General features: G+C 42.1%; 2 protein-coding genes and 1 long non-coding RNA gene across 6 annotated transcripts in view; 1 reads left to right on the forward strand and 2 right to left on the reverse strand.

Annotated features, from left to right (window-relative positions):
• Positions 1-15475: 15475 nt before the first annotated feature.
• Positions 15476-96924, reverse strand: CDH17 (cadherin 17). The gene is made up of 18 exons (XM_012438613.2): positions 96840-96924; positions 82494-82564; positions 77165-77263; positions 58881-59015; positions 57839-57977; positions 55383-55541; positions 55075-55274; positions 52174-52305; positions 51712-51862; positions 46219-46434; positions 42590-42666; positions 40174-40365; positions 32415-32659; positions 29009-29139; positions 26199-26438; positions 19857-19973; positions 19608-19721; positions 15476-16969 (listed from the first exon to the last, which is right to left on the reverse strand). The coding sequence occupies exons 2-18, from the start codon at positions 82542-82544 to the stop codon at positions 16869-16871; spliced, it is 2499 nt and encodes an 832-aa protein (XP_012294036.1). The 5' UTR covers positions 82545-82564; positions 96840-96924; the 3' UTR covers positions 15476-16868.
• Positions 49052-60390, forward strand: LOC105707600 (uncharacterized). 2 transcript variants are annotated; one of them, XR_001105115.2, is made up of 2 exons: positions 49052-49202; positions 60194-60390. It is a non-coding gene; the product is annotated as an uncharacterized LOC105707600 (long non-coding RNA). The 2 variants fall into 2 exon arrangements; XR_002479020.2 differs by lacking the exon at positions 49052-49202 and adding an exon at positions 56845-57107.
• A 41469-nt stretch (positions 96925-138393) lies between the features above and the next one.
• GEM (GTP binding protein overexpressed in skeletal muscle) overlaps positions 138394-144179 on the reverse strand; it is a 12897-nt gene continuing 7111 nt past the window's right edge. For all 3 annotated transcript variants that reach the window (XM_012438611.2, XM_012438610.2, XM_012438609.2), the window contains exons 3-5: positions 142186-142262; positions 141177-141381; positions 138394-139735 (exon numbers count right to left, since the gene is read on the reverse strand). In XM_012438611.2, coding sequence (XP_012294034.1) covers positions 139458-139735; positions 141177-141381; positions 142186-142262 — 560 coding nt within the window. In that variant the 3' untranslated portion in view covers positions 138394-139457. The remainder of the gene's footprint in view (positions 139736-141176; positions 141382-142185; positions 142263-144179) is intronic.

Raw genomic sequence — 144179 nt, forward strand, 5'->3', positions numbered from 1 at the left:
GGAGAAACTTTCCAAATTAAGTCACAGATCGGTTAAAGCAAAAATCATATTCCTGTTCATTAATAGTTTCTGACAAGTAGGACACAGAGTTTGATCTGTATCGTTAAGAGGCAACAACTTTGGGCTCAGATGAATTGAGACAACTTGCTCTATTAAAATGAGCAGAGAACTGAACTTCTAGAAGGTCTTGGAACACTCCAATTTCATTCAATATTTACCAAGCAGCTGTTTTATTGAAGATTCCTTGCAGACACTGGAGTTCAGTAATAAGGCATGATCTCCTGCCTCAATGAGCTCAGAGTGTGTTTTTGCAGGAGGTGGGGTAGGGGGAGGAAAACTCATGAATACATAACAAAAATAAGACTTGATACTCTGTAAATAGATGTGTTTCTAGGCAAGATGTTTTTAAAAACGCCTATTGAACATCAATCAAGACATGAATAAAATGGTAACAAGTCTTGACCTTTGTTTACTTTCAAAATATATGGAAATCCGTAAGTTGAGAGGTATACAAGTACATAAGTCAGTGAATTAAATGCTGTGTTCTATTAGCTCCTTATGTGAGAAACAAAACAGGAACAGCTGATAGAACACACTGTAATTGGTGAGGTCTAGCTGTATTCTAAAATTTGCCTAAATTTATGAGGTACAAGTATAATCTTGTTACATGGCTATACTGCATCGTGGTGAAGTTGGGGCTTTTAGGTTACCCATCACCTAAATAACACACATTGTACCCATCTAGCTCCACTTCTAAAAACCTCGAAGGGATCCTAAAATACAGCCATCTGAGAGCCTTTCTGGTTATGGAGGGTCACTCTGTCCATGATCTAGAGTAAAAATAAAGACAGCATTCTTCATGGTTTTTCCCCAAACAGCCTCATTTCTAGACTGAGGAGCCATATGAGATTTCAGTCTCAATGTCGTGTTGGGTCCCCAGAAACACACTGAGGAGAAGCTAGACAAATGTTCCTGGTGGTCTCAGCCCCATGTTTCAATAAGTAGGAGGAGGGACCCAGGAGGGAAGAAAGCTGAGGTCATTCCAGACACCGAACATGAAGGTGCTGCAAACCTGCAGCCAATAGAAAACTTTTTGTTCCCACACAGACTACTTTTTCTCCCTCAGCTGGGTTTTTTATTCCCTAGCCACCCCTAACTCCGATTTCCACCTGCCCTACTCAACTCTTACATCTCCTTGAGAGTTTCAGCACACATCAACCTCTCTGTTCTTTGAGCAGTCCAGTAGTTGATTATTTTCTGTGTCAGATGTGCATCTGACTCATTAATTCTAAGCAAAGCTGTTTGTTCATTCAAATATGAAGCACCTACGACATGGCAGGCAGCATGCTCACTGCTGGGATGCAACGGTCCCACTGTTGGGGTGCATCTTCAACAGCCCTGCCCTGAAGATGCAAACCAATACAACATACTATGAAAATTTCTAGGGAGGAAATGAACATGGTGCTATGATGGAAAATAACAGGCAGAGCTTCTCAGAGGAGGCAACATTTACACAGAGACCCAAAGCCAGAGAAGAAGCCACCCATGCAAAAGGAGCTGAGGGTAGGAGAACATTCCAAGCAGAGGCACAGGTAGAAGAACAGAAGTGGAGGGAGCTTGACCTCCTCAAGGAAGTGGCAGATGGCCAGGCCAAGAGCTTGTCAGAGGAAGGAGGCAGGAGATGAGGTCCAGTGGGAAGAGATGGGGGCAGATCCATCAGGCCTACAAAGAACCCAGTGTTATACTTCATTCAGCACTTGGTGCTGAGCCTGCAACTTCCATCAGTAGCCCCCTTGGTGCCCAGCACAGATCTTCGCTCAGAGTGAAGTTCCAGCAAACACTCAGCAGGTGGAATGACTCAGAGGCCCCAGTCTTGCACTAGTGCTTCCAGAACCTCCTGCCCATCAGCATGAGTTGGGACTCCCAAAGGTCTCTCTCAATCCTTGTGTTTGGCCATATTTACCCTCTCTCAGCCTTCTCTCAGAAAACAAAGTGCTCAGTGGACAAGAATGACTGGTGAGCACGACTTGTCCCCACCCTCCCTTCCGAGACGTGGCCCAGCCATATGGTTGACATCTGAGAGTGGAGAGCAGTGCCACTGGAGATTCACATCCTGGCTCCATTATCTACCAGCTGTGTGCTGGGGTAAATCAGCTAATCTCCTGAGCCTCAGGCTTCTCTCCTATAAAATGAATCTCATGAGGGGGGCTTCTTGGGGCTTCTATGAGGATTAAATGGGGTGATACACAAAAAGCCCCTTCACACAGTGCCTAGAACTTGGTTAACACTCAATAAGTTGTTAGCTACTGTTATATTTTTAACATTAGCATATCAATCAAGGCCCCTAAAATACTCAAAATATCCCAGTTCTACCCCTCTTCTCTCTTTGGAGAAACTCTAAGGCTCAGCCGGGTGCCACTTCCTCCGTAAGCCTTTCCAGGTAACCTCAGCTGGCAGTGATTTGCTCCTCTATCTGCCCCTGCAGCAATTTGTACATTTCTCTTGGGAGACACATGATGTTCACCACATAGCATGGCGATGGCATCAGCCTGTCTGTCCTACTCAACAGCCAAGTCTTTGAGAACAGGCATAGTACCTTTTTATAATAACTATCAGTTTACATATTTTTTTTACATTTAATCTCTCTGAAATTGAGGATGATTTTACCGATAATGGCATGTTGAACTTAATTGACAGTGCTCTTTTTTTTTTCTCGAAGTCACATGAAATAACAATACATCTTACAATAGATGGCACATTAGGTTAGATGAAATGCCATTAACTTTGGTTGGTCGTGGGCTCTGGAGTCAGATTTCGGGGTCGCTTATTTGGCATGTAGCCTTGAACAAGTTACATAACCTTTCTGTGTGGCAGCTTCTCATGTGAGCAATAGACACAACAATTGTCTCATAGTTGCAAGGATTCAGTGACACAATACAATGAAAAGCATTTAGAACAGTGCCTGGCACATTGTTAATGCTGTATATTTATTGTCTATTGTTATTCTTGGAGACCAGCTCAGTTTCTGGCCATAGTGGGGCTCAGGAAATATCTGAATAAATAAAACAACAAAAGAGCAACTGTGACAGCCATGGGAGCATGTGCTCAGCTCTTCCTGAAGAGGACTCGACTGCAGGGAGCTCGCAGACCTTTGGGATCACAGGGTCACACTCCCAGTCAGTGACTAAGCACAGTGGGGTCCTAGAACTGGGTGGCTTCTTCCCAACGCTAGGTCCTCAAACAGATAGATGATCTTGGTTCTGGGAGTTCACATCAGCCTGGCTCAGATTACTCAGAGTAGCATTGTGGCCTAAGACTCTTGCTATCCATCCTCCTTCCTTCCCTCCCTTCTTAAACAGCTATCAAACGCCTCTCGAGGTCGAGGGCTTTCCATACCTACTCCTGTTCCCTCCGTTTATTCTTCTCAAGTCTTTCCCCACTAAATCTCATTCCTGTCTAATTCTGTCATGGCCTCTGCTTCTGGGCAGGCCACACTGACCTATTAGTAAGCCTCTGAGAGAATGTGCTGGTGCCCACCAGGACCCAAGCAATTTCGCAGTTTCCTGCTTGGACACGTGGTGCTGCCAGAGGAGAATCTGAGCAGAGAGATACAGGAATAGCTCAGGAGGAACTGACACCCCACGGAAGCCCCACTTCAGTGATGGCATTTGGCCCAAACTGTGCCAGGACTTTAGCGAGTACCCACCAGGCCACATTTGCTTACACGGAAATCCTTGCCCTCCTCTTCATAGGCCCCAGGAAGGCTGCCTGAGATCCTGCTGCAAGAGGCAGAACTCAGTGGGAAACCCTCAGCTGGGGCCTTCCCCCTCCTGCTCCAAAGCTGACCTGGACGCATCAAGACCCTTTCCCTAGTTTTGTGTCCACCATGACCCAAGGCCATGCCTGACTTTGGTTGTGACTGAGCAGAGCCCTGGGAAATTCTGCCTTTGGGATCTTTCCTTGGCCAGGAGCCAGAGAGAGGTCCAATTTGTCTTCTGCTACCAAAAATATATTCTATTTCCTTTCAGTCCTGTGCTTAATTCAAAAGAGGAACTAAAATTGCTGGATAAACACATGCTATTTTTATTCCCACCTCCCATGTGCACACCCTCCTCCTCTTCCTAATGTAGCCTTCAAATCCCAGACGTACACATCTGCCCAAATGTTGCAATGGAAAAACTGGACACGCTTTCTCTCAGTAAGATGAACTTTTGCTTCTGTAGCCCACTCCTCCTTCCTTCAATCTTCCTGCCTCTGCCCAGGATGAGGAACATGTAAAAGAAGATGCTTTGATTTCTGTTCAAAGAAACCAAGAATGATCTGGAGACAACACATGGAGGCCTCAAGCATGACTTTGCTTTGCCGTCAACATAATTATCCCTGGATTCCATGGCAGCCCCTTGCCCTTTAGAATTGCCTACCATCTCAGTAACCTAGCCTACTTGTTTTACGGGCCCAGAGGACTTGTAAGTGACTTGCACATAGCAGATACATGAAGTCGTTTTGAGATGTTGAATGGAGCTTCCATCATGCTGGTAAGTAAAAATACAAACACGGAAAGTCAGTAAAATGGTTGGCATTCAAGGCAGACCCAAAAAAAGTAAAAAAGTCAATAAAATGAGAGTTAATTGTATTATAAAAATCGTTTTTTCATTGTCAATAATGTTATCTAAGTCATCTTTCCAAGCACATGCACAAAAGAGTCACTTGACACTAATGTGTATTTTTGAGAGCTGCATCTATGGTGAAAAGTGAAGCACTGCTGTTCCTTGCTCAGCTCTGGTTTGCAAAGGAGGGCTGCTCTTCTGCAGGCAAGAACCAGCTTCTTCATGGCTTCAGGGTTGGGGTTTCCAAGGCTCTGATGTGGTGACAGAGTGACCCAGGCCGCTCTTAGTTGAAGGATCTCTGTGGGCTGAGGAAGCTTCCCTGAGTTCCAGGTCATACTCCAGGTGGGCATCAGAGAAAGGCCTGGGCAGGACTCGTCAGTGTGAGAAGTGCCCAAGAGGTTGAGGGCATTGGGAAGCCGATGTTGTTCTGAAGGAGGATCCTGGTTCAGATTCTGTGTTAGTCAGCTCAGGCCGCCACAACAAAATACCATGGACTGGGCGGCTTAAACAAGATGTTTAATTCTCATAATTCTAAGGCTAGAAGTCCTAGATCAAGGTCTGTCAGGCCTTGATCTGAAAAGGCCTTTCTGGAAGGCCTCTCTTCCTGGCTTGCAGATGGCTGCTTCTTCGCTGGGTACCTGTGTGCCTGCTCCTCTGTATATGTGTGGGAAAAGAGTGAGTAAGCTCTCATGTTGATCTACTTATTTTTTGAGACAGGATCTCACTCTGTTGCCCAGGCTGGAGTGCAGTGGTGAGATCACAGTTCACTGCAGCCTCAACTTCTCAGGCTCGGATGATCCTCACACCTCAGCCTCCCAAGTAGCTGGGACCACAGGGATGCACCACCATCCCAGCTAATTTTTGTATTTCTTTGTAGAGACGGGATTTTGCCATGTTGCCCATCCTGGTGAATTAAGCAATCTGCCCACCTCAGCCTCCCAAAATGCTAGGATTATAGGCGTGAACCACTGCACGTGGCCCGTCTTTACTTCTAAGGACACAAGTCCTATCAGATTAGGGCCCCACCCTGAAGACCTCATTTAACCTTACCTCCTAAAGCCCTATTTCCAAATGCAGTCAGCGTGGGGATTACGGCTTCAACATATGAACTTTGCAGGGGACACAATTCAGTCCTTAAACACTAAAAAGAATCATATTCCACACCAGCCTGGTACTAACTTGGTCTTCTAAGAATTGTCTGGAACAAGGGTTCTCAGCTGTGGTTGCATAGTACAACCTACCAGGGGAGTTTTAAAAAATACCAAGGCTAGGGCCCCATGCCTGGAGATGTTAATTGAATTGAGGGTAGAGCCCTGAAATGCATATTTTAACAAAAGCTCCTCCAGGTGATTCTGACATGCATTCATCAAGAACCCCTGTACTAGACAACTGGTCATCCAACAGCTGACTACTCCTTGGGGCTCAGCCAGAATGACACAGATTTCTGAGGAGAAACCTGGGAGCACTGAGTGTTTGTGTGTGTGGTGTTTGGGGAAGGCAAGTGCATTGTGTCCATATTGTGTGGACATATCTTCACAGGCATTTACGTGTATACAGTATGTCACATATGAATACATATAAGATCAAAAATAGCATTAGTCTTGAGACAGTCTCATGAGGCAATTTTTTCTAAGTTTGAATGCTACTTTCTCTTTTGGTTACTATTTTAAAACCTGTTTTCAAATGTTGCCATTGTGGACAAATGTTATGATTCCATTTATAGGAGATACTTAGAATAGTCAAATGTATAGACACACAAAGTTAGAATAGTGTTACTGGGTGGAGTTATTGTTTAGTGGGTACAGGGTTTCATTTGGAAGGATAAAGAAGTTTGGGAGTGAATAGTGGTGATGGTTGCATAACACTGTGAATGTACTTAATGCCACTGAGCTGTACACTTGAAATGGTTACGGTGGTTTTTAAAGTTGATACTGTGAACTATTGTATTTTTCCAAGTTTACCAAGCTCTCATGATGAATATAGCATTGTATAAAATCCTAGAAGCAGATCATTCCCTGTGTGCATTAGATACTTGAGGTAATCTCTGATTTCTGCTTGTGAATTATCTACACCAAGGATCAATACCTTGATCTCTCCACTCTTAAGTTTACTGCTCCATAGAAGCCCCAAGACTTTCTACATAACTGCTAACGAGACCCTCCAACTCTATCCCCACCTACCCCTGAGACCCTCTCGGTCTCACAATTGTTGCTTAGTCATCTAGAAATTATCAAGAGCTTTGTCATTCACAGGCCTCATTCACTGCTACAGCCTGCTCTGAGGATATTTGGAGCATCGGGCTTTGCAGGTTGAGAAAAGGAGTGTGGTGAGGTGGAGGATGAAGGGGTGTCTGAGTATACTGTAAGTGAACAGAAAGGATGGCAGTTGTTTTCTTTAGTTCAGACTCTGTCAAATGGGTGGCACTTAAGCTGTTGTCATTTAAGTAGCCAAAGTGAATCAGCTATTTCATTTATTCTTCAAAAAATTGTGGAGGAACCACTATGAGCCAGGAGTTGGGCTCACACAGTGGCATTGAGAGAGATTCTAAGAAGTCCCAGCCTATGTGGGGAGATCAAACAGGCACTAATGGTAGATCATGAGAAGGGCCATATGCAAAGTATAAATATCCACCCTGTTGGTTGCAAGGGGCAACAAAATCATGTTTTAAATAAAAAAGGGAATGTATTGGCTCATGGGATGGAAAAGTCTAGGGCAAGGATGTGCTTCAGACACAGCTGGATCCAGGTATTCAACAGCTTCAAGATTTTCTCCTTTCTTGATTTTCTGTGGTCTTCATTCTCAGGGGAAGACTCGCCTCTTAGGGTAACTATAATACTTTACTCTTCTACCAGCTTAGCAAATTCCGTATAAAGCAAGCTCTTTTCTAAGAGTTCCAACTAAAATTTTCGAAGTGAATCTTGCTGAGATAAAGTGCCCAACTCTAGAGCTGAGGGGATGGAGAAAAATGAGGAGCTGGCTCTACTCAAACTATATTGATTGGATGGGAGCTGGGGGAGCCATTTCCCAGTGTGAGATCCAACTATTCTTACTAGAAGAGGGAATAGAGCCTGGCCAGGGAAACCACTGTCCCTCACTACACTGTGGAAGTTTAGGTGAGGCAGTGGCCTGGTCTCCTGTAAGAAGTCAGAAAGCTTCCCAGAGGGACCAGTATTTAAACTGGTCTTTAAGAATGGGTTTAAAGGATGAGAGGGTTGAGGGAGAGGACCCCTCTGCCCAGGGAAGAAATAGCACAAGCAACATGAATGCTAATTAATGATTTGATGAAAAAGTTCTGTGTGATCAGTCTATTACTGCGTGACACCAGTTGCTCCAGAGAATAACATGGTGTTGAAGCAGAAGAGTAGTGATATCTTATAGTAATTATATGATTTCTTGAAAATAAGCAGGGCAAGCAGTAATGCAATTTTAAGTGACCTAAACATCACATCACTCATCTAGTAAAAACAAGTGGAATACCCACAGAGATGCTTAAAAGCTGTACTATTCCTCAGCTCTTAGAGTATAATTCGTGAAGTGCGTTTGCTTTTTGTGCTCTTGGAATTTTTTTTTCGGTTTGTCTTTTGAGGTCAGACAGGAGTTAACTTTACCCATTTCTGGGTGAAAAGAGGTAAAATCGTTTGAGGCACAGTGTAATATTGATGGTAGTGGTGGCCTGTCTGGAGCGGCTGCTGCAGAGAGGCCAGCTTCAGTGAGCGAGGCACAGCCAGGGCTGCAAGCTCTGTGGATCCAGAGGGGATTGGGAACAGGCAGGAGTCCTGCCCGCTCCTGAGTTGGCGGGGTGGGAGCCCTGAGCTCCTGGGCACAGCTACTGTGGTCCCTACATGCTCTTGGGGCCCACTTCTGCTCCCTGGCCTCTCCCTACTCCCAATGCCTGCTCCAGGGTGGAGCAACATTGTGGCCAAACTCAGGCACCGTTGCAACCCAGCTAGCTATATGTGTGCTCAGGGAAGTGCTGACACACCAGCCCCCTGCTGCCTTGGCCCTCTCTGGACTTTGGGCACCAACGAACGCAGGAGAGAGGCTGAAGCGGGAGGGCAATAAGGGTGGCTTGGCACAGGTATGCAGGCCCCTCTCGGTGCAGACAGCTTAGGCATGTGGACAACATGTTAACAGCAGAGGGGTAGGGCAGGTGCTTAGTGAAACCCCATCTTCAGGTGAGGGACAGCCTGAAGCCTAGGGATCGGACTGCCAGTTCCAGATAAAGGCCACTGCTTGGAGTGAGGGATTCATTGATGACTGGCCAATGAGATGGTGCTTTTTCCAGGCCCGCCCATGGCCACTCATGGACCAATCAGCATGCACTTCCTCCATTCTGAGTACATGAAAACCCCCAGACTCAGACTAACACCCTCACGGGAAAGACCTGCCTGCAGAAAGAAGCTACGCACCTCATTCCTCCTGGACGCAGGACAAGAACTCGGGACCCACCAAATGGCAGGACTGAAAGAGCTGTAACACAAACGGGACAGAAATACGCCCCCTGTTTGCCACTTTGTGGGTAACGAGGAGGAGAGCTGTGGCCCTTCTGGGAGCCCAGACTTCCGGGCTCCCTGAGCCAGGGCTGTGGCAAAGTGTAACCCTCTTTGTGGCTCTGCAGTTCCTGGCATCTCCAAGCTTTCAGGCACCATTGCGTTAGCCTTGTCCAGTCACTGGTGCCCACAGCAGAAGCCACCTGTGGTACATTTGGTCCAGCTGCAGCATTGCACAAAGCCAGTGTCTGTGCCAGTGTGCCTGGCTGTGCAGTGGCCAGACCCCACGCTCGCTCACTCACACACCCCTCGCCTCTCTCTGCCTGGCTCGCTCTTGGCAAGTGTAGGATCTGGGCCCGTAGCACAAGCCAAGCACAGCCTGCTGAGCCGAGAGGGTGGAACAAACCCAAAGGTGCAAGAGAAACCCAAGCAGAGGCGCTGCCAGCCACAGAGATTTCCGGCTGGTGAAGCGATTCCCTAAGGATCCAATGACGTTATTATACAAGAAAGCAATACTGAGGTCTTAAAAACAGTTTGAGTATTTTGTCTTACATTTTGCTTTTAAAAAATAGAATAGATGGTCACAAAAATGATTATTTATGAAAAACCCAACCCCATGGCCTGCTTCAACAGCCATTGTATGAGCAACCTTCCACAGTTGAGTTCTTCCTGGTTAAAATTTCTGAGAGGTCATGTAATGTTGAATGCTCCCAACGCTCAGATCAGGAGCCAAACAACAGTTCCACACCTAGAAATCTTTCAAATCTCCAAGCTTCTCTTATTTAAAATTTAAAAATTTCTGATATACTTACCTGAAACAGTTCTACCCATGATCATGTGAGTGGTGAATTTGTTTTGTCAAAGACTCCTCTTGGGCTAATTCTCCATGGGAGGCAATTTTTTAAAATTACTTTTTAATTTTACTTTAAGATCTGCGATACATGTACACAACGTGCAGGCTTGTTACATAGGTATACATGTGCCATGGTGATTTGCTGCTCCCATCAACCCACCATCTAGGTTTTAAGCCCCGCATCCATTGGGTGTTTGTCCTAATGCTCTCTCTCCTCTTGCACTTCACCACCTCCTCCCTCGCCCGACAGGCCCCAGAGTGTGATTTCCCCTCCCTGTGTTCATGTGCTCTCATTGTCCAACTCCCACTTATGAATAAGAACGTGCAGTTTTTGGTTTTCTGTTCCTGTGTTAGTTTGCTGAGAATGATGGCTTCCAGCTTCATTCATGTCCCTACAAAGAACATGAACTCATTCTTTTTATGGCTGCATAGTATTCCATGGAGTATACATGCCACATTTTCTTTATCCAGTCTATCACTGATGGGCATTTGGGTTGGTTCCAAGTTTTTGCAATTGCAAATAGTGCTGCAGTAAACATACATGTGCATATGTCCTTATAGTAGAATGATTTATAATCCTTTGGGTATATACCTAGTAATAGGATTGCTGGGCCAACTGGTATTTCTGATTCTACATCCTTGAGGAATTGCCACACTGTCTTCCACAATGGTTGAACTTTTTAATGATTGCCATTCTCACTGATATGAGATGGTATCTCATTGCGGTTTTGATTTGCATTCTCTAATGACCAGTAACAATGAGCTTTTTTTCATATGTTTATTGGCCACATAAATGTCTTCTTTTGATAAGTGTCTGTTCATATCCTTTGCCCACTTTTTGATGAGGTTTTTTCCCTATAAATTTAAGTTCCTTGTAGATTCTGGATATTACCCCTTTGTCAGATGGGTAGCTTGCAAAAATTTTCTTCCATTTTCTAGGTTGCCTGTTCACTCTGATAGTTTCTTTTGCTGTGTGGAAGCTTTTTAGTTTGATTAGATCCCATTTGTCAATTTTGGCTTTTGTTGCAATTGTTTTTAGTGTTTTAGGCATGAAGTCTTTGCCCATGCCTATGTTCTGAATGGCAATGCCTAGGTTTTCTTCTAGGGTTTTTATGGTTGTAGGTTTTACATTTAAGTTTTTAGTCCATCTTGAGTTAATTTTTGTATAAGGTGTAAGGAAGGGATCCAGTTTGTTTTCTGCATATGGCTAGCCGGTTTTTTCAGCACCATTTATTAAATAGGGAATTATTTCCCCATTGCTTGTTTTTGTCAGGTTTGTCAAAGATCAGATGGTTGTAGATGTGTGGTGTTATTTCTGAGGCCTCTGTTCTGTTCCATGGGTCTATATATTTTGGTACCAGTACCATGCTGTTTTGGTTACTGTAGCCTTGTAGTGTAGTTTGAAGTCAGGTAGCATGATGTCTCCATATTTGCTTAAGATTGTCTTGGTTATATGGGCTCTTTTTTGTTTCCATATGAAATTTAAAGTAGTTTTTTCTAATTCTGTGAAGAAAGTCAATGGTAGCTTGATGGGAATAGCATTGAATCTGTAATTTACTTTGGGCAGTATGGCCATTTTCATGATATTGATTCTTCCTATCCATGAGCACAGAATTTTTTTCCATTTGTTTGTGTCCTCTCTTATTTCCTTGAGCAGTGGTTTGTAGTTCTCCTTGAAGAAGTCCTTCACATCCCTTGTAAGTTGTATTCCTAGGTATTTTATTCTTTTTGTAGTAATTGTGAATGGGAGTTCACTCATGATTTGGCTCTCTGCTTGTCTATTGTTGATGTATAGGAATGTTTGTGATTTTTGCACACTGATTTTGTATCCTGAGACTTTGCTGAAGTTGCTTATCGGCTTAAGGAGTTTTTGGGTTGAGATGATGGGATTTTCTAAATATACAATCATGTCATCTGCAAACAAAGATCATTTGACTTCCTCTCTTCCTATTTGAATACTTTTTTTTTTTTTTTTTTTTTTTTTTTTGCCTGATTGCCCTGGCCAGAACTTCCAATACTATGTTGAACAGGAGTGGTGAGAGAAGGCATCCTTGTCTTGTGCCAGTTTTCAAAGGGAATGCTCCAGCTTTTGCCCATTCAGTATGCTATGGGCTATGAGTTTGTCATAAGTAGCTCCTGTTGAGATGTTCCATCAATACCTAGTTTGAGAGTTTTTAGCATGAAGCAGTGTTGAATTTTATCAAAGGCCTTTTCTGCATCTATTGAGATAATCAAGTGGTTTTTGTCATTGGTTCTGTTTATGTGATGGATTATGTTTATTGATTTGTGTATGTTGAACCAGCCTTGTATCCCAGGAATGAAGCTGACTTGATTGTTGTGGATAAGCTTTTTGATTTGCTTCTGGATTTGGTTTGCCAGTATTTTATTGAGGATTTTCGCATTGATGTTCATCAGGGATATTGGCCTGAAATTTTCTTTTTTTGTTGTGTCTCTGCCAGGTTTTGGTATCAGGATGATGCTGGTCTCATAAAATGAGTTAGGGAGGAGTCCCTCTTTTTCTATTGTTTAGAATAGTTTCAGAAGGAATGGTACCAGCTTCTCTTTGTACCATCTCTTAGAATTCAGCTGTGAACATGTCTGGTCCTGGGGTTTTTTTAGTTGGTAGCCCTCAATTTCAGAGCTTAAATTAGTCTATTCAGGGATTTGACTTCTTCCTAGTTTAGTCTTGGGAGGGTGTATGTGTCCAGGAATTTATCCATTTCTTCTAGATTTTCTAGTTCATTTGCATAGTGGTGTTTATAGTATTCTCTGATAGTAGTTTGTATTTCTGTGGGATAGTGGTGATAGCCCCTTTATCATTTTTTATTGTGTCTATTTGATTCTTTCTTATTAGTATGACTAGTGGTCTATCTATTTTGTTAATCTTTTCAAAAAATCAGCTCCTGGATTCATTTTTTGAAGGGCTTTTTATGTCCATATCTCCTTCAGTTCTGCTCTGATCTTAGTTATTTCTTGTCTTCTACTAGTTTTGAATTTGTTTGCTCTTGCTTCTCTAGTTCTTTTAATTGTGATGTTCGGGTGTTGATTTTAGATCTTTCCAGCTTTCTGATGTGGGCATTTAGTGCGATAAGTTTTCCTCCAAACACTGCTTTAGCTGTGTCCCAGAGATTCTGGTACATTGTCTCTTGTTCTCATTGGTTTCAAAGAACTTCTTTTTTTCTGCCTTAATTTTGTTATTTACCCAGTAGTCATTCAGGAGCAGGTTGTTCAGTTTCCATGTAGTTGTGTAGTTTTGAGTGAGTTTCTTAATCCTGACTTCTAATTTGATTGCACTGTGGTCTGGGAGACTGTTATGATTTCTGTTCTTTTGCATTTGCTGAGGAGTGTTTTACTTCCAATTATGTGGTCAGTTTTAGAATAAGGGCTGTGTGGTGCTGAGAAGAATGTATATTCTGTTGATTTGGGGTGGAGAGTTCTGTAGATGTCTATTAGGTCTGCTTGGTCCAAAGCTGAGTTCAAGTCTTGAATATTCTTGTCAATTGTCTCATTGATCTAATATTGACAGTGGGGTGTTAAAGTCTCTCACTATTATTGTGTGTGAGTCTAAGTTTCTTTGTAGGTCTCTAAGAACTTGCTTTATGAATCTAGGTGCTCCTGTATTGGGTGTGTATATATTTAGGATAGTTAGCTCTTCCTTTTTTATCTTTGTTTAAAGTCTGTTTTATCAGAGACTAAGATTGCAATCCTTGCTTTTTTGCTTTCCATTTGTTTAGTAAATATTCCTCCATTCTTTCATTTTGAGCCCATGTGTGTCTTTGCATGAGAGATGGGTCTTGATTCTATCCAATGTTCCAGGCTGTGTCTTTTAATTGAAACATTTAGCCATTTACATTTAAGGTTAATATTATATGTGAATTTGATCCTGTCACCATAATGCTAGCTGGTTGTTTTGCACATCAGTTGATGAAGTTTCTTCACAGTGTTGTTGGTCTTTATATTTTGGCATGTTTTTGCAGTGGCAGGTACCAGTTTTTCCTTTCCATATTTAGTGCTTCCTTCAGGAGCTCTTATAAGGCAATCCTGGTGGTAACAAAATCCCTCAGCATTTCCTTGTCTGAAAAGAATTTTATTTCTCCTTTGCTTATGAAGCTTAGTTTGGTTGGAAATGAATTTCTGGGTTAAATTCTTTATGAATGTTGAATATTGGCCCCCACTGTCTTCTAGCTTGCAGGGTTTCTGCAGAGAGATCCACTGTTAGTCTAATAGGCTTCCTTTTGTAGGTAACTTGGCCTTTCTCTCTGGCTGCGCTTAACATTTTTTCCTTCATTTCAGCCTTGGAGAATCTGACAATTATGTGTCTTGGGGTTGATCTTCTTGAGTATCTTAGTAGTGGTCTCTGTATTTCCTGAATTTGAATGTTGGCCTGTCTTGCTAGGTTGGAGAAGTTCTGGGTAATATCCTGAAGTGTGTTTTCTAACTTGGTTCCATTCTCCCCGTCACTTTTAGGTACACCAGTCAATCATAGGTTTGGTCTTTTCACATCATCCCATATTTCTTGGAGGCTTTGTTCAGTCCTTTCATTCTCTTTAATCTTGTCTTCTCACCTTATTTCAGTAAGTTGATCTTTAGTCTCTGATATCCTTTCTTCCACTTGATTGATTCGGCTATTAATACTTATATATGCTTCATGAAGTTTTTGTGCTGTTTTTCAGCTGCATCAAGTCATTTATGTTCTTTTCTAAACTGGTTATTACAGTTAGCAGTTCCTGTAACCTTTTATCAAGGTTCTTAACTTCCTTGCATTGGGTTAGAACATGTTTCTTTAGCTTGGAGAGGTTTGTTATTACCTGCTTCTGTCAATTCGTCACTCATTCTCTGTCCAGTTTTGTTTCCTCACTTGAGAGGAGTTGTGATCATTTGGAGGAGAAGAGGCATTCTGGTTTTTGGGATTTTTAGCATTTTTGCACTGGTTTTTCCTCATCTTCATGGATTTATCTACCTTTGATCTTTGAGGCTGATGACCTTTGGATGGGGTTTTTATGTCGGGGTCCTTTTTGTTGATGTTATTGTCTTCTGTTTTCAAACAGTCAGGCCGGTCTGCTACAATCTGCTGGAGGTCCACTCCAGACCCTGTTTGCCTGGGTATCACCAGCAGAGGCTGCAGAACAGTAGAGACTGCTGCCACTTTTTCTCTGGAAGCTTTGTCCCAGAGGGGCACTGGCCTGATGCCAGCCAGAACTCTCCCAGTCAGGAGGCACAGGGGTCAGGGACCCACTCAAGGAGGCAGTCTGTCCCTTAGCAGAGCTTGAGTGCTGGGAGACTCCTCCTTGTCAGGATCATCTGCTCTCTTCAGAGCTGCAGGCAGGAACATTTAAGTCTGCTAAAGCTATGCCCACAGCCGCCCTTCCCCCAGATGCTCTGTTCCAGGGAGATGGAAGTTTTAGCTATAAGCCCTGACTGGAGCTGCTGGGGAGGCCATGAAAAATAATCATTGTTATCCAGTCCTTCCCCTGCACAAATAAGAAGAAACAGGAAGCAGAGCTGAAGAGATCAGCAAACAAAAATGCCCACAACCAGTGTTTATTCTTGATTTGTTACCACTCTTTTCATGTCTCATTTTCTTCCACATGTTAAATATATAATAACCAAAACTTTATTAACATACAAATAAAGAAAACATGCGCAGCATGTAAGCCTGGCAGGTAGTGAGGAAACCTGGCCAGCTGACTGGTTCTTGCACCAAGGTTCACAGAGTAGGTTGTGTTTGAACATCTTCTGTGGGTCTGTGTCATGTCCAAGTTGAAGAATTTCAAAGAGCAACATATGTCACATGGGTTAAAGACAGTTAATGACACAGAAGCATTTCTGTTCATACTAAGGGAAAAGACTGTTTTTTTTATTTTTTTTCCCCCGAGTCCTGACTTTGTTCTTTTCTGACAAATGTTTTAAATACAGTGAAATACCAAAGGAGATAAGGATTAAGCAGACAAAGGATGGAATCAGAAAAAACAGAAATGGAATCAAGGAAGTTGTGTGGGACACAACTGATGTATCTCCTTGATAAAGAAAAGTACAGAATATTTAATGAGTCTGTCTTGGGAAAAGGAAAGGGAAAAACACATTTTTTTTGGTTTTAGATAAGCAGCTAAGCCGTTTGCAGAAGGGAAAAACGTCATGGGAAAAAGAAAAATATATCTAATATCTATAGCACATGAAATATCTAAGTAGGCAGGTGCAGTGGCTTATGCCTGCATTGGGAGACCCAGGCAAGTGGATCACTTGAGGTCAGGAGTTCAAGTCCAGCCTGGTCAAGATTGCGAAACTCCATCTCTACTAAAAATACAAAAATTAGCCAGGTATGGTGCCTGTAATCCCAGTTACTTGGGAGGCTGAGACAGGAGAATCACTTGAACCCGGGAGGTGGAAGTTGCAGTGAGCCGAGATCACACCACTGCACTCCAGCCGGGGTGACAGAGCAAGACTTCATCTCAAAAAAAAAAAAAAAAAAAAAAAAAGGGGGGCTGGGCGCGGTGGCTCACACCTGTAATCCTAGCACTTTGGGAGGCCGAGGTGGGTGGATCACGAAGTCAAGAGATTGAGACCATCCTGGTCAACACGGTGAAACCCCGTCTCTACTAAAAATACAAAAAATTAGCTGGGCATGGTCGCGCGTGCCTGTAATTCCAGCTACTCAGGAGGCTGAGGCAGGAGAATTGCCTGAACCCAGGAGGCGGAGGTTGCGGTGAGCCGAGATCGCGCCATTGCACTCCAGCCTGGGTAACGAGCGAAACTCAGTCTCAAAAAAAAAAAAGGAATATTTAGTAAATATTAAAGGACAAGAGGGAACATCTTTAAAAAATTATAATGCACATGTTGGATGAAAGGTACTATTATAGGATTAGATCGTTGTTATTGAAATAGCAGTTGACATATATATTCAAACATTCATTTTCAAATTCAGCTTCTGAGAGGTTTGACTTCAGATGCCTGAGTACTTTCAACATTATCTTTGCCTTTATCCTTCTTCATGCGGATAAACACAACTGTTAAAATTATACCTAAAAGAAAAAACCCAGGGTCAAATAAATGGGATCTTTTAAAATGTACTGTCACATTCATTTATGAAGTAGTACCATGATGATGGAAAAAATGACTCAAACTCATTTTTGTATGTGATTCAACAAAGTTTCATTGTCCTAGTGAATAAGGGACTGTAGTTATTGACCTTATCATTTATCCTGTTATATATATGTATCAAGTCCCAAACCATAGCTGACTTGGTGGCTCACACTGGATCTCTCCCTAAGAATATAGGACCTAATGTTCCACACTATGGAGTGTATAAGCACGTGACAAAGTTCCTGAACTTTATATGTACTTAATATTGATTCTATTCTTCCCCTTTCCTAGAGAAAATAATCCAATTAGCACAACCAGAAAGCTGTTATCTGACCTCACCTCCCTGAAGCTGACTTTCATTGTGTCCACACCAAATACCGCATTTCCTTGGGCACCTTCCTCTTGCATCCTGCCTACATTGTTGTGGGATCCTGGGTAGACTACCTAACTTCTTGGTTTCTCCCATCTGATGGATTAAAATTACAGTGTGCATCTTAGCACTGATTGTGTACTGTCAAACAGTCTACTACAAAGACGGGAGCTGTTTTAAGGAAATTAACCTGCTAGTAAGTCTATAAGAGTAATCATGGCAGAAAAGACTGGATGCTCAGAAACTTCCTATTTTCAAGATAGGGTTGGAATTATAAGGGCATGAAACTGTAAAATCCTGTTACTTCTATTTCTAGATGTCCCCAAACTCAACCAGTCTTAACTTGCGGTAAGATTATAGAATGAAATTGATGTGTTAAGAAAACTGCTATTTGATATGTAAATTCAAAAATCCTTTCAAGGTGGGAGGGCAAATAAAGCAGAGGCAGAAGGGACCTTAGTAAGTGAGTGGGACCTCAAAAAGCCAGCTCAATTACCATAAAAATTACCAAGAAAAGTGTGCAGCAGATAGTGGTTCTCAGGGAGAAATGGTGATCACCATGCACACATTAGAATGGGCAGTGGCCATGACATGAATGCCCTCCCATGCCATAGGGAGTGTGGACTGGAGGGTATAAAGAAGTGGGGACCCCTTTCTTTATACTCTGATGCTTGAATCAGAGTCCAGTGACACACTGGATCATGAGATAAAAGACCAGATGCTGAGAGAACAATCAAGAATACTTAGAATAATCCTAGCCTTTCTTTTCAAAGAAAATGCATATGAAACCATGAACCACTTCACTTAGGTATGCATGAAATGATGAAGTACCTACTTCTAATATGTTTAACTTGTGGTGGGGACAACACTTGAAAGAAGGTAATTACTGTATATAGGTTGAGTATCCCTAATCTGAAACTTTTGGGGTACCAACTTGATGCCATAAGCAGAAAATTCTACACCTGACCTCAGGTTGCAGGCAAAACTTTGTTTCATGTACAAAATTACCTAAATTTGGTATGAAGCCGGGCGCAGTGGCTCATGCCTGTAATCCCAGTACTTTGGGAGGCAGAGGGGTGGATCACCTGAGGTTAGGAGTTTGAGACCAGCCTGGCCAACATGGTGAAACTCTGTGTCTACTAAAAATACAAAAACTAGCCAGGCATACATGGCGGGTGCCTGTAATTTCAGCTACTCAGAAGGCTGCGGCAGGAGAAGTGCTTGAATCTGGGAGGCAAAGTTTGCAGTGAGCTGAGATGGCGCCACTACCCTCCAGCCTGGGCAACAGAGTGAGACTCCATCTCAAAAAAAAAAAAATTGTATGAAATGCTTTCAGACTATATGTATAAAGTGAATTTTATGTTGAGATATCTTGGGGATGGGATTCAAGTCTCATCATGTATTTGCAAATGTTCAAAAATCTGGAAACACTTCTGCTCTCAAGCATTTTGGGTAAGGAAACAATTTGAGTGGGCACTGAGTTGTTTGCAAAAAAGAAAAAGAAAAGACAGCTAGATCAGGGGCCTCTACCATCTAGTCAGGCCAGAGGCTATGGCAGAGGCTGTGGTCATGATGCAATGGGTTATTCTGAGTAATAAAGAATCAGGGTCCTATGCATAGGGAAGTTCCGCACTATACATTTCAGGTATCTCAGTGTCTCCACAGAAATAAGGGTATGCATGATATTGTACCTGATTTTCAGGGTATTTACCACCTTTTTTAAAATAGAAAATTAAGAATGCAAAAACACTAAACTTCACATTTCTAAAAAATTTGATTTTGTCAACTTCTACCTGTAACAACAGTGGCAGGTGAGACCATAAACTCTGGTGTAGGATTGATATATGTCTTGCCTGTCACTGTATCCCCCACATCAAGCACAGTGCATGATGCATGGCACAGCTACTCCATTTCTTCCCTCTTTATCACAAAGCATTGTAACTAGGCATAAAATATAGCAATTGATGGCTATAAAGCCTCTTATATTTCTAAACTAAACAATAAGGCAATAGAGGCAGAGGGTGATACTAAAGCTAAAACTCCAACCAAGAAAGTCTGATATAATTTGCCAGTGATCTACCTTCTGGGCTATTGCCTGGGTTGCCATTTGAGCAGCCATTAGACCAGTCCAGGAAGACAGGCCCTGAGATAAGCTCACATTTCTGAGGCCCAGGATAAGACTCTTTGAATTAAGAAATTACACTCACCAATGACCAGAAGGGTGGTCAACAGTATACCAACTGCCATGCCCACGGTGGGTATCCCAGCCTGGTGACCTGCTGGCCGGAAACATCTTCCTTCCACACAAGTGCAGAATGTAACTGAAAAGCAAGACAGTTTCTGTAGGATAAATATTCAAGTGAATAGTTGCAGAATCCCACATCAAAGATGAGAACCTCCTCAAATGGCCCATGGTGAGAGATACTAGCCTAAGTTGCCTATAGCAAAATACCTACCTGGTAAAGAAACAACGCCTTCTAACGGGGGCCGACCCCCATCGTTGATGCGGATTAGGACTATATATTCCCTCTCCTCAAAGCTTGTGTGCCTGGTAGAGAGTCGGGCATGAGTGCCTGCCAGGACAGGAAAGAAAACATGAAAACACAACTTCAGACCCTGGATCAGCAGGAATAAAGCTCATCTTGCATCACATACTAAGGTTGACTGGAACATGGCTGGATGAGTTAAGCTGCCCAAAGTATCACACACATCATTCCACATGTATCTTCTCATAAGGTAAGAAAGGGCTAAAGCATCCTTTAAGTTCTTAATTCATGATTTCTCTGTAGAAATTAATACTAAATACGGTCAATTATCATTTCTAGTACTTCTGCTCTATAAACTTGCCCCAAACACTGAATTAATGAATACTGAACCATTGTTCCTAGCGGAAATACAGGATTAGATTCCTGTGAGCTTCTAGTCACATTTTCCCTAACTGATCAATATACAACCTTGGTTTTTTGTGTACTTATGTTTCAAGATATCTTATTTAACATATATTGTGGACTCTAACAAACATTTCACTCACATCTAACAGCACTAGAACTCCTTCCTGAAGTAAGCTTATCAAACACACACATATTTAGGTTGGTGGAAAAATAATTGCAGTTTTGGCCATTACTTTTAATTTGTGGCCCAAACCACAATTTTTCTCTGTAAGGCACACATCACAGCCTTCCTCTGCTTAGGAACTCTAAACAGGACTTCAGCACTATAGTTCAGAGCCATTTTAAACAATGAAATCATCAATGAAACGCACAAAAATGCGAAAAACCGGGCACTACAAAAACTGTAAAAACAAAAGACCCACTTAACAGCATAAGCGCTGGGAACATATGTGTCCAGTAATTCAAATTTTTCACCACTCTGCCAGTGTCCATGAAAGCAAAAGCTTTAAGTACTGACTTTTGGGTTACAAATTTTATCACTTAGATGATTTTATAAACAGCATCTGCAAATAATGGGATTGACTGTATATGTCAGAAGATTGGAGAGTACCTGGGACTGAGCATCTGTAGACCTGATCTGGGTTTCAAATCCGCTGCTTGTTAGCTATGTGATTGGGTAAGTCATAACATTTATAGGCCTCAAAATCCCTCTGAGTCCAGAAATAAGGGTATGCATAATATTATACCTGGTTTTCAGGGTATTTACCACCTTTTCTTAAAATAGAAAATTAAGAGTGCAAAAAACTAAACTTCAAATTTCTAAAAAATTTGGTCTTGTTACAATTCATGCTTATGCCCTCCCCACTCATATCTGCCAGTGAATTGTCTCAGATTTGGAAAGATTTAAATATTCATATTTAAAAATCATTATGGCCCACTAGATAAGATATAGTAACAGGGACCAGATTTACCATCCCACTAAAAACAACTAAAAGAACAGAAAATATATGAAACCGTGATTTTAAAGATTTATATATTAGGCAATGGACAGTGATTTCTGAAAGAAGAAAAGCAAATGAGGTAAATATTATAATTGCCTCAGCTTATCATCCAAAGCAAATATCCAGGTCTCAGTTGCAGAGAGTGGAATGTTCCTGTGATGTCCTTGAGTTGAGGTGATGGAGCACAGGAGTAAGGGGAGGTCAAGGCAACTAGAGTTTACAGAGCAGAGTCCCAGAGAGAGCTGCAAAGAGAATGTTCACTAAAGAGATCTATAGCGGGGTCTCTAAAGGCTTTAGCTGAGTACTGATCAGCGTCTGTGTATGAAGGAACTACTCAAGGCTGGGGAAAGAACCATCTAAAAGAGAGCACAGAGCTTACAAAGGGCCAGGAATCATTCCTGATTCCATGAGCTGAAAGTCTCATAATTCGTGTGCTACCAGGTAGGGTATGTAGAAGGCTTCGCCTCACAAGTTTGAAAACATTAACCCTAGAATAGTCCTACCTAAGAAAACTTAAAAGCAACACACACATGAAAGTGTCAGATTTTTTCCAAGTAATCTAACTGTATTTTACAATAAAGTTCAAGAATATTTATGGGAATACAAAATATTCAGCATCCAAATGTCTGGAATTTAATAAAAAATTGCCAGACATTCAAGAAAAGAGAAAAATATGACTCATGAGAGAAAAGATCAATTGAAGCCTACCTGGAAATGGACACATATTACATAAATAGTGGGAAAATACATGAAAACAGTTATTATATTCTATATGTTCAAGAAGCTACAAGACTGAGAAGTATAGATAGACATGGAACATATTTTAAAACCCCACAGTTAAGAAAACTACAAATAGACTAGGTTATATTAATGGCTATAATATAGCCATTGAATATAGCAGAAAAAAAGCAGTAAACTTGAAGATACAGAAATAAAGCTATCCAAAAAGAAATAGAAAAAAAATAAGTTTGAGACAATTTAAGTGGCCTAATATATGTGTAATTAAATCCCTGAAAGCCAAGAAAGATAGTGGAGAGAAAAAAATTTGCTGAGACAATGGCTAATATTTTTTCCATGTTTAATGAAAACTCCAAATTTTCAGATCCAAGAAGATCAGCAAACTTCAGGAACAAGAAAAATAAATAAAACACCACCAAAGCAAAATAAGCATCAAATTACTTAAAACTAGTAAGAGAATATCTTAAAAGCACCCAGAGAAAAAATAATACAAACATTCAATGGAACAAAGAAGAAACCAGGTGAGCACCCCAGGTGGTTCACACCTGTAATCCCAGCACTTTGGGAGGCCGAGGCAGGTGGATTACTTGAGGCCAGGAGTTGGAGACCAGTCTGGCCAACATGGAAAAACCTTGTCTCTACTAAAAATACAAAAATAAGCTGGGCATCATGGTGTGCGCCTGTAATCCCAGCTACTAGGGAGGCTGAGGCATAATAATTGCTTGAACCTAGAAGGCTGAGATAGCATCAGTGTACTCCAGCCTGGGCAACAGAGTAAGACGGTCTCAAAAACAACAAAAGTGGTGAAATATCTTTGAAATACTGAAAGAAAAAAATGTCTCAAATTTAAAGTATTCTAGTCATATGTTTTCTGGTTATGATGTAATTAAATTAGAAGTCAGGAAGTTATAGGAAATATTCCCAGAATATTTGTAAACTAACACATGATCACAAAATCTAAAGGGTTGGGTTCTATTGGAGTCATATCAGAGAAAAAAAAAGAAATCTAAAGGGAAAACACAATGTATCAAACTTTGTGGGTCAGGCATGGTGGTTCACACCTGTAATCCCAGCATTTTGGGAGGTGGAGGTGGGAGGCTCACTTGAACCCAGGAGTTTGAGACAAGCCTGGATAACACAAGGTGATCCCCATCTTTACAAAAAATTTGACCAAGTGTGGAGGCTCCCACATGTAGTCCCAGCTACTTGGGAGGCTGAAGCAGGAGGATTGTCTGAGCCCAGGAGTTCAAGGCTGCAGCGAGCCATGATCACACCACTGCACTGCAGCCTGGGTGACTGAAGGAAACCCTGTGTCTCAGAAAAAAATGCAGCTAATGTAACACTAAGATAAATTTGTAGTACTAAATGCCTGTTTAACAAAAAGATCTCAAATTAATGGCATCAGCTTTAATGAAAACAGAACAAGAACAAAAACACAATGTAAGAAGAATAAAGGAAACAATAAAGATCTGGCCAGTGGAATACAAAACAGAAAAACAGAAAAAAAAAAAAATCAATGAAACCAAAAGCTGGTTCTTTGAGAATATCAGTAAAATAAACTTCTAACCAGATTATCAGGAAAAAAGACAATTTGCCAAATCAGAATGAGGTGATAGCACTACATATTCTACAGATATTAGGAAATAACAAAATATGAATGATGTCAATAAATTAGATAAATGAATAGACAAATTATTTGAAAGGTACAAGCTAACAAGCTCAACCAAAAGGAAATATATAAATTGAATTTTCCTATATCTACAAAAGAAAATTGAATTTGTAGTTAAAACTTCTTTTGAAAAAATATACCAGGCCCAGATAGCTTTACTGGCAAAAACTTTAAGAAAGAAATAATACCAATTTTATGCACACTTGTGCAGATAATTAAAGAGGTCGAATGCTTCCTAACTCATTCTACAAGGCCAGCCTTGCTCTGTGGCCAAAGCCAGACAAAGACATTATAAGGAGAAATACAGAGAGAGACCAACATCCCTCATGAATATAGATGCAAAAATTATTTAAGCAGTTTTAGCAAATCAAACCCAACAATATATAAACATGGTAATATTTGTTCACCAAGTAGGCTTTATCCCAGGAATATGTTAGTTTTAGATTCAAAAGTTGATATAATTCATCAATTAATAGACCTAAAAAATCAAATAAGCTACATAATCAATACATGGACAAAAAGCACTTGAAAAATTTAACATCAATTTCTAATTTAAAAAAACCTTCATAAATAGGAATAAAAGGTAAAGTCCTCAATCTAATAAAGATCACCTACAAAATAACCTGCAGCTAACATCATAATGGTGAAAGGCTAAATGCTTTCTCCCTAAGATCATGAACAAGTCAAGTATTTCCGCTCTTACTACCTCTATTTGACATTGCACTGAAGGTTTCAGCCGGTAATTAAAGAAACAGAAGGCAAACAGATTGAAAAGGAAGAACTGTCACTATTCACAGACAACATGATCGTATATGTAGAAAATCTATGAAATCTAAAAAAATAAGGTCAGCAAGGCGGCAGAATACAGATTAGTATACAAAAATTATATTGCTATATCTACAAATATTTAAAATATCAAAAATATGAAAAGATTGATTAGGGAAAATTTTGCAAGAACCATATACTGAAAACTAAATCACATAGCTGAAAGAAAGAGCTAAGTAAGTGGAGACATATTTGGAAGACTTAATTTTGTTAATATATCAATTCTACTCCAGATTCCCCTGTAGATTCAACACAATCTCAACAGGCTTTTTTGGTAGAAAGGAACAAGCTACATTCTAAAATTTATATAGAAATGAAAAAGACATAGAAGGAAGGAATTTTGAAAAAGAACCAAGTTGGAAAAATTAATCTACCTGATTTCAAGCCTTATAGAGCTACAGTAATCAAGACAATGTGTTGTTATAAAAATAGACACAGATGGATGAAACAGAAAAATCCAGAAATAGATTTATGTATATGTGGTCAGTTGTTTTTTGCCAAATTTGTTAAGACAATTCAATATGAAAAGGATGTTTTAAACAAAAATGGTGTTAGAACAGTTAGATAGTGATATTAAAAACAATAAACTTTGGTCTTTACCACGCTGCCTATGCAAGCACATCTCAGAAATATTGTGGGTTTGTTTCAGGATCACCACTGGTCATTAGAGAAATACAAATAAAACCATTATGAGATACTACTCCATGCCCACTGGAATGGCTAAAATTAAAGAGGCCGAGCACAGCAAGGGCTGGGAGACTGCTGAGCAACTGGACCTCTCACACACTGGTGAGAATGCAAAATGTTAAGAACAATTTGGAAAGCAGTTCAAACTTTTCTTAATCATACACCTCCCATATGACCCAGCCATTCCACTCCTCAGTATTTAACCAAGAAAACTGCAAACGTATGTCCCTACAAAATATTTGTTCAATCCTCACAGCAGCTTTTTTTGTAATAGCAAAAGTTGGAAACACCCTTAGTTACAGTCAACAGGTGAAAAGATAGCCATTCAATGGAATACTACTCCTCAATAAAAAGGAATGAAGCATTGATGCCCGTAACAACACCAGTGTATCTCAAAATAATTATGAGGTAAAGTAAGCCAGACCAAAAAAAGTATACATACTATACTATTCTACTTAGATAAAATTATTGAAAATGAAAACTAATCTATAGTGATAGAAGGCACATCAGTGGTTGCCTGGGGAGAGGGGATGGGTGGGAAGCAGAGATTATAATAAGGCATGAAATATCTTCTGGGGGTGGTGGAAATGTTCATTATCTTGATTGCGCTGACGGCTTCAGTGGTATTTACATAAAATCAATACTCATGGAATTGTATACTTTGAATATATATTATATCTCAAAGTTTTTAAAAATTTCTATAAAATCTGCTTTCCAGCTGTCATTGGAAATTTTGCAAGTGATTCCTAGGTCATCCAACTGCTCATCTACACCAACGGGATGCTGTGTGGTCACAATCTTTCCTTCCCTTGAAGGCCTGGGGCTTTGTCCCCTCTGGAGTCCTTCCCTACGCAAGTTTCCAAAGCATGAACTTCCTTCCTGGAGCACGAGAGAAAGCTCTGTGCCAAGTACTACAAACCCACCAAGTTAATTAAAACCTACATTCACCATTCATCTGTTTTTTTCCATGTATTTTTGACTACTCACCGTTGATTTTGGAAACTTCCCAGTCGTTTTCTAAGTTTCCACTGGCGAGGGAAAATGTAAAGTGGGGACCCCGAAATGACTGCTGATCGTCATCAGTAGCCTCGAAAATGAGACTTCCAGGTGCACTGGGGGGATGGCAGAAGAACAAGCCTGTGTACTCCTTGGCCAGCCTGGGTGGGTTGTCATTCACATCTGAAAGGGTCAGGTGGAACTCTGACACAGAGCTCAAGGAAGAACCCCCTAAAGAATTGAATGATTGAAACGTGGGATCAGTTCACTTATTTTCCTCTGAACAAGAAAGGAGATCTCCCTTTCTTTAACATTTAAGCAGTTAGGTACACTAAGATGCTACAAAAAAGATAAGCTTTTAGAATCAAAAACCTAGTTTCATTGTTGGAGAAAAAGACTTACTGACCATTATAATAATAACTAAGGTCTATGTGCTCATATTTTACATATATTACTTCAAAATAATTCTGAAAACTGAGCTCAGAAGTTGTGTAACTGGCCCAAGGCAGAGAGGTTTTCAATCCAAGAGGTCTAACTCTAGCACTCACACCTTCACTTGCTCCTTACCAGGCCTTAAGCATGTTAGTCGAGTTTTCTAAGCCTACTTTCTTCAGCTGTGTGGCTTTGTTAGCATCCTGCATATAAGTGAATGTTCTGGAAAAGTAAAAGGCTCCACAGACATTTACCGTATGATAGGAATGAAAAACTTGGACTCTGCAGCATAACCGGTTGGTAGCTGCATAATCGTGGGCAATTACTTAATTTCTCAGTGCTTTGGTTTCCTCATTCTTAATATGTGGTCAATAATAGCACCTACCTTATAGTGATGTATGAGGAGTAAGTTATTACACTAAGTGCTCTGTATGGGGCTGTCGATGGAGCGTAAACACTGACCCGTCATCATGTTCTCCCCGACACCAATCACAGACATTGTTTCTACGACTTCTGACTCTGACCTTATTTGATTCCAGGAAACATTTTCTTGCTCCTGCTTCGTTTCCAGTAAACCCTGTTTGCTTGCTTTTCTTCTCCACATCTTTTATGTCCATGGCTACACTTAACCAAAGAAGAAAAGGCTGCTGTGTGCTTGAAGTCATTGTATCTATTTATATCATGTCAGTGTCAAAAACTAAAAAGAGAACAGGGTTTTGGACCCTGGTTTTGATTTTTGAAACTTCTAGAATGTGAGAAACTCTTGGGACACATCCAGAGTGAACTGCTGATCCCCATGGTATGAGAAAGGGGTGTGCCTGGCATAAAGGCTCAGCCAGAACCTGCCTGCTGCTTCACTGGGAGCTTTTAAATCAAGAGTTAAATGTACACAATCTGATAGCAGAATGTGCTTAACTCAAGCAAGAGACAGAAACAGAGGGCCTGTCCACTCACACACACCCTTCCCAAGCTGGCACACGGTTTTGCATTCTACCCTTTTTGGTTTGACTTGACTGAAGTAATTTTGTTTTTCTTAGTCTTTCCATATGCAGGGACCATTTTTATGATTCCTGTCTCTGTTCTCCATTTCATTTCTCAACCCTGGGCCTCACATTCTGAAAGGTTTTTTTGCAGGGGTCGGTGGGGTGTCTAAAACTATATTTATTGAGTAATAATTACTTTAATTATCTTTTCTGGTAAACCTGGCAGATACATTTACTAGCTAATTAGAGCCTGATCAGCACTGGATCAACAGATTTCCTACGTGTATGTTTGAAAATTCTATTAAAATGCAAAGAAACTCAATGTGTTAGTTGCCAGGCTTATTACTGAGTAAACATACTATTCTTACGAGTTTATTTTTATTTTAAAAATTATCTAGAACTCCACCTTTGGAGCCAGCAGGCAATATATATCACCACAACTGAAAAAGGATGCAAAGATTATACAAAAATGGCTCTAACATCCTGGGCTTTACTGTATAATAGTCTTTCCTTTCAAAAGTTCACCTGATTTCTTCAAAACACAGATTACCCTGGTTCACCCAAACCTAAGGAATCAGAATCTCCAGGGATAGACTCCTAGTGTCCATATTCAACAAGCTCCCCGGGGGATTCTGACACATATCAAAGTGGAGAACATTTCATAAAACATTTTCTGCTTCCAAAAGGATGAGAGTTACAATTTAAGGCTGAAGGAACAAGTGGCGGTCTAGGTGAACAGGTAAGTGGTTTGACTCCACTCAAAGCTCCTGGGAGAAACCCACAACCACATTGGAAGATGGAAGGTAGTTCAGTCAGGGACATGGAGCCTTCTACAAGAGGCCGTAGCTGCTACAGGAAACCACAGAGTGAGCAGCAGCCCTGCTAGGGCACAGGTGTTTATCACCTTTAGCAAAACCATGAAGGGGCCGGGCATGGTGGCTCCCCCTGTAATCCCAGCACTTTGGGAGGTTGAGGAGGGTGGATCACCTGAGGTCAGGAGTTTGAGACCAGCCTGGCCAACAAGATGAAACTCTGTCTCTACTAAAAATACAAAAATTAGCTGGGCATGGTGGCATGTGCCTGTAATCCTAGCTACTCAGAAAGCTGAGGCAGAAGTATTGCTTGAACCCAGGAGACGGAGGCTGCAATGAGTGGAGATCGTGCCACTGCCCTCCAGCCTGGATGACACAGCAAGACACCATCTTAAAATAGAACAAAAACAAAAACCAGGAAGGTGTGAGCACTCCCTTACACTTTTGTGCTCTTCTCATCTTTCCACTTTAAGCTTGTGATATTCTGGTGCTTTGGCACTGTCAGTTTTCTTAACCTACCTCCCATTTCAACTCATGTATCTTCTGATAATACATATTCCTTTTATTTGCTTACCTACTTCGGTGGCCACCACTTGTACCCGATACGGATTTCCAGCTTCTCTGTCCAGTGGAGCCACACTAAAGATCTCACCAGTCACGTGGTCAATTTTAAGCCAACCTCTTGTGTCTCCTCTCAGTGAAAATCTTCATCAAATGAAAGAGCAAAAGCAAGCCCACATTACTTTGCATGAAAATGTGAAGATAGTTCATGCATCAACTAAATATGTTTGTGCATCCTTTAAATATGTTGTAAGTGCAAATGATAATGCTCATGATAATCTCAGCATTATCAATTGCATATTTTTTACAACATATTTAAAAGATCTGTTATATTATTAATGCTTTATATTTCATCTTCAAAAGGAGGATCTGTTCGTCCTTACAACGTGGTCTTTGTGCTTGTGTTAGGAAGGGTATAGTTCACAACCCCTGGGGAAAGTAGTTAAACTTTTATGGCAATCAAAGAATTCAAATTAAAGTAACCCAGAACTATCTTTTAAAACCTCTTAGCAAACCACGCATCTAGAAAATTTGAACACCCAGTGGTGGAAACATTGGGCGAGATGGGTGGATACTCATAGACCCTGGTAATGCAGTGAATTCCTCATCCAACAAACATCTATTGAGTGCCGAGATCAGGCAGTGGACCAAGGGCAGAGGTTACAAAAAGGGGCACTTAGGCAAGTAGAAGAGATAGATGAACAGATAATTCCAATAACTTGTGGCACATACAACAGAGGGGCCCTATGGAATCCAGGAGAAGTTTACAGGAATCAGCAAAGTCTTTCTGAAGGAGCAGAGGTTAAAGGCAAGAAAAGGACACTTCAAACAGAAGGAAGAGTGTGAGCTAAAGTAGCAAGGGCCGAGGAGCAGCATGTTGAGTGTGGGATCAGGCGTTTCAGCAGTGTTGGGGTATACATGGGAAGCAGAAGGTGGTAATAGGTGAGCCAGATCATAAGAAGCAGTGGGCAGCCAGCCATTGATTTAAGCAGGAAGGTGACCTGGCCATATTTGTGTTTTCACCAGAGCTCACTGGTAGGCGTGTGGAAGATGAAGTTGAGGGAGACAAGACCAGAACCACAGAAAAACCAATGGTATGGTCCTTTAAAAAGCAACACATCATAGTTATAAGCTTGTCCATATCTTTAGACCAAATAATTCCACTCCTGGAAACGCTACCTAAAAAAACCCAATTTAATCAAAGTTTAAAAAGAATTACATGCATACATCTATTCAAAACATTTTCTATAATATACTGGAAGCAATTACATGTCCAAGAATAAGAGAGTGATTAAAAAATTATGTGTTAATTTTCCACAATGTATTTTTTTTAGTATATTCCATATGCCAAGCACTGTGTTAAGTTATATATATATATGGGTAATGAATATGAAACTCTTTATACTTGGAGTTTCATCCTGAAAGAGATGGGAATGCTTTGGAGGGTTTTGAAAGAGGAGTCAGATGATCTGATTTACTTTTTTAGAGGGTCACTGACTGCAATTCAGTGAATAGATTCGAGGGGGGTGGGGGATGGCAGGGGCAAGGGTGAATCCAGAACAGACATGGTGGTACCTTGGAGTAGGCTGGAAGCAGGGAGAAGCATGTGGACTCTGAATATATTTCAATAAAATAATCTATAATATTTGCTGAAGGACTGTATTCAGATCTGTTGGGTACTAATAGATTTCAAGTTTGTGGAGCTGGAGAAATAAATTACTCAGGCCAACACTGGAGTAATCTTTAATTCTTAACAGACTTACTACTCATGTCTGAGCTATTGATTATTCCTTACCCCTGAAATGCTTTCTTCATTTGTCTTCTGGAATTGTACCTTCCAGAACACCTCTTCTCGGTCTCCCATGCTAACCTCCTCTTCCTGACCTCAATGGTATATGTATCCTTTCCTTTTTCCATCACAAGAATTTTCTCACATGACTTTATTTTTCTCACTTATAAACTAAACTTTTTATTCATGTCTTTGGCCGACGATTTTTTTTTTCTTGAGACAGAGTCTCGCTCTGTCGCGAGGCTGGAGTACAGTGGTGCAATCTCGGCTCACTGCAACCTCCAACTCCCTGGTTCAAGTGATTCTCCTGCCTGAGCCGCCCAAGTAGCTGGGACCACAGGTATGTGCCACCACACCCAGCTAATTTTTGTATTTTTAGTAGAGATGGGGTTTCACCATGTTGGCCAAGATTGTCTTGATCACTTGATCTCATGATCCACCCACCTCAGCCTCCCAAAGTGCTGGGATTATGAGCATGAGCCACCATGCCCAGCTGATCGATGATTTTTATAGGATTTTCATGAACAAGGTAGGAGCTTTTGTTAAATAAATGGTTGTAAACATTATAACGTTTTGTGTCTTCTCATAATTTTTGACTCAGTAGTATCTACACCAAACCACAGAGTATACCCTCTACTGTTCTTTCTTCTCTATAAAACTGCAGAAGTAGTTAGAGAGTAAAACTGTAGGTGGTAACCTTACTTCTCAATGATCAGATAAAGGTCTCAGACATGAATCTGAGTGCCTGAAGGACAGCTCAATGGGAGGCAAGACTCCCTCCAGATGTTTAGAGAAACTTAAGGAACTGTCTGTCATTCATAGCCATAGAGAGGCGGTGTAATGTGTGATTTAAGTCATGCTGAAATATTTTTTATCCCATAGACAGGAGGTGTAATGTTGCACAATAACAGCAAAAGATCTGAGCTCAAGTCTTATCTATGTACTTATTAACTATATGAACTTAAAGACTTTATAGATATTACACAGATATATACAAATGTATATATCTTAAATTAATTATCATTGTACTTTTTAAGGCAAATCTGTGTGGGTCCTATTGAACTGAACAAAAAGCGGGGGAATTGCTAAGATGGAAATATTTACACATTTTGTTTAGCCACCTCAGCCAGAACACCAGCTTCTCCAGGGGTGCCCCAGACCAGCTCTTTGGAGCCAAGGAACCTATGTATCCTACATCCAGAAGATTCCCTCAGCCCTGTAAGGTGGCCTGGTCTGTGAGCTTTGTGTCTCTGTCTAGAACTCCAATACGCCTTGGAGGCTGGAACCCTTTCCTAAGCCCCAGCCCAGATAACTGGCTCAGACACAGGTTCTGGTTCATCTGGTCTCACAGAGGTGAACCTCACCTCCTGAAGCGTCCAGCTCTCAGCTGGGACCTGAAGCACATGGGCTGGAACGGAATCACACTGCTTCCCACTTGCCTGAGCCTGGATGCTTATTGATCAACTACCATCCCTTGGAATGCCCCCCAGGGGTTGACACCTTCCTAAACCAAGGCCAAGTTCATCATTGTTGGGTATGCTGTGCTGGTCAACCCTGGAGTCAGTACAGGCCAGCTCCTCCTCCTTCCCACTGGCTTCAATGAATACGCAGCCAGGCCTGCCACCCTTACCTTATGTCCAGACCTTCTGGATCCTTGGCAGTCACATTGCCCACTTTAGTGCCTATAGCTACATCCTCACTGACATTTGCTTGAAATACATGTTGAGAAAACTGAGGTGCTTCATTCACATCTGTCACAATAAGCGTGAACTTGGCAAAAGAACTTTCATTGTACGTCACACCAAACACTAGAGGCTCAGGATTTTCTGCTTTGAACACAATGTTGGAAACAGCTGCTGTTTCAAAATCAAGAGGCTGTGTAGGAAAAAAAGAGAAAATTATTTTTGGGGTGATTAGCTCCCTTAAAAGATTCATTCCCTATGCTTCTTAAACTCTCATATATTCAACATATGATACTGTGAAAACTGGATATCCACATGCAAGAGAATGAAATTAGACTATCTCATACCATATATGAAAATCAACTCAAAATAGATTATAGACTAAAACTATAACACCACTAGAAGAAAACTTTCTGACATTGGCCTTGGCAATGATCTTTTATTATTTTTTATTTTTGAGATGGAGCCTCACACTCTGTCACCCAGCCTTGAATGCAGTGGTGCAATCTTGGCTCACTGCAAGTTCTGCCTTCCAGGTTTGTTCAAGTGATTCTCCTGCCTCAGCCTCCCAACTAGTCACCATGCCCAGTTAATTTTTGTATGTTTAGTAGAGGCGGGGTTTCACCAGGTTGGCCAGGCTGGTCTCAAACTCCTGACCCCAAGCAATCTGCCAACCTCAGCCTCCCAAAGTGCTGAGACTACAGGCATGAACCACCATGCACAGCTGGAATAGAAGTTTATTTGGCTCCCAGTTCTAGAGGCTGGAAAGCCCAAGAACATGGCACCAGCACCTGTTGAGGACTTTGTGCTATCCTGTGACAGAAGGGCAAACCATTTCTTGAGATGGAGAGAGGAAACTCATCCTTTTATTTTTAGTAGAGATGGGGGTTTTGCCATGTTGGCCAGACTGTTCTCAAATTCCTGATATCAAGTGATCTGCCCGCTGTGGCCTCCCAAAATGCTGGGATTATAGGCATGAGTCACTATGCCTAGCCTAGCAATGATCTTTCAGGTGTGACCCCAAAAGCACAGACTACTAAAGCAAAAATAAACAAATTATATTGCGTCAAACTAAGAAGCTTCCACATAGCAAAGGAAACAGTGCAGGGGCAACTTACATATTGGGAGGAAGTATTTGCAAATACACTTTTGAAAAAGGGTTAATAAAGAAAAATTTAAGGAACTCAAACAACTCAGTAGCAAGAAAACAACCTGTTTAAAATGTAGACAAAGGACCTGAATAGTCATTTCTCAAAAGAAGACATACAAGTAGCCAACAGGTATATGAAAAAATGCTCATTACTCATCATCAAAGAAATGCAAATTAATTAAAACCCCAATGAGCTATCACCTCACACCTGTTAGAATGACTATTATCAAAAAGACAAAAAATAAACATTGGCGAGGATGTGGAGAAAAGGGAACCCTGTACACTGTTGGTGACAATGTAAATTACAAGAGCCACTGTGGAAAACAGTATGGAAGAACCTCAAACAATTAAAAATAAAACAACCATATGATCCAGCAATCCCACTACTGGGTATATAAGGTCAGTATGTCAAAGAGAAATCCTCACTCCTATATTCACTGCAGCATTATTCATAATAGCCAAGACATGGTATCGGCCTAATTGCCCAACAACAAATGGATAAACAAAATGTGATATATATATATATATACACACACACACACACACACACACATACGCACAATGAAATACTATTCAGCTTTAAAAACGAAAGAAGTTCTGTCATTTGTGATAACATGGATGAACCTGGAGGATATTATGGCAAGCAAAATAAGCCAGGCATGAAAAGACAAATACCACATGTTCTCACTTGTATGTGGAATCTAAAGTGTTAAACTTAGAGAGTAGAATGGTGATTACCAGGAGCTGGGGTGTGAGGAGATTGGGGAGTGCTGGTAAAAGCTTGCAAAATTTCAGTTAGGAGGAATAAATTTAAAAGATCTATTGTACAATGTGGTAACTATAGTTAACAATATAGTGTATACTTTAAAGTCACCAAGAGAGCAGATCGTGTTTTCATCACAAAAAGTGATAAGTATGTGAGGTAATGCAGATGCTAGTTAGCTCTAATTAGCCATTCCACAATATATGCATATTTCAAAACATGTTGTACTCCTATACAATTTTTATTTGTCGATTATAAACAAGACAAACTTTCATAGAAGTGGTTCTCAATCCAGTGTCAGCAAAAGCCTTCTCAGAATGATTACAGAGCCATGAAAGAGTCTTTTCTGCAGGACTTATCCGAGCTTGCACTATGCTAATGTGTCTTAGAAGAGGAATTGGAACATGGAATGCTTCAAATGTATTTAGCTGTGGGATGCTTCATTTATTCAACAGGAATTTATTGATGCTCCCAAGACAGTTCTCAGGTGACAGCTTGGGAAATGCTTACATACAGATTTCCAGTTTTTATGGGAAATAATTTTCCAGGGGCCTCAAAACTCAAGCCCCCAAATCAAAGATTTTAAACCCATGGAGGATGGGAGAGGGAAACGGAGATGACAGATGATCTGCTGAAGGAATACCAGATGGAACCAGAAATGAACATCGAGGAACCAATTTTGGGTTCATATGAGGCAGAACTGAACAGTTAGGGCTACCCAAGAGTACTCCCCCAGCTCTTCAGTAGTGGGCTCACTGCTGTCCTCTCCATGTCGGCTTCCTGATCCCCACATTCAATCCTCAAGCCGACAAGCTGCGCATCCTCTGCAGTCTCATAGCACCTAACAGATCTAACTGTTGATCTATTTTAGATCTTCACTGACCCTAAGCTCTGTGAGAGGGCATCTTTGCTTCTCATCTCTTCCCCAGCACACAGTGCCCATAGCGGACCGGTCAGGAAATACAAAGACCAGAAAGGCCTGGTCCTTGAGGGTCTCCATGGAGAGGAGATTCTGGAGAACATCCCCACCTTCCAGAACCCCCTTTCCCCATGCATGCAACAACACACACCATCGTGACTCACACTCTAGTTCATAAGTGCTGTGAGACGATTTTTCACATGGAAGGGTGGGAACTGTGTGTAAAGACTCAGGGTCATTTGAGATAAAGAAGCAATTGAAATTTGTTCAAATATGTGAGATACAAAATCATGTAAGCCAGCTAAGTGTGAAAAAAGAGATTGTTCGTGGTGATAAGCACCCACTCTGTCTGCAGGGCTTGGCCTTTGACGACCTCATGATCGCTACACATGGTCCATGGTTCGATTAGGGCTTCTCCCCTGGAGCGGGGGTCAGGGGAGCAAGCTGAAGTTTCTAACTCACAGGGACCCACTCCCTGTCCCAGGGGATGACAGCAGAACTGTCCAGTTGAGATAAAAGCCTAGTAGACCAAGCAGGAAGGCAGCAGCCCCCAGAATGAGCTTGTGATGGGGACAAAGGACACAGCTCTCCGTTCCTAGCTAGTCCCGCTAAGTACAGGCCCTGGCAGGCAGCACAGCTGTCCATATGCTCGAGCAGAGCATGCACATCCATCCTTACCACCAAGCAGGTCCTAAGCACTTTCCCTGGCTTTTCCCCATCCCATCACTGTGGCCCCAGAGACAAGGGTTTAAAGAAATGAGACAGTGTGTGTGTGCAAATGAGAAGCAGCCTGTGTTACCAGAAGAGAATGTGTGAGGCTGAGCATGGAAAGAGAAGACTGTATGGCGAGCTGAGGAGTTGGAACTTCATCCTTGACTAACAACGTCAGATCTGTGTTTTAGAAAGAACTCCAGGAGCAGCTGCGTGGGGGATGGATTTGAGGTGATCCACAGTGGGCAGGGAGACCAGCCAGGAGGCAATGTCAGCGCTCCCTAAACACAGGTTGGAAGAATGAATGAAAAGCAGCAGCCTGCCATTGAGAATTCTGTCCATGTAACTTCCACACCTGGAAAAACACCAAACCAAATCTGAAGAAATCATTAGAAACGGAAGATGCTAAACTAGCAAATGGTGATCAGCAGAGCTGAACCAAGAACAAGCCTTGTCTGGCCACATGCATTATGTTTCATGACATGGGAATATGACTGCAAAGCCAAGGCAAGTCAGTCCCATCTAGCAAGATGTATTCAAGTTAGCTGAAAAAAACTGCTCATACCTGATTCCTTTTGTGCACACAACTGCCTGAAAGGCCAAACCTAGTGATTCAGATTCAACCTGGAGACAAAGAAAGTGCTGAAGGAGAGGGCTTGAGACTGGGATATTTACCATTTTCACCAGTGATCACTGATAAGATCAAAGTGCACACATAGGTTTTCCAGATGACACTTGGGCCGGTTAAAAATAGCTAGTGACTGAGAATTCAAAAGGATCAGCCATAGTACAAAATTTGCAAGTTAAAAAAAAAAAAAAGGCAGAACCCTGAATTTCAAGAAGCAGGATCCCAGGAGAGTTGTTGTTGAGCCAGGCAGGGCTCAAAGAAATAGCTTTCCTGCTCATGACACACGTTTGGTCCCGAGAGCAAGATAACCACCACATGAGAGGCTGGAGTTTGGGCAGCAGTGAATACAGAGCAGGGAGCATTTCTGACACTTGTTTAATCTGAAGCATCACTTTGGGCACTTGCCAAAATTAGTCATTTCCAGGCTTTCCCCTTGAAAGGAGGCTAAGGCCGCAGTCCTCAGTATGCACCATTTGACTCTTGAATTAGGCAAGTTTGGCCCCTGTAGGCAACAGGGAAAAGCATACCTGTCCACAGGTAGAATCCTGGCTCTGATTAATTAGAATCAAGTGATGCCACATGTTTATTAAGTTTGCAACCTACTGGATGCTGTGTCAGGAACTATCTATGTATTTTTGCATTTAATTCTTCAACACCTTTACTAGAAAGGTGCTACCATTTTACCCATTTTTACAAACTGGAAAACTGGGACCTGAGAGGGTACATCATTTGGTCAAGGCCACAAGCTAGTAAGTGGCAACACCAGGGCTCCCAGAAATTATTTCCTGAGAGGAGCTGGAGGCCTGGAGTCAAGTTGCCAGCTCTGACTGAACCTTGCTGTGAGTCTGAATCTCTGCCTCACTTAGAGTCAGTGAGAGAAGCAAAAGAGAGTTTAATGGAAATGGACTACAGTTGCCATATATGAGTCCCTCAGTGAATTTTACCTTGATTAGCACATTTGTAATTCAGATGAACTGTAAGTGATATAATTGTGTTTAACAAACTTAGTTTAAACTTTTAAAAATTATTAACACAGTGGTTCTGAACAGTGGCAGTCCTTTTATGGCTTAATAGGCAAGGATTTAGAAGACAAAGCCATACATAAAAACTGTATTATACAGTCTATAATTAATTTAAAACACTTCAATAACAAATAGTTATGAATACATACATTTGTTATGCTTTTATTCTATATCCTAGAGGGGAATTGGCTAACGTTTGGTGTATCCTAATCAAGAATCCACAACTGAGGGCTGACTGTTGCTTAGCATCTGAAAGAACCTAATCAGAGAGCTATATCCCAGAGGTAGCTATGATAGTCCTTCAGCCAACACTATCTCAATCAGAACTAGATTTGTTAATTAGCAAAGTGATCTTACAAATAACTTATCTTGGTGATATGAGTGGTGTCTGAGATATGCACTTTGGGTCATGCGCAGTGGCTCATACTTGTAATCCCAGCACCATGGGAGGCTGAGGGGCAGGTGGATCATTTGAGCCCAGGAGGTCAAGACCAGTCTGAGCAATATAAGGAGACCCCATCTCTACAAAAATAAAAAATTAGCTGGGTGTGGTGGCACACACCTGTGGCCCCAGCTACTCAGGAGGCTGAGGTGGGACGATTGCTCAAGCCCAGGAGGTTGAGGCTGCAATGAGTTATGATTGTGGCACTGTACCTGTTTTTAAAAAAAAAATGCTGTTTGGTTAAAAGTATAGTGTATCCCTTAGTCATTGTGAACAGGAGTATAAACATCTGGCCTGACCAGCAGATTATACCCTGCAGAGTTCCAGGGCTCAGTTCTGTTCTGCCAGTTATCACTCGCCTCTGAATGGTTGAACAAATCCATTGGCTTAAGGAATTGCTATCACAGTGCCCAAGGGGCAGAGAACTGAGATGTCACAGGCCTAAAGCACAGGTTGGATGATCACTTATGTGTCTGCTTGTTAATAATTGTATATGGGACAGAATTCATTTATTCATTAAGTCAAGCAATATTTATTTAACCTGTATGCCAAGAGACATTCTAGACACTTGAAATAGAACCACATACAAAATAAGGATGTGACAAAGTTTGGTCAGAGGCCTACTCTACTGTAGCATACCTCTCGTGTCAGGTTACGAGGGAGGATACTTACAGCTCTCACCCACCGCTAATCATTGAGGTAGGTGCCAACATCTCCCTAAAAGGGCCCATTAACCACAAATGGCCAAGTTAAACCATTGTTTAAAAAAAGATGACATGTGGTCCTTGGTCATACTGGAATAGATAGGCCTCTATCTTCCCTTAGAGTCCTAGTTTAAACTTTTAAAAATTATTCACACAGTGGTTCTGAACACTCTGGTCCTGCAAAAGGGGAGAAGCAAGCTGCCCCCCATCACCTGCAAAAGAACACATCAACCTACTGCAAGCTCTGAAAACTGCCCTTTCTTTTATCCTTTCTTCTCTCCATGTAGACCACTATGAGCACAATGGGAGGTTGTCACGGTGCCTTTTCCAAATGTCAGACTCACACACAAGGCCAAGGCTTTGAGCTGGTTCACAGACACCTCTCTGCTGAAATGCGGCAGGGCCCTTGGTTCGAGCTGGAATGTCTGATAACAATGGGATCAGAATTTCAAGACTCTGTCCGAGGGCTTGCTTCAGCACTCATGCTTTTTTCTCTGTGCTTCTGTCCATTTTCTGTGAAATTTTTCTATTTTGTCTTCATTGTTAGGCTCTACTTCCAGTTTTCTTCTATTCTGGCTCAAAGCTGTACTCCAGAGCTTGCTTTTGCAGCTTCTAGCACACTGCGCTGCAAACCTTAAACAATTAGCTGCCCTTGCAGATTCTCTCTGACCCTTTTTAACAGCGAGGTTTTACTCTTTCCCCTAGGAAAGTATCTTAACTGTAAGTACATTGGATGGCATTGAGTGCTGCTTCCAATTGAGTCATCTGGTAAACCCATGACATGCTCTTACACAGATGAGGCAGCCATAGACAAAAGAGTCAAGATTCAGGCATACATGGCAGGGGACAGGAGTAGACTGAGGGAGGGTTAGGAGGATCCTGTACAGAGAGACAGGAACTAAGGTAATTAAGGCTTTGACTCCAGATTACCCAGTCCTTACAGAAGGAGAGACAGAACAAGAGTCTAGCAATACAGTAAAAGATGAAAGAGTTCAGCAATACAGTAAAAGATGTAAGTAAAGCAGCAGGGAGGGAGACTGAAAAGAAACTTGTCTATTAGACCTTGAAAGGAGATCCAGCAGTTTCATTATTCAAGAGGTATCTCTGCCTGGCACATTACAATAAAGCATTTACAGCGGGGTCATCCAACCCAACACCTCACATTTGCAAAGGGGGAAGTGAAAGCCAGGCTCTCAGTGCCATTCCTAACCCCTTGCAGGGCTGGCGGATTTAGCAAATAAAAACATAGAACACCTAGTTAGATTTGAAGTTCAGATAAATAACAAACAACTTTTTAGTATAAGTGTGTCCCAAATATTGCATGGAACACACTTATACTAAATTCTATTAAATAAATGGGCTATTTACCTTTTTAATTATGACATGTCCGGTGTTGGTGTGGGGATCCGTGTCAACCCCCAGGCGTCCCTCACTGTCTCCCTCTATGATATGATACAGAATTTTAGAACTCCCAGTAAATGGCTCATCAGCATCCGTGGCCTGGATGGCTAAGATGGTGGACCCAACGTTTGTATCTTCAGCGAGAGTCAGGTTTCCATACTATGGAGAAAATGCGAGAAGGAAACAATGAGAAGGTTTGTTGTCATCAAAGCCAAAGGACAAACTTATCTCTCTGGTTTCAGAATAAGCACAAGCCATAGTCTGCATCAGTCTTCATGGGGCATGTTTCTTCCTATTGATGAATATGTTGCAGTTGATTTTAACAGCTCATACTCATGAGCTGATATCCATTGTACCAAAGAACACAAGATCTCAGAGAGCTACTGGTTGGATTCTAAAACAAATTCCCCCTCCCACATCCAATTTGTTTAATAACTTAATTAATGTAGTAGTAATGATATAAATAGCCACCATGTATGGAGTATCTATCATGTGGTAGGTACTTTATATACATTATTTAATTCTGGAATCAACAAAGGGATAGAGGTTGATTAAAAGCTTGAACTTTAAACAGCCTGAATATGAATCATAGGCTTGCTTCTTATTAGTTGGGTGGCTTGAAGCAAGTTACTTCACTTTTTTTTTTTTTTTTTGAGACAGAGTCTCACTTTGTCGCCAGGCACCAGGCTGGAGTGCAGTGGCGTGATCTTGGCTCACTGCAACCTCCACCTCCCGAGTTCAAGCAATTCTCCTGCCTCAGCCTCCCGAGTAGCTGGGACTACAGATGCGCATCACCACACCCAGCTAATTTTTATATTTTAGTAGAGACGGGTTTCACTATGTTGGCCAGGATGGTCTCGATCTCTTGACCTCATGATCTGCCCGCCTCTGCCTCCCAAAGTGCTGGAATTATAGGCGTGAGCCACCGTGCCTGGCATTACTTCACTTCTATAAGTGTCAGTTTTGTCATCTGTCCAATGTAGACAATGATAATAGAACCTACTTCATGTTTGCTGTGGGCATTAAGGGAGACAATACATGTAAAGCTTCTAAATGCCTGGCACATAGCAAGTGCTCAATAAGGAAAAGCAACAAAACACCCTATGGAGTAGTTGTGTTACCATCTCCACTGATGAGGAGCAAAGGCTTGGAGAAGTTAAACCCACTGAGGGTCACACAGCTAGTGGGTCACAAGATTGGGATTCAAAGCCATGTTTGTGCAACTCCAAAGCCTGTGCTCTTGAACACTGGCCTAGACCATCTCCCACTCTTCTAAAAGTCCTCTAGATCATTTCTCGTGGCATCATGCTCCTAAAGAGGGTTATAAGTAGGGTTCAGGAGAGAGGATCACAGCATTGAAAGAAGTAGGTTCACTCTCTCTGTAACTAGATAAGTATTTCAGCTCTGAGACACCAAGTACAGGATTCTTACCCTCAATCTAAAAAACACTGTCTCAATGAAAGGCAGGAGGTCATAAAGTTAGGAAAGGATCAAATGCCCAAGAGAATAGAGGCTAAGAAGACATGAATTCTTTATTTGATGCCTACTGAACCTCAGTGCCTGTTACACAAGACATGTCCACTCACACCTCTTCCCACCCCCATCCCCCTCATAAATCAGTTCCCTTCTTTGTCACAGCCTTGTCCCTGTTTTGATTTATGAACATCATCACAAGGCTCTGGGCTGCCTCATAACTGACTTTAAACATGACATAACAGTCTAGTCAAATGGGCTTCTTGCTCCTTCAAAATAAATAAGTGGGGACTTCCCTCCTAAGGGAAACAATGATAACGTCTTCGCCAAGTCTGAAGTCCATATCAATGACAAGAAAATAGTAATTTGTATTTTTCTTGAGGTTCTCAACTGATTTTTTACTTTCCAATTCGAATTCTCTCAAATGTCTTGGGCACATTTTTCTTTGGCTTACGTCAGAGATTCATTTTTTCTTCTCCCTTTCTCTTACCCAATTATTACAAATTAAATTGCCAATATTCCAAATATTAAATTTTTGACTAAAAATACTTGAGACCTAGAAGTAATCTATTTATTGTCCTAATACACAAAAATATATAATGACAACCTGCAAGCCGCCATTCAACTTTTTTCAATTTGACAAAGATTGTGGTGGTTGTTTTTAAGCAGCCCTTGGAATAAATGAGCTGTTGGCAGGAGTCTATAAACAGATGTTCCCAGACACCTATAACAGTAAATGTTAGTGTTCCCCGAAGAATTCCACTGAAGATGGCATCTGGGTTATTGGTGAGCTGACCAAGGTTACCCGTTAAGCCTGGCATTTTTCCTAACTACTTTCTGTGTCTTCATCCCAGAAGAAGGGGTCAAGTAATATGAACAAAGTAAAGAAAAAACAATGACAGCTACTCACATCTGATTTTTCGAAGATGGGGATCTGATCGTTGATGTCAATAACATTGATTTGCACAGAACAAAGAGTCTTGAAATCTGAAAATCAAAGTCATAGGTCATAGAAATTTTCACTGAAAATCATGTATTAAAATCAGAAATCCCCAAGAAAATACTTGGGAAGTGAAATAGCCACAATTTTGCAATTGACATGCAATTTACGCAGAGAGTGGGTTATCTGCTTCCCACCTGTACCCAAGTGGGCTCACCAAGTGTGGGGCAGGGTGGCTAAAGATAGATCTAAGAGAGATTTTTCTGGGTTTTTCATTGCTGTCCACCTGCCATCTTCCTAAGTAAGGTTAGGTAAGGTTTGTTCCTTAGCAGGATGGCTTCTTTTTGTGAAGCAGTCTTTTTCTGACTAATAAAACTTATGTAATCTTCAAAGTCCAGAGCAAAACTCTCCTTCCAGAAAGCCTTCTCTGAGCATCCCAGCGGCTGTCTCTCCTTCTCTGAACACATCCATCCTACAACTGCTCTGCCTTCTATGGTGGGGAGATTCAAGGGCCTGCTCTCTCCTCTCCAAGTAAGAGAGGAACCGGTACAATTGGCCTCTTCACAAGTCTGGCTGCCCAACCTGCAGGAAGCAAGGTGGGGACAGAGGTAGCTCCTGGAACCCTGGAGAAATCACCCAGGCTTTCAAGGATGGGTTTCACAATTCCAAGACCTAGGGAGATAGCAGCTTCGGCTAGATTCCAAATGTGTGTGGAGTGCAGGTGGGGCAGGATGACTGGGGGAGAGAGAACGAGAAATAAAATGACAGATTCTTTGTTGGCTTGCTATTGTTCTAACCGAGGTGCACTGTACTGCATAATGGTTAAGAGTCTGGGCTGGAATTCACTGTTTGGACTCTGGCTCTGTCACTTAGCATATATGTGACAGATAAACAGTTTATCTATAAAATGTGAATAATAACAGAACTGAGGTTTTCATCATAATACAATTGTTAGCGGCCTCTATATACCAGCAACTGTATTGCTTTACCCGAGTTATTCATTCATCTTCATGGTAACTTCACGATGTAGGTGCTATTGTCATTTCCATTTATTTAACAGATGAGGAAGCCAGGCAATAGAGAAGTTCAGGTAACCTTACTAGGGTCACACAACTAACTAGTGGTGGAGCCAGGATTCAAACCCAGAGGCGCCCTTTGCCCTTGCAGCCACTGTCCATTCCTCTGTCTGCTCCATAGCCCAAGGGACTGACCTTATGAACTGCATCAAAGCACCTCCTCGCCCTGAGGGTAACAGTTGGGTTCTGCCAATGGGAGACCTGGCAAGAGACTGGAGGGAGGACAGGAGGAACGTGGCTGGGGGTGTCATGTCCCCGTGCCAACAGCCCTCTTATAGTGACAGGCACAGGCCTTGGTCCTTTGGGGGATGTTCCTTTCACTGGCTCCTTCAGGTTTTAGGGCAGAAAGTGCTGCTCACTGTGCTTCACACCTCCTGTTGGTTTCCCTCAACCCCGCCCACAATAACCTTTGCAAATAATCCCTTCTTTAAACTCTTTGAGGGGAGCCTCCATTTCCTGCTGGGATCCTAATATTCCCAGGTAATTTAATTCTAGAGCTGGTGCTCAGTGTACTGGACATGATCCCAGGAGCAGAATCTATTTACAACCCAATTACAAGCAAGTGGATATTGATTAAAGTTAAATCTGGTTCTCAGAACGTTTGTAGACAAGAATGGCTGAAGACGGGAGTGGTGCCAGAGCCAGAACCACCTGGCTCACCGCTCTGCACACACCTTGTTTGGCCAGCAGTGGGCCTTCTGGGTAAGAGGTCCTTGCTGGTTTTATGTAAAACTGTGTTCTCTAGCCTAGTCTCTAATTTTCTGTAGTGCACAGAATGTTTAGTTATATCAACATACACACAGATTTGAATATATTTTATAATCTAGTCCATAATTTCTACAGATGTACTCATGCAAATAAACAATTTGTAATCTGATGTCCACTTTAAACTCTATCTTCAAACTTCTGCAGGTCCCCATGCATTTCCACGTGGATCCCCACTCTCCCATAAGCCCTACATGATTTTGTAACTTGTCATATTCATCCTTCAAAGCCCAGCTCAGAGACACCTCTTCCAGAAAGCTGTACCTGTTCTCTCCCTCCACTGAGTCACTTATTTCCTTCATGGGCTAACTTGTACAGTTCCTTGCAATTTTAATGACTCATGTGTCTATCCCCTCTACCAGAATGAGTGCTCCCTAAGGACAGAGTCATCTATGTCTCCCCAGTACCTTGCATGGTGCCTCAAATAGGTAAATACTGAACAGCTGCTGAAGGAATGGACTGCTAATAATGTGAAAGTGTTAGCTCATCGTGGATAGGGAAGATGTATTATACTTACATCTGTTTCATCTCTTAACATAATGCTAGACAAATATTAGGGCCTTAATATTTGTCAAATTACTGGGTTTCAAACATTCCGCATTGGGGACCTACTAAACCTGGGTTCTACTTAATATCTCAATATTCCTGTAAAGGAGAGAAATGTGAAGCACAGTGTGAAACATTTGTTTGTTCTCCATACCTGTGTCAGTCTGTGCCTGCCAGCCGAACAATTACTGAATTATGTGGTAATTGAAGATTCAGTGAGAATCAACTCAAAGAACCATCTAGGGATCTGAGTGCCCTTGAAATGAGTCTGTCTTTGAATCCAGGTATTTTGTGTGTCTGTGCACATTTGTTTAACAATGTGTGCAACTGAGAATGCACAGTTTTTATCAGATTCTCAAAGGCTCTTGTGACCCAATGGAGATTCAGAACCACTTGCTCTGCAATTGTGTAAGGAGTATAGGGAAGAATGTCTCCTGATGGTGTCAAATGGCCAAATAGAAGCTGAAAGGATAAGACAGAACTTCCTGAAAGATGCACTTCTCCTCCACTTTCATACAGTAGAGCCCTTTCAGTCTGGAAGCAAGAATTGGGAAATACAATTAGTTTTCCTGTTTGTGATCAGGGTCTGCAGAATGTGCCGGGTAGATGTTAACTGACGACAGCCTGCTGCTGTGCTCTGAAATCCATTACCACATTCGCACTGAGACCTCCCTTCTCTGGGCTGTCCACAGCCAGTCACTGAAGAAAGAAGAATGGTAAGGCTCCTTAGGCTCATTCTCAAAGACACTGAACTCCTTTGACAGCCAACTTTAGTTTCCCCAACAGCTGTGCAGAGCTTTCCTCAGACTGTTCTAGTCTAGGACATTCCCACCAGCCTTCCTTCCCCGTCCCCCTTCACTCAGGGTCAAGCATCAGGCTTGTATTTTGGTCTGATGGCTCTCCCAGCCTTTTCTGTGCCCTTCACCACTTTTTCTCACAGGCTCCCCTCACCCCCAATAAAATCCTCATACATTTAATCTCCTTTTGGCATCTGCTTCTCATAGGACCCAGATCGACACAACAGCGGTGCCTGAGCTGCGGCTCTGGCCTTTACGATGTTCAACAGCTCTGTGTTATGTGTGTTTCACAAAGGAAGCAAAGAATGTATAAATGGCATCATTCTATAACATCCCAGACTTTAGGGCAGGCAAATAAGTCATAGCTAGAAGGAAAACAATGATTTGTACTCAAGACAGCGGATGTGATACTAACCTTTGTCAGACACTGCTACCGTTAAGTTATACTGAGGAGTATCTTGCTTCTTCAAGGACCGTTTAGCTAACTGTAACATTCCAGAAAAGTTTTCGATTAGGAAGAGTCCGTCCATGGGAAGTTTGGGAGTTTGCTCCACAATACTATAGGTTAAAAAACTATTGGCAGTATTTTCTTCATCCCTGTCATGTGCGGTAAGGGTCCCGATACTGCTACCTATGAGGAAGAAAAGAAGGAAATCCAACCATTACGGGCTCCATTAATCTATTAAAATAGTTTCACTGGATAAGCACATTCCTAGAAAACCCCATGAATAACTTTGGATAGCAGACGAACATTCTTAGATTTATTTTGGTTCTACCCTATCATGATGTAGGAAATAAGAATAAATAAAAGGTTCCTCTTCAAAGCTTTCCTTCTAATTCACTATGAATAAATAACAGTTTCTTCAAAGATTAATTTACTTTAAAGCTTTTGCTAGTAATCTTAAAGTAGCTGTTAATCTTAATAAATAAGTGTATCCTGTGTTCTTAGTTCTTATACTTTAAGCTAGATATTTGCCCTGACATGCCTGGACAAGCCCAGGCAAGTCTTAGGTCATAGCTTATTCCCCTTCCTAATTTGGAAATATTATCCCTTCTGTAAGCATTTCTCAAGTTACCTCCTCTTTTTCTTTGTTCTCCTCTGCCTTTACCTCTTTAGAAAATTTCCAAGTTTTTAGCCAATCAGGTCAAGTATAGAATGTAAGGTTCCATTCCGACCAATGGAAACTGGACACAGCAGTAGGGCAATTACGTCAGGTTATGAAAGTTAAAAATGTCCCTGTCTCCTCTATTCAGGTGTGCTCTCATGGCAAGACTGCCAGTGAGTTGCACCCTTCCTGCAGGAAGTAAAACTAGCCTTGCTGAGTGATCCATTGTCTTGGTGTGGATTTTTCCCAATGTTATAAACCTGTTTCCAACAATGTAATGGGTTGAATAGTGTATTAGTTAGCCAGGGCTGTCATTAAGTATCAAGGATTAAACAACAGAAACTTATTTTCTCATAATTCTGGAGCCCAGAAGTCTGTCATCAAGGTGTCACCTCGTACTAGGTGTCACCTAGTACTCCCTCCCAAAACTTCATGTCTACCAGAACCTGAGCATGGGACTTATTTGCAAATAGGGTCTTTCCAGATGTCACTAATTAAGGATTGGGAGATGAAATAATCCTGGATTTAGAGACAGGCCTAAATCCAGTGACAGGTGCACCTGTAAGAAGGGAAACACAGAGATGCACACAGAGTGGGAAGTAATAGGAGGAGGAAGCCAGAAGATGGAGTTATGCTACCCTAAGTAGTCAGGGAACACCAGATGCCAACAGAAGCCAGAAGAGGCAAGGAAAGATTCTCCCCTTGAGACTCTGGAGAGAAAGTGGCCCTGCTAGCACCTTGATTTCAGACTTCCAGCCTCCAGGACTAGGAGGGAGCAGATTTCTGTGGTTTTAAGCCACCAAGTTGGTGGTGGTTTGTTGCTGCAGCCCTAGGACACTAGTACACATGGCAAAATCACTAAACAAAGAGAAGCCAACCCTAGGTTTCTTCTAAGCAACTTCATGGATCAATCGCAGAGACTGACTCTACCCCAAAGACAGCACAGGGCAGAGACCAGGTAGGATCCTCTCTGCTATGCTGTAGTTTGTGGTTCTAAGTATTTTATTCCTGTGAGGGTTTCAGTCCAGGGAGTTCTACAAGCCAATGGCTATGACTTGATACCCAGCTCTGGATGAGTTCTGACAGGTTCCAGACCATTCTACCCTGGGAGGTAGGAATTGTGGGTCTCTTTATATGCAGCAAGAATCCCACGTAGGAACTCAAACTTGAATTCATCCCATTCTAGGAGTTACACCCCACCCCCCATCCACTGACCCAGTTTGCATCCACTGACACATATGGAAATTTTGAGGTTTTTTGGTTTTGGATTGGGGGAGGAAAAAGAAAGTACCCAAGTTATGTCTACAGTGGAGCTGGACACATGCAGTTATGTCTCATGGGCTGCGTGCAGGGAACATGAAAAGGAATAGGACAGAAGAGAATATGTATCTAGTGCATATGGCATGCATATGCCCTTGCAAGAAAAGTATCTGTGTGCTGGGATGAAAGAGCATCTTACTCAATTCTGTGGTCTTTTGGTATCTCAGCAGCCCTGCTGTGGCCCTATCCCCTCAGCAGGTGAGCAAGAAGCTGTTAGATATAGTGAACCCCAAGTTTTTCTTCAAAGAATTAGTATGTCAGCATGTTCAGCTCTCTTATTCTTTCATTCTCCATTTTAAAGTTTAACTTCCTTGTAATTTCAGTAAACAACGTTTTCCACCAGTTCTAATCAGTAGTTCACATCTGTTCCCCCGGTCCCCTGATCCATCCTGACTCATTCCAGTCACCTGCTCTGGTCACCTGCTTTGACCCCTGGTTACCTGCTCTGACCTGCCCGTAGCCATCCTGTCAGCCAAACTACCCACCCCACCACTCATATCCCTGCTCCCTTTAAAATAGCCAATTGGAATTAGACTAGACTGTGTTCTAACCCAACACAGCAGTAGGGGTGACCTTGGTCAGGAATAAGTACCCCTTCCTTTCCCGTGTCCAGGTGTGTGCTCACCATTGTTCCATCTGTGAGCCGCACCCTTCTATAGAAGTAAATTGCCTTGCTAAGGAAATTTATATTCGAGTGCTACTTCTTTTGTGGCACCGAAAATTTTACATACAACAAAACTGAGGACACTGTCTTCCTCTCACTCCACAGGAAACTTCCATGCTGCCAGAGGCACCAGGAGGACTGCGGGCATCAGAGGACACCCCTCACTGGGAGCAGAGGACCTTTTGGATCAGTTGGAAGTGAAAGGAGAATCATGTCTCTGAGTGACTGAGGCCAGGAACAGATGGCAACTCAAACTGATACAGGAGTATACACAGCATCTCTTGGAAATATGCAGACATATTTAGGGAGGTGAGGCTTTTATGAGAGTCTAAATTTTCTGTATGAACATATAAGACTTGGGGACAAGTGGGATTCAAGTATAAATGTTAGTGTTGCTATCACTTGGGGACATGAGTCCCACAAGATACCAAACAGGAGAATGTAAATACACTGGGGAATGAAAAATATATGTGTGTGTGTGTGTGTGTGTGTGTGTGTGTATACACACACACACAGACATATATATACATATAAATGGGGTCGTGCTTTGTCACCCAGGCTGGAGGGCAGTGGCATGATCTCAGCTCACTGCAACCTCCACCTCCCAGGTCCAAGCGATTCTCATGCCTAAGCCTCCCAAGTAGCTGGGATTACAGGCATGCAGCACCATACCTGGCTAATTTTTCTATGGTTTTTTTCTTTTTTTTTTGGCGGGGCGGGGGGTTGGTTTTTAGAAGAGACAGGGTTTCACTATGTTGGCCAGGCTGGACTTGAACTCCTGGCCTCAAATGATCCACCCATCTTGGCTTCCCAAAGTGCTGGGTATGATTATAGGCGTGCACCTGGCCTAACTCAGTATTTTATCAAGGTTTTATTTGTTAATATTTTCACCTACGCATGTCCTGTCAGCTCAGCTAGACAGTAAGTCCCCACGGGGAAGGAGCAGTCTTGTACCTCTCTCAGGTTACATATATAGAATATGCTCCATTCATTTATAAGAATTCCTGGTCCACTAAAGACTCTGAAGTATTTTTACAAAATAAATTCTCACCTTTAGAGAGGCAAATAGCATGCTGAGCCCCCTTCAAAATTTATTCTACCAACGATGACTTCTTCAGTCTCAGAAAACCGGCATTATCCTCTTCCCAAATGAGGTAGGTGCCTCTAAAAGAGCTCCCAGCAATCCCCGTATCTCCTGATATTTGTGCTTTTTCATAACCCCATCCTTTTGAGTGCGTGCTGGGCTTAGCGACTTGTTTCTAATGGCAAAAGTGATGGGATCGCTTCCAAGATTAGGTCGTAGAAAGACTGACTTCCATCTTGCCTGTCCTTTCCTGCTCTGCTGTGCTTCTCTCTCCTCATCTCCCCTTCTCTCTCAGAACTCTCACTCCGAAGTAGAGGTACCCAGCTGAACTGCACCCAGATTCCTGACTCACAGAAACTGTGACATAATACATGTTCGTTGTTTTAAGCTGCCAAGCTTTAGGGCAATTTGTTTTGCAGAAATAGGTAACAAATGCACTAAATGTTTGATCCAATGTAAAACAGGCTTGAGGTGTCATGTCAAGGTCAAGAAAGGTTGTCAAAGATTTTCCACCTTTATTCAGTCTCACAGACCATCCCAGATTTCCCAAAAGTGTGATGGCACACGTGTTTGTTGGCTATTGTGACACATTCCATTGTTACACAGTTGACACTGTGAGAAGATTCTTCCTTATAATGAACTGAAATCCTTCAAGCTGGCATTAACTCTTCCTGTTGTGGCAAGAGTTGGAATAAATGAAAGAGAGGAAATACAATGACACAGAACACACTGATGATAGGCAGCCCACACGACACCTGACAGCAAGAAGAAAAATAACGAGCAGTGTGAGGAAGCCACTTCAGCAGCACCACCAAGCCTCTAGGGAGGCACCCACTCTGTCAGAGGTGTGTCTAGTGAGAGGTGGAGGGACCAAAAGAAAATGTGAGCCCATCCACAAGGCATATGAGGATCTGTCCACAAGACAGCAAAGCTCTAGAAATGATAGTCGTAAGAGGCTGCTACACTTGGAAGCCTCTGAAATGTACACAGCAAAACAAAACAAAACATTTCAAGAAATGCCAGTCGCTCAGTTAAGGGGCTCAATGCCAAGGAGTAAATAGCAAGCACTGTCTCAAACCCAGAGAAGCCATAAAACTCCCCGAAATTATAATGTTCTTATAGGAGCTGTTGTATACAAACTAACAAGCCATCACAGGACACAGTAAAAGAAAACATAGTTAGACAAAGCAAAACTGACAAAAACAGAGAGACTTGGACTTCATGCGGCAGCCTCTTGAATTATGTTATCAGCTTCTTAGAGAGGGAGGCCCGAGGGTCAAAAGTCAGCTTCCATTGGTATTGCTTGCGTATTGCAGGGTGTCTGACTTTGGGTGTAAATGTTTAGATTCTTTGACAAATGTGATGAGATTAGATCTCTTTTAAATGAGATTAGAGGTCAAATAATATGTGGGGAAATCCTGCAAATGAGATATCCCTATACACATATACAAGATATTAGTGTAGGTAGTTGTGATACTAATGAGAGTGGTAAGGATAGTCATAGCAGTGATCATTGTAGTAGTGGTAGTGGTTGTTATAAAAGCCCCAGTTTAAGAATACTACTCAGATACTGTTTGATCCCAAATATGGTACCTATGTGACTCCCAAGGTGCAGTCAACCTCTGTGCTGTGCAAGACATGGATTATTGACCCAATAAAATCTCCTGCCTTTTACCCAACAGAGGAGAGAAATGGAAGGCAGTTACACAGCATTAGGCAGCTCTCGTTTCTTACCCAGTCGTTCATTCTCCTGGACCTCAAATACGCTTACTGGTGATGGACATGTAGGTGGATTATCATTAATGTCTTTAACTTTTACACGAATTGTCAGCGGGTATGAAAGTGCTTCTCCATACTCATCCTTTGCAACTGCATAAAAAACATACTACAACAGGAAAGTCAGAGTTAAGACAAGACTCACCCACCGCCCTCTGCAAAAGGCAGGGAAAATAGCTGTTTCATTTCTATGTCATTTACTCCCTTATTTTTAATTTACTTAAAACTGGGAAATAAGAAAAACTGAGAGGGATCAGAATTATCTGAAAATTATCATGTCTTTCAAAACCAATAATGTGCTGAAGTCTGGAGGGGGTGTGTGTGTGTGTGTGTGTTTTAAGTAAAATCCATTTTGCTCTCAACTGTGGATGAGCATGGGACTTTGTCTTATTGCCTGTGAAACTCTTCTCTTTTACTCACTGCATCCTTTTCTTCTCGGTCCAGGGGCTGAGTCACGTAAATATCTCCTTCCTGGTCAATTGAAAATGGGAATCTTAGCCACTTCTCTTTGTCAACTAAGGAATATTGTGCACCAGGATCATTCCACCGCACCTACAGGACCCAAAGTCAATTGTGAGGAAAGCTACATTTGGACAGAGAGAACTGGAAAGGAAATAATTTTCTGGTTCTCAGCTAGAAATCTCTGACAACCTTGTTTGTGTGTCTGTGGTTTCTTATAACAACTGAATTACATTTTTCACTTTCAACCTAAAATAAGTCTGTTCCCCGCCCCACCCCCACCACCAAATTATATTGCTCAAAAAAAGCACACCAGCAAATTTTTCTTCTCTAAAGCAATTCTTCACGAACCCTCTAAAGGGTTTCTGGGTTGCTTTCTTTTAAAAGTCTGACTGTGAAAACTTCCTATCCATGAAACATCAATTTAAGAAACAAAATGTACTTCGTAGCTGGCAGTGTCTGAGGACTAAGCCGTGATGTGTGGTAAGCATCTAACACTCACCAATGAAGATGAACAGGGGCAGTAGGGGCCACTCTAAAGTCCTCTCCATGCCATTAGGTAAGACAAATGATACAAAAATAAGGACTTCCTTCCCTAAATATTTAGTCTTAGAGACTTCAGAGATGAGAATAACTGCCAACTTCTAGGGTTGTTTGTAAACAACCTGGCAAAAATAAAAAATAACACAAGTAAGACCAATCTACTGGCTATATAGACAGAGCCTGGTCTCTCTGATATATTAATAATGTTTACTGAGTTTGCCACATGGCAGACACAATTCTAAACATATTTATGTGTTATTTCATTTAATCTTCAAACAGTCCTATGAAGTACAGACTACTGTTATGAAAAACTAGGGCGCAAAAAAATTAAGTGACTCACCCAAGGTCCTACTGCTTCTTGAAATTTCCACAGTAAACTATCCTCAGAGCAGCCCGAGAAGGTATCACGGAAGCAACTCTGTCCCTTCCTAATTATTTAAGCATCACCCATTGTCCATGCAAAGACTAACGTCTTGGTTCTAAAGGGAGCTCCTCTTGTGTCCTAAAAATTCACCCTGAGTTCCTTTCATTCTCTTGAGCTATGCTCTTTCTCTCTCTTCTCCTGGATTTTATAATACCCAGAGCATTTTCTCCAGGCCTGAAAATTGGGTAGGCACTCTAGAATGTTTCCTTGGCAGCCCCAAGAGCCACTAAGCATACGTTCTTTGCAGCACTTACAAATCCCGATGAGGGTAACCTGAATAATAGCTAGAAAGACTTTAGTCTAGGCCCCCAATTGGAAATTTTCATGGTAATGAGTGCTGACATGCTTTTTTTCTAACTGGGAAAGCAGAATTCTTCCTGCTGTTGTTCCTTTCCCCCACCCCCTGAAGTTGAAGTTCTTTAATTCAACATTCAATAAAGAAATAAATAAATGCCCCTGGGCCCTTCCCAATAAATATGATGGGATAAGCCATTCCAGGGCCCCTCAACAATAGTAGCATTAAAAAAAATTTAGGGGAACTACAGACTAGTACTACTTTATAGTATTAATATCTTTTAATATCTAGTATTTTATTTACTTTTACAGATACTATCTCAGTTAATCTTCACAAAACACTGAAGTATTATACCTACTTTATTGATGAGTCACTGGGGCTCAAAATAGTTAAGTGACTTGTTTATGATCAGTCATTCAAGTAATGGGACGGGAATATGATTTTGTTCATCTGCTTCCAAATCCAGGGATCCCCCACCAACCCACAACTTTCATGTCGAGGAATCTCCTGGGCTTCCAGAAAATATCAAATCTGGGTGGGGTCCAGAGTGGATTTCCAGGAGCTAAGTAGGAGGGGGCCCAGGGTGAGAGCACATGCCATGGAGGTGGGGAAGTAGGAGCGTCTGAAGGGAGGGGAAAGGCACACACAGGAGATAGAAGGCCAGGGTGAGGGAGTTTCCAAGTGGAAAGGTTCCCTACTATGATCCCTTTTACCCCTAGCCAGTCCTATCTCTGTCTCTCAGCCTATGATGGGGCAAGTCTATTGGGTCAAGATTTTCTTCCACAATAAGAAGAAGCAGCCTTTCAAAACTATTTGTAACCCCCAGATCAAACCATGTCCAAACATACAATGTTTCCACCATATATGACCCACTGCAGGGCAGCCATATCCCACACTCACAGGGAACAACAAACATCACTTCTGTCTACTTTTAAAGTGAGGGTGAGGGAAGTTCTCTCTGAAAGCAAAAATGTATATCTGATGTAGTTTGGATGTCTGTCCCCTCCAAATCTCATGTTGTAAATAATCCCGTGTTGGAGGTAAGGCCCTGTAGGAGGTGATTAGATCATGAGGGCAGATCCCTCGTGAATGACTTAGCATCATGCCTTTGGTGATAAGTGAGTTCTCACTCTGAGTTCACATGAGACCTGGTGTTTAAACATGTGTGTCTCCTCCCAACTAACTCTCTTGCTCCCACCCTTGTCATGTGATCTTGCTCCCCCTTTCCCTTCTGCCATGATTGTAATTTTCCCAAGACCCTCACCAAAAGCAGATGCTGGAGCCATGCTTGAACAGCCTGCAGAACCATGAGCCAATTAAACTTCTTTATGAATTACCCATCCTCGGGTATTTCTTTATAGCAATGCAAAAATGGCCTAACACAATATCTGCATCCAAGTTTTCTGCCAATGATGCATGGTCAAGTCCAGTGACTCGGGGCCAGGGCTATATAATGTGCTTTATAATCATGCTATGCAAAAATGTATCTAATAAATGTATCAGTGAAGACCGTGAGGGTGGGTCTCTACAAAGTGAGGCCATTAATCTAGCTGGCTCTCAGTACTACCTCGGTACTCCTCTACTTGGGCTTGGGTACTACCTGAGTGATTTTGATGGGGTGAGGATCAGTCGAGTTTTCCACCATCTCCACGGGTTCTGGTGCTTTCCAAATATTCTCTGTCACTATGATATCCACAGATGTGGTATCACTGAAGGAATTCTCACTCTGGCCGCCCATGTCCTTCACTGAGACCACCAGATTATAGGAAGGATTCTTATCAGGATCCAATTCCTTAGCTCCTATGAGAAGTAAGGGAGAAGGGAATAGGAAGTGTCTCTGGAAGAAACAGACCCAACTACTTCCTTTTTCTGACCGAGACAGTCCTACCAGGGCACCCCTGAACGTACCTTCTCGGGTAAGAGAGATGCCCCCAGTTTTGTTGTTGATCTGAAAGTACATGATATTGTTGATCATGGGAAGCTGGATAACAATCTGGTAGTAAAGCTGGGCATTGGGAGTGGCTGGATCATCCAGGTCTGTGGCGTTGACGTACAAGAAGGGCTTTCCTGTTTAACAAAGCATACCCAGGAAAAAGATATTAATTGAAACCCAAACCAACCATAGCTACCTTTTTCCTTCTAAAAAGTGGAGATAGAATGGGAAAACATATGATAATTCACACCAGTGGTGAAATAAAAATTTGTCCCACTCCCCTTCCCTAAAATAAGATTTCTCAAGGTCTGGTCTAAGACCCTCTAGGGGTCCCTGAAACTGTTTCAAGCGTTCTATGAAGCTAAAGGTCATGTATGTGTAAATGATCCATTTAAAGTACAAGATAATTTAATGAATTTTAGTGTAAAAGAATGGAAAATATGGCATTGATATTGATTTCACTTTGCAACTAATATTTAAGAAACCACCATTTATTGAGTTTGGGTATAGTACTAAAGAATGTCCAGTTACCTGAAAATACTATTAAAATATTCCTCTCTTGTCCAACTGCATATCTGTGTGAGGCTAATTTTCCTTCATATATTTCAACCAAAACAGCACATGGCAACAGAATGCATGTAGAAACAGACATGAAAATCCAAGTATTTTCTATTAATCCAGACATTAAAGAGATTTTCAAAGATTAAAGCAATGCCATTTTTCACTTTTTGTCTTGAATATACAAGTATTTTCATAAACATGTTGATTAGTGTTATTTTAAATGAATTAATAATTTTTTAAACTTCGAATACAGTAAATGTTGATAGATATAACCAGTGATGTATTAGAGACAGCTAATGAGACTCAGTTGTTGAATTTTCAGAAATTTTCTGCGTCAGTTAACACCAATGGTCACTCTCAATGGGCCATGGTAGGAGTACTTGCAACATGGAAATTGGAAAATTCTACAAATCAGAGGTTTGTCCCCCCAAGAGAAATAGTTGTTAAGCCTTTACCAGGACTCCACTGAATATAACCCACGTATCTAAAAGTTCTTTGGAGTCCTCAGTAAATTTTAAGAGAATATACAAGTCTTGAAACCAAAAAGTTTGAGAACGATTCCCTAGAAGATTCTATTCGTGAAGAGAGAAAAGGTACAGACTGGAGGTCTGGAGGCTTCACATTTAGCAGAGTCTGTGTGAGTCTTTGGTATGCAGCCTGAGAGACAGGGACATTGCTCCACATAATAAAGTGAAGTGAATTTTTTTCCTGAATTATTGGAAGCAGGCATTGAAGAAAGAGAAGGAAAAGATGAAGTAACTTAAAGAGAAGCTTGATGGTGGGATGATGCAAATGGTCCCAAGTCTTGATTAGTATTGATTTTAAATGAGTATCTTTTTAGATTTCTAATACAGTAAATATTGATAGATAAAACTAGTAATGTACTAGAGACAGCTTATATTTCTGAGAACTCAGAAATCTAATATTCATTTATGTTGTGTGCATTGTTAGGAGGTGATGCTCCTTCCCAGGAGCCTGCTGGACATATTGATGCCTTATGAAGGGCCCTTGTGGAAGTGCAAGGTAGAAGGTCAATGTGGCATAGAGAAGGGCTGAACCATAACTGGGACACAAGAGAAGAAAAGAGCTGGAAACCACCAGTGACAATGGCAATGGGGCTTCCTGAGAAGATAAGGGGAGTAAGTTCACCTTTCTAGAGTGTTCTAGAGCTCTGAGGTATCTTAAAGCTCACCCTAGAAAACTGTTTTTTAACTAGAGGTAATTTTTTTTTTTTTTTTTTTTTTTTTGAGACAGAATCTCACTCTGTTGCCCAGACCGAGTGCAATGGTGTGATCATGACTTACTACAGTCTGAATCTCCTGGGCTCAAGTGATTGTGCTGCCTCAGCCTCCCAAGGAGCTGGGACTACAGGCGTGTACACCACACCTAGCACACTTTATTATTTTTTTGTACAGACAGGGTCTCACTTTGTTGCCCAGGCTGATCTCAAACTCCTGGATCAAGTGATCCTCCCACCTTGGCCTCCCAAAGTGCTGGGATTTTGTGCCCCCCAACCCCCAGCAGAGGACATTTGGCAATGCCTGGAGATATTTTTATTGTCACAACTTGGCAGGGGAAACATAATGGATAGAGGTCAGAGGGATGTTGCCAATCATCCCACAAGGCACAGAACAGCCTCCGATCAAAAAAAGAATTACCAGGCCCAAGATGTCAACACATAATGCTGCGGTTGAAAGACCATGCTCTAGAGCAATAGAGATAGTGAAACAACTCACAGATCAGTGTGAAATGTAGGTAAGATAGTAAGTGCCTATTCAGTGACAGTTGCAGCTATAAGCCACCAAAGTCTGCCCCTTCCACCTGACACCCTTCCATCTTTCCATAAATATCTCTAGCCCCTGCCTGTTACCTGGGCGAGAGTTCTGCCTTACTGAGCCTTCATACTTTGACTGGAGAAACGTGGGTCGATTGTCATTGATGTCCTTCACTTCTATGGTAATGGGGACTGGACCCTCCACTATAGCTCCACTAGCATCCAGGGCTGCAACCTGATGTTGAGGAAAAGGAAAGCATGTTGATGAGACTGGACTTCATGTCACATGCCCAAAAATCATTGGAAGGAAATTAGAGCTCAAAGAACCAATGGCCTGGTGACTGTAGGAGAGAAAGAACTCATAAAAGCCTAAATTGGGAGTGCTAAAATGAAGATTGTATCAGTTAAGCCTGGCTAATCATTACGGTGACTTTCTAGCAGTGGGGTGTGCTGGACACTGAACATGGGTCTGTTCTGGATGGCTGGAGTCCATGAAACAAGGACACTTTGACCCCTGAGAATATGAAAGTGTGTACTCTTCCAGAGCCATTTTGGTGGTCAGCCTGCAGGGCCCACAGCAGAAGTACCAGATGGAAAGCTTTTATCTCACTCTTTTTTCCATAGTTAGCTTTCTGCCTTTACTAGTTATTTAGATACCAACCGTGAAAACTATAGGAGAATGAATGGGAGAAGGATCTTTTTAGTCAGCTTCTGGCTATCGGTTCCTTCTGCTTCTTCCAATGCTCAAAGGAGCTCCATCCCAGCACTGATGCAGCCTTCTTTATGGGTCTAAGCCAATGCAAGGGCCCCAGGCAGATACCACTGAAGTATCAGAAACATGTTGACTTTTGATCCAAGTACCTAAGCATGGCCTTATTTGGATAAGTAATGCTGTCAGAGGGTCCTGGCAATGTAAATGGGGTTACTCTGGTTAAAAAGCCTAAAGAAAAGGATATGTTTGTCACACCCCTCTGTAGTTGGTAAGAAATGGACATATGAGGATTGCAAAAGCATGCCATTAATGTAAGGAAAGCTTTAACTGGAGTCTATGCAAGGGAGGAAGGTGCCAGCAATACTTCCAGAACAAAGGGTGCTCAGAGAGGCTGGAATTAGATTCCTTTGCCTGGTGTCAGTTTACCTGGAGATTATGAGTGGATCTTGCTTCCCTGTCCAAGGCTCTGGTGTAATACAGAAGTCCATCCTGTTCTATCATAAATATGTTGTCTGTCTCCCCAGTTAGTTCAAAAGTCACAGCAGGAGGATTGGCCTTAAACTAGTTGGGGGGAAAAGCAAAAAATAGATTAGGCTGTAAGGGAAAAAACAATGTTGTGGAATTTGTAAAAGGTCACCAATTTCAGGTAAAATTTTCATTGCTTCAATTACTGAATAAGAAATCCTCAATTTTTAAAGCAGTGCCTTCTAAAAGTTTGCTTGCACAATAACTGTGTAACATTCAACATATATTTTCCTCAAGAAACAGTATATAATATGATTCAATACATTGACAAAACTCACTGATGCTTTAAATCGTAGCTGGGATTAAAAGAGACTTTTTGGTAACATCTGAAATCTATGACATTACTAGCTTCTAAGAAACATTAGAAGGGGTAGCTTTCTTGCTAGGATAAAATGTCATTTAGCACTACTAAAAATTGTGTCAAAGAGTAATAGACACATTAATGTTAAGGAAAGTTTATAAGTGGCTTCAACTTAATGCAAACGCTATGTAATAATCTATTACTTTTTCAGAAGTGAAGAAAATACCAACCACCATATTCATAGATATGGCTATATCACTTTTAAGACCACGAGAACAGAAAATTCACATAAAATGAAGAAAACATAAAAGTCATTCAACCTTATTAAGTTTTACTATACTTTTATATATTTTATTAACAAATTTAAAACAATATCAGTGTTAGTATGGATGAAAAGAAACATTGATGGAAATATAAATTCCTATAAACCTTATAGAAATAACTTGAGGCACAAAATTTTATACCCTTTGATAGCAAACATTACTATATAGAATTTACCATAATGAAATATTTTTTTCAAACAAGTACATGCTTGTAGTGTAAATAACTTTATTTATAATACCAGTAAGGTTGAAAACTCCTAAATGGTCAAAAAAGGGACAGCAAAATTATTACGGCACATAAACTTGACAGAATATTAATCATTAAAATATTCATTCTACTAATTATGAGGAAACATAAGAAACAATGATGTGAAGTAACAGAAGTAAATTTGAGAGTAAATTTAGACTGATTGTTATAGTACCAAAAGAATTCATGTCAGTAGGCAAGAAATGGAATTAAAAAAAAAATACAAAATAGTTGATGCGTTAAATGGGTAAGATTATAAGTAAAAAAGATTTTGTGCATCCTTGCTTGTTGATATTATATTGTTTATACAATAAATGAAAGTGTTGCTATTTTATGTTTTCAGAAAAAGACCTGGACATCAGTGGGAAAGGTGGAGTAAGGACCTGCAGAAAACTGCTCCTCCATAAAATCAATGAGAACACTGACAAAAATTATAAATATCATCTTTTTCAGAATATGGGAAATTAACCAGATGCTTGCAAAATCCAAGGAATGTTTGTTTAAAAAAAGAAAAAACAACTAAATATCAGTGAAAGCCAAGCTTTGTGGTGTTTTAATGCATCCTAATCCCATGGTCCTTTCCTAAGATCTGAAGCAACTTTGAAAACAACAGCCTCATGCCAAAGTACCATGGAGAGGGCAAGAAGTGTTTGTATCTTCCCAAAAGCTCCATCACCAGAGAACTATCATTATCTATGCTGTTAGCATTTCCCTGGGAACACCTACTCACAGGCTTACCTTCATTTGACCTGACTCAGAATTCACACACTACACACAATTTTTCCCCTGGGGCATTTGTTGAAAACAACCATCAGCAATTGTTCAACACTGCAGTTACCTGAGACTGTGATAACAGTTGAAGCAAAGAAGCAGCTGACCAAAACACTTAAAAGAGAAAGACTGGAGTGGTGGTGGGGGTGGGGGGAATTTAAATTAAAAAAGAGAGAAAGCCAGGAAATGAGATGTCCATAAGGGGCTTTGAAAATCTCTAATATATTCCTGGCAATCTATAAAGCCACCATCATGAGCAGGGCTGTGCACATGCCTGGGAAGGGCCTGAGGCCCTAATCCCTCACCTCTGGCTGACCTGGAGGCTCTGCATAAGCAGAAAGGGAAGGCTAAGGCATAGTTGTAAACAGCCTGCCACACAGTTGAAGGTGTGTCTCAACATGCACACAGTGCCCCTTGGTAAATGCCAGGAGACTTACTGGCTTAAGGCATTTAGGGAAATCTCTATCTAGTCATTAGCTGAACACCAAGCTAACTAAGCAGAGACTTCAGTGGCCAGACATGACAAAGAATACAGACTTTACAGAATTCATTCAGGAAAGTCACGAAGCAAACAAACAGCATCAACAACCAACTCTAGGAAAAAGAAGATATATGATTTCTAGAGTTGCCACATCACATTATTTAAAATGTTCAGTTTTCAACAAATTATGAAACATATAAAAATATTAAAAAGTTAAGTCAATAGAAACTGTCCCTAAGAAGCCCAGATGTTGGATTTACTAAAGATTTTAAATAATCTATTTTAGATAGATTCAAAAACTAAAAACAAATCTCAAAAGAAAGTTTGAAAACAATGTCTCATCAGATATAGAATATTGATTAAAAATAGAAATTTTTAAAAATAGAAATTCTACAGTTGATAAGAATAACTGAAAGGAAAAATTCATAAGAGGGTGTTCAAAAGCAGATTGAACTAGGAGAAGGAAGAATTTGTGAACTTGAAAACAGATTAATAGAGATTATCTACCCTAAGTACGGAAAGAAAAAAAAAATGAACAGATTCCCCAGGGACCAGTGAAACACTATCAAGCAGACAAGCACATACATAATAATAGTTCCAGAGGAAAGGAAAGGGTAAAGGGAGAAGGAAGATTATTTGAAGACAGAATGACCCAAAACCTCACAAATTAAAGAAGAACATGAATCTATATATCCAACAATCAATGAACTCCAAATAGAATAAACTCAAAGAAATCCAAACATAGTCACATCATAAATATTTGAAAGATAGAGAATCTTGAAAATGCATAGACTGATCACATACAAAGGATCCTCAATAAAATTAACAGCTGATTTTCCATGGAGATCAGAAAGCAGTAGAATGATACATTCAAAGTGCTGAAAGAAAAACAGTGGCCAAGTAAGAATTGTAAATCAACAGAACTATCCTTCAAAATGAGAATAAAATTAAACTATATTACTATCAGACAAAACAGACTTTAAGACAAAATTTCAGAGACAAAAAAAGGATATTCTATAATGATACAAGCGTCAATCCATCAAAAAACCATAACGATTATAAACATATATGCACCTAATGAACCTCAAAACACATGAAAGAAAAGCTGACCGAATGGAAAGGAAATTAAATAATTCAACAATAATAATTGAAGATTTCAAGACTTCACTTTAAATAATAGAAATGAAAATTAATAAGGAAACAGAAGACTTGAACAATACTATAAACCATTCAGAAGCTAACAGACACCCAACACTCCATCCAACAAAAGCCAATCACATGGAACATTCTCCAGGATAGGTTATTTTTTAGATCATAAACAAGTCTCAATAAATTTAAAAGGACTGAAGCAATACAAAGTATTTGACAACTGAATAAAATTAAATAGAAGGAAATTTGGACAAATCACAAATATGTGAAATAACATACTCTTTGGTCAAAGAAGAAATCAAAAGGGAAATTAGAAAATACTTTGGCCGGGCGCGGTGGCTCACAACTGTAATCCCAGCACTTTGGGAGGCCGAGGCGGGTGGATCACGAGGTCAAGATATTGAGACCATCCTGGTCAACATGGTGAAACCCCGTCTCTACTAAAAATACAAAAAATTAGCTGGGCATGGTGGCACGTGCCTGTAATCCCAGCTACTCAGGAGGCTGAGGCAGGAGAATTGCCTGAACCCAGGAGGTGGAGGTTGCGGTGAGCCGAGATCGCGCCGTTGCACTCCAGCCTGGGTAACAAGAGCGAAACTCTGTCTCAAAAAAAAAAAAAAAAAAAGAAAAAAGAAAAAAAAAAAAGAAAATACTTTGATATAAATGAAAATGAAAAGAAACACAGCATGCCAAATCTTATGGGATGCAGATAAAGCAGTACTTAGAGGAAAATCTATTGCTATAAATGTTTAAAGTTAAAAAAGACGAAATGTCCAAAATAACCTAATCTACTAAACACACACGCGTGCACACACACACACACAAGAAAAAGAAGAATAGCAAAGGAAGCAGAAGAAAATAATAAAGATCAGAATGTAAATTAATAAAATGGAGAATATAAAAGCACAGGAGAAAAGCCAACAAAACCAGAGTTGATTATTGAAAAGATCCACAAAAGTGACAAGTTTTTGACTAGGCTGACCAAGAAAAATGAGGTAAGATTCAAACAACTAGAATCAAGTATATAAGAGGACATAATACTGTCAACCTTACAGAAACAAAAAGTATTAAAGAGTATATTATGAGCAATTGTTTTCATCTAGACAAGCTAGATGAAATGGGCAAATTTCTAGACAGACAAAAACTAATAAAACTGACTCAAGAACACACAGAAAATCTGAATAGAGCTATAACAAGGGATTGTGTTAGTAATCAATTTCCACACACAGAAAAGCCAGAACCAGATGGCCTCACTAGTGAATTGTACCTAACATGTAAAGAATAATTAACACCAAACCTTCAGAAATCCTTCCAAAAACTAGAAGAGTAAGGAACACTTACTCAGCTCATTCTACAAGGCCAATATCCTGATACCCAAACCGGAAAAAGTTAATGTAAGAAAGCTTCAGACAAATATCTCTTTTGAATATAGACACAAAATTTGTCAATGAAATACTAGCAAACTGAATCCAGCAACATATGAAAAGGATTATATACCATTACCAAGTCAAAATTATCCCAGAATACAAAGCTGGTTCAACATATGAAGGTCAATTAATGTAATACCCTATATTGATAGAATCAAGGACAAAAACCACGTATTTCAATAGAGGCAGAAAATCATTTGACAAAATCCATCATCCTTTCATGATAAAAACACTCAACACACCAGGAATAGAAGGTGACTTCTCAGCCTAATAAAGGACACCTAAGTAAACTCCACAGCTAACATTGTACTTAATGGTGAAAGACTGAAAGCTTTCCCCATATGATCAGAAACAAGACAAGGATACTTAATCTTCCCACTTCTATTTAACATTGTACTAGAGATTCTAGCAAGGGGAATGAGACAAGAACAAGAAATAAAAGGTACCAAGATTAGAAATAAAAAGTAAAACTATCACTCTTCACAGATGACATGATTTTACATAGGGAAAGTTCTATGGAACCTAAAAAAAAAAATTACAACTAATAAATGAGTATTATAAGGTTTCAGGATAAAAGATCAATAAATAAAAATCAATCTATTTCTCTCCATTAGCAAAGAGCAATGCAAAAATGATATTTTTTAACTCCATTTACAATCAGATCAAAAAGAATAACATAGCTCAGAATAAACTTAACCAAAGCAACACGAGGCTTATAAAAGAGAAACTACAAAACACTGTTGAAAGAAATTTAAAAAGATCTAAATAAATGGAAAGACATCTCATGTTTACAGATTTAAAACCCTAATGCTGTTAAGATGGCAATACTTCCCAAGTTCATCTGCTGATTCAGTAAAATCCCTATCAAAATTATAGCTGCCTTGTTTGTAGAGTTTACAGGCTGATCCTAAAATTCATATGGAAATATAAAGGACTCAGAATAGCCAATAACAAAGTAGAAAGACTTAACATTCTCTAATTTCAAATTTTTACTACAAGGTATAGTTCCAGATAATGTAATACTGGCATAAACATATATGGATCGATGGACAAATTCGGAGTCCAGAAATAATTCAATTGATTTCTGATGAGGATGCTAAAATAATTCAGTGGGGGAAAGAATTGTGTTTTCAATAAATGGGGCTAGAACAACTGGATATCCACATGCAAAAATAATGAAGTTGGACCCCTACCCCGTACCATACAAAAAAACTAACTCAAAATAGATCAAAGACCAAAATAGAAAAACTTAAACTATGAAACTCTGAGAAAAAAAGCATAGATATAAATCTTTATGATTCTGAACAAAGCAATGATTTCTTAGATATGACATCAAAAGTACAAATAACAACAACAAAATAAATTGGACTTCATCAAAATTAAAAGCATTTGTGCTTCAAAGGATACTACCAAGAAAGTGAAAAGATAACTTATAGAACATGAGAAAATACTTGTAGCAAATCATATCTAATAAGGGAGAACTTGAATGCAGAATATGCAAAGAATTCTTACAACAATAAAAAGACAAACTCAATTAAAAATAGGCAAAGGATTTGAATAGACATTTCTCCAAAGAAGATATATGAATAGCCAATTGCCACATGAAAAGATATTTGACATTGGTCATTAGGGAAATATAAACCAAAATCACAAAAAAATACCACTTCACAACCACCAGGATAACTGTAATTTTAAAAGACAGATAACAAGCTCTAAGGATATGGATAAATTGGAACTCATACCTTGCTAGTGAGATGTAAAACGGTTCAGTTGCTTTGGAGAACAGTTTGCCGTTTCTCAAAGTTTAAACAGAATTAACTTTGACCCAGCAGTCCCACTATTGAGTGTGCATATTTGTTTGTGTGTGTGTGTGTGTGTCCAAGAGAATCGAAAACATGTCCTCATAAAAAGTTGTATATGAGAGGAGACAATCCAAGATGGCCGAATAGGAACAGCTCTAAAGTGCAGTTCCCAGCGAGAATGCAGAGGGTGAGTGACCACCAAATTTCCAAACGAATTTTTACTGCCCGCAGATGAGGAGATTCCTGGGAGTAAAACTGCCATGAGTCTCCAGCATGGCTGTTTCAGCTGGCACAGCGGGTCTCTGCACAAAAACTCACACAAATCTGGGCGGCCGTTTCAACTGGTGCCTGGAATGCCTGGGAGACAGAGTCGCCAATTCAACTGAAAAAAAGGGGACTGAAACAGGGAGCGAGGTGATCTGGCTCAGCAGGTCCCACCCCCACAAAGACCAGCAATCTGAAACGCTCTGGATTGAGAGTTTCACAGCATGCACAGCTGGACCTGGGACAGTCCAGTACTGTTGGGGGGAAGCTATCTGCCATTACCAAGGCAGGCCACCACTACTGAGGCAGTTCACCATTACCAAGGCAGTCTGCCAGTACCGAGGCAGACAGCTATTACCAAGGCAGTTCTAACTATACCTCTATAAACAAAATCACAAGGAAGTTCACACAGCAGCTGGACAGAGCCCACAGCAGCTCAGCAACACCTCTACTGGCAGACTGTGACTAGGCTGCCTCCTCGCTAGGCAGGGCATCTCTGAAAAAAGGCAGCAGCATGTCAGGAACTTATAAAGCAAGCCCCACCTTCCCAGGACAGAGCACCTGGGAAAAAAGGCGGTTATGAGTTCCACTGCAGCAGACCTAAATGTACCTGCCCAGTAGCTCTGAACAGAACAACGGAGCTCACAGCTCAGCACTTGAGCTCCTATAAGGGACAGATTGTCTCCTTAAGCAGCTCCCCGACCCCTGTATATCCAAAGAGATATCTCATAAAGGAGAGCTCAGGCTGACATCAGGCAGGTATCCTTCTGGGACAAAGATAACAAAAGAAGAAACTGGCAGCAACTTACTGTTCTGCAGCCACTGCAGGTGATCCCCAAGCAGGGTCTGGAGTGGACCTCTAGCAGTCCTACAGCAGAGGGGCCTGTTAGAAGGAAAACTAAGACACAGAAATAAATAACTTCATCATCAACAAACTGGACGTCCACTCAGAGACCCAATCTGAAAGCCAACAACTACAAAGATGACAGGTGGATAAATCCACAAAGATGGGAAGAAACCAGTGCGAAAAGGATGAAAACACTCGAAACCAGAATGCCTCTCCTCCTACAAGGGATCACAACTCCTCACCAGCAAGGGAACAAGGCTGGATGGAGAATCAGTCTGATGAATTGACAGAAACAGGCTTCAGAAACAGGATAATAAAAAACTTCTCCAAGTTAAAAGAACATGTTCTAACACAATGCAAAGAAACTAGGAACCTTGAAAAAAGGTTTGACAAAATGCTAACAAGAATAAACAGCTTAGAAAAGAATATAAATGAATTGATGGAGCTGAAAAACACAACATGAGAACTTCGTGAAGCATACACAAGTTTCAATAGCCGAATTGACCAAGCAGAAGAAGGGATATCAGAGACTGAATATCTACTCAATGAAATGAAATGAGAAGGGAAGAATATAGAAGAAACAGTGAAAAGAAATGAACAAAGCCTCCAAGAAATATGGGATTATGTGAAAAGACCGACTCTACATTTGATAGGTGTACCTGAATGTGACAGAGAGAATGAATCCAAGCTGGTAAACACTCTTCAGGATATTATCCAGGAGAACTTCCCCAACCTAGCAAGGCAGGCCAATATTCAAATCCAGGAAATACAGAGAACACCACAAAGATATTCCTCACAAAGAACAAGTCCAAGGCACATAATCATCAGATTCACTACAGTTGAAATGAAGGTAAAAATGCTAAGGGCAGCCAGAGAGAAAGGTAGGGTTATCCACAAAAGGAAGCCCATCAGACTCACAATGGATCTCTTGGCAGAAACCCTACAGGCCAGAAGAGAGTGGGGGCCGATATTCAACATCCTTAAAGAAAAGAACTTTCAACCTAGAATTTCATATCTGGCCAAACTAAGCTTCATACGTGAAGGAGAAATAAAATCCTTTATGAACAAGCAATTGCTCAGAGATTTCATCACCACTAGGCTGCCTTACAAGAGCTCCTGAAAGAAGCACTAAACATACAAAGGAACAATCAGTACCAGCCACTCCAAAAACGTACCAAATGGTAAACAGCAGTGACACAATGAAGAAACTGCATCAACCAATGGGCAAAACAACCAGTTAGCATCAAAATGGCAGGATCAAATTCACACATGACAATATTAACCTTAAATGTAAATGGGCTAAATGCCCCAATCAAAAGACACAGACTGGCAAATTGGGTAAAAAGTCAAAACTCATCGGTGTGCTGTATCCAGGAAACCCATCTCACATGCAAGGATACAAATAGGCTCAAAATAAAGGGATGGAGGAAGACTTACCAAGCAAATGGAGAGCAAAGAAAAGCAGGAGTTGCAATCCTAGTCTCTGATAAAATACACTTTAAACCAACAAAGATCAAAAGAGACAAAGAAGGGCATTACATAATGGTAAAAGGATCAATGCAACAAGAAGAGCTAATGATCCTAAATATATACACACCCAATACAGGAGCACCCAGATACATAAAGCAAGTTCTTAACGACCTACAAAGAGACTTAGACTCCCACACAATAATAGTCGGAGACTTTAACACTCCACTGTCAATATTAGACAGATCAACAAGACAGAAAATTAACAAGGATATCCAGGACTTGAACTCAGATCTGGACCAAGCAAACCTAATAGACATTTAGAGAATTCTCCACCCAAAATCCACAGAATATACATTCTTCTCAGCACCACATCACACCTACTCTAAAATTGACCACATAATTGGAAGTAAATCACTCCTCAGCAAATGCAAAAGGACAGAAATCATAACAGTCTCTCAGACCACAGTGCAATCAAATTAGAACTCAGGATTAAGAAACTGACTCAGAACTGCACAATTTCATGGAAACTGAACAATTGGCTCCTGAACGTTGACTGGGTAAACAATGAAATGAAGGCAGAAATAAAGATGTTCTTCAAAACCAATGAGAATGAAGACACAACGTACCAGAATCTCTGGGACAACATTTAAAGCAGTGTCTAGAGGAAAATTTATAGCAGTAAATGTCCACGTGAGAAGCAAGGAAAGATCTAAAATTGACACCCTATCATCAAAATTGAAAGAACTAGAGGAGCAAGATCAAAAAAAACTCAAAAGCTAGCGGAAGACAAGAAATAACTAAGATCAGAGTAGAACTGAAGGATATAGAGACAGAAAAACACCTTCAAAAATCATAAATCCAGGAGCTGGTTTTTTGAAAAGATCAGCAAAATAGACCACTAGCCAGATTAATAAAAAAGAAAAGAGAGAAGAATCAAATAGGTGCAATAAAAAACGATAAAGGGAATATCACCACTGATTCCACAGAAATACAAACTACCATCAGAGATTACTACCAACAACTCTGTGCACATAAACCAGTAAACCTAGAAGAAATGGATAAATTCCTGAAAACTTACACCCTCCCAAGCCTAAACCAGGAAAAAGCCAAAACCCTGAATAGACCAATAACAAGGGCTGAAGTTGAGGCAGCAATTAATAGCCCACCAACCAAAGAAGCCCAGGTCCAGATGGATTCACAGCCGAATTCTACCAGACATACAAAGAGAAGCTGGTACCATTCCTTCTGAAACTATTCCAAACAATCCAAAAAGAGGGAATCCTTCCCAAATCATTTTATGAGACCAACAACATCCTGATACCAAAACCTGGCAGAGACTCAACAAGAAAAGAAAACTTCAGGCCAATATCCTTGATGAACATAGATGCAAAAATCCTCAATAAAATACTGGCAAACCGATTGCAACAACACATCAAAAAGCTTATCCATCATGATCAAGTAGGCTTCATCCTGGGAATGCAAGGCTGATTTAACATACACAAGTCTATGAACATAATTCACCACATAAACAGAACCAAAGACAAAAACCACGTGATTATCTCAATAGATGAAGAGAAGGCCTTTGACAAAATTCAGCAGCCCTTTATGCTAAAAACTCTCAATAAACTAGGTATCAACTAAACATATCCCCAAATAATAAAAACTATTTCTGACAAACCCACAGCCAGTATCATACTGAATGGGCAAAAACTGGAAGCATTCCCTTTGAAATGTGGCACTAGACAAGGATGCCCTCTGTCACCACTCCTATTCAATATAGTATTGGAAGTTCTAGCCAGAGCAATCAGGCAAGAAATAAAGGGTATTCAATTAGGAAAGGAGGAAGTCAAATTGTCTCCATTTGCAGATGACATGATTGTATATTTAGAAAACCCTATCGTCTCAGCCCAAAATCTCCTGAAACTGATAAGCGACTTCAGCAAAGTCTCAGGATACAAAATCAATGTGCAGAAATCACAAGCATCCCTATACAACAGTAACAGGCTTAAAGATAGCCAAATAAAGAACGAACTGCCATTCACAATTGCTACAAAGAGAATAAAATACCTAGGAATACAACTAACAAAGGATGTAAAGGACCTCTTCAAGGAGAACTACAAACCACTGCTCAAGGAAATAAGAGAGGACACAAACAAGTGGAAAAACATTCCCTGCTCATGGTTAGGAGGAATCAATACTGTGAAAATGGCCATACTGCCCAATGTAATTTATAGATTCAATACTATCCCCATCAAGCTACCAATGACCCTCTTCACAGAACTGGAAAAAACCACCTTAAATGTCATATGGAACCAAAAGAGAGCCTGCATAACCAAGTCAATTTTAAGCAAAAAGAACAAAGCTTCAAACTATACTACAAGGCAACAGTAATCAAAACAGCATAGTACTGGTACCAAAACAGAGATATAGACCAATGGAACAGAACAGAGGCCTTGGAGGCAACGCCACACATCTACAACCATCTGATCTTTGACAAACCTGACAAAAACAAGCAATGGGGAAAGGATTCCCTGTTTAATAAATTGTGTTGGGAAAACTGGCTAAATATGTGCAGAAAGCAGAAACTGGACCCCTTCTTGACAACTTACACCAAAATTAACTCCAGATAGATTAAAGACTTAAACGTAAGACCTAACACCATAAAAATCCTAGAAGAAAACCTAGGAAAAACCATTCAGGACATAGACATAGGCAAGGACTTCATGACTAAAACACCAAAAGCATTGGCAACAAAAGCCAAAATAGACAAATGGGATCTAATTAAACTCCAGAGCTTCTGCACAGCAAAAGAAACAATGCTTAGAGTGAACCGGCAACCAACAAAATAGGAAAAAATTTTTGCAATCTACCCATCTGACAAAGGGCTAATATCCAGAATTTACAAAGAATGAAAACAGATTTACAAGAAAAAAAGAAAACAAACCCATTCAAAAGTGGGCGAAGGACATGAAGAGACACTTTTCAAAAGACGACATATATGAGGCCAGCAAACATGAAAAAATGCTCATCATCACTGGTCATTAGAGAAATGTAAATCAAATCGACATTGAGATACCATCTCATGCCAGTTAGAATGGTGATCATTACAAAATCTGGAGACAACAGACGCTGGAGAGAATGTGGAGAAATAGGAACCATTTTACGCTGTTGGTGGGAGTGTAACGTTGGTGGAAGACAGTGTTGCAATTCCTCAAGGACCTAGAAATAGAAATTCCACTGGACCCAGCAATCTCATTACTGAGTATATATCCAAAGGATTATAAATCTTCTAATAAAAAGACACATGAACATATATGTTCATTGCAGCACTGTTTACAATGGCAAAGACCTGGAGCCAACCTAAATGCCCATCGATGATAGACTGGATAGAGAAAATGTGGCACATACATACCATGGAATACTATGCAGCCATAAAAAACGTGAGTTCGTGTTCTTCATAGGGACATGGATGAACCTGGAAACCATCATTCTCAGCTAACTGACATGAACAGAAAATCAAACACCACATGTTCTCACTCACAGGTGGGTGTTGAACAATGAGAACACATGGACACAGGGAGGGGAGCATCACACACTGGGGTCTGTTGAGGGGGACTGGGGAGGGACTGTGGGGGGGAGTTGGGGAGGGATAACACAGGGAGAAATGCCAGATATAGGTGACAGGGGATGAAGGCAGCAAACCACATTGCCATGTATGTATCTATGCAACAATCCTGCATGTTCTTCACCATGTACCCCAGAACCTAAGTACAATAGAATAACATAAAGTTGTATATGAATGAATAGCCATAGAAGCATTATTCATTATAGCCATAGTGAAAAAGAATCCAAATGTCCATCAATTGACACTGTATATCCAAAATGTGATGTATCCATATAATGGAGTATCAGTCATAAAAAGGAATGGCGTTCTGGTACATGTTACCAACATGGATGATTATTTAAAACATGATGGTGCATAAAAGTCACACATATAAGGCCCATGTTGTACGATTCCATTTACATGAAATGTCTAGAACAAGCAAATCTATAGAGACCAAAAGTAGATTAGTGGTTGCCTGTGGCTGAGGTGAGTGAAGGCTGGAGAGTCACTGCTAATAGACATAGGATTTCTTTGGAGGCTGATGGAAATGTTCTGGAATTAGATAGCAGTGATGGTTGCACATCTTTTAAGATACTAAAAACTACTGAATTTTAGAGGCATCAATTTTTGTGATATGTGGGCTATCTCTCATTATAAATGAGAAAAGACCTCTCTCAGATTTCTATCACACTGTCTGATGATCTGGAAGCCTCTGGTGAGCACAGAGCTGGCACTAGTTGAAAATCCTCAATAAAAGAAGTCCATGGTTGTTCCGTTCATTTTATTTTTGAGGATATATTAATAACCCAACAACCAACCTCATGGGTCAATGAATATTCTTCATGCCTCCGTAGGTCCAGGTGCTGGATGAGAGGATTTGTACATCTACCTTTTCCCAACCACTAAAACGAAGAGCTCCAACTACATCTTACCAAGGTTGGGTTTGCTCATTATTTCCACATACAAAGACAGAGAGAGCCAGAGAGTGCTTGACTAGAAGTCAGGAGACCTGTGTTCTATTCTTGGCTCTTCCATTAACCAACTTCAACCTCAGTTTCCCCATTTGTAAACAAGTGGTTGGTACCAAAACTCTCTAGTGTCTTTTCTAGTATGAAGCTTCTGTGATTCTAAAAAGAAAATCCTCTTCATCTTCTATTCACTACTCTTTCATCCCAACCCCGTGTCCTACCCCAACATACACACACACACCTATAAAGAAGAAATATTCAACTGTGATAACCAGGCTATCATTTTCTGCCAGAAAAGATAACTTAGTAGCATGGCTAACAGGGAAAAAAACAGAAACAAAAAAAAACGTGGAACAGCCCAAGGAGTGATTTTTACTGACTGGTATCCCCAGAGACTCTGGAATGATCCTATTGAACAGTTTCTACATATGGATGTTTGTCAGTTGTAAAGCTTGTAAGTTGAAGCTTGCATCTAAGTACAATCCTGGTTCCCTTCAATGGAGTGTGGACCTGTACTCACAGAACACCTACTCTATTTTGACCTGAGTCTTTTCACACAGAACTCTCAGAAGTAGCCACAAACTTTATTTCACAAATATGTTTTGTTTAGCTTGTAATAATAAGAAATGCCAATTTTTTAGATCAGTGAATTTTATCAAAATATAAAATCTTATGCCTTTTAAAAATAAAATCTAGTACAGTGATACCCAAATTCTGACTTGTGAAAATTGTCTGGAGCTAAATTGAGCCCATCCCCTTTTGACTTACTCTCAGTTTGCCACAGTCCCCACTACTCCCTCTTGTCCCAAATACTAAAGAAAAGTATCAGAAAACTTTTGATATCATATTTGTGCAGTTAGGTTTTTATCTCATATCTGTTTGTTGTTGTTGCTGTTGTTTGGCTGTTTTTCTTTTCTCCAGATGGCTTCATTCATCACTCAGCTAGCCCCTAAGGGCAGTTGAGATAACTCACCACAGACAAGTGTCTATGTCACACCCAAGAACACTATTGGCACCTATATGAGGAAGGCTCCCCGATATGTATCTCTAGACCAATATGAACACTGTCTCCTGGACATCTCCACATGGCTGCCCCACAGATAACTTAAAGTCAATAAGCCTAAAACTTACTCACTTTTCTCTAAATCTTTTGCTGTACTCTCTCTCTCTCTCTCTCTCTCTCTTTCACTCAGTGACACCATTAACTACCCAGTCAAGGAGGCCAGAGACCTGAGAGTTATCCTACTTTCTGTTCCCTCACCCCTGTGCTCATTCAGTAATTTACGAACAACAGAAGTTTATCACTCGTAGTTCTGAAGCCTGGGAAATCCAAGATCAAGGCACCAGCAGATTCAGTGAGGACCCACTCCTCACAGATTGCACCTTTCATGTATCCTTACATACCAGAAGGGGCAAACAGGCTCCCCCAAGCCTTTTTTACAAGGTCACTAATCCTGTTCATAAAGGCAGAGCCCTCATGATCTAATCATCTACCAAGGACCCTAACTCTTCATATTTATACATTGGAGATTAGCCTTCAACATAGGAACTTTGTGGGGACACCAACGTTCAGACCTCTATAGTTACTCTAACCAGGCCTCTATCACTTCTCATTGAACTATTGAATCTGGTATGTGCTGCATCCCACGCTGCACAAGGGTTCAGAGACCTAAGAGGGAACAGCAGGGGATAAAGAAAGACATACAGACAGACATATATAAAGCTGGGCCAGGCGGTCCGAAAAGCTGATGGTGTCAGTCTCTTTGGCCCTGACCTGCCTTAGAGTACTTTATTTTACATGTTTACAAAGCACATAGCAGAGGGAGGGTGCAGTTACTTAGAACAGCCTGTGGTATAATTCTCACACTTTAACATACTTCAGCTACCAACTGTCTTGCAGCAAGGTCAGTGAGAGCTGGTTATCTTTTTCTAGGCCTCTCTGATTTTCTCCAACACATACACATTTCCCTATTACGGTTTCGCTTCTCGAGTTCACCCAAAGTTCACAGCAGCCTTGCTGTGGAGTCCCCCAGAAGGGGTGGGCTACTCTGGCTCTCTACAGTTGAAAATAGTTTTCTAAGATCCTTTTAACCTCTACACTCACCTCCTTTCAGCTCGTGCACAGAGTGATCACACAGTAAGCTTCTACAGCACGTATCTAGTTACGGTTTTCCCTGTTGAAACCCTCCAGTAGCACCCTGCAGCCTGCTATAGGATGAAGGACCAATCCAGCCCAGGCTGACCTCAGCAGGCATGCAGACCTCTGACTGCATACTGTCTCCCTCCCTAGACTCTGGGCCACACGCCATCTGTCATTTTCTTGACAAGTGCACACCCCCAGGCTTTTTCCCATCCTTTACTCAGTACATGCTTCCTGACTGTGAGCACCTGCTCATCTTTGAATACTCAGTTTAGGAGTCAGTGTAACCTCTTCTATTTACTCACTACCATTTTTGTTTGAAACTGATTATTTTTAGATTTTAAGTGTTCTCATCACAAAAGAGATAAGATAATGCATATGTTAATTAGCTTGATTTAGTCGTTTCTCTCTACATATACTTCAAAATACATTGTACACAATATATGCAATGTTATCAATTAAAAAGTAAACACAAACAAATAAAAATCAGTCACTCTTTCTTCAATTACCCTCTGCCCGCTCCACATCCCACCAGACTCCCATGAGAACCTTCAGTGCATGTGTCTGTTTCCTTGTTAGTTTTCTCTTACTAGCTGGTAAGCTCACTGGGGCAGGGATAGAGTCAGGGTCATCCCATATCCCCAGTACCCAGCAGAGCACCTGGGAGATGCAGTAGTCACTCTGTACATGGTTAATAAAAGTGTGTGTGAGAAGGTAAGCAACCCAACTCTGTGTGACCCCCTGCCAGAGTCTCCTAACAGGTTCCTTGAATCCTCTCTTTCCTCCTCTAGTTTGTAGACAGAGTGACCTTTTCTCATGTTGTCTTGATTCAGATCTGTTGCTTTTGAGAAAAACCCAAGATCCTTAGGAGTCAGGGTCCTCCCTGTCTCTGTGGCCTCCTCCTCTGTGTCTCCCACCTGCTCCTCCTGGCTCCATCCTCCCCAGCTGCATGGCCATCTGCCAGTCCTTAGTATGTCCCCTGCCCTCTCCTGGCAGAGGGTAGCCATCCCTGCTGAGCCTTTGCTAAGCTCTCCTCCCTCCCTTCCTCACCAAGTTAATTCCTGACAACTTCCAACTCTCAACACATTCACTGCTTCCTCAGGCCCTGACTTGTCTGCCCGGAGAGGTCGAGGCCCCTTATAACACCCTACCCCACCAGGCTGCATAGACATGCATGCATGCCCCTGTCAGCTCTTACTCTGGGGCCCTTTGCACTAAGCTGGTACCAATGAAAGAAAGGGGAGGAGAGACAGCTTTCAGCCTCTCCTCTGTGGAGGGGAACTATCCACCACAATACATTTGTCCCTTGGCATCTGTGGGGGATCATTCCTGGACCCACACAGATACCAAAATCTATAGATGCCGAAGGCCCTTATGTAAAGCAGTGTATTATGGTCATGGAACCTATACGCATTCTCCCATGTACATTAAACCATCTCTAGATTATTTATAATACAATGTAAATGCTATGTAAATGATGATTTTAAAATTTGTAGTATTTTTATTTTTCCCAAATATTTTTGATTCTGTCAGTTGAATTTGCTGATGCATGAACCCAGAGATACAGAGGGCTATCTGTAAATGTTTGGCAGTTAATGGAAGGCACCTGCCTTAGAAGGTAGCTCAGCAACCTCTGCCACTTCCCTGGTTCATGGGATGGGGAGGGGTCACGGGCACCCCAGAGAGGCTCATCAGCAACCTCCAATCACTTCAGGGCCAAGGGGCCTTCCAGGGGGAAGTCTGGTAAACACAGTAGTATTCTTCTCCTTCTCCACTACATTTCCAAAGTTATTTATGTGTCCTTAATAGCACTTCTGAGGGGACTTAGGACCCTCCCCTTACTCTCACCTGCAGACCGCCCCTCCATCTGATACTGTTCATGGTTTTCTAACTAAACAAGACACCCACCTCCCAGCACACCTTGGCAGTGGCCCAGGTGGGGGCTCAGAGAAGGCACTGAGGAAAAAGAAGTTCCTCTGGTCAGAAAGCTCATTCCAGCGCTGACTCCAGAGAAGCCACATCTTCCAACACTTCAAGCAGTAAGCTCATTGATCAGACAACCCAGAGGGTGGATGGCCATTCCCCTCTCCAGAGACAGGTTTCCTTTCTACTCTAGGGGAGAGGCAGAGCTTACAGGCACCAAGCTTTCTGCGGAGGGATGGAAGCCCTCGCCCCAGAGATGATTGAGGAAGTCCAAATGAGAATACCAGGTACAATTCTTATGATACTGAGGCCACTCATCTCTCTGTTTAACTTAGCTTCTGAAATCATTCTTGATAATGAGAATGCCATGCCTTTATTTTACTTCCTGCTGTACAATAGATAAGGGAGTAAAAGTCCATCAAGAGAGCACACAAAATCAAGAGGACAGTGATCAAGGGTAGGTTTTACCTGGAATATAATTTGACTCGGTTCTTGACCTTCAAAAATAGGAAATGTCATGGGCTTCAGGGGTCCACTAAACTTCCCTTCTTGGCTGTATCCAGTTGTCTGTTAAAAAAGAAAGAAAATTAGCATCTTGTATGAATGTGTCTGTGCCATTGTTGATTTTATTAGGGCTTCCAGCACCAATATATGAAACACAGAATTCTTTCATAACCGAAATCTGATCAAAACAGAAACGAGTGTAATAGCTGCTGAAGCTCTACCATGTCAAAGTAGCTTGTTACAAACCCTTGCATTGCTTTTCTTAAACATCTGAGAAGAATAGGAGATAAGAAGAATCACCCTATGAGAAGAATATTAACATCTCCATATTCAAAATGAAATTTAAAAAGGTTAACACAGCACACACACTCAGGTCTGAGCTAAAAGCTCGTGGTCTTGCACAGCGCCACACTGTCTTCTAAATTCTCTATGTTTTTACTCTAGCTTCATGAAACACCTCCTTCCACTCTCTTTATTTTATAAGGACATTTACAGCAGATTGCCAGCACTCTAAAGTTTTGAATTTATAAGGAGGAGAAAGAATATATAGATGTATTTAGTACAAAGTTTGCTTGGCACAGTTACACAGTAAGTTTTAGCCAAATTTGAATCTGTATTTGAACTATAAGCAAAGCTCACTATTTTAACATTTGATTAGCTCTTTACATTCATTTAGAACAAAAATAATAAAAGAACAAAATGTTTACTTTAAGCAGCAGCCCCACAATGGTTTTAAAATCCAAAGACCCTAAACCTGAGAGCCAAGCAGGCTCTGCAGACACCCAAGTCAAGACTGGAGTAGTAGTGAGTATGGCTGGGATGGTAAGAAGCATGGCTCATACTTGCTACGTTAGTACATGTGGAGCTCTGTCCTAAGCACATTTAATCCTGACAACAACCCTCAGGGAGGAAATTACTATTGTTACCCTTGTTTTACAGGTGATGAGACTGAGACTCAAAGAGGTTAAATTATTTGCCCAGGTAGTGGCAGGAAGCAGGATTTGAACCTGCAACTCTGGAACCAGCCGTCTCAGCTTCCACGCACCAGCAGTCACCAGAGGATGTGAAACAGCCAAGACATCCTGGAGAGAAAGCCAGCAGGCTGCACTGAGGATGCTCATGAGAGTGCGACTCCCACCGTTCCTAGCCTCAGAACATGGGGAGCATCACTGCAGCCCTCACCACAGCAGCACCTCTGAAGGCAGGTGGAGTGGTCACCTGCACGAAGGGGCAGTCAGCGCACCCTGGGGCACCCTCTAGGACAAGGGATTTAGTGCCTCATCCCCACACTGGTCTCTCCTTCCTGGGCAAGTCTTTGGGTCTCCCATTTATGGTGGAAATCCAGGGTGAAAGAGATTGAAATCAGAAGCACAGTGTGGCAAGCCAATGAACTGGGTGTGCAGGACAGACGTCCAGGTGCCACTAGGTTGGGAGAAAACCATTTATTTAGGGAGAGCAAGCACACTCTTGACATGAAAACTGCTCCCTGCTGGGAATATCCAAAACCGATCAATATGCCAGGATCGGAGAAAGGTCTTATGCTAGATCCCTCAGTGTGGGGAATCTTGACTAAGCTGGATGCTGGATATCTGGCAAAAGGGCAATAATGAATGAGAACACAGGGGCTTTCAAGTTTGGTTTTCTGTCCTCAGAGTTGTGGTGGGGCCCTAGATTTGCTGCCCCTGGGCCACTGCCAAGACCTCTCCTTTGCTGCCTGCCACCACAGAGGCTGGTAAACCAAGTGGTCCTTTCCCACGTTCCCTAGTGGCTAGGAAGGTGTCCAGGTGGCCCAGTTCTGGTTCATGAAACGAGAGGCGAAGTCCACTGGTTAACCTTCTGTTTTCCCAATTTAAAAAAAGGCAGTTGTGGCTGCCATTGCCCTTTCCTGTGGCTCCTGCTGAGACAATGGACCTTGTGTCTGCAGTTGGGGCAGCTGTAATGAACCCTGATAGGACAAACCAGCTCAAAAAATGCTATAACGAAGAGAAAGTAGCCCAAGTCTCTGACAACATCATGGAATTGCTAAACCTGCCCAGGATTGCTACTTCAGCCTTCTTGTTATCTGAGGAAAATAAACCCGTATTTATTTAAAATGCTCTAAAGTCAGATTTCCTCTTACTTGCAAGAAAATGATTTTTTTTTTTTGAGACAGAGTTTCGCTCTTGTTGCCCAGGCTGGAGTGCAATCACTGCAACCTCCACCTCCCAGGTTCAAGTGATTCTCCCACCTCAGCCTCCCAAGTAGCTGGGATTACAGGTGCCCATCACCACGCCTGGCTAATTTTTTTATATTTTTAGTAGAGACAGCATTTCACCATGTTAGCCAGGCTGGTCTCCAACTCCTGACCTCAGGTGATCCACCTGCCTCGGCCTCCCAAAGTGCTGGATTACAGGCATGAGCTGCCATGCTCGGCCAAGAAAATGCATTCTTAACTCACAAAGTAATTTTGCCAGACTTCTGGCGCATCTCCTCCTTTCTAAGTTTATCTTCCTTTGGAAACTCTGCTTCCCTTTCACTCCTTTTCCACATCTTTTCCTGTTCCATTTACTCCTCTAGAAGGCAGGGCATAAGAACCGGTGTGCAGGACAGAGGTCAGGTACCACCATGGTTGGTTAAGTCAGGGGAGTGCTATCTATACAGCTACTGCTTAATAGCAAACTATCTTCATCAGCTTTGCACTATGTCAGCAAGCAGTCAGCCTTTGAGTTAGTCACACCAGTGAAAACTATGTTAGCCACACACAAACACGGCTGCACTTTCCCAACAAGGACAAGCTGGCTCACTCATCAGAAAATGGGAATCAAGTCTCGGTTCCAGGGTTCAAAGTCGCCTGCTTGCACTGGAGCGAGAAATCTCTCTTCCTGCCAATTAACATGGCTATTGGGGCTATAAAGATTTCAAAGTGCATGTCACACTGTGAATCATCAAGCCACATTCCCCAGAAGTGGGAAGGATGGTGTGGTGGAAACTTGTGTAAGGACAAGAGGATGGCTTTATGCAGGAGTTGGAGGGTATAGCATTTATCATCTTGCACAAAGAGGCGAAAGGAAGAGAATGGAACTGCCATTTTAAAGTCATTTTTAGTGTATTTTATGTGGCAGTAACGGGACTAGATCACCACATAACATCATTTCGTCTGACCAATGCTATCAAGAAAGTATCTCCAGAGAAGTTCCACAGTAGGGGCAAAGCATTCAGAGATAGAGCTACCTCCAGACGGGAGCCAGCACCATTGGACCACCAAGCCCCAACTCTTGACCACATTGCTGCACTGCCTTCCAGGCCAGAGAACATGCACAGTTGCCAGGTTCATCTACCTGCTAGCTCCGTCAAGCGCTCAATGCAATGATTATGTAGTAATCAAACTCATCTTGCTTCTGGAAGTCCCAGGCAAAACTCCAAAATAGACGGGTCTGCCCTGGTTTCCTGCAATTCCCTATTCAGTTCCCTTTCCCAAATCCTGGATCACTTACTCTGTCTTTGGTGCCCTTGAAGTACATCTATGCTGCATTTGTGTTTCTAACCCTCCGACGAATCTATCTCTTGGAAAAGAACGGAAGATCTACTCACAGTATGGAGTAAATTAGTGCCTCTGTTGAATAAAGCCCTATGCAGAAGGCAAGATTCTTCAAGCAAACTTCCAGTCTTCATAGGAGAGGCCTTGGGAGGTGGTAGGAAAAAGAAGTGTCTCCCTCCCAACAACCCTGAAATCCCACTCCCTGACTTCACCCAGAGACAGTTGTGCTTGTGGCTGTCACCTGGGGAAGGCGCTGCTGCCAGCAGTGGTTGGGCAGTATTTTTCACTCTAGATAGAAATCCCACTGGGGTGAGAATAGAGAGAAGGAAGCCTTATCTTCACCTTTCATCCAGGAATAAAAATGCATGTTCCCTTCTCAGACAAGAAGCAAATGAGGCCTAATAATATGATATTATTAAATAATTCAGAAGTGCATTTGGTGCTGAATCTGCAAAGATGACAAAAACACAGTCCATTCTTCATGGAGGTCAGGGTCCATATGGATGTAGACACCAAACACTTAAAATGCTGTAGCACTTATAGTGGCCAATGTTTATTGTGTCCTTAACTGCCAGTCACTGATCCAAGAGGCTTGTAAATGCAGTATCTCATTGAATTGCTACAACATCCCATAAGACAAGTACTATTATTAGACGCATTTCACAGAAAACAGGTTCAAAGCTTAGGTAACTCACCAAATTCCTATTACTGGTAGTGGAGGCACCAAGTTTGAAAACAGGTCTGACTTTATCACTACCCTGGGATAAACATAGGTGACGAAGGACATTTGAGGGGGTAGGATGAGGAGAGGTCAACTGAGGATGTCTGATATCCAGCCCTTCCACAATCCTGGAGACAGGCTCTGACCCTCCAGGCTATGAAGACTCATGCTTCTCATAAGGTTTGAATGGCAGATTTCCCCTGGGAGGAAGGCTCTCATAGTTTTAAGTTTCGCTCTATTTCACTCTGTAACTATGTGAGCTCTAGGGTACTTTTTGGGACTTGAAATTTAGTGTATTATTTATGGGTCCCAGAAGAAAGAAAATAAGGTTTGAGGTACGAGGATCCAGAAGCTTCCTGTTTAAAAAAAAAAAAAAAAAGCCAATGCTTCCCCTAAATCTTATAATCTTGTTTCATAATATAGCAATTTTTTGGGCACCTTTTGTGAACCTCAGGAGTCATGTGGGTTAAAAAAAAAAGGCATCCTCTGTTTACCCCGAGGTCAAGGGTAAGGACTCCCCAGTTTTCATTCAGCTCCAGGCTCTAGAAGGCTGTCAGTCAATAGGGTTAACCTAACAAATGGTTAAAGATAACCAGAAAACTCCAAACCATTGATGAGAAGAAAAGTACAGAGCAGAGCAGGGCTGAAAATAGAGAAAATCCTTTTCTTGATGTTTCAGTGGTAAGTTTTCATGGGCAAAGTTTTTTTTTAAAAAAAAGTCAAGATTAAGGGACACAGACTAATTCATGTATCAGTGCAATGTCATTCCAGATTCCCTGAGCTATACATAAATAGATAGATTTATTTTCAGCCTTGCCCGTAACTGGTATTGGCTTTTAAGAGTGGGAAAGAAAGTACATTCCCTAGTTGAGGGCAGACATGTGATTTGTAGCCATTTCATCAAACATATCACAGTGGAAAAAGCTATGTTTCCATTCTATACAACAACTTAATTTTGATAGGTCATCTTTTTTAAAGTAATAATCTGGTATGGGGGAGAAAGTAGCAGAAAATATTCTAGTAAATAAATAGAGAAGAACACCCATTTCTCTTACCAAATAAAGTATGAGAAGACACAGGGAGTGAAGATGGACCTGAGGTATCATAGTTTTCTTTATTCAAATTCCTGTGAATAAGCCAGAGATAAAAGTGGTTAGTTACTAGTCTGTTAAAATCATGTCTTTCCAATCGGTAAGAATCAATGTATGATATCCAGTTACAAACCTAGTAAAGTGATACCCCAAAAGGCCAGGCTTTTCTCTGTATGGAGCAGCCCAGTCTTCTAGAAGCTTCATGCACATCATCCATAAGTAGTATGCAAGCCAACATCTCAAAACATGCTCATGGTAATTCCAATTCTCGAATGCTTTGCTCTGTTATGATCTTCTTCATTTAAGCATATTAAATAATAGGGAATATGTGTTTTTTTGTTCGTTTTTTTAAGACAGAGTCTCAATCTGTCATCCAGGATGGGTGCAGTGGTGCAATCTCATCCCACTGCAACCTCCACCTCTTGGGTTCAAGCCAGGTAGCTGGGATTACAAGTGCCCATCACCATGCCTGGCTAATCTTTGTATTTTTAGTAGAGACAGGATTTCACCATGTTGGCCAGGCTGGTCTTGAACTCCTGACCTCAGGTGATCCACCTGCCTTGGCCTCTCAAAGTGCTGGGATTACAGGTATGAGCCACTGCACCCAGCCAGCAGAGTATTCTTTTCACTCTTATTATATGGATGGTGAAAATGTATTTTGGCAAATGCCAGGATAACTAGATATAAATATTTTGATTCAAAGCCACAAACATATGAGACTCCTTAAGTGAAAAGAACTCAAGAATGCTGATAATTCTTCAAAGGCATCACCAGCTACCTTTTTGGTCTTCCAGATATTATCATTACCTATGTAATAAACCTAAGAAAAAAATGTACTTCTTACTATTCCAGAAGAGATCAAACAAAAATCCAAACTCTGTCCTCATTGTCTCCTGTCCAATATTATTTTTCCTTTCCTCCTTAAGGCTTCCTATTTCACAGAGATTATAACTTTCACCCTGAGACATGTCATGACTAATTGATTTTAAGATGTGAGATAAATTTTCCACATGTCCTGAAAAACAGTGTTGTTGCCTGTTGTAAGTTTGGACTGCCCTCCCACCACCAAAAAAGAAAGTCAAGGAAATTTTTAAAATGTATTTATTTCACTAAAATTCTAATCACTTTCTTATCTCTAGAGATTATGAATAATCTTGGTTTACTTCATCATCTTATTATTATTTAAAGGGTTTATTACTTTATTTTAATTTTATATTTTTTAATATACATATTTTATTGCACTTTAGGTTCTGGGGTACATGTTCAGAACATGCAGGATCGTTGCATAGGTATATACATGGCAACGTGGTTTGCTGCCTCCATCCCCCTGTCACCTATATATGGCATTTCTCCCCATGTTATTCCTCCCAAACCTCCCTACTCCCCGCTGTTCCTCCTTTATTCCCCCGCAACAGACCTCAGTGTGTGATGCTCCCCTCCTCCCTGTGTCCATGTGTTCTCATTGTTCAATACCCACCTATGAGTGAGAACATGTGGTGTTTGCTTTTCTGTTTTTATGTCAGTTTGCTGAGAATGATGGTTTCCAGATTCATCCATGTCCCTACAAAGGACATGAACTTATCATTTTTTTATGGTTGCATAGTATTCCATGGTGTATATGTGCCACATTTTCCTTGTCCAGTCTATCATTGATGGGCATTTGGGTTGGTTCCAGGTCTTTGCTATTGTAAACAGTGCCACAATGAACATACGTGTGTATGTGTCTTTATAATAGAACAATTTATAATCCTTTGGATATATACCCAGTAATGGGATTGCTGGGTCAAATGGAATTTCTATTTCTAAGTCCTTGAGGAATCACCACACTGTCTTCCACAATGGTTGAACTAAGGTTTTCTATATGGAACACACATGCCACTAATATCACCAGCATGGAAAAAAATTCACTAACATTTTAACCACTCTAAAAATTTACATCCCGAAAATTTAACATAACCTGCATTTGCATAACTTATATTTGAATTTTAAAGGGTAAAAATGCTATTTCATTTTAGCCTCACTAATGTTCTGGGAGATAAAGAAACAATCCTTTATAAAGCATCACCAAGGATGTAGGTTTGTGGAGAGGTCTTTAAAAACAGTAACAGGCTGGGCACAGTGGTTCACACCTATAAACTTAGCACTTTGGGAGGCCAAGGCGGGTGGGTTGCTTGAGATCGGGAGTTTGAGACCAGCCTGGTCAGCATGGCAAGACCCCATCTCTGCTAAAAACACAAAAATTAGCCAGGTGTGGTGACACATGCCTGTAGTCCCAGTTACTTGTGATACAGGAGCTGGAAAGAAATTACTTAGGCAGATAGTGAGGGTAAGAGAGTCCTCAGTAAGGTTTCCTTTTAACAAAAAGCAGCCCCAAAATCATTTCTTTTCTAACAAAGATCAGCATGTAAAATCGAGCTGCAGACATAGATAAGCAAGCTAGAAGCTTGCATGGGTAAATGCCAGCAGCTCTGCCAATAGGAAAAGGCCACCTGAAGGCCGGGCATGTTCAACATGGTGACTCCATCCTCCCTTTTCTTCGTCAACTACACGTACAGTAAAGAACAGACAATATGGTGCTGGCCAGGTAGAGAATCCATCTGCATAATAAAAGATTAGGGTGGGATGGCCAGCTTCTTCATACAGTATGCAAACGTCACACCTGCACCAACCAATCTCTCAGGCCCTATGTAAATCACACACTATTTCCTCAAGCTCACATACTAAACCTGTGGCTGGGTGTGAGATCATGCTCGCAATCCCAGAACTTTGGGAGGCCAAGAGGGGTGGATTGCCTGAGGTCAGGAGTTCGAGACCAGCCTGACTAACATGGTGAAACCCTGTCTCTACTAAAATTAGCCAGCATGGTGGTGCACACATGTAGTCCCAGCTACTTTGGAGGTTGAGGCAGGAGAATTGCTTGAACCAGGGAGGCAGAGTTGCAGTGAGCCCAAGATCATGCCACTGCACTCCCACCTGGGCGACACAGCAAGACTCCATCTCAAAACCAAACCAAAACAAAACAAAAAAAACATGCATTTCACCATGAAACCTGAAGACCCACTTGGGCACTCCCCTCTCTCTGCAGGAGACAGAGCTATTCTCCTTTCTTTCTTTTGCCTATTAAACCTCTGCTCTTAAACTCACTTCTTGCTTGTCCGGGTTTTCTATTTCCCTGCTCTGAGATGACAGACCTTGGGTATTTACCCCAGACAACGATACCACCTCACTTGGGAGCCTGAGATGGGAGGATCGCACCCAGGAGGCAGAGGTTGCAGCAGGTCATGATTGAGCCACTGCACTGCAGCCTGGGTAACAGAGCAAGACCCTGTCTCAAAAAATTAAAATTAAAAATAGTAACAGAGTGGTCCAGCAGACAGGCTTTGAGTCAGAAAGCTGGCTCTCTATAGCTATGCGGCTCTGGATATACTACTTCATCCTTCAGTGCCTCAGTCTCCTCACATGGAAAATACACAGCAATTGCTCAATAAGAAGTTTGTGCTCTTATGATTTTCTCAGATATCATGAGCTGGGAATTGCTCTTCTCATTTTGTAGGTGAGAAAATCGAGGTTCAAATTCAAGCAATTTGCCTAAAGACACCATACAGCTAGGAAGTGGCATTACCTTGCCTCCAACCAGATTATCGATTCCAGAGTTTAAACTCTGGAATTTCAACTCTGTCTACTGCACCTTATACAGTGTGATAGCTACCTAGATGTAGATGTATGACAAAGACCATGGACAGAGAAAGAGCTATACAGATATACAAATATTATACATGTATACGTATTTATACATAGTATATAAATTAAGCAACTTGCCCTGAAATTCCACAACTATTTTAAGGAAAAGCTAGGATTAAAACCCTTTGGGATTCCTAGATTCATAAATTCCTTGAATGTTTAAAAATTAGCTTTTGTAACAGAATTAATTTGGTTGACATATCCAAGCATCATTTTAGAATTAACTCACAAACAAATGAGCATTACTGCTTTAGAGTGCTTACTTGGTTTAGAAACACATAGAAACAAGTAACAACCTCAGGTTCTAGCATTTTGCAAGATGATAGTATCACTTATAAATGAATACATTGATATTAAGTCTAACAAACTAATTTTCTGTAATATTAACAAAATGCACATGGTCAGCTATCAACCTGTATCTGCTTAATGCGAGTAAAAATACAGGCAATAATGACATATTGGGAGATCTTTCTCCTTAAACTCCTCAGCATTCAAGATCTTTCAAATGCTGCTCCCAACTCTCCAGCCTTATCTGCCACTCCCTTCTCACACCCAGTCATACCTCCACCCAGATGGACTTTGTATACCCCGAGCTGTCCCGCAGCCAAACTCTCACCCCTGCTGCTCTCCCTGCCTGGCACAAGGCCTGGCCCGGAGAAAATGGACAATGGAGATTTGCTTAATGAGGTTGGATGGAGATGTTTCCTCATTTCTGCTTCTCACACCTTATCATCTAATTTCAACTTACTCATTTATTTAAATAGCATTGAGCTACACATCTAGCATGTTCCAGATACTGTGCTAAGAACCAGGGTACCAAGAAAAAGGGTACAGGGTCTACCTTCATGCAGCTAGGACCTAAAGTCTACTTCCTTCATGAAATCTTCCCTGATTTCCAGCCAGAAGTCTCTTCCTCTCAAAGCCAGTTCTGATCATATTTTTTTAATCATTTATTTATCTGTTAGCATTATTGCCACTATTAAATAAGATCCTTAAGGGCAGAGGCCTTATTTTTAAATTGTTATTTTTTTTTTAACTTCTCAGGGCTCTTCATGCTATCCCTTGCATATATCAAGCCCTCATCAGATGTTGGGTAAATTCTAAAACATTTGTGATTACCTAACATGGATATCCTATTAATTTGTTCTCACCTGTAAGAGCTTTCAGAATAAACATGATATATTAAAGGAAACTCATTCAAAATTCAGAGCTTTATTTTGAAGCAAAGTAACACATTTTTATTGATGAAGAGTTGTTTTCCCCTTAAATACACTAACAGATTTCTGCTCAGTCAATAACCTAGAACTGATTGAAATAGATCATCTCTTCTTGAATTGATTTTTTTAAAACACTTTTAGTCTTCAAAAAAAACACAAGTTAAATGATAGAAAAGCAAACAAAAATGGAAGGAATGCCTTGTTTTGGTCAGATGCTCAGAGAGACTACTGTTTGAGATGTTTGAATGGAACCTAGGAAGTACAAGTAGAAATGTACTTACCTTTTATTTTGTCATTTACATTTAGCCCGCCCCTCACAGAAGGGTTTCCAGTGGGAAGAAGTCATTGCTTTCCACTGCCTCATGTGGGGTGCCATGATTTATTTGAAGACAAATCTACCACACTATGCAGTTGTTAGGAGCATAGATCCAGGGGTTAGACTGGCCAGCTTGGGTCCTAACTCTTCCACTGGCTGACTGGTGGCCCTGTCTACTCTCTGTAAAGTAGGGATAATAATAATAATACCTACCTTCGAGAGTTAAGAGATTCGGCAAGTTCATATTTGGAACGCTATTAGTCAAAAATTCATTTTGCCACCCACGTTTGCTTAGTCAAACCGTAAACATTGTCCAACAAGACATTTCTCTTCACAATTCCCAACTTTTGGTGGCCTGCTAATGAAAATATTCTAGAAACAGCCTCCACAGCAACATCCTCACAGCCAAAGGAGGCAGCAAGGCAAAGCCCAAGGCAAACTAGACTAATGCTAAGATTAGGTCAAAAGAGGGCTTTGGTCTCGCAAACCCTTCCCACCTACACTTCCTCCTTCCATGGACACAATACCATTCATGAATGGCACTCTCTGGCTCATGATGGCGCTGATGGGAAGCCATCCTTCATCACCGAAATTGCCCGAACCACCAAGCCAGACAATGTATCATGGGTTTCCTCACAAACGCTACTTGGAAAAGAATTGGAAGAGATTTCCAGAGGACTCTGTGCCATTTTATCTCAACTACCTGTCATAGTTGATCCAACCATCTGCATGGAATTTTTGCCATTTGTCAGGATTTCCCTCAGATACAAGGACTAAATTCAGAAAGTTTCTACGGCAATTAATTATCTGAGAGGCCGAGCACACCCTTTGCAACATAGACCAGAGGTGTTTAAAAAAAAAAAAAGTTTTGAAAATGAGGCCTTGGTTCCAAAACTGTGGCTGCCCCTCACCCAGTGGACACCATCGCCACCACCACTTGCTCAATAGTAGGCCACGGCAACTGCTTGCAGAGGGGAACCAGGGCTGCTGGGCTTACCCTGCAGGAGCGGTGCCTCATTTAATCCACCGCACAACAGAAGACACGGGAATCCCGCCACAGCCTGAATCTGCGTCCAGCCAGGATAATGGCAAAGGCAGCCAGCATTGCCAGAAGACAATCTGCCGCATGCATCAATAAGACTTGGTGGTGAATTATATTGCTGATTTCTCACAACAACTCTATGGAACAGATGCTATTATCATCTACCTCTTAAAGATGGAAAATCAAACAGTGAAGACCATAGAAATGAAGAGTCTTGCTCAAGGTCACACTGCCAGGCTAATTTTCACTCCCTTTGAAACACAAATATCTTGAAGATGAGACGCCAAGTATCGTTTCATCCATTACAGATCTTTCCAAAACTTTGAAAAGGTTTTTTTTCCCCCCCACTTTGTAGCTGCTTTTTTTTTTGCAGATGCTGATGTGACCCACCCCCACCCGCCTGGAGGAAAAGGCTGCCTTGGTCTGGGAAGTTCATTTCTACTGCAAACAGATTTCTGTGTCTCACTGTTTCTCATGTCTGCACTTCACCTTAGGGATCTTCCCTTTTTTAAATCAATCCAAATGCTATGGGTAGAATTGTGTCTTCCTCCCCCTGCCCAAAAGCAGATGTTAGAGTCCTAACTTCCAAGCACCTCAGAATGTGACTTTGGAGTCGCTACAGAGGTAACGAAGTTAAAATGAGGTTGTTAGAGTGGGCCCTAACCCACTATGACTGACGTCCTCCTAGAAAGAGATTTGGAGACAGGTTCATCCACAAAGAAAGAACACCGTAGGAACGTGCAAGACAGCATCTACAAGCCAAGGAGAGAGGCCAGAGGAGATCCTTCCTTCACAGCTCTCGGAAGGAACCAACCCTCCCACCCTCTTGGTTTTGGACTTCTGGCCACCAGAACTGAGATGACAAATGTCTGCTGTTTCAGCCCTCCATTCTCTGGTACTGTGTGAAGGTAGCCCTAGCAAATGAAGACCCCAGGGAACTCTGGTTTTGCCTGCTCTGCCATTCCAGGGCAGAGGTGGCCTCACAGGAGGCTTTGCTCAGGCATTAGACACCAAGGGGCCCTCCGCATCCCAGCAGCCCACCCAAGCCTTCACTGATTCTCCCACCAGGCTCCAAGCTCCCAAGAGGCTTAACACATGAATTTATTATTTTTTTTTTCAGTTATATAATTAGGTCCTACTTAAGAAATTTAGAACACCAATTTGTGAGGATAAATTCCATTTATCAGAGCACACACAGATCGCAGGTAGCCCTGGAGCTGAGGAATAGCTTTGAGTTTTAGTAAAATTTGACAGTCCACGGCTTTCTGATCAGCCTTGCACTGCTTTGTAGTCTTATATTTCTCTTTTTCTGTGTCGAAGATCTCACCCTCCTAGTATCTAGGCTTCCGCAGCTGCTTCTTAAAGTAGGCATCAGTAAGATATTTTGGGGTTCTCACAATGCTTAGTTTTTTTGTTTTGTTTTGCTTTGTTTTGTTTTGAGACAGCCTCAGTCTGATGCCCAGGTTGGAGGGCAATGGTGCCATTTCAGCTCACTGCAACCTCCACCTCCCAGGTTCAAGTGATTCTCATGCCTCAGCCACCCAAGTAGCTGGGATTACAGGTGTGCGCCACCACACCTGGCTAATTTTTGTATTTTTAGTGGAGACAGGGTTTCGCCATGTTGACCAGGCTGGTCTCGAACTCCTGGCTTCAAGTGATCCACATGCCTTGGCCTCCCAAAGTGCTGGGATCCACGTCCGGCCCTGATACCAATTTTTATGGAGGTGGTGATGACAAATTTCTGGTGTGTCCTTTACAGAGGAATTCCACTGAGGACCAGCGGTCCAGCCACAAGTAACAAGCTACTGCCCAGCTGCTCCAGGAAAGCCACCCTCCTGCCTTGGTGGCGTCCAGGGAGGATGAGCACTGTGGTCCCGGGGGCCATGCTAGCTCTATGTTTTCTCATACGCTGACTGCAGAGTTTCTTGCCATGGCTGAACAGCTTTTGAGGCACATCTCCAGTAGGATAATATCAAGGCATTTTGTGAAGTTTAACCACCCAGGCATCATCATTCCTGTCACCAGCAACTGGTTTTGTAACAGTTGCAAGAATCTTCTTTTCACTCTTGGGTTTAGCAGCTAAGTACTTCCTCCTGTACATGGCCTTTCTGGAATACATAGCCAAATGTACTGAGGCTATGAATTCCAGAACATCTGCCAAATCCTCCAATAAGGACAGGATTTGGGCTGCAGCAAGGCTTCCCTTCTTGGGCTTTTTAGCCCTGAGGTTCCCCCTTTTCACCTTGCCACTGGCAAAAGTCTTCTTAGCTTTAGGTGTTTTCTCCTTAGTATCTGGCTTCTCAACTCTTTCACCCACCATCTTGCAAGATGGGAATGTGATGTTTAGACACTCCTGTCATTTACCTATTTATTTGAGTAAGGACAAGGAGTTTCTAGGTCCCAGATCTCCAAATTTACATGTCAACACATAAGCACTGATTTTTGTCCCCCTCGGGAAAAGCTAAGTGATAGACGAATCTCAGAGTCAGTCATCTCTTATTCTTTTTTAAAAAAAATAAAGCATGAAGGGCTTTGAATTAAAATAATTCACCTAGCGCTAAGGCTGAGCCATGCAGCTCCAAAGAACAAAGAAGTTGCAGAAGGAGAGAGCTACAGAATTGGTTTTCAAATATCCTAAGGTAGTGTGGGCAGGAAGGGATGTGACAGGAATTCATGACACCGCCAGGACCCAACAGTGCCAAAGATCCTGGGAGCCATTTATTTTTCCTCCTCACTGTATTCTGCTAAGAGCAGCATAAAATATAAGGGAAGGCTAGATAGATATAAAGATCAGATGAAAATCTTGCTCAAACCATTATTCATCGAGTAATGTTCAGATCTGTCACACCCATCTTTTTGGTCAGGCTCACGGATCTCTGGCACCAATTGCATCACTCACAGTTTAGAGAACCACAAAAGCATCTGACCAATTTGCACTTTTGACAAATTAAGGACCCAATTAAAGTAGCCATTAATAAGCTAGAAGTAAGCAGGCAAGTATAAATCTGGGCTTCTGCCTCACACTTCAAACAGATTACTCCACATGGGGAAGAAATGGGCAGCTGGATGATTTGTTTTTAAAGAGGAGAGGAAGACAGGGAAGAAGGGATGAAAGGAGGGAGGGAGGGATGAACATACACACACAAACATAAGCCAGATTTTCTGTCACTAAACTCTGTAATATAGATGTGCCCATCTGTCAGTATATGACAATCTGGATTTACACATATGCAAAATTGGAGGTGGTTATTTGTTCTACCAATAGGTTCATGAGGAACATGGCTCACAGGAGGCTAAATGGTCCCCTGGATAACTTAAAATAGTTTAGGTTGATATAATCAATTATAATACACATTACTAGCATAACTATTCTTTTTAAAAATTGTCTTTTTTCAAAAAAATTTTACTTCAAGTTCTAGGATGTATGTACAGAACATGCAGGTTTCTTTCATCGGTACACATGTGCCGTGGTGGTTTGCTGCACCTATCAACCCATCATCTAGGTTTTAAGCCCCACATGCATTAGGTATTTGTCCTAATACTCTCCCTCCCCTCGCCCACCAACCTCTGATAGGCCCCGGTGTGTGATCTTCCCCTGTGTCTACATGTTCTCATTGTTCAACTCTACCTTATGAGTGAGAGCTTGCAGTGTTTGGTTTTCTGTCCCTGTGTTAGTTTGCTGAGAATGATGGTTTCCAGCTTCATTCATGTCCCTGCAAAGGACATGAACTCATTCTTTATGGCTGCATAGTATTCCATGGTGTATATGTGCCACATTTTCTTTATCCAGTCTATCATTCATGGGCATTTGGGTTGGTTCCAAGTCTTTGCTATTGTGAATAGTGCTGCAACAAACATACGTGGGCATGTGTCTTTATAGAATGATTTATAATCCTTTGGTTATATATCAAGTAATGGGATTACTAGCATAATTATTTTTATTAAAGAAAAGAATTCCAAGGAATATTTGAGAAAGGTGTCATGCTCATTCCTGGTTGGCTTTCATTCCCCCAGCACTCCCCCAAGACAGAGCAAGGGAAGGGTCAGCTGGGGAGAAGAGGCCTCTTCTCCAAGTCTCCCAAAACATCCCAGTGTTGAATGGAAGAGGGGCCCACAGCAGTCACAGGAAAGGGAACCCAATGACATAGGGACAACAGTGACTATCCTGCCAGGACACTTCCCTGATGTCATAACCCATTTATGCCTGAGGTTGCAATGTTTTGAATTTTTGCAATCAGACCCTGGCAATGACCTTGAGCAATAGGATATAAATAACTCCCACATGCTTAGTATTCCAATAATGGGACACTAGGCATAAATGGATTTTAAGCAGGTAGCCAGGAAGGACTTCATCATTGACTTCCCTGAGGTATGCAGCTATAAATCCCAAAAACCCAAGAAAGGTGGCAGGGGGACACCCTCTTTCCCATCTAGCAGAACAATATCACAAGCATCTTCCCTGGACCAAAGAGGAGGACTGAAATGACTATTTCTCATAAAAGGTGGCTTGACTGTTTTTCTGACAAAGTGTTTATTTCTTCATGTAATACAAAGTTTACGGATAAGCATTTTGTCAAGATAATAAAGCAACACATCCTGGTCTTAGAAATTCAGTAGGAAGTAAATCTAAATTAGATTCCACCCCATAGGGTTTAGACACTGAAGGATTTAAAGAAAGAAAAGAAAAAAACTTTCTCTAATACCAATTCATTTGCAAGGTGACCCGAGGCAGGAATTTTAATGACAAGAATATGTAGTCATGCTTAAGTATGGCAGGTTCACGGGTCCGATTTCTGTAATTAAATCATAACTGACAACTGGGTTGGGTAAGAGAAGAAGGGAAAATAAATTTAATCCTGCTTAATAAAAGGTACCAGACCACGATGAAATCTCATTCATGAATTGGTTTAAAAATCATTGAAACTTTAAAAAAATAGCAAATGCTCAAAAAATTGCAAGCTAAGCTAAGCACTTTGGGGAACTTACTTGAACGACACAATAATTGTACAATGTGGCCTGTTGTTATCCCACAGAGCAGGAAACTGAGCCTTGAGCGCTTGAGGAAGTGGTGTGAATGCAGCGGCCGAGCACCCAGCCACTCTGCCCATCAGCCTCTCGGGGAGGAAGAGTTCATCTTTAGCTTAGATGTCAAGACAACAAATCTGCCATTTCGATTCTCTTTGTCCCTCACTTAAGAACAAGTCCTAATATTTTTAAGTAATAAGTGTATAGCCAAAAATGAATGACTTAGGAATATGAATGAGAAAATTCCATGTCAGTCTTACAGAATATTTGAAGAGAAATTTTCTTTGTACCACATAGACAGCGATCAAGTATAGCTTAGTTTGTTACATATTGCTTAAGTGAAAAAAAGAAAATTTCGACGTTAGTGTAATTCTCAGCCACTGGAGGAATATCAGCTTTTATTAAGTTAATATTTCTTATACCTAAGTAAACACTCCTGTCTGTTCTCACAAGTAACAAATAAGTAGATATTCCTTAAAACTCAGCATGTCTTTATTTGGATAATCACCGAGCAGTTACAAAACAACTAGCCCATTCAACATCTGACACCAGGGATTTCTGACTCAATGCAATTTTATGCCAAATCTATACGTCTCTACCCCTGTGAACCAGCTCCTGTGCAAGCACTGTTTGTCGGCCTCCAGAGCAGGGAGCAGGACAATGCCCAGCGTTCCTCCTCAGAGTCGTCTCTGTTAATGTGGAAGAAAAATGAGGGACACATCCTTCTAGAAATTGTTTTTGACAACAGAAATAATGCCATTAAAAAAACTACCTTTATGCAAGAGAGGAACTAATTCTGTGTTCAGGAAGTGGGATTAAAAAATATAAGAATAATAAAACTATTGGTTTTGCTTTTAAATATATATATATAAGCATTTTAAAGCCCCTCTGATGATTCCCATATAAGTCTTTGGGTAAGGTGCAGGTGTGGCATGCTTTGAAACTCACCCAGACAGAAAGAGTAGAGGTAAATTTACTGCCAGGATATATTTTGCACCATCATCCGGCTTTTTTTTCGTTTCTTTTTTTTTTTTTTTGAGACAGATTCTCACTCTGTCACCCAGGCTGGAGTGCAGTGGTGCAATCATGGCTCACTGCACTCTCAAACTCCTGGGCTTACAGGATCCTCTCACCTCAGCCTCCCCAGTAGCTAGGACTACAGGTAAGTGCCATCACTCCTGGCTAATTTTTAATTTCCTTGTACAGGCAGAGTCTCCTTCTGTTCAGACCTCCCAGGCTGGTCTTGAACTCCAGCACAAGTGATTCTCCCTCCTCAGTCTCTCAAATTACTGGAATTACAGAAATAAGCCACCACACCCACCCATATTTTCCCTTTTGTATGAGAAGGGAGGAGGTACCGGAAATGTAACCTTCACCTTGAACAGGGATGACTTTCTTCAGAGGTCATGTGGGTGAGTTTCAAAGGATGCCACACTCACACCCCACCCAAGGACTTATATGGGAACCATTGGAGGGGCTTTAAAATGCTTCATACATATACATGTATTTATGTATATGTATATATATATGTGTGTGTATATATATATATACATAAGCAAAAACAATCATTTTATTAATCTTATATTTTTGAATCCCACTTCCTGAACATAGAATTAGTTGCTTTCTTGCATAATTGTAAATGTTTTATGGCATTACTGATTTTTTTTTCTTATTTTTCTTAAGAATGAAACAGCAACTTCTCAATTTGTCCTGAGTCACCTACTTGAACTTTTTCATGGAGTAGAGAGCTAACATTCACTGGATGTGTACCGTGCACCAAGCAACATAGTAAGCTCTTTACCTACTTATCTAATTTACTTCTCAGTAACTACTTGGTTAGACAAGTCTCTCTGTTTTACAGACAAAAAAAATTAAGGCTCAGAGAGTGACAGCCCTCTGTTCTGTGCCCACAGGCTAGAAAGTAATAAAACTGGCCTAACCTATCCGGTCAACCCTGAAGACTCATATGGCCCTATGACCCACTAGAAACCTCTTTGGTAAAGAGCTTGCTTTGTTTCCTACTGAGAGCTGAATAGCATGCATCTTCCTTTCATCTAAACATGTGTTTTTCTTCTTCTTACAAATAATGCCTCATTTGCTATTTAAGTTTTTGAAGAAAAATAAAGACAAGAAATTATTAGATAATGTAGTGTCCTTCCAATCTGCTGCTTGGCATCCTCTACCACAGAGGGCATCTGTCACCATAAAGTCACCTGTCATCAAGAAAAGACCAAGATAGAGGTAAAGACTGGACCATTAAAGATACCAATAAGCTATGTGTGACTTAACAGAAAAATAAACACACGTTTGCAGGTGGCACATCCACCACCACAGCCAAAAGCAGCCCAGGAAGCTGAGTAACATGCACACCAGCCTCTCCTCTCACATGTGTAGGCAGGTCTGTCTGTCTCCGTCTTCAATTCTTACTCCAGTACTTTTACAAAAACACTTCTCTTCTTCTCTGCACTTCCCCTCCCTTGCTGTGTCCCAGACAATCCTAAGAATCCCAAATTGAATCTCATTCTCTGAGAAGTAGAATGCTGAGAGATGACATGCTTTGTGAGAATGTGATTCCAACCCCAATTTCTAGAATACAAGAGGCCCAGAGCATCTTAAGACCAGGCACTTTTATACGCTAATCACAAAGAATGTGTGGTATACTTGTTTAAACATCAGAGAACTCAATCTCCCCTTTAATTCCACTGCCAAGCTTGATTTCACTCTAGCCACTTCATCAAATGAATTTATAAAATAGAGCCCAACGAAAAGAAATTACAAAAAAAAAAAAAATTGTACTCTACAAGCAAAACTTGTCACGCCAGCAACAAATTTCCCTTCTCTGCTTGCTACATAGCCCACCTCAAGGAAAACATTTGTCAAGTGGCTTTTTAAGTTCCCTCCCCTTCCATCTACTTTGTCCTTCTGGAAGAAATATGTTACCGACACAGTTAAGACATGTCAGCCCTTACCTTTCTGTAAGTAACAAAATGGTGGTTAAAAGTCCTTGTCTCCCATTCAGTGGTTGAGACTCTTGCTGCGACTTTAGTATCTCTCCAGGGAACACTCCCTCTGCCCTGCTTTGCCTCCCAGCCTCTCCCTTCAGCTTCAGTCAAACATTAACCATGAACATTTTTTATTGATCTTCGGGAACCACTGGGGTATCATAAAAAGTGTCATTTACATTTACCCTAGGAAAGAAATGGCTTTGTACCAAAAGAAGTGTAATTTACATCTAATCCATCTCAAAACAGGTTGCTACATTTTTCGGTGTAGTCGAGTCAATGAAAAGACAAGAAGTTCCAGTGGAAAAGCTTTTTGTGTATTCAGCTATCTCCATGACATCAAAGACTTTTGTTCATATTTTGCTCCCCCAGCACTTGGCACAGGAGACTCGATCAGCAAATATTTGCGTAGATTCCATCTCGAACACCAAAGAAAGAGCAGGGGCACCATTTCTGAGCAATGACACAGTTCATTGATAACCAGCCACAAGAGACATCGTAAATGATTCAGAAGACATGAGGGAAGGCGAAATCTAGCTGGGCCTGCTTCTGAAATCCAAGGGTCCCTTCCAAAGTCTACGAGAAACAGCTGATAGCAACTTCTACCCCAAACCCAAACCAAGTCCTTTCCCCACCACAATTCAGGGAACAGAAGTACCTAGGAACAAGTTATTTTTCCCTACTCAAAATGAAGTTTTTGATTAACCAATAAAAGGCAATACCCTCAGATATCTCAAATCGAGGCTTCTTTTAGACTGATTCCTGATTTCCACGCCTCGGTCACTCTGGGAATCCACACTGAAGGTGAGCATCAACGTCATGTTTGCGTCCAGTGTGTCACACCTGGCCCTGTTTCTGTGGACCTTCTCATGCTCATTTCTGGGCTTCTCCTGAGCTGGGGTTGTGATTTCCATTCCTTTCCAGGTGTACACCTGGCAGGGGGAAAGCACGAGAGCCCAGCCCACTCTCTAGAAGGGCTCCCTCCTTTCCAGATTTCATGAGAAGGCTTCGTGAGTGCTCTAAGCCACTGCGGGAATAAACCTCATTTATTCCGGGACCTGCAAGTGAAACCATCCAGTGCATGACAGCAGTTAGCATCCTTGGTGGACTGGTGGGTTCTGCAAGGGCCCTTCTTCCTTTGTCCCACAGCCAGCACCACTCATTTCGGAGAACGAGGTTATCCAGGATAAGCACTTCTCACATTCATCACACCTCTGCCCTCCCATTGCTGAATAAAGTGTGCTTGTTCTACAAAGTCAAATCGCTTCCACTTGCCACATGTTTCAGTTCCTGGAATCAAGGGCAAGCATCTCATCACACAGCATTGCTCAGAAAGAAGTTTGGATCTTCTTTGGAAATTTTAAAATAATAAAGTGCTTTTAAATTTATGAGTTTTTTCAAAAATAAAATGCATACATATATATCATTTATAGTTACTGTTTTTCAGCAACAGTAACAATGTTTGTGACATGTTGGTATATCAATTAAAATTTTGTTTTCTCACTTAATCTTTATAGCATGTCTGCAAAGTAGATTCCAGTTTATAGATAGAAAATGGGGGCACAGAGAGGTTTTATTTCTTGCCTAAGTCACACAAACTTTGACTACAGAATTGGGACTCCAACCCTGATCTGATTCAAAGCAACTATTCACTACAATTATAGACTCTGCCAGATTCTTTCCTTTCAGCTTTATGAGAGTCATTAAAAAAAAAAAAAAAAAAAAAAAATCCAAGGGCAGAAATCCCTGTACGAGCCCATTCCTGTTGGAAGACGGCCAAGTTCCAATATGGAGTTCCTCTGTACATCACATGCTACCTCTCACCCCCAGCTTCCAACTCAAAGAATTAGGTTGATTAAACACTAAAAACACCAAAACCACCCATTAGAGAAATTAACAGGTGATTGCTTTTCTCAATTACAGAGGCTGTTTCTGTACTCTGGGATACCCGGTTAACAAGATTCTGAGAGCTGTTCATATATTCCTTACATGGTTTATGTATCCTTCCAGATGAAATCCAAAGAGTAAGAGCATGCATGTTCCAGGGTGACCACCACTGCATTTTAGAAACCCATTTTCATGCAAAAGTGAGACACTGCTAGTTCAATAGACTTGCTAATAACAGGAATAAGGAAAATGTAATTGACAAAGATTATGGATTTAATTTTCCAAAGCAAAGGAGATATGATTTATAGGATAAAAACAACCGAATGCCAGGCACAGTGGCTCACACCTGTAATCCCAGCACTTTGGGAGGCTGAAGCAGGCAGATTACCTGAGGTCAGGAGTTCGAGACCAGCCTGGCCAACATGGTGAAACCCCATCTCTACTAAAAATACAAAAATTATCCAGGCATGGTGGCAGGTGCCTGTAATCCCAGCTACTCGGGAGGCTGACTCAGGAGAATCACCTGGACCTGAGAGGCAGAGGTTGCAGTGAGCCGAGATTGTGCCACTGCACTCCAGCCTGGGCGACAGATCACTACATCCAAAAAAAAAAAAAAAACTGAACAAGTGAAAGGACTTGGGCTTGTGCTTTTGACTTACAGCTTCATGATGGTGAAAACATTTCAACACTTTTGTCTATAATCATGTTTTAAGAATTCCTCCAATATTATCCCTAGAAAATGCATAAATAATTAATGAACATTTGTTAGTAAGAAATTAGGTCTAGATAGTCTCCCAGACGGACAAATAAGTTATGAAAACTTGGAATTATTCCTAAAAGTCAAAGTATGTTACATTCCTAATATTTTTATTCTTTTTCTATTTTATTTTATTTATTTTTGAGACAGAGTCTCGCTCTGTCCCCAAAGCTGGAGTACAGTGGCACAATCTCGGCTCCCTGCAACCTCCGGCTCCCTGCAACCTCCGGCTCCCAGGTTCAAGCGATTCTCCTGCCTCAGCCTCCAGAGAAGCTGGGATTATAGGTGCCCACCACCACGCCTGGCTAATTTTTTGTATTTTTAGTATACAACATAGAACCTATCTCTACAAAAAATTTAAAAATTAGCTGGTGTTGCCCAGGCTGGTCTTGAACTTCTGACCTCAGATGATCTACTAGCCTTGGCCACCCAAAGTGCTGGGATTACAGTCATGAGCCACCATGCCTAGCCTATTTTTATTCTTTAAAACTCAAAATGGAATCTATGAGTGCTAATTTTTTCAATTTTTCAGGTACTTGCATTTTATATGTTCTTTATGTGTTACTTATTACACATTCAGAATATTTTATCATGAGTCCATCAACACATAAGCATCACCTAATATAAGTGTAAAATAATATTTTAATTACTTAATATCTGTCTTGCTCTTGTTAACCTGACGATGGCAGGAACTTTGTCTTCAATTAGCACTCAATAAGTACTTCTTACTCTATTCAGCTATTTAATTCAATAATTCTAAATAGTTATGATTACCTGCAGGCTCAACCAAGGCCAAAAGGAACCCAGAAAAGCAAATTATTTTGAACTGCATGAAACCTAGAGTTCACAGTTTTTGTTCCACATTGATTTAGTGGAATGAAGTGAAACTAATTTTCTGCTAGTCATTATTTTTAAACTGAAGCAGAATCTTCATTAACTACATTTGCTGGCCAGGACAGAGTCCATTTTCTGGTAAATTTAATCAAAACAGCTTCCACTTTCCTGTAGCTCTTACACTTTTTCTTTTTTGGAAACAGGGTCTTGCTCTGTCACAGGCTGACAGGCTAGAGTGCAGTAGTGCAATCTCATCTCACCGCAGCCTCGGCACCTCAAGCTCAAGCCATCCTCCCACCTAAGCCTCCCAAGTAGCTGAGACTACAGGCACGCACCACCATATCCCACGTTTTGTAGAGATGGTGTTTCACCATGTTGCCCAGGCTGGACTCCAACTCCTGGGGTCTAGCGATCTGCCCACCTCAGCCTCCTAAAGTGCTGGGAATACAAGCGTGAGGCACCCTGCCCGGCCTATATTTACTTTTGAGTTTGTTTGGGTTTGGGGTTTTTGTTTGTTTGGAGGCTTTTCTGTTGTTGAGTTTTGTTTCAGCAGTTTTGCAAACCAGAACACTTGAGAGAATTATTACAAGATTTAAAACTTAGATAACAAAATCAATCATTAGTTTCAAGTAAAAAACATTGAATCGCCAGGTGAGATGGCTCACACCTGTAATCCCAGCACTTTGGGAGGCCGAGGCAGTCAGATCACAAGGTCAAGAGTTCAAGTCCATCCTGGCCAACATGGTGAAACCCCATCTCTACTAAAAATACAAAAATTAGCCGAGCATGGTGGCACTTGCCTGTAGTCCCAACTACTCAGGAGGCTGAGGCAGGAGGATTTCTTGAACCTAGGAGGCGGAGGTTGCAGTGAGTCAAGATCCTGCCACTGCACTCCAGCCTGGGTGAGAGTGAGACTCCATCTCAAAAAAAAAAAAGAAAACATTGAATCATACACAATGCTGTTTAAAAATCTTAGCTGACAGCCACCTTGGTGCTCTTCTGAAAAATATTTAAGGAAGACAGTTTAAGGCTAGTAAAGATTTTCTTCCCCACTATCTCCTCTGACAGAAGTGGACCCACTTGGCACTTTGTTTATTCCAGGAAGATTTTTAACTTTATAGATGCTGGCTCCAAGCAACTGCCCAGTAGGCAGGGCCCTTCATCTGGTTTCAGCTACCTGTGCCATGAAACTACTGGAGAATCTCATGAATGGGATGGCTAGTAAGTATTCACATCATCAGCTGTACATTGGACAAATGTGTTCCAGATCTTTCCAAACTAGAGTTCCCTAAAACTGGGTCTTACACTATGAAATCCTGGTTCAGGGTATGTCCCTGGGTCTCTTGCTCTGTTGCCCAAACTAGACTGCAGCATGCAATCATGGCTCATTGCAGCCTCAATTTCCTGAGCTTAAGTAATCCTCCTGCCACAGCCTCCAAAGTAGCTGGGACTACAGGCAAGTGCCACCACACCAGCTAATTTTTGAATTTTTTTGTAGAGATAGGTTCTATGTTGCCCCGGCTGGTCTTGAACCCCTGAACTCAAGTGATTCTCCTGCCTCAGTCTCCCAAAGTGCTGGTATTACAGATGTGGCTCACCATGTCTGACTGGCACTCTAGATTTCTGATGCAGGTGGTTACATGGGCCTTTCTGAGAAACACTAGCCTGGGGAGTCATTGCTTTATCCGCAGTAAATATTCTTTAGCAACACCTGTATTTAATTGAGATTAATTATCCCACACGTAGAACCCATTTCTGCAGGAATGTCCGAGCTAACCATGCAGTCAGTCTGATGTTGAATACACAAGCTGGATTTGGTAGATACAAGCATGCTCATCTTCCCTCAGACATATTTTTCTCAGCTAAGCTTTTTATTTTATCTTGGATTTTCTTTAAATTCCAAGAAATTACAATCATCTTACTGGTTTTCTGAGACCTATCTCTGCCTCTTATCAGATTTCACCTAACAAGCTTTTGCTCCCATCCAGCTCATGCTCAGATCCTGGCATCTGGCTTCCATCTTCACTGCTCCACTGAAACCACCCTGGCCACGGTGGCCAACAACCTCCTTGTGATATTCAGATGGACACTCTTCGGTCTGCACTTCACCTGACCTCTCACAACAATCAACACCATGGCTAGCTCTCCTCAAATTTCCATTTGCCCTGGCTTCCTTGCCAATACTCTGATTTTTCTTCTATCTCTTGAGCCAGTCCCTTGCAGCCCTACTGTGGGCTCATCCAACTCCTTGGGCCCAATCCCAGGTTATCTTGTCTCGTCACTCACTCTGGGGGGCAGGGTCAACTCTGCTCCCATCTACTTGCCAACATCCCAAGTCTCTCTCTAGACCAGATCAAGGCTCTGGTTTTCTAGATCCAACTCATTATTCTACAGCTTCCCCAATATGTCCCATGTGCACAAGAAACTCCACACAACCAAAGTGAACCATCCTGTTTTAATTTCTCCAAAACATATGCCTCCTAGGACACTACCCCCTCACGTTAGCCCTGTCAGTCATCACCACTTAGCCAGACAGTGTGCAGTGACTGCCTAGGAAGTCCCATCATGGGGACAAGGAGGAGACCAGTGTCCATGTTATCTTTGTTTGGAAGGACTAAGACTTGGACGCGAAGGCTTGTTAAATGGTCTCCCTTCTCTGCCTGTGAGTCTCTCACTAGACAGCAAAACAGCACTGCCTCTGGAAATTCTTCCCATAAGAGAAGTATTTCCTGGGAAAGAATATTCTTTTTAATAAATGGTGAAATTGATCTTCACATGCAAAATGATGAAATTGGACCCTGACCTCACAGCATTCAGAAAAATTAAAATGTTTCAAAGATATAAGGGCTGAAAGTATAAAATTCTAAGAAGAAAGCCGAGGTAAATCTTTACGACCTTGGATTTGGAAATGATTTCTTAGCCACGGCACCAAAAGCACAAACAACAATAGAAAAAAAAACAACAATAAATTGGACCGGACTTCATCAAAATTAAGACCTTTTTTGTTTCAAAAAACACTACGAATAAAGTGAAAGACAATTTATAGAATGAAAGAAAACATTTGTAAATCACGTATCTGACAAATGAACTGTATGTAGAAGATATAAACAAATCTTACAACTCAATCAAAAAATGGACAAAGGATCTGAATAGAATTTTTTCAAAAGATATACAAATAGCCAAAAAGCACATGAAAAGATGCTCTTCCTTAGGCATAAGCAAAATGCAAATCAAAACCACAGTAAGATGCCATTTCATACCCACCAGGGTGTTTCACACCCACCAGGACAGTTATAATAAAAAAGAGATAATACCAAGTATTGAAGAGGATGTGGAGAAATTAGAATCCTCATAAACTTCTGGTGGGAAAGTAAAATAATGCAACCACTTTGGAAAACAGTCTTGGAGTTTTATCAAAAACTTAAATATAGAGTTACCATTTGACTCATCAATTTCACTCTTAGGTGTATAGCCAAGAGAAATAAAAAGATCACACAAAAACTTGTACACAAATATTCATAGCAACATAATTCATAATAGCCAAGAGGTAGAAACAACCCAAATGTTCATCAGCTGATGAATGGATAAAATGTGGTGTATCCATGATAGACTATTAGCCAGAAAAATATATGAAATACTGATACACACTACAGTAAGACTAAACCTCGAAAACATTATGCTTAGTGAAAAAAGTCGGACAAAAAAGGCCAAATATTATATGATTTCATTCACATGAAATGTCCAGAATAGGCAAGTCCACAGACACAGAAAGTAGATTTAGGAGTTGCCTCCAGTTGAGGGGCAGAGAGAGAATCAGGAGCTGAGAGCTAAAAGATACGGGGTTTCTTTTGAGAGTGATGACAATTTTCTAAGATCTATTGTGGTGGTTGCACAACCCTGAAAAAAACACTAAAAACTACTGAATTGTGCACCTTACGTTGATAAACTGTATGGTATGTGAATTATATCTCAATAAAGTTGTTCCCAAAAAGAAAGTATTCCCTGCAACCCAGTGCATATTCACTGCAAAATAATGAAATTGAACTCTGACATAAATACACGAAACATAGGCTAAACATTTTCAGTCACCTTGATCTAGGCCCTTCAGATCATTTTGTTCGATTACCAGAAATGTCTTGGGGTTTTCAAAATCATTTATTTTCCTTTAAGTATATGAGGGGGGTTTTTTTGTTTGTTTTTTACTAATTTTACCTATTATTTGACCTCTTTTGTGTTTTACGCTAGTAAGTGTAAATAAGAACATTTCAGTGCACAAAGATTATCTTTGCCCTGAATAAAGAAGTAGAAAATGACAATGTGAGCCCCTCTGATAGTGTCTCAGCTCAGGCAGTTTAGCCCTAGATAAACCCCTTGACTCAACTGCCTGCCTAAAAGAGAAGACCGTTCCCTTTCTGCGTGACTAAGCCTAGAAAGTCAGGAGATGAGGAGGCCAAATTCTCCTCCCTTTGATTTTTCCACTCAGGATTACATTCGGCCTGTTCTCAGGAACAATCCAGGAGTTTCTGGAAAAGCCATGTTACCTTCAAACCAGAATTTTCCAATAGTTACAGGAGGAAACACAGGAACTGAAAGCTCACATCTGCAATCTGCATAATTCCCCTGCCTTGGGTGGTCCGTGGGAGCAGCCCCGAGTGCAGGGGAACGAGGAGGAAGAACAGAAGCCCTGCTAGGGAGAGACCCCCTGGCTCTATCAATAAGCCTCAGCCAGCGCCAGATCCCTTCAAAGGAGGCCTGAGAGGAGGCCAGCGGAGGACCCTCACTTCCTTGCTGGAGTCCCACTTGGCCCACATGCTCCTGCTTTAAACCTGATTAGACTGACCAGCTTCCCCAAAAGGCAAGGCTCCAGAGGGTTTTGTTTGTTTGAATTCCCAGATCTTCCCAGGTCAGCTTTCCTAAGCATGAGAAAGGGAATTGCCTAGAACCAGGACTGTATCTAAAGGGATTTATAGACAGAGGTAGCTGTACTTTTTCTAACTTACCACTTTATACAAAAGAAAATCGATGGTAGCTAACTACACAAGACTTGACTAGAAGTTTTCCAAACTCCTCCACCCTTTATCTCTGAAGAGAGGGTTTTTTCTCCACACAAATAATAGGTTTTAGTACAGGGGTTCTCAACCTTGGCTGCATGGAGCCATGGAGAGATTCTGATTTGACTGGTCTTTGGTGAAACCTGGCGGCAGTCGTTCTTAGTTTCCCTTGGTTCCAATGTGCAGCCGAGGTTGAGAACTACGGCTTTCTGTCTACCCTCTACCCAGCACTTTTGCTCTGCATATATTATCTCATTTAATCTTCACCACAACACTGGAAGGTATTTTTACTACAAGTAAAGAAATAAAGGAACAAAGAAGATACAAATTGATTCTCTAAGATTTGAATCCAGATCTGATTCAAAAAATAATCATTAAAGCCTGAGCTGCTACCCTTGGCGACGCTGCCATGGACGCTGCTGAATGAGCCTCCTGCCCAGCCCTGCTTACCTCTCAGGAGATGCAATCAGACAATTGGGGTGTGGGGATCGAGTCCACTAAGCAGATTGATCAACTCAGATCCACAGCCGAAATATCAATACTTCCACCCTAATTACATTCTCACCTGTCACCCCTCCCACTCAATCTTTCTGAGAATTACATTTTCAGGAATCCTACCCTAGCTGAGAAGCCTGCTTAGGTAGCATTTTCACGAACCAGTAATACTCACCACTTTATCCCCTAGAGCGTTTCCCCCGACAGCTCCACTCCAACTCATGTCCTCTTATATTTCCTCCCCATCCGCCTTGTTACAGACCAGTAGCACCACCTGACCCCCTCAAATGCGGCCACTGTCTTTCAGCTGGCCAGGAAGCAGGCCTCCTCTTCCACAGCTAGTAAGGAAGTGTTTAACTTGACTGTAGCTCGGTTTAACTCAGACAAGCCAGGCCTAGCCAACAGATACTGTTCAGAGTTATACATAACGCCAGGAGCACCTTGCCCCCAGCAATATGAATTATCTTGATTCAGTGGACTTTCTAAAATGTACCCTCCCCTCAATATTGAAAATCCAGTCCCAGACGAGGGTAGAAAGTGGCTCCCAATACAGCCATCCTGACCTGGAATTTAACATTGGTCTGCAAGGACCTCGGACTTTTTGAAATTACTATTTTTGTATATCTCTGGAATGCAGTTTCCTTTTCTTTTCTTGTCACAAAGCAAAGAAGTATAGAAAGAATTACCAAAAGTAAAAGTGAAAATATAAAAAAATAAAAACAAAAATAAGGAATTACCAGGGACCCAGTCCCACAGGACTCAGGGTCAATGGCATATTTTCCGAGCTTGACATGGGCAATGAGAACTTATTTGTCCCAATCTTGATTCAGCTCCCTAATAATCCAGTATTCTTTAAGGCATATTGGTTTTACGGTAAACACACCTGACAGTAGTAAGTTAAGCATGATACTATATGGCAGATGCACCTGAATGTGTATTCTGAGCTCGGGAATCTGGGCGTGGCCAACGTGGAGATTGATTCCTCGTCTATGAGGAACATCTGAGCATCTCCCACCGCACCTTCCACCCTCCACCCCATCCCATGGAACGTGGGCAATACTGGGGCTGGAGGCCCTTTGTTTTGAGTTTAATGAAGGTTTCCAGGTGGAGGTTATTAGCAGGAGCGTGTTAAGTGAAAATGCTGGATAAACTGATGCTTTTTGCAAGTAGTTGTGCTTCTCCTGTCCAGCCCACTGCCACTGGACTCTGTCCCTCTGCATGTGAGCCCCTAGTAAAACCCATGTCTCATTTGCTGGCTCTGGGACTCTTCTGCAGGCTCTTGAATCTTGCACCAGAGGTTCTTGAACCTTGAATCCCTATAGGAGTTGATAGGGGTTGGGCACAACGCTGTTTAAGACTGAAAATTTAGAGACTGGTAAATTGAGACTGAATCCCAATTTCTATTCTTCGGCTATTCTTTGGCCTGGATATTCTTCATCAATACAGGTTTGGAAATTCTAATGTGAACCCTCAATATCACACCCCTCCTCTGTTTGTTTGGGCTCATAATTATAATGGCCCAACCAAGGACGTAAAAATTGAGGTGGATTATGGGTCTTTGTTAGGGAGATCTGAACCCTGTTTGTCTAAAAATGGTACCAAGTTATTTAAGTACATGTTGAAGGTGTGAAGAGAAGATCCCAACATTTTCCATAAATTACTTTTCTAACGAGAGTTTCAGCTCCACTTCTCCTGACTTAAAAGTATTTTTCATTCATCCCCCAGCCACACTCAGACCAGAAACTGATAGCAGTTAGCCTTATCTGTCACAAGCCTAAGCAACTGGTGGCTGATCACCCTATCTCATGCTATTACTAGGCCGTTAGGAAGCTAAAATTAAAACCTGGTGTCATTAACATACCAGACCAAATACAGAGAAAGCCACAGAAAGTCAAGTTCAAATCCTCTTACAAGTTTCTATTTTAAAAAATAAAATACAGCAAGCTTCACTGAGAGACCTTAAGATGGGTCACTAGACATCACAGTAAACACAATTTTTATCGTACTGTTAATATTCCTCAGCCAATCAATGGCTTCTGGAAGCATGGTGGGAACCCTGATTTCTGTAGGTAGCCACTAAATCGTTGCCCTGACTTTATAATCCTGCAGCAATGACTTCATATTTTGTGAAGTCTAGAACCCTTTCCAGTGGGAAACCTCCACACTTATAGCCAAATTGCAGAGACCCTATCTAAAGCTGGTTTAAAGATGCAGAATTTATTTTGCCACCAGAAATGTTCATGTATTGGATTTAGGGGTGGGCTCAAATTTTGCTTGACTATTTGATTAAACAGTTACTTTGATGACCTCTATTTAGCTCATGTCTATTCTGTGCCAGGCACTGGGCAACGTGCTTGACTTCTGTTATCTCTGATGTGCACAAATCTGAAAGGCAGGTCAAATCTCCAATCCCCATTTACAGTTAAGGAAACTGATGCTCACAGAAGTCAAATATCTTGCTCAAGTTCACATAGCTGGCAGGTGACAGAGCCAGGATTTGAATAAGGCATGCTGACCCACGACTGTTGCCACAGTGAAGGTTGTTCCTAATCTATGCCATGTCCTAGTCACCACCTCTACCCCGACACCCTGGCCGCACCCTTCTCTCATCGCTTGCCCTTGTGGTGGCTTTATTGCTACCAACCAGAAGAGGCCTTCGAAGGTAACTGTTTTACAACAGTCTAAAGAAGAATCTGAAGAATTTATGCCAAAACTGAAATCATTGCTTTGGGCAAACTCTAATGTTGAACTAGGCAATGTTAAACCAGCCCTATTTACTCTTAAGCTCTTATACCTCAGGATATATTTACATAAATTACCCCAGACAGCGCTGTCCAAATACATTGGTCTCCATTTCAGAAACTGCCTGGACTCACTAAGTTTCTCCTGAGGTTGGGGAAGGCAACTGCTGATCGCTTTCTTTCAGCTTTTCCAGGCTTCAACCATGTCTGCCATGTGCTGTGGATCATGAGGAAAAGTTTCTCTTCTAGAAATCCTCCAGCTAATAAATGAAGAGAGGGCAATAAAATTAGAATATTATCATTTTGCAAACCCCTACGGAAGTAAGTCTAGGCAAGGGTCATCATGGCTGTTACCTCACAAAGAGAGACAGCTGGTCATCGTGTGCCTGCTCATAGATATGAAATGCTACTTATGAAGGATTCTTGCTGAAAGCATCGCATCTGGATCACGTCAAATCGATTCTAGATTCACCCAACAATTGTGAAATTGCCAGAATCAAAATGGAGTTGCCAGTGTTAAAAATCAAAACACACCCTGACAAATGGACCTGTGGGAGACCATGAAGGCAGGTTCTCATGCTTGTATGCCTAATAACAAAGCTATCACAAAAGTCTCAAAAACCAGTCTTGCAAAATGGCCACTGCAACTTTACACAAAAAAATACTTCCACAAGGACATCTGCCCAGCAACTGCCTGTCCAGCTGCACTGGAATCACCCTTGTTATTAATCTTTATAGCCAAGTATAATCCTTTCAAAATAATTATGTAATCCTCCTCATTTTTTCCTTTGAAAACTTTTGTCTTTCTTTACCTCCCTGAATCCATGCATAGTTTACTATGGCAGACATATTCCCATTGCAATGATCTATTCCCAAATAAATATTTTCTTTTAGAAAGCTTTGCTCTGTTGTTCAGTTTGACTATTAAGAGGAAATCTCTTTGCTGTGATTGTATAGAAGATGTGGAGATATTCTCTGTATTGGCATTTTTCTGTGTCTTCCCTTGATGAAAGCAATGGATGGAACGTTAAAGGACAACTTAATAAAGACTGTTCATAGTAGTGTTAGTTAATGAGATCCATCCAGAATATAACTTTCTGATAATCAATTTGACCAGAATAGTGAAAGAGACCCAGAAGAGTACACATAGTCAGATACCAAAATTCACCTTTAAAAATTTTATACTGTTTTCAGAAATCATACCTTTAGCAATGATATCAATATTAATTATTCTAAAACATGCATAGGAAGGCAAATAAGTAATTATGTTAATATTGTCTGGAACCAAGATTTTAGGTAGAAGAGAGAAGATCTACAAATACAAAATAAAAGAAGCTAAACTTTAAAAAAATCCCTGTGATACTAAATTCAAATTCAGAATCTTAGTATGAACTCATGATGCATTTTCTCTGGAGCAACGTTTTCAATTCTGTCCACTAAAAAAGGCTGGGTACAATGAGCAACTCTGAAGCAATGGGCAGCCCTAAAACCAGCTTATAATTTTAAAATACCGTTGGAAAATGATATTGAAAGGAACCAAGCCTCCTTGGAGAAATTGCTGATCATAGGTCAGGGGCAGGAAAAGTGCATGTGCCTAGCACATTTGTCTTACCAGACAGCAAGGAAGTTATGGAAAACTGTGATTGTCTTGAAGCATTTAGAAGCCAAAAAGAAGTGGCTACCACTAGGAAAATGTGGAAAAATTTGAGAACAACTAAGAACGATGACAAATCAAATGTGTTAAAATCCACAAGGTCATAATTACACTTGACCACAAATACTCACTGACCACCTTTCATGGATGCCAGGGAACCACGTGATCAACCTGAAAAAAAATACGGGGCAGGAATCAAGGGTTTAAGCTGTCCTTGCTGTATTAATTGTATATCGGGATAATTTTTCAAGGTAAAGTTTCTCTTTATGTCTTTCAACTAGTAAATGAAGGAATGATAGATTTAGAATATTGCCATTTTGCAACCTCTACTGAAATAATGATATAAACAAAGGTCATCAGGGGCTGCTGCATCACAGAGACAACTGGTCGGTCTGTGTCTCCTAAGAGAAGCATGCGATACTCCTAATGGAGGATTCTTGGCAAATAAATTGGACTTGAATCAGATCAAACTTCCAATTCGAGAGTCTAGAATTTATAGGAAATGCTGGTCAGAGAAACCGGTTGCAGATGAAATGCACTTCAGGGTTGCAATAATGCAATTAGAGAAATTTGAATGTTGTCTATTTTTAAGTGTGATAACAGTTATATGGTTTTAGTTTTTAAAGAGTTCTTATCATTTACCAATACATATGGACGTTGTTATGGATGAAATGGTTTTCTGTCTTGGATTTGCCTCAAAAGAATCCATTTGGCTTGAGCAGGGTGGCTAATGTGGTGCAGAGAAGCAAAGATGAAACAAGATTGGGCATGAGCTGATTCTTCCCCATGCTGGGTGATGGCATATGGGGATTCATTAACTCGTTACATTATTCTCTTTTCTTTTTTTTTTTGAGACGAAGTCTCACTCTGTTGCCCAGGCTGGAGTTCAGTGGCACAATCTTGGCTCACTGCAACCTCCGCCTCCCAGGTTCAGGCAATTCTCCTGCCTCAGCCTCCTGAGTAGCTGGGATTACAGGCATGTGCCACCACACCCAGCTAATTTTTGTATTTTTAGTAGAGACAAGGTTTCACCATGTTGGTCAGGCTGGTCTCAAACTCCTGACCTTGTGATCCACCCACCTCAGCCTCCCAAAGTGCTGGGATTACAAGCGTGAGCCACCGCGCCCAGCCACATTATTCTCTCTACTTTTGCTTATGTGTTCAGTTTGCTTCATATATATATATATATTATTATTGTACTTTAGGTTCTGGGGTACATGTGCAGAACATGCAGGATTGTTGCATAGGTACATACATGGCGATGTGGTTTGCTGCCTCTATCCCTCCGTCACCTATATCTGGCATTTCTCCCCATGTTACCAACCTTCCTACCCGCTGTTGTCCCTCCTCTAATCCCCCCGCAACAGACCGAAAATGTACCAAATGGTAAAGACCATTGACACAATGAAGAAACTGCATCAACTAACGGGCAAAACAACCAGCTAGCATCAAAATGTTTTCAGTTTTCTATTGGAAAATGTCAAAATGAGAAAACTCAAGTCACACACACATACACACACAAACACACATCCTATTCTTGTTTTTGAACAGAGAGTCTGGGTCAGTAATGGGTGAATGGTGATTTTTATAAAATAATCAAGGCATTTACCTCCTTAGGATAATAATGAACATGTTCTCGTTGGAAAGCTGCCTGAGAGGAGACTACTCAACCACAGTACCGCATGCTGAATTCTCTTTATTTCACATTCTCAATCTGGCCTTACAGAAAATATGAGTGAAGATTTCTGAATTAGAAGGAAAAAATTGGAAGTCAAGGTACTAAAATGTGTATTGAAACATGAGAACTGTTCTACCTCGTGAGCATTGAAATAGTGTAAAATCTCTCCCCTGAGCTGGGATTCACGTCTAGGTGAGTGCAGGGAAACAGAAATAATAGCACATGCAGGCACAAAGCCAGTGGCCTGGGAGTGAGGGGGGATGGAGGGAAAATGGGAAGATTGTCCACTTGAGACTAAGCCTCGAGAATTTGCAGGAATTGTGGGGATCGTTGCAGTATAATTTAAGGTTCTAGAGAGTTTTGTCTGACTCTCCAGCAGTCAGGAAAATCCGAGCTGACTCAGAAAATCTGCAACAAGGTTGCAAACAATTATGCTACATGCCATTTGTAAATTATCATTCCAGACCATGCACTAAGCATTTTACATTAATTGCCTTGTCAAACCACTATGACATAGATATTATCACCACATTTTGACAGAAAAGAAGGAGGAGGTCCAGGGAAGTTGAGTAACTTATTCAAGGTCACACAGCTGGTGAGTGATCTAGCTTGTCCTCTAACCTAGGGCAGTCTGCCTGCAAAACTCTTTTCCAGCTGTCTGCGCTTGGGTTGCCATGGAGCAGCACTTTATGGACACCAATGTCATATGACTCCGCTGCAGGGATCATACAGAGAGCATTTCCTGGTAAAAATTCTAACCCTTGCAAGAAAGAACAACAGCACATTCAGGAAAGCCAGTGAGTTCTGAAGACGGATCATGCCTCGGTCATTTATGTAGGCAGCAAATTTAAAAGCGTCAGAGAGACTGGCAGGTGCTGATGAAAAACAAAAATTAAGAACATGTATCTCCCAGCTCCTTTTTCCCATTATCTTATATCACCTTTAAATAGATCATGAAGGATATTTTAGACAAATGCAGCCCCTTTTCCCTGGTGGCAAGTAATGCAATAAAAGCTAATGTATTTAGCATCCTATTGATTAGAAAGTAGTGATACAATACAATGAGAATTGATGACTACAGACATGATTCAAACGTGGCCAGATATCCTAAAGAAGTTTATGACTCATCATCAAAACACAATTATATTCCAAAGAGGCAGAGCATTAAATGTATTTTATTGAATTAAGTTTATCTGACACTGTTCAGCCACAAACGGTCACGTGAAATCCATAGAACCAGAATAACTGATTAGCCAGAATAACACATTCTCAGACCGCGCTGGTTTTTCTACCATTGGATCTAGACAAACATGACCCTCTGCAGCATACACATTGACTGCATCACTTGAAGACTGTGGAGAGAATAGACTTACAGCTGAACTGGAAAGGAGATGATAGAAAATGTCTGGAGACAGTTATTTCATAATACATCATTTCTAGGAAGAAAGTAAGCACTATAATTTGGGAGCCTGCAGTGATGGCTCGGTGCATTGAGTGAGGTCTCTGGCATCAATTATGTTTGAGAAATAACATATGTAAAGGGCCTGTGTATGCCCACTAACTGGCAAGAGCCCCTAAGTGGCAGCTATTGTTATCATTATCATATGATAGTTATTAAATCAGGATGCTTGCCTTGTAGGTACTTACAATAGAACTAGGTTGGTAGAAGCTGGCTTGTGTTGTCTTTTGTCTTCAAAAGAGGAATAGGTGTGTGTCTTTGGTCTTACTCTGAGTTAAGATTCACTTAAACATAGTGCAATCTAACAATCACCAAACTATTCCTCCATTTTCTGCTTTTAATTTATCTCAAACAAGCAAATAAATGAAAAGCAGGCATGAGACAAAAAGGCTATTTTCCACAAAATCTCTGTGGAAAAAGGGCTGTGAGCCCAGTTGTTGAGTGAAGTTCCTCAGTCCAGAGAAGGCAGCAGAGAATGCCAGTGTTGGCGGGGTGCGGTGGCTCACGCCTGTCATTCCAGCACTTTGGGAGACCAAGACAGACAAATTGCTTTGAGTTCAGGAGTTCGAGACCAGCTTGGGCAGCAACATGGCAAAACTGCATCTCTACAAAAAAATACAAAACTGAGTGGGGCATGGCCACCACATGCCTGTAGTCCCAGCTACTCGGGAGGCTGAGGTTGGAGATCGTTTGAGCCTGAGAAGTGGAGTTGAGATCATGCCACTGCATGCCAGCCTGGGTGACAGAGTGAGACCCTGTCTCAGGGGAAGGAAAAGAGAAAGAATGTCAACAATGTTCTCATTGTCTCTCCATCTCTCTCTGAGTCAGTGCTCTCCAGAGAAACAGAATCAATAGGATGTATAACTCTATACAGAAAGATGTATTTTAAGGAATTGGCTCATGCAATTACAGGCTGGCAAGCCTAAAATCTGCAGGGTGGGCTTGTTGGCGGAAGACCCAGAAAGAGCCTAAGTTGCGGCTGGCATCCCAAGGCCAGCTGTCTGCCGCAGAATTCCATCTTGTTGGGGGAGTCAGTCTTTTGTTCTTTTCAGGCCTTTGTCAGATCAGATGAGGCCCACCGGTACTAGGGAGGGCAACCTGCTTTACTCACAGTGCACAGATTCAAATGGTAACTTCATCCAAAACACTCTCACAGAAATATCCAGAATTATGTTTGACTGCATACCTGGACACTGTGGCCCAGCCAAGTTGGTACAGAAAATTAGCCATCAATCTTTCCCTCTTTCCCTCTGTCTCTGTCTCCATCTCTCTTTCTCTCTCTTTCATACACACACACAGACACACACACACACACACACACAAGCAAAGTTTATCACAAAGTAATATCACAAAGAAAGCCTGAGTGCAGTGGCTCATGCCTGTAATCCCAGCACTTTGGGAGACTGAGGTGGGTGGATCACCTGAGATCTGGAGTTCAAGTCTAGCCTGGCCAACATGGCAAAACCCTGTCTCTACTAAAAATAAAAAAATTAGCTGGGCATGGTGGTGCACGTATAGTCTCAGCTACTCAGGAGTCTGAGGTAGGAGAATCGCTTGAACCAGGGAGGCAGAGGTTGCAGTGAGCCGGGATCGCATCATTGCACTCCAGCCTGGATGACAGAATGAGACTCCATCTCAAAAAACGAACAAACAAAGTGAGGAAGGAAGCATGAAGGTGTGATGCCAACCACCAAGGCTATCTTGGGACCCTCCAAGAAGGCCACCCCTGAGGAGAGGAGCATCAATTCCAAGTAGGATTTCATCTCTTCTTTCTTGAGAAAAATAATTCATTGATTCTGAAAAACAGCATTCATTATCTACCTACGATGCTATTTTTAAAACCTCTGAAGTAAATATTGTTCTATCTCCATCTCACAGATGAAGAAACTCTTTTCGGTTAAGTGACTTGCCCCAGCATCCATTGCTAAAAGATGGAAGAATCTAAAATTCAACACAGGCCCTCAAATGTGTCTTGTGATTGCTCTCCACGCTGCCCCGCAGGTAAGGAAAACAAGAATGTCAGCAGATGTCTCTAACGGAAGAAGCCTGCGATGGTGAGTGTGGAGTAATACCTGTTGTTCCAGGATTCTGTCTCTGGTTAGGGGACTTATGGGAAGCAGCACTCACAGATATACGTCCAAGCCTGCGGCCTGCAAACCAGAACCTCTCCTTCTAAAGAGATCTGTAGATGCTTCTGGGAGCAAGAATTGCCCAACCTACCACACTCTCTAGACAAACGTCACCTGTTGAAGATTCCTACTGAGGCCCTGAAAAGGCTCCCCCATGGGCCATCTGCCAAGCCTCTGATGTCTGCCAACTGCCAATCTTAGAGCTAACAGTTGCTTATAGTTTGTGGCACAGCTATTCCAAAGAACTACCGAGATGCAGGCAGCTGATGACAAGGCTGCTGTTTAGCTGGCTCCTCACAGCACCCTGAGCGACCCACTCCAGGGCTCCCCTTGGGAGACCATGTCCTTGGATCATGCTTAGAACTGCCCTTGTTCATGGCTGGATGTTCAAGAGGGTGGAAACATGGAGAAGGTGGTTGTTATAGAAGCACTTGTGCTGTGAGCTTTTAAAGTTATGGTTGGGATTAGTTCTGGGAACGTGGTCTACCTTCTTTCTTCTTCCTGCGCCCTCTTCCAACCCTCCTCACAACTTTGTACATCAAATGGCAAAAATAATCTTATTCCTGCCTTAGTTCACTATCTGACCTTCAGTAGGACCATAGGCCTGGGAAAGGGGGAGAGGTCGAGTGTGTGGTAGAGCTACAGACATTCTAGATGCAGACATGATTGAAAATCACACCCCAGACCATGATGGCATGTCACCCAGCTGGGACTTCAGAGTAAGCTAGTTCTGCCATGGCCACCTCCTAGTGACAGCAACACAGGAGGGCCTGCCTTCCCCTCTGCAGTGCCACTTGCTGCAAACACTTGGCAGGTGCACATTTGTCAAAGCTCTGAATATCAGAGCCAAGCTGAAAACCATCTAAGTCAAGGCAGCTATGTGCATGTCCTAAATTATCATTGCAGAGGGGTTATCCCAGGCTGTTTAGTACAAAGTTAATTATCGGAAACCAGGAAAATGGTTGCTTTAAGTCAAAAACCACATTACTAGTAATAAGGTGATAACCATGAAAGGATTCCCGTACAGAGGGTCCTGCACCAGAAAAAAGATAACATTAACTCATTCTGGTCTGAAAACATTAGCTATGATGTACTTACTATTATTATCACTATTTTCTAGTGAGGACACTCGGACCCAGGGAGCTTAAGTAAACTTGCACCAAGTAACTCAGCTCGTGAATTGGTACCGCAGGACTTGAAGCCAGGAAGTCTGATTCCCAAGTCTAAAAACATAACCACTCTATCATACTGCATTCTGATTGTATAACTTTTCTGTGCTTATGAGGCATTGTCAGGCCTGTTGAGATTTATCATTTTTTAAAATTCTTCCATCTTATTTTGCATAATAGTATCACATCCATTGGTTTACAATAAAGACTATAATAAAATTGTATGTTTTCTGGCCAGGCATAGTGGCTCACGCCTGTAATTTCAGCACTTTGGGAGGCTGAGGTAGGAGAATCGCTTGAAGCAAGGAGTTCAAGTCCAGCCTGGGCAACAAAGCAAGACCCCCTATCTCTACTAAAAATAATAAAAAAAATAGCTTAGTACAGTGGTGTGCACCTTTAGTCCAACCTGGGCAACAAAGCAAGACCCCAACTCTACTAAAAATTAAAAAAAAAAAAAAAAAAGCTGCACACCTGTAGTTCCAGCTCAGGAGGCTGAGGCGGGAAGATTGCTGGATCCCAGGAGTTTGAGGCTGCAGTGAGCTAGGATCATGCCACTGTACTCCAGCCTGGGCAACAGAGTAAGACCCCATTTCTTTTTTTTTAAAAAAAAAAAGGAATGTTTTTCAAATGTTTTATAATTTAATTTTTTGTCCCACTAAATAAGATCTTATCTGTGCCATTTCTCCATAATTTTCCAAATACATGGCTTTTACTGGGCTAGGCAGTTTTAACCCAAGGAGGTTGTTGAAAATATGAGATCAAATACTCACAAGGGAGTGGGTACTCCTTCCCTTACACCATGTTGCTTCCTTTAGGTCACATTAAGTTTTTGTTCCTTTCAAGACTGTTTCTATTTTATCAGAAATTAAGACTTTAAATTCAGTACCAATTCATTTTCACATCTCAGTGAAGGATATGAAGGAAACTGAAGTGAGATTTGGGTTTTCTGGTTTTCACTTTTGGGGAGAGATATTTTTTAACACGGGGTCTTCCTAAAGTCATACCAGGGAGATAATCTTATTCTGGGTCTGTAGGTAGGTAGGCAATCTGTTTCAAGGTGAATAGAAATTTTATAGGGTTTTAAAAGATGTCATTCCAGTGCCTTAAACAGTCCTCAAAGCGTTGCAGGCAATACTGTGACCTGATTCTTCACATAGTTGCTGTGACGTCATAACACCTTTAAGCCTCAGTTCTCTCAACTACAAAATTGAGTCAGCAATATCTACTTCTTGGGTTTAGTAAGACGTTAGTAAAATACTAAAGACAGACAGGCACAGTGGCTCACACTGTAATACCAGCACACTGGGAGGCCGAGTCAGACAGATCGCTTGGGTCCAGGAGTTCGGGACCAGTCTGGGCAAACATGGCGAAACTCCATCTCTTTTGTATCATAAAAAAAATACAAAAAAAAATTAAGACAGGTATGGCGGCATGCACCTGCAGTCCCAGCTACTTGGGAGGCTGAGGTGGGAGGATCACCTGAGCCCAGGAGGTTGAGGCAGCAATGAGCCATGATCGCACCATTGCGCTCCAGCTCGGGTGCCAGAGTGAGACCTTATCACAAACAAAATAAAATAAAACCAAAACAAAAGACCTAACACAACGCCTGACACAAGGATGCAAAGAATAACCGCTGTAATTTCCCCAATTTCCCTAGTCAGAGCTCTACCAATCACCGTCCCTGACTTTGGATGTGCTTAACTCTTCTAGATCCTGTTTCCTTGTATGTGGATTTAAATGTTAAAGGATCCTGCTGACCTGGACTCCCTGTGATTACACGATATCCTCTGTCCCCCTGCCCCTGCCCAGTGTGCTGCTGACTGCCCCCGGCCCGGGCTGGCACTCAGACCTGGCCCAGGCTCCTATTAGCAGATTTTCACATCTTCGCCCACATCTACTATCTCCAAAACGTCTGCACTAAGTGTGCCCGTCATGCACTACTCAAGCACTTGCCCAAGTGTAAGGCTACCCCCATTAAAATGAATGTGGGACCGAAGAAAACTCAACTTGAAAAGGAAAGGGAAGACCCAAGTTTGCCAAAGAATTTTCTTAATGTTCTTATTAATCTAGAGTTGGCAGAGCTAAGGTTCCCCCCAAGCAGTGGAAGTGTCTCTTTTGCATTCTTCCAACACTAGCATGCTCCAGCCCAGAATAACAGAAGCACCACCTCTCTACCCACTGTCATCAGACTTGCTTGGAAACTGGACCAAAGAGTAAAGCAAACCAAGGATGAACTTAGTAAACAACGGAATGCTGAATGAATAAAACGGTAATTACACACTAGCCACTGTTTATCGAACACTTACTGTGCATCTAAGTACAACCATGTAGACATTTAATCCTCACCACAATCCTATGATGTAGGTAGTTATTTATGAAGTAGGAATTTTACTTATCCTCCTTTTCAGATGAGGGAACTGAGGCAGAGGTGAGGTGGTCCATCTTCAGAACGCTTCTTCACCACCACGTTATACTGCCTATGATAGCAAGAGTAACAATGATGATAGCTTATATGTAGTGAGTACCTGCAATGCACCGGCAGCTTTATCAATGTAATAGGAACAGGGAAACGGTTTCTGTAAAGTAAAACAAAAAATAAAAAGAGCTTGTAGATGTCCATATTTTAGGTGAGAAATTCATCTCCGAGGTACATGGTGTTTTAATGTATTCCAGTAGTTTTCAACCCTGGCCACACTAAAGTGGGACCTTTTAAGCAATGCTAATATCTAAAGTCTACCCCAGAGCTGGGTGTGGAACCCAGGTGTCAGTAATGTATTTTAACTGTTGAAATGTTTTTAACTTTGCAGATCACTCATGTGCCCAGAAGGCTGAGAACCACCGGTTTACTTCAGCCAGACACATTTAGGATCATTTTCAGTTGTAAACATGATTGGAAAGAAAAAAGATTGTCAACAGAGAAGAATAAATGTTATACAAGAATTTGGAGGCTTCTTCAGATAGAAAGAGGAATCAGGGCCCATAGAATAGGGGGAAGAGAATATTTGGAAAGAGCTCTAGATAGTCCAGGTGGAGACACTGAAGTTCCAACAACAGGACAAGAGGCAAGACCGAGGGGAAAGACGGCGTGGAAGGCTGCAAAATGTGGACACAATACTTCACTCCTGTGTCTGTGCCCTTTGCAATATGGCTTTGGAGCTTCTCCCATTTGAAGGTCATGCCTAGTTCCCCTCCCCTTGAACGTGGGATGATCGTGTGACTTGCTTTGACCAGCAGAATGCAGTGGAGTCCCAGTTCAAGCCCAGGTCTCGGAAACCTCACATCCCACTCACTCGCCATGTCCACAGGCCTAAGGCTCATCTGCTGCAAGTTGACAGACCGCGTGGACCAGAGCCCAAGTGTCCCAGCCAAGCCTCCAGACATGTGAGAGGGTCCCAGCAAGATTAGCAAATGGACCCACAGTTCATCGAAGACCCATATGAAAATCCAGCATAAGCTGGAAGCGCCACCCAGCTGCTCTTAAATTGCTAATACACAGAATTGCGATCACTGAGTTCGGGGATGATTTCGGAGCAGTTATGTCAAATTAGCTAATTGATACAAATGGCCAGTGAGATGGTTGAGAGTCATGAGAAGGTAACGTCTAGCACTCAGTTTTAAGTTGCCTGGTCTGGGCTGTAAACCCCTTGAACCACCCCCAGTGAGGCCCAAATCTTCCACAAACAGCCCTGGTGAATGGTGCTTTTCCTAGCGCGTAGTGGCGGTGGGAGGGAATAACAGGAGGGAAGTCATGCAGAGGGGGCTTGACAGCTCCACAGAGGCAGGAAACCAGAGTGAGAGACCATCAGGAAGGAAAACAAATCCCCCAAAGAATCCCCAGAGCCACAGGTGAGAGAGGGGATTGGACAAGCCAGAGCATGTGGAATGGGCCTTGGGTGAGTCTGTTGAGATATTAAAGGGTGCCCCTGTCAGGCTGGAGGGCTAGAAACACACCTGCAGCAGACCCCTGCATCCAATCCTTACACCCACCCTGACAGGGAGGGATTTATTATCCTCATTTGTAAGTGGGAAATCCAAGTATTGGAGAGGTTAAGTAACCTCCCCAGGTTAACTCACCCAGGAAGTGGTGGAATCAGGTGTGCCTGACTCAAGCTCTCTGAGTAGATCTAATGAGCTGGTCAGAGTTCTGAATGCTTACTCCTGAAACTCCTAACTCCCAGGCCCCCACTGCACTAGTTAATAGCACGGAGGGGCGGCGGAGGGAATAACAGGAAAAATAAAGGAAGAAATTGTCAATAAAGAAAAAATAAATGTTGTACATGAATGTGGAGGCTTGCAAATTCTTATTCGAAGCATGAATAAAGTGATCCCAAATCCTCAGATCCAGATTCTCCCATCCCAATCAGCCACCTGAAACTTCACTCCAATGAACACTCGTATTGGCTTCCTTGATTTCCTCTCCACTGTTGTCAACAGAAGCTAGTGCGTCAGCTCCTGGGCTCACACACACAAAAACATACATACAGTACACACATACACTCACCACACACTCACACACACACCACACACTCACATACACACAAACATACCACACACTTGAACACACATACACACAGTCATACATACATATACACAAACACACACACACGAGTGTTTGCTGCCCCTCACTTGGTCCAGTAGGGAAAAGGGAGACACATTCGGGGTTACAGGGAGCATCTGAAGGTAGAAGAGCCCACCCCGCAGCTCGTGTTCCCGCCGCCCCTCTCTGCCGACACAGAGTCAAAGTCATGTGTGTACCCTGGGAATTTTCCCCCTAAAAAAAAACTGTGGCCGGGTGAGGTGGCTCACACCTGTAATCCCAGCACCTTGGAAGGCCGAGGCAGGTGGATCACCTGAGGTCAGGTGTTCGAGACCAGCCTGACCAACATGGTGAAACCCTGTCTCTATTAAAACAAACAAACAAAAAATACAAAATTTGCCAGTCGTGGTGGTGGGCGCCTGCAATTCCAGCTAATTTTGGGAGGCTGAGGCAGGAGAACTCCTTGAACCCAGGAGGCGAGGGTTGCAGTGAGTGGAGATCGCGCCACTTCACTCCAGCCTGCTTAGGCAACAGAGCCAGACTGTCTCAAAAAAAAAAAATTTTTTTTTCTTGAGAAGAAAACACAAAAACAAATTCTCTTTCAAGTTCCAAGAGAATAGGCTTGATTTTACCTCCCCAGGACTCCCGGAGGCGGGAAGGAGGGCAGTAGAGCTGTTTCCTTCCCCATCTGCTGGGGCTCTGTCTTGCGTATTGCACACAGCTCCCACGCCCGCCCTCCGGCGCTGCGGAGCCTCCCTCTCCCCGCAGCCCTGGCAGAGCCGGGGAGCCCGTCCCTCAGGACTCGGGCAGGTCAGATGAGAATTCGTGGAAGGCGAAGCGCCTTCTCCTCGCGCTGAGAGCGAAGCCAATGTGCAGCCTGCCGTGGGTGAGGAGTTTATGACAATGAATCCTGTGTTTTATGGGAGGGGGTGCGGAGGCAGTGCGGGCCGAGTCCCTGGGTTTCGGGACATGACTGTGGGCGTCCCCCGCGGTGACTCACAGACGCTGCCTCACACCAACCGCACCATCCCTGTGGAGGCTGTGACCTTCCTCCACCGGTGTCTGTCACTGGGGGGTGACCTCACAGTTCTCAGAGTCACCTCTCCTGGGGCCCAGGTCTGGGGTCACCACACCCTGCCGCTTCCAGCTTCATCTCGGTGGCGCTCTATTTACTCCACCCAGGCCTGTGCCCCAGCTGCCGGCTACCTTCAAAGGTCCCCTCGGAGCTTCGCCAGATCCCACACACTTCCTGTCGCTAACAGCTGAGGCTGAGCTTAGCAGGGCTGCCTGCGGGATAAAGACCAGGGCTGCGGGGCCAGCTTTCAGCTGCCGATGAGGACCCCACCTACAGCCACCTACCTACCTTCAGGCACCGCCCGGGTTCCCTCACAGCCAGCAAACTGCCAGCCCTACTTCCAGCCCTCCAAGTCTGGAAAATCACCGGAGTGGAGGGAGAGGGGCCCAGAGGGCATAGTCGGGGGGACCCCTGGTTTGGAATCCAGAAGGGCTGGAGTTTGAATCCTCCCTTGTCATCCTTTCTCTGAGCGCCCTGGGCTGTTACTGAACCTCTCCCAGCCTCGTGTTAGAAGGGAGGCTCCACCGCCTGCCTCGCGGGCTTGTGATGAGATAACCGAGCCACAGAGAGCAGGAGTGAGCTCCGTCCATCCATGTGGCAGGTCAGGTCTGCCTGTGTTTCTAGGAGCTGAGGTCAATCAGGCCTTCAGCCCAACTCTTTCTGTCAGTGGAGGGTGAGGTGAGTTATTTCTATCCCTTTTAGGCCTCCACTCCCCATCTGTGGGTTGAGGGTGCACCCCACAACTTTTCAGCCTTCCAACAGTGGCAGGAGGTCACGCAGCAGCCCTGAGGTGAGGGCACGGCGTGGCCCAGGTAAATGTGGTGCTTGCTCTACCTGCCAAGCACTGGATAGAGGGGACCAAGGCAGGCTTCAGGGAGAAGAAAGGCCTTTGGGGCCTGAGGGTAGCAGGATCCCAGGATGGCAGGCCCTGGGGGAGGGGAGGGCCTCAACCCTTAGCAGCGCCTTTCCCACCAGTTCCCACCATCCCTTCTGGAAAGTGACCAGGTGCTCCCCGCTCTCCGCTGGCTCTTATTAGGGCCCTCTGAGTCTGTGGGATCTCGACTGGCTTTGGGGCCTTGAATGTCTGTGACGTTTCTCCATCAAGGCCCCAGCCTCAGGCCTTCAAGCTGAGAACCCACCAAAGTCTCTTTGTAGCAACTCCCTGGGTTCCTCTGGGTTGCCCCCTTCCTCCAGGTGGAGCCCTGCCAAAGCGACAGGTTTCTCCTCTCTGGGCAGTAACGGAGCCCACTGTCCTCCCCATCCCCTCTCTCCATGATTCCAGAGGCAGGCAGACCCAGGATCAAAGGGAGCTGACAAGCTGTGGGATTCTGGACAAAGTGCTCAACCTCTCTGAGCCTGCTTCCTCCTCTGTAAAATGACAATCATAAGCACTGTGAGATTTCCATGAGATGATAACCCATGTCAGGACCCAAAGTAAGTGCTTGGCAAATATAGTTCTTATTACACTGCATGGGGACATCTGGGAGGGGCGAGAAGAGTCACAGCCAGCTACAGAGCAGGGAACACTGGACTGTTAAGCAGATCTGAATTCAAGTCCAGTTCTGCTACTTAATAGCTGTGTGTCCTTAGACAAGTCCCTTGACCTCCAACCAGTAGGACGAACAACACATCTCTCAGCACAATTGTGACAATGCCTGTGAAAGCACAGTGTCCAAGGGCTGCCATAGTCAGGCATTGTTTTATAGACTCATAGAATGGAAGAGTGGCAGGAGACCTTGGGAACACCTTCACAAGGGCATGTAGCATGCCTGATTTAATGTCACATCCCTGAATTGCTTGAACCGGGGAGGCAGAAGTTGCCATGAGCCGAGATCACTCCACTGCACTCCAGTCTGGGCAACAGAGCAAGACCCTGTCTCAAATAATAATAATAATAATAATGTCACGTCCCTCTAGCATAGAGCCCTGAGCATAATCAAAGCTTGGTAAATGTTCATTTTGTTTTTTGTTTTTTTTGAGATGGAGTCTCGCTCCGTCACCCAGGCTGAAGTGCAATGGCGCGATCGCGTCTCACTGCAACCTCTGCCTCCCAGGTTCAAGTGATTCTCCTGCCTCAGCCTCGCAAGTAGCTGGTTCTATAGGCACATGCCACCATGCCTAGCTAATTTTTTTTTTTGTATTGTTAGTGAAGACAGGGTTTCACCATGTTGGACAGGATGGTCTCAATCTCTTGACCTTGTGATCTGCCTGCCTTGGCCTCCCAAAGTGCTGGGATTACAGGAGTGAGCCACCGCGCCCAGCCAATGTTCATTTTTGAATTAGTTGATTTAACCCAACTCTTTTCACTTTATAGAGGAAAAAAAATTCTGAAGCATGGAGACCAAAACATTTGTGGAAAAGCTGAGGCTGTGCCCCAGATACCCAATTTCTGGCTTCCTGGTTCACATTCTAGAAAATACCTCCCTCGGTACCAGGAGTCCCACTACCCATCTCATCAGTCCCAGCTTTTCTGCACTTAGTTTTCAGGTTATTAATCCCCAAACCTGGCCTTCTGCGAAGGAAGGCTAGTCTTTGAGGTCAGAGGATTAGGAAGCTGCCTTCAAACCTTGAAAGCCTCCCAGCAGAACCCTGATTGTGCCATCCCGGAAACCATCTTTAGAGGCCCCAAATTACCCTGTCAATTGGCACTAACTTTTGCAATTAAAAATAACTGCTCCCACCTTACCTGGGAGCCGGTAAGGGAACAACAGCTCTGATGGGTGCTCATTCATTCCTTGCACACCAGGATTTATGAAACAGTAGAAATACTGAAAACTGCTTGCTGTTTGGAGCAGCCGAAAGGTGCTGGCAACAGAAAACAAAAAGGCACCAATTCTGAAAGTCACAAAAGATACCCAAATCAGCAATGGATTCACAGCTGTGTCCTGGGAACACAGGCCCCTGCCCAGCCCCCACATCTTTCCATCCCCAATCACCCAGAGCCAGCAGCTGTCAGATACTCAAGAGTTAGCAAAGCAGGCATCTGGCCAAGGTCATGCCGATACCTGCCTGGCCACATAGCCAGACCCTCTTCTGGGTGTCTACAGGGACTTCCAAAGCACAGCTCTAAGGGGGTAGTCATGGCGAATGTAAGGTATCAGGATGAGGAAACTGAACCGTGTTGGTTGTATGTATGCTCCTTCAGAAGAAGTTCGCTATTCTTTTTTAGAAGCTGGAAGACCAGCTATTGCATTTTGAGTTTTGCTGTTTGCTTGTTTTTTAAATTCTTTTTGTTTTTAATAGAGACAGTTCTCCCTGTGTTGCCCAGACTGGTCTTGAACTCCTGGGCTCGAGTGATCCTCCTGCATCAGCATCCCCAAATAGATTACAGGCATGAGCCCCTGCATGTGGCTTGCATTTTGAAAAAGAGAGTTCTTTCTACCTCCAGGAGCCTTATCAGCGTTTGTCCCAAGGTTTAGGACAGTGCCCATCAAAGACCTGCTCTATCAAAATCTCTTATTAAGTCTGTGTAAGAACATTGTTCTTTTTATAAGCATACAGGAGAATTTCCCAAAGCGTGTTCGGTGGAACATGAATCCCGTGAGACGCACCTGAGGGTTTTATGGACAAACAGGTATGAGAAATGCTGCATACTATTCATCCCAACCCGAAATTCACAAAGCAATATCAACAGCTCTGATAACATTTCCAGTGAAGAAAAGTAGTGGGTGTCTATTGCATGGCCTGCCAAGCACTCCTTTCTCCCTCCTTTGGTAACGGCATTCGGGTTTTCCTTTGAGGAACCGCTCCGTCCCTCCTACACATCCGGACCCTGCATTTCATGTGGTCCTGTTTGTTGAGACCATTCAGTGACAATGCCGCCTCATCCTCAACACACACACACATACACACACACGCACACACACACACACACTCTCCCACCTGCAGGCCCCTAGTCAAATGTGGTAACCAGTGCAGAACTACATGCTCAAAAAAGACCACTGGAACTGAATCTCTCAGATCATAGCATCCTTAGAAGCTGTCCATAAGTTCCTGTTACTAAGACTCCTAAATCTTTCCCAGATCCTGTACATCCAGTGATTTGACCACTCACTTTTCCCTTTAATTCCTATGAACTATCTAAAATTATTCCAATAATTTTCCCTTTTTCCTTAAGTTAGTCTATCTCAAGCTGTTGCTTGCAACAATGAACTCTAGTTGATGAAAGAAACCATTTTCCCACAAGCAAAAGATAATTAAATTGGACCTTTATTCTACATGCAAGAATTAACTCAAAATGGATTAAAGACCTAAACATAAGAGCTAAAACTGCAAAATCTTAGAAGAAAACACTGGGAAAGTCTTTGGCTGTTGTTTCTTGAATATAACACCAAAGGCACAAGCAACAAAAGAAAAAATAGATCAACCGGACTTCATTGAAATTAAACCTTCGTGGCTCAAAAGGCACTCAACAAATTGTAAAGGAAATTCACAGAATGGGAGAAAATATTTGCAAATCATGCTTAATAAATAATTCATATTCAGAACATATAATGAACTCCTACAACTCAATAATAGCAAGAAAGAACAAATGACCTTGTTTAAAAATGGGCAAACAATTTAAATAGACATTTCTCCAAAGAAGAGATGCAAATGGCCAATACGCACATGAAGAGGCGCTTAACAGCACTAATCACTAGGGAAATGAAATCAAAACTACAATGAGATACAACGTCACACCCAATGGGAATGATTATTATGTATTTTTAAACAAAAACACAGAAAATAGAAAGTGTTGGTAACGATGTGTAGGAATTGGAACCTGTGTACATTGCTGGTAGGAACATAAAATGCTTCAGCCTCTGTGGAAAACAGTATGGCAGTTCCTAAAAAATTTAAAAATAGAATTACTATATGATCCAGTAATTCCACTTCTGGGCCCAAAAGAATTGAATGCAGGAATTCAAACAGATATCAGTACACCCATGTTCGTAGCAGTGTTATTGATGATAGCCAAAGACAGAAGCAATCCAATTATCTGTCACCAATGGGATAAGCAAAATGTGGCATATACAATGGAATAATTTTTTTTTTAAGATTGAGAAGGAGTCTCACTATGTTGTCCAGGCTGGTCTGTAACTCTGGAGCTCAAGCAACCCTCCCACCTCAGCCTCCCCAGAAGCTGAAACTACAGGCTTATGCTACTGCTGCCAGCTGGAATAATATTTAGCCTTTAAAATAAGGGAAATTCTGATACATGCTCCAACATGGATGAACCTTGAAGACATTATGCTGAGGGAAAGAAGCCAGTCACAAAAAGACAAATATTGTACAGGTACTTGGAGTAGTCAAATTCACGCAAACAAAGTAGAATGATGGTTGCCAGGGACTGGGGAGAGGGAAAAATGGCACATTATTTTATAATGGGTACAGAGTTTCAGCTTGAGATGATGAAAATTTCTGAGTATGGAAGGTGGTGATGATTACACAACAATGAGAACATACTTTAATGCACAAAACTGTACACTTAAAAATTGTTAAGTTGGGCTGGGCACAGTGGCTCATGCTGGTAATCCCCTCACTTTAGGAGGCCAAGGTAGGAGGATCATTGAAGGTCAGGAGTTGGAGACCAGCCTGTGCAACATAGTGAGACCATCTCTACAAAAAATTTAAAACTTGGCCAGGCGTGGCAGTGTGCACCTGTAGTCCCATCTACAGAGGAGTCTGAGGTGGGAGCCCAGGAGTTCAAAGCTGTGGTGAGTTATGATTGTGCCACTACACTCCAGCCTCGGTGACAGAGTGAAAACCTGTCTCTAAAAAAATTAAGGCCGGGCGCAGTGGCTCATGCCTATAATCCCAGCACTTTGTGAGGCCAAGGCAGGCGGATCACCTGCGGTCAGGAGTTCGAGACCAGCCTGACCAACATGGAGAAACCCCGTCTCTACTAAAAATACAAAATTAGCTGGGCGTGGTGGCACATGCCTGTAATCCCAGCTACTTGGGAGGCTGAGGCAGGAGAATCGCTTGAACCCAGGGGGTGGAGGTTGCAGTGAGCTGAGGTCGTGCCACTGCACTTCAGCCTGGGCAAGAAGAGCAAAACTCCATCTTAAAAAAAAAAAAATTAAAAATTTTTTTTAAATGGTTAAAATGGTAAATTTTATGTTATGTGTATTTTTACCACAATAAAAATAAGAAAACTATTTCACTTTCTTTAACCTGACTTTCCCTGAGTTATTTGACCATGGAAATCCCCCTTTTCACCAGAATTCACATTAAAATAATACAACAGAGAGCAAGGGTCCCAGAGAACACACTTGGGAAACACTGGCCTGTGACATTGTGACGGCACCTTCAAGGATAAAAATCCCATGGTGGTGCAGGGTGAAGCACTCGCTGCAGGTGGAGGAGAAACACATTGGACCAGTCATTAGGGAAGGAAGATGCTTGTATCCCACTTGGTAAATTAGGATTCAGGGGGAGAGCACCAGAATTGCAGAGGGTAGGGAAGGCATCCTCTTGTCTGGGTTTTGACATTATAGTATCTCTGAAGTAGCTTCTGAGTAGGGGTTCTTAAGGGGAATCCTCTATTGGAGGCAGGATTGGAAGCTTGCAAACAAATCCAGGCAGGAGGCCTGAGATAACATGTTTCTCAACATATGCCCCAAGAGGGGACTAAGTACCTCTGATACTGTAGACTGTATTGTTTACATGCCGAATACAGGTTGCTTAGCAACCTCAGAACTGAATAAAGGCTTTTTGAAATTTTTAGCCTGATCTCAGCTGCTCAGGAGAACTCCTTTGGCCAGGGCATTACGGCGGGATTACCCATGAGAATAGTACTAAGGCTGCTCGAGGGGAGGATGAAAATTTAGGATAATAGAGCAGAAGAGTCTCTGGTTAGACTGCTGGTCCCTACTTCCAGAATTCCTCCCAGGACAAATCCCTGAAGGCTCTTGGTTTTCACTTGAATAAAGAATATAATAAAATATAGCTAAAAGTGGCCAGGTGCAGTGGCTCACTCCTGTAATCCCAACACTTTGGGAGGCCAAGGCAGGTGGATCTTGAGATCAGGAGTTCAAGACCAGCCTGGCCAAGATGGTGAAACCCCATCTCTATTAAAAATACAAAAATTAGCTAGGAATGGTGGTGCGTGCCTGTGATCCCAGCTACTCGGGAGGCTGAGGCAGAGAATGCCTTGAACCAGGGAGGCAGAGGTTGCAGTGAGCTGAAATTATGCCACTACACTCCAGCCTGGGAGACAGAGCGAGACTCTGCCTCAAAAAAAAAAAAAAGCTAAAAGTTTTTGAGTAACTTTTTAATTCATTTACTCAAATTCTCCATTCACATGAAAAAACTGAGCTTTAGAAAGATAAAGTTACTTGCCCAAGTTACCCAGATGGGAACCAGTGGAACCAGGATTCAAACCCTGGCAACTGGCTTCTAGAACCCACCCTGTCCATTGCCACCTAATCTCATCTTTTCAGCCACCCTCCCACATACCTCTACCGTCTGCGTCTTCCTTCTTAGTAGCAAAGCAGATGGATTTTTCGCGTCCGCTTCTTTTTCCCCATACTCAGAATTAACTGGGAGCACCTGTGATACCCTAGAGGCTTATTCATCTGTTGGCAATGTTCTGCTTAAAAGCCGGGGAATGGGCCACATCACCTGCAACCAGAGTTTTTTAGGAGTCAAACAGCTTCCTCCTCAGCATGTAAAATAGCATTTCTCATTGCCTAGTCTGCAGAGAGTCTCAAAGACATAGTAAAGGAAATCAAATGAAGAGTCCCTTCTCTTCCTGCCAAAAGAGATAGAGTTGGCATTTTCCCAACTGCTAATGTTTTTAAGCTGGCTTTATACATTCCCAGGGACAACAATCAAGCCCAGTACAATAGGTCAGCAAATCAGGTGAGTGTCTGTCTGCATGCTGGAAACAGGGCCTAATATCGGGGTGGGCATTGAGAAATCCACTACTCCCGAAGATCTCTTCCCTGTGCCAGCCAAATACATGCCTGTCATTCTCTCAAACACTGGTGAATGAATTGAACTGCAAACAAATCCTTATGCTGCCCCATAGGTGCATAGTCCCTTAATAACCCTGCAGAGATTCAAATGCGCTTTAGAGATCACAAATCATTTTTACTTATCTCAGTCTTAGAACCCCTCCAAGGCAGGCATCATTATTCTTACTTTATAGAGGAGGATTTGAAAGCTCACTAATAATTAGCAAGGCCAGGACTAGCATCTAAGGCTTTCACCCAAGCCCAGCATTCTCTGGATGTAGGATTTTAGCACTCATCGACATCTCTAACACAATTCTTTCATCTGGCAGAAGGCTGAAGCTGGGACCAGTACATTTTGATTGGTGTTCTCAAAAGAGCCACGTCTGGAGCGTGGCATAAGGACAAGAAGGAAGGGCTAAGCAAGAGGACCAAAGAGCCTGTCTCTGAAGAGCTGGGAAGGGAGGGAGCTGCCTGATCCTGATGTGGAGCCGAGTGACAGCACTACAGGCTTATGGGAAAGACCTTGAGCTGGGATCTGGAGCCCCAGGTTTCAGGCCAGCTGGGCTACTGCATTGCCCAGAGCACATCACATTTGTCAGGGCATCATTTTCTCTCTGTCTGAAAAGGATGTGAGGGACTTGACATTGAAGGTCCTCTCAAGCTCTAATAAGCCTGAGTCATCTTTTGGGGTCAGTAGGTCTGCATGTGCTTCCATGTGACAAAGAGAGCTAAATAAACGTCAGCTCCTTCCAGCCTCATCAACATCATCATCTTGGCTGTGACTCAGATCATCCACACATGATGAGTAAAATGTGCCCTTCGCACTGTGCTGCGTGAAGCTGTGCATGGAGAGGTCACGGTTGAGGCAGCCTGCCTGCCTCCTGGGCTCCATATTCATGGCGTGGCAGTCCTTGCCCAAAAGACATCTGGAGGCCCTGGCTCTACCTATTTTCCCCCCACCCAGCTCAGAGGTACTTTTGCCCAATCACTCCTCAAATAATCCAAGCTCCTCCTACTGCTGTTTCCAAGGTTTGAAACACATTATGGCAGGCCACCAGCTCCATCTTATAATCAAATAGATGAGTCACAGGGCCATTTCCTTTGGATTTTTAAGTAAGATTTCCACTTCTGCCTCATTGCCTTGTCTGGCCTGATGTTTACGAAGAGAGAGGTCACTACTTTCAAATATACGTGTTTTTTAGTCAAATAAAACCTGACTGCTTGAGTTGCGCACCTCCTAACGTTGTTCTTTGCCCATTTCCTGATGTCACACATTTGCCCTTTCTTTGTGTTTGTGGGTACCCCCCAGAATCAGGCATTCCCCCATTAGATACCTATTTTAGAATATCTGCCCTCTGGATAGGATGAAGAAAATGTGGTATATATGCACAAGGGAATACTATTCAGCCATTTAAAAGAACAAAATCATGTATTTAGCAGCAAGATGAGTAGAACTAGCAGCGATTATTTGAAGTGAAACAACTCAGAAACAGACAAACACTGCATGGTCTCACTTATAAATGGGAGCTAAATAATGTGTGCACATGGACGAAGAGTGTGGAATCATAGACACTGGAGACTTGGAAGGACGGGGAAGTGGGAGGGGGTGAGGGATGAGAAATTACTTAATGCGTACAATGTACTTTATTTGGGTGAGGAATACCCTAAAAGCCCTGACTTCGTAGCACTCTGCAATATATCCGTATCACAAAATTACACTTGTACTTCATACATTTATACAAATAAAAATCAATCAATAAAACATCTGCCATTGGCACTGCAATTATTCCCTATCTTTAATCAAGACTGGTTTAAATGTGTGTGTGTGTATATATCTAAGTGCACACACACACATATATGCATAAGTATGTATGTATATGTGAATAAAATTGCAAATACCTTTCAAGAAAGTGTCCTCCCAAACGATCTCAAATTACCCACAAGGCAGTGGCGTTTCTCCAAGTCAAGCAGCTGCCTTGGGGCCTCTGAGTGGTACTAGCGAGAGTACTTCTCAGTCCTCCTGCATTTTGACTTTTCCAGAAGCTTGACAGTAAGGGGGTAGCTTCTCTACTTGTAATCAAGTGGTTTAAAACATTAACACAACAGAAGATACAAGGACATTTTTGTTTTGATTTATTTGAGCACGATCCCAGCAAACTGAAATAACAATGACTTTTCCTGAGTTCCAGAAGGGGCATGCTCTAGGGTGCTCACCTTCCTTGGTAGATGCTGGAAGAAATGAGACTGACAGCATCCCCATGTTTGGAACATATGTGTTGAAAAGTGGAGCAAGACAGGAGTCTCACTGATATTTGTTTTATTAATTGTAGTACTCTACTTTTCCTTTAGCTGTGAATCCCTCTCTCCCACCTCCACCCTATTCCCCAGCACGCATGTGCACACACACACACACACACACACACAGGCATACATGCATGCATACACAGAATCACCTGTGTATTCCTTTGCTAAAAACCTCATGTCCTTGGTTTGCATACGTTATTTTTTCCTTAGCTGCATGACAAGAAAAACAGGTGGATAATATTTACTTCCTCCTTTCCCTGGGGGTTGAACTGGGTGAATTACTGATGGTTTAGGTAGAGTCTCTTGTTGTGTTGTGGCTGTCTCCTATGCAGTCACACAACTGCCCTCCATATCTTACTCCAGTGCAACCCTGTCACCCGGGCCTTGGCCAGGGCTTGTGTCTGCCAGGAATGGCTCCCTTTCTCTCCTGCTGTCATTTTTTTTTTTTTTTTTTTTTTTAGACGGAGTTTCGCTCTTGTTACCCAGGCTGGAGTGCAATGGTGCGATCTCGGCTCACTGCAACCTCCGCCTCCTGGGTTCAGGCAATTCTCCTGCCTCAGCCTCCTGAGTAGCTGGGATTACAGGCACGCGCCACCATGCCCAGCTAATTTTTTGTATTTTTAGTAGAGACGGGGTTTCACCATGTTGACCAGGATGGTCTTGATCTGTTGACCTCGTGATCCACCCGCCTTGGCCTCCCAAAGTGCTAGGATTACAGGCGTGAGCCACCGCGCCGGGCCCTCTCCTGCTGTCATTTTGTGCTGCTATGTGACTGTTGTGGGCATCAGGCCTCACCACTTTATGAGTACTTCTCCTAGAAAACCTTGATTGCTGCCGGACACATGTGCTCTCTAAGTCTAATAAGCAAAACAAATCCACACACTGGCGTGAGGCTGCCCCTGATGAAGGGCTTCCTTCCTTCTGCCTGAAACGCCTTACCCATTACTCTCATCCCAGCATTGTGGTGGCTCCCTCATTGGTCCCCGTGGGTGGGGCCTGATGTCCACAGCGGTTCCTGCCGGGCTCAGCTCTTCTGGGCAATGTCCTGAAGCAGCACCACTCTAATCTGTCACACCCCTGTTTAGAAATATTCAAGCACCTGCATTATCTTCAGAGCCAAGTCCAAATATCTCCATTCGGAACTCAGTGTATTCTACAATTGCTTCCCAACCTACCCTTCCAGTTCACTCGCTCTCCAACTCTTGGGCAAACAATAAGTTGATAAGTGCTTTACCAATAATATTCTTATAAGATGGGTGTTATTATTCTTGTTTTTCAGATGAAGAAATGGAGGCATGTTAAGATTAACTTGCCCTAAGTAATCCAAAGTATTTAGTTTCTTAGGGCTGCTGATACTACCATAAACTTGATGACTTAAAATAACAGAAATGTACACTCTTCCAGTTCTGGAGCACAGAAATCCAAAAATATGATGGCAGGGCCATGCACCCTCTGAAGGTGTTAAGGGGGAAAATCCTTCCTTGTCTCTTCAGCTCTGGTGTTTGCAAACATTCGTTGGCACCGTAACCGTAATCTCTGCATGGCCTTCTTCCCTCTGTGTTCCCACTGTGTCAAAATCTCTCTCGTTTCTCTTATAAAGGCACCACATATTGGAATTAGGGTTCACCCTTAATCCAGGGTGATTTCATCCTGAGATCCTTAACTAGTGCATCTGCATAGACCTTATTTCCCAATAAAGTCACATTTTGAGGTTCAAGTGGACACAAAGTTGTGGGGGAAGACTTTTTAACCCACTCCACCCAACACGTAGGAATTTGAAAACAGATCTCTCTGACTATTAAGCATCATACATTTAACACCTTCACTTAACACGCCCCAGAAAGCTCCTGGCTAGACTGGACTTCTCTCATTTTTCTATATAGATTTTTCCTTTTCCTGCCTCTCTGTTGTTGCTCATGGTATTTTCTTTACATAGGCCAATTTTTCCCTTTTTCTTCCTTTCAGCCAATCCTACCTGTGGAAATCTTGCATAGTCTTCAAGATGAAGCTCGACATCACTTCCTCTAAGAAGACATCCATGGGCTGGGTGCAGTGGCTCATGCCTATAATTCCAGCACTTTGGGAGGCTGAGGCGGGCAGATCACTTGAGGCCAGGGGTTCAAGACCAGCCTGACCAACACAGTGAAACCCAACTACTACAAAAAGTACAAAATTAGCTGGGCATGGTGGCACCCAGTTGTCATCCCAACTATACAGAGTCAAGACTGGTTTAAATGTGTATGTAATGCGTGTGTGTATATATCTGAATGCACACACACACATATGTGCATAATAGGTATGTATGTGTATGCGAATAAAATTGCAAATACCTTTTAAGGAAGTATCCTCCAAAACAATCTCAAATTGTCCACAAGGCAGCTGCATTTCTCCAAGTCAAGCAACTGCCTTGGAGGCTGAGGCAGGAGAACTGCTTGAACCTGGGAGGCAGAGGTTGCAGTGAGCTGAGATCGTGCCACTGTACTCCAACCTGGGCAATATAGCATGAGTCTGTCTCAAAAAAGAAGAAAAAGGAAGGAAGGAAGGAAGGGAGAGAGGGAGAGAGAGAGGGAGGGAGGGAAAGAAAGAAAGGAGGGAGGGAAGGAGGGAGGGAGGGAGGGAAAAAAGAAGACATTCAGTATTGCAACAGCCAAGCAAAGGATTTTTCTCCCACCCAAGCTCAACTGCCTTATTGCACATGTCTCCGATAGCCCATATTATCTTCAACCTCATCTTCTAGGTTTCTGTGCAGTGGTCTCCATTCCCTACTACATCTGCTTCCTGCCACTGTTAACTATATTACAAGCACCTTAAAGGCAATACTGCCTCCTCTCACCATGTGTTCTCCACAGTACTTTGCAGAAGCTGGAGCTCCACAAATTTGCCCAAGTGAATTTATAATCATCTGTATCTTTCTTTGCATTGAATAGTTTATGTATTAATAAGCAAAAATGTAGGATGCTTAAAAGCTCACCTTTCTCCAATGCTCTCACTTTCCCCAAATGGAATTTTTTTCATGGCCTAATTTTCTTTTTCTCTTTTTTCTTTTTTTTTAAGATGGAGTCTGGCTCTGCTACACAGGCTGGAGTGCAATGGCACAATCTCGGCTCACTGCAACCTCCGCCTTCTGGATTCAAGCAGTTCTCCTGCCTCAGCCTCCCATGTATCTGGGACTAGAGGTACACACCACCACACCCAGCTAATTTTTGTATTTTTAGTAGAGACAGGGTTTCACCATGCTGGCCAGGATGGTCTCAAACTCCTAACCTTGTGATCCGTCCACCTTGGCCTTCCAAAGTGCTGGGATTATAGGTGTGAGCCACTGCACCTGGCCTTAATGGTCTAATTTTCTTTTCCACATCTAAATCATCTTAACAATGTTTTGCATCATATAAATTTTATCTAATGGTGGCAAATCCAGTCCCTTCCTGGTATAATCCCTTCACAATTTCTTCATTTTCTTCCTATAGCCAATGCTAGTTCCTTTGGCTTTTCAGGACAAATTTATTCCTCTTGAGGTCTCTGAGGATGAGGATAATATCTTAGCCATCATTATATTCCCAGTAGCTGTTAGCACCCGGATGTCCAATCATATTTGAAGAATACATGAGTGTGTGAAAGTGTGGATGCTGCACTAGAGCAGGTGGAGTCGGTGCTGTCCCTGAGATGTTGACTTAACTTCTGCAGGTCTCACGTAATCCTTACCACAACCCTATGCAGTGGGCATTCTTCCCATGTTACAGATGGGAAAAACTGAGGCTGTGAGATAGTAAAGAACTTGATTCGTGGCCACACATCCCTGAAGTGATGAAACCAGATTGAAACCCAGGTTTGTCTAACCCTGGAGCTATAGCTCTTAACCAAAAATCCTCTCTGGTTGGATTGCAGCCTGCATTATCCTGCCCTGGTTCAAGACAAGGGAATGTGATCATGACAACCCTGAACACAGCCTTAAACCTGGGAGCCTTGGATCTGTTGGCCATTTGGTTGGAAAGGTCTGAAAGAAGTGATGAGGAAGTTTGAGATTGTGAGAACAGAAAAGTAGTGTAAAGAATGTATATGCATTGTGTGTGTGTGTGTGTGTGTGTGTGTGTGTAGGATGATACATGGGGATGAAACAGGCTGTGTTTATAGGAAAGTTTTGGAAGTAAGAATATACAAATGACCAGAAGTCACATGTAGACTTCAGTCCTAGCTCAGACACTTAGCATCTGAACAAACTGGACAAGACATTTATAACCTGAACTAGTCTGCTGGGAGATGACCTGTTGACCTCACGAAGGTGTTGGGAGGATCTGTGAAGTTCAAGGAGAAAGTGAGTAAGATCCTGATATATGCAGTGCACTACACTGAAGAGTAGAAGGGTAAGGAGGAAAAGAAGAGGTGGTCCCTGATTTGAAGGTGTTTCCATTGAAATTAGGGGAAACAGACATGTAAAACTGAGTTTAAAATGATACAGAATGGAAAATGTGCAACCATGAAATGAACCTCTCTTGAGCTCTTTACTGTATGGCAGGTTAAAAGATGTGAGTCTCACAACAGACTTACAATGTGGGTATTATTAGCCACCCCATTTTGCAGATGAGAAAACTGATAGCTAAAAATATTTAATCTTTACTTCAAAAGACATGATGCTAAATTCCACAGCCAAAATTCACCCCAGGTCTATGTGACCTGAAACTTTACTTGTATTATCAACCCATGCTATTGCCTTGAGCAGTTCTAAGATGCAAAGTGCATAGAAATGGGAACCTTTGTGCTCAACTTGGAAAAGGAGAAAGAACCACAAAAACAGAGCAGAGACACCCTTTAAAACTGTGTTGTTTTAAGGCCAAGTATGATGGCTTATGCCTGTAATCCCAGCACTTTGGGAGGCAGAGGCAGGCGAATGACCTGAGGTCAAGAGTTCGAGACCAGTCTGGCCAATATGGCGAAACCGTCTCTACTAAAAATACAAAAAAAAAAAAAAAAATTGGCCTGGTGTGGTGGTACATGCCTGTAGTCCCAGCTACTTGGGGGGCTATGGCAGGGGAATTGCTTGAACCCAGACGGTGAAGGTTGCAGTGAGCTGAGATCACACCACTGCACTCCAGCCTGGGTCACAGTGAGACTCTGTCTCAAAACAACAACAACTGTGTTGCTTTAGGGAATGTCTGAGGTCCCACGATTGCCGCCATCAGTGTGTGTCTGACTACAAACTCAGAAAGCTAGGGAGATGAGAGTGAAATAGGGTGCATATAGATAGGGCCAGAGAACATGAGAAGGGAGAACACCGGGAAGTTCCATTCAGCAAAAGGGCTGCATGCAGTCGCTGGATAGCTGCCAAGTGATTAATGTCAAGCTGTATTAATGTCAGAGAGGAGAATTTGGTGAAAGCTTTGCCTGGCTAGATCTCAGGCTGGAAATCACTAGTTTCCTTTATTTTATTTCCCCCTAATCCTTTATAACTTCCTCTAATGCCTTAGTCAAGCTTAAGACCATGAGCCTCCAGGGAGCAAAGTGAGGCCCATCTGTTCAGTCAGGCATATGCCAGACCAAAGTAAAAGGTCAATCTGGCTTTTCCTATAACTCAGCATTGAGATAACCCCAAATACTTTCCAATGGTATCAGCCAAAAATAACTTTGCATTATCATGAATCGTGATTCCAAAGCAGAGCTGTCAGGGATACTCTTTAAAACAGATGATGACTGAGCTATTGCTAGTGAGAAAAAGAAAGAAAACAATAGGTATGTGTCTCTTCGGAATGTGCTTGCTCTAAAGGCTGCAGAAAAATAATCCTAATCATCTTGCTTGGGAGGAAAATCAATCAAGAATGCCTTTTTTCAAATATTTTATTTCTTTTATTACAAGACATATAGGTAAAAACATATATTTTGAAAAAGATAGAAAATGGTAATAAAATGGATATTTTTCTTATTAAGAAATATGTTCATAAATATGCTTTATCAAATGTTAAAATGATTATTTTTGCAAAATAATAATAAATAGAGCAGAGCTGTGGCATACAAGGGTCAACCAAAGTACTGGAAGTTTTTATGCTATATGTTTTATAAAAATTCAGACTTTGGATTATACATTAAAAATTGACATTTTACACTCCAGGGTATCAATAATTCTGATTTTTAAAATATTTTTATGATGGCTCCATGAATTCAAAAATAACAAAACATAAAAGATGGTTTGACTAAATAGAATCTGATTTAAATAATTTCCCCCTAAATAAGAAATTGTAAGATATATAATTTTTGAGCCTATAAGGGTACATATATCAGTTCCCAATTCTATAAGTATTGGTGGACATTGAAAAAAACTGTTTGCTAAGCCTTAGTTTCCAGCAAGGTCCACATCATTTCTTTTCACAGTTTGATGGAGCAGTTATAGTCATGATTCTGATGAGCCTAGTTCTACAATTCTAGCTCCATGGATCTTAGATACGTAGAAAGTTTTCCCTCCTTTGAATAAACTCATTGACAGCTTTCTTATATTTGTTTACGACCCATTGGCCTCAAAGTCACATATCAGAACACTGGGCAAAATTTTAATGATGAAAAGTTCTTGTTCTAGGCATTCTTTGTAAGCTTCACTTCTCTACTATCCCAAAGAGAAGAAACACATGAGAACACCAAACACATCCTCTAATGAGTCTTGGGTGTTCAAATAGCAAGGTCAGGCTTTTCCTGGAAATAAATACTGACTCTTTATAAAGATCTTTCATTTCCCATGCATCATGTGGCCCAAGAGGCTAATACACTAGCTCCCTGCTACAATGGGGGAAACCACATCTAACAATACTTAAGTATCCAATCTAATATAGATTATTAGTCCCAATGGCCTTCAACAATGTCCATCAAAGGGACATTTGGGTAACTCTGGGTTCCTAGAGCACAGAGAGGTCATGGCAGGATTTGGACTTGAGCTTGAAGGCCATATTCTTGTTGTTTTTGGCCACGATCTTGCCCCAGAAGCGCCTGGCTTTCCTGGGCATGCTCTCCTTCCTTTTCTGGTAGGCCAGCCGCCGCTCGTTCTTCTCCTTGCTGTCCCGCCGAAGGCGCACCTGCCGCACGATGCCCTCAAACAGCTCCTTCACGTTGTGCTGGACGGCCGCGGAGGTCTCGATGAACTTGCAGTCGAACACCACAGCGCAAGCTCTTCCTTCTGGGAGGCAAAGGAAGGGAAAGAGGTCAGAGGGGCTGCAGAGCACAGTCCTGCACAGCACACAGTCAAGCTGGATGGTTCTTCGAGGTAACACTAAGTCAGTCATATATGCAGTGGATAGAGGACACCACTGTGGCATGGGCCCTCCCAGGGCATGAATAGAGAAAATGTCTCACTTGAGGATCCCTGTAAGCAAGCGCAATGGGCTTTAGACCTGGTCCACCACAAATTCACTGTCTGAAGGTCCCATTTCATCAAATACAGTGATATTAGTTATAACAGTAAAAGCCACAGCCTTAATTTACTGCAGACTTATAATGTGCCAAAAACAAGGCTAAGTTCTTTGTAAACACTGTTTTCAATGTCCACAACAATCTTGGAAAATACATTACTACCCTCATCAAATACATGAAGAAACCGAGGGGAGTCTCCCCTGCAGGTGAAGTTTACACAGCCTGTAAGTGGCAGCGAATCCAGGCCTGCTCCATTCTCAAGTCCATACTCTTAACTCTTTCTCCTGACCCAGTTTCCTGAATTGAGAATAAGAATCCTACTACTTGGCTTTCCTCTCTTGAAAAAAAATAAAAATTTTTTTAAAAAGCAACGATGAGATATCTTTGGAAAAAATTTAGAATTTTACAAATGTGTAATTCAATTAGAGTAAATTATACAAGCCTTTCTGAGACAGTCTCAATTTCAAATATTTCATTGTGTTTAATGACCGTGCAGCAAGATTTGGTTTGGAAAAATACTGTCGACAGTTGTTCCTAGTAGGAAGACATTCCCGAACTAACGTGTACATTGCCTCTATTAGCGTGTGCACGGTCTTTCCTCCTGAGCAGGGCCTGGCAATGCAGTATTTTATTTTTATAATTGTACCAGGGATCAAGTCTGAATTAGGCCAGTAAAATCTCAAGGGATGTAAAAGCACCTGGGTGCCCACTCAGCAGACAGAGATTTTCCCTGAACTAAGTATGAAGAAGAATATGTGACACCATCAGACTGATGCCTTAACTGAAATTTCGGAAGCCAGGGATGGGGAGTAGGACAGTGTTTCTAGGGTGTACAGGGACCAGAGTCAGCCAGAGTAGAATTCTTTTTCCTCAATGAAACTCTTTCTCACAGTTCCCCTAAATCAGAGTTCCCTATCCTTCTTGCATGAAGATGCTCCTTTCATTTCCCTGTACTTGGGAATTCCAGGAAAGCCCTTGGAAGCAGGAAGATTAGCATCCTGCAGGTAGACCACATGGACAAGGGAGAGCAGCCAGTGTGGAGGAGACCCACCGCAGCTGCAGAGTCTTAGAAATACACCTAAAATTTCATATAGCATCTTAATGAGTCCCTGGATCCAGCCTCCTAGAAGGAAGGAAGAGCCCCTGACTGAAGGAAAATGCACATGGCCCAGTGATTGTTTCTACGGTACTGGCTCTACTCCTCTTACCTGATACAGACACTTCCCGGCACCGGACTAAGTCACTTTTGTTGCCAACCAAAATGATGGGAATGTCCTCTGTCTGCCGGGCCCTGCGGAGCTGGATTCGCAGCTCAGATGCCTTCTCGAAGCTCGCTCGGTCTGTGATTGAGTAGACAATCAGGTATGCGTCCCCGACCTGCATGCAGTGGTCGTGGAGCCATTCATTCTCCCCCTAATGAAACAGTAAGATCTTCTGTGAGTTCAGTTTGACCTGGGGAATGAAGCGTCAGTTACCAAAGAAACAATACGTGTATCCTAAAGTACCCTTGCTGATAGAAGAAAGGAGAAATTGCTTCCAGCTCTCCAAAAGGATTGGTCTTCCATGCCTACAAGATGTTTGGTGGCTGCAAAGACTGCTAGCCTGTCCAGTATTTATGCCAAAAAGTTTTTACTTTTCAATATCTTCTACAGCTTGAGTTGATAAATTACACAACTACTCTGCCAAACAGCATTTCCAATTTCTACTTAATCTACCATAAATGAGCCTTTTCTGACTTCCCAAAAACTCCCTTTTGCCTTTTCCAAGTGATGAGATTAAGAATACTTTTGTGGGGACTAGGAGGGATTTTCAATAAACAGAAGTCTACCACATAGGTTCTGAAACATTTTAAAATCTTTAAAAAGCCAATGTTGCAAACTAGTATTAAGAATCTCAACTTCAGATGAGATGGATTTATGTTATTTAAAATAACAGTCCATGCCTGTTTGTATTTTCCCTAAAACAAATACACGTTTTTGTTGTGTTTTTTAATAGAACTAAAGGCAAGTCACAACAACTTGCTTGTTATTCAGAACTCATCTGTGAACGACCTGTTCCTCAGAATGGTCTCATTCTTCAGAAGCATGCTTTTAATCAAGAAAATGAGCCCACCTCATCTGCAACACCCACTATATAGGACAAGGTCACCCTCACACCAAACAGCTTGTTGGATAGAAAACCCCTGAAGGAACTTAGAGAGCTGCAGGCTCTGCATACCTTATTTTCCCACATATCCAGGAGTATAATCGTTGCACTTTCCCCATCAACCATCAGGGTTCGTTCATATGTATCTTCTAGAAAATAAAAGAACAAAGATATTGGAGTCAGGCGAATATGCAACACTTTTCCATAAAAGGGTCACGTAGAAACTTATGCTAGAGCATAAACTCACTAAATATGCAATTAATTACGCAAATATAAAGACATTTTCAAAGGCAAATTACTATTTTTTGTCACTTCCAACAACATTCTACTATATTCCTCCAGCAGAGCATATCTCTCAAACATGGATCACTAAACCACATGGAGTAAAAGCCATTTGTTTTCATCATTCCTGGACCTTTTACATGGGAAAATCATTTATGAGGATAAACTTAAAGACTTTTGTCTCAGATTCAATGATTAAGGCTATGAGAAAACATTAACTGCCCAGTGAAACTGTAAGCCCCATTTTCATAAGTCCATCGTACCTTTCAGTGGGTAGTTACTTAACACTCACTGGCAATTTCAGGAGCTTTGAGCTCAAAGACACTGCTCCTCCTTGGACAAGTGCAGGAAAGACTCTTAAGACTCTCCCTGTTTTGGCTGTAGTTTTCTTCCTTTAAAAAAAAAATGCTGTTCCCTCGGAATAAATGGGCTTGTTTTTCCATCTTAAGTACAACAGAAGTTCAGCCTCCAGCTCTACTTGGTAATGGAAACTTTCCTCCCTGCACTCAAGCCCAGATCATGTGTAGGTGAAGGGTGAGCACAGTAACAGTACGATGGGCCAAAGCAATTCCAGCCTGGAAAAATCCATGGCGGGGCAGGCGTGGAAAGGGTCCAGTGGGATTTTTGCAAGTGGGATTTCCACCATCCCAATACAACTGAGCCCATCCTCACTCTATTTTCACAATGAGGTTTCCTGTTTTGAATTTCATCTTTTGAAAAGTATGACTTTCATAATGATTTATCACTTTTCTACTTGTTCTTTTCATCTAGAATCTTCTCCCTCAAATATCCACAAGGCCTGTTCCCTCACCTCCCTCTGGGGGAGGGGCTTCCTGGCCGTCCATTTCAAATCGCAGCACTTCTCTCCCACAGTATTCTTTCCCTGTTCTCTGTGTCTCCGTCGCGCTTACTGCCACCTAACATACAACACATTTAACTTATGTATTTTATTATTTTCTGTCCCTCCTGCCCCTCCTCACAATTTTAGGGCAGACATTTGCACCTGTGCTGTTTACTGTGACTCTCAGCACACTGACATTGCTGGTGTGCAATAAAAGTGTGTGCAGTGAACGGATGATAAATATAGCATTGTGGCCGCGAGCACAAGCAAACCCGAATTCAAATCCAGGTGTCGTCTCTTATGAACTCTGTGGGTCTGGGCCACTTAAGCTCTCTGAACCTCAGTTTTCTTCATCTGTGCAATGAGACTGATAATAGTACTCACACCTCAGGGCTATGTGACAATTACACATATTAAGCCTGGCCACAAAGCAGAAACTCAATCAAGGTTAGTCATTATCCCTTTTTCAGGTGAAGGAAGCTGGTTCTTGCCATACTCAGCACTTCCTCACCACAGATAAATCCTAGCATAAGAGAGCTACATTGGAACCACGGCATTTCTTGTTTTATAGTAGCAAAGGGTTTATGAAAAACACTGCTCCTGGATCAGTGCTTCATCATCTAAGAACTGGAACCAGGAAAGGTTCCTTACAGAAGGAAAACTTGGACAAATAAGAAGAGAGTTAACCAGGGATGGCCCTGTCTTTCTGTGAGTTTCCCCCTCCTCCCACAGTGTCATTCTTCTCATCAGTAAGTGTTTGCCACTGGGGGATTAAAACTGTCACGCCCATGGTGTGTGCCTGCTCACAATACGCAGAAGGAATGAGATCACAGTGGGACTATTGGGATTACGGGGCGGGGGTGGGGTAGAGCCTCACAACCTCAACATGCAAATTTGACAATGCGATGGAGACCATCAAAGCTTGGGCAGCACAGAGTGGGGA

This window comes from Aotus nancymaae, unplaced genomic scaffold (assembly GCF_030222135.1).
Source record: "Aotus nancymaae isolate 86718 unplaced genomic scaffold, 86718_ANA_hifiasm-v0.15.2.pri h1tg000036l, whole genome shotgun sequence".
Lineage (NCBI taxonomy): Eukaryota > Metazoa > Chordata > Mammalia > Primates > Aotidae > Aotus > Aotus nancymaae.

Bases quoted from the DNA above. Each gene is read 5' to 3' on its own strand.
- CDH17 (XM_012438613.2), bottom strand. From the start codon at position 82,544: ATGATACCTCAGGTCCATCTTCACTCCCTGTGTCTTCTCATACTTTAT. The intron at 55,542-57,838 runs GTAACAGGCAGG...TTTGTTAAACAG, and splicing joins AAGGCAGAACTCTCGCCCAG to GAAAGCCCTTCTTGTACGTC. The intron at 19,722-19,856 runs GTAGGTATTTTG...CTTGCTTTTCAG, and splicing joins AGGCGTTGTTTCTTTACCAG to TTACATTCTGCACTTGTGTG.